Raw genomic sequence first — 144,179 nt, forward strand, 5'->3', positions numbered from 1 at the left:
TTTTATTATTTGTTTTTTAAAGAATCACACCTATTGAAACGGATACACTTGCACCATGACAACAATAATTATATCCAAATTATATTTTAGATTTTATGTTACAACACTACGGCGACATTTTGATGACGTCAATACATAAACTCGCAACTCACACAGCACAAGCGATACAAAATGCAAAAGTGTTCTTGAATTGCAATTACTGATAAACTGATCATTTAATTAGAATCGAAGCCAATGATTTACATCTAGGTGAAAGATGTAGAAAAAGAAAGGAAAGAGAAAAAAAATCAAGTATTCACGATGAACGTGATTTTACAAGATCCTCTAAAACACCCTACGCTCAGCCAGCTCTACTCTAGCAGATTTTATATATATATATATTGGAGATTAAAATGTACAACCCTTTGCACTTTATAATATACAATACATTGATATGATATAGATAGAGATAACAGTCCCCCTGAATTCAAAATAAAGATTGTGAGACACTAAAACGCAATATATTTATATCTCCTCATAAAATATATATGTGAGCTCGTGTGATGGAGAGAGAATATGAATTTAGTCTTCTCCAATGTTTCAAAGCATGCACTTCTGTTGTTTTATCTTTGATTCTCTGTAATTTAGCACTGAACGTGTAAGGCACTTTAAGGAGAATAACGACTGGTATCTCACCCTACGAAGCACAAAAGCGTCTAGCTCCTTTCTGAATGAAGTATTGTATTGACAGATAAAACCAACATGGAGACAAAGATTCAACAATTTGTACGCATTAGATAGACAATTATGGCTTCGAGATGCTACGTTATTATTACAATACATTTGTATATATACGTACATACATGTATATTCACAAAAAAATAGTTTTTGGTAAAGAAACCATGACCCTAATTCTGTCTCTTAACTTGTTCAGTTGTTTGTCTTATCCTTTTCAGATGACAGTCCTTACTTTAATGGTTAGCAAAAGTACCGTATCGATTAAAGACTTAGTTGGAAGTTTTCTGAAAGTTATTACGGTCGAGTATATTTTCATGATGTCTTTATCTACATCAAAAAATAATGAATTGCAATTGAAAAAAAAAATGAAGTCATCGCATAAGTTTCAAGTTCGATAAGCTCATAAAAGGAAATTGAAACGAGATATGTGCAGACGTGGTTGACATGACTTTCATAATATGCTGACAAAAAGAGCATGGGGTGTGTTTGCCGATGATACAAACTTATTTATTTTTCATTTGATCTTTTTGATATAATATTGTAGTTCCATGTAAATTTTCAGGAGTTTTCGATGACGGACTAAAATTTTCCAAGATGTCTTCTCAGTTTGTATTTTCATCTCTTGAATACGGAAATTCTTAAAAAGGATTGAACGAGTCTATGGGATTAATTGCATGAGAGCATCTGCTAATACTTGATTTGCAAATTGATACATGATATACACCATGTAAGATTAATTTGTTGAAATCTATTTAGCCAAATCGGTCTGCTAGAGTTGTGTATATTAATTGAATTAATTATCAAACACTTATGCCAGAAAGGTTTCATTTATTTTTTAAATTGAATATGAGTTTATTTTCTCGTATTTGAGTAGTAAAATGGCTGGATTGATACCAATGGGATTATGTCAAAGTGTTCCTTTATTAATTCATACCTTGTACTCGAAAAAAAAATATCGAATCAATTACTGGATAATATAAACTGTAAATCTATCACAATACATTTTCAAATGAAGCTAAGTCTAAATATTAGTATGTCAAACATTCTTATCATTAAAAGTTAATTTCTTAGTAAGAATTGAATATGAATAAATGGGATGGTCAGAGGTAATTTTGAATATCATCTTTACTAATTTGTAGATCCACTACATGAAGTCTCATTTAAAGGTTAAATGCGGTGACACGACATTTTCCCCTGCGACAAATGCTCCGGGCTTAATTTTGTCTAGGATGTAGGGCAGGGTATAGTGCTAAACCCAGAGTTTAAGTTGGCCATTCGATTAGTGTGTGAAATTTAGAGTGGAGCAATTATCACTGGAGCAAATGTCTTGGAACCGTTAAACACATATCAATTTCCTTATTTTGTTCCCTCCCCCAGTGTTTTGAATAAGACTCCACTCACAAAATTATTTAAAGGGGTAATGATGCGCGTCGTTTGCATGGTTGGTAAATTTTAAAAATATACTTTTAATAATAGAATTCATATTAAATATTAGGAGCAGAGAAAAATATATTTCCCCAATATACAGTATATTACAACTTATCTTACAATTACAATTCACTCTAAGAATAAGTACTAAAACAATTGTGAAAGTCCACATTGTGTATGCTAATCTAATCTTGTGACAACTTCTTTTCTGCAAGCTATGCATTCAACATATTATTATTATTATTATTTTGAGATATCGCTAACAAAATATAATAGGCTCACAAAATATATATTACATTTTATTCTTTCACGTCACAATGCTTTAATGGTCAGTTAGTACTTAGCAAGGACATTTTTGTAATTGATACAATCAAACAAATAAGTTTAACTAACGATTTTACATAATGGGAACTGAGGTTATTCTCCCAATCAATCTAAAAAACAAATGAAAATTATAAGTAGCTGTTGTAATAAAAATGATATTGGACATTTACTCGGCAAACATAACAACCGAACATACCTAACACAATGTATCCTTGTTAATTTTTTTCCTCCTATCACAATTGGCATGGAAAGAAGGGAAAGAATATGGAATCTGGAAATATTATTTGATATGAACACATCTGGATATTTCTTTGGCATACCAATAAAATGCATTAGTAATCAATTCCTTTGATACTGGGGACCTTCTACGCTTTTGCAGAAAATACGGGCCATATTATGATTTTGACACGTTTCTTTGGTGTTTATTTTCCTAATCTTGATATAATAATGTTGGATTATCAGCACGGCACCGAGCAATTTATTATTTTGAAATTATACATAAATTTTTCATTAAATTTAGGTTATGACTTGTATAAAAGGGAATCATTTTTTTTTTACATTGAATTTCATCATTTACATTTGGTGCAAGACTTTTCCTTTACTCTTTAGTTTTGGTTTCCGTATTCCAATTTTCATCACTTCAAAGTCAGAGTATATTTAGGAAGTAACATCACATGTGATGAGCTTTTGGAAATCCTAGTTCTTATTATGACCCCATACTGCAATAAGTATTACTACATTGTTACATGAATTAAGACACATTAATATATTCTTTAGTTGATTTGGAGCCGTCGCAAATATACATAATGTAAATTACGTAAAGCAAATAATGATAATTTTTCTTGTAAATATTTTTAGCTTTAATAATTGCTCAGATATTTGTGAAGAATAGTATAGGAAAAGAACACAGATAACACAACCTTCCCAAATAAAACCTTTGGGAAATAATAAAAATGACTTTGAGTTCCAGTTCTTTTGAAATCTCTTAAGCTGAAGAACTCAACCAAAGTTTTTTAAAATATCCCAAAAGTACCAACATTTATATGCATGAATTAGAGTGACCTAAACCTTCCAAGAGAGTATGGTTATATGAAAATAATTCAATGTAATTCATTGTTCAAAGGTGCACAAACGGGAGATATAGTTTGCTCTCATCGACTTTGGGGATAAAATAATTGGAAAGATGTAAGATGGGATTCTGTTGTTAATAATAAATGACAAATTGCAGAACAATAGACATAGTCTTTATCGCAGTTTACGCCATCTGTGCAAGTGGGTTTGGATAAGCTGACACGGCGCAGTAAAAATTAATGGATTAATAAATTAGATATACGATGATGCTAACGAGATAAAGATATAATGATGCTGGCAGCTTGATAGCACCTAAATGAAAAGCTAATAATCTCAGTCGTTAGATGCATCTGGCTTTTCGATATTCTCTTTTATCACAGAGCATTATCTCAAAATATTATTAGACCATGCCCTCTTCTATATCACTCTGATTAAAAAAAAAATGTCCGTACAATCTTGAGGTGTCTCCCGTAAAATCTGCCTACAGTTTTATAGTATTTGACAGTGGGATACATGTAATATTACATAGAACATATTTTTTTCTAACGTAAATTAAAAATGACTGATATAAATAGAGTTTTCCGTTCCTTTTTTTTTTGAAAGACAACCGAAAAGAGTAAAACAAATGAAGGTTTTGCATGCTTTCTAGCATGGTCGATGTCTTTCTCTGTCATTTTGTCGGTGACTGTATTTCTTGCTCCCAATCCAACTTTTAAATAGGATTCCAAGGTTTATTTTCACGTTGTTTCTTTGATGAATCCCCATAGAACTGGCAAGATACCTTACAAAGATAGAGTTATAGCATTGTAACTATAAGAAGTTTTCAAGCTCCGCCATCTCTGCCTTCTGGATCAACTGCAATAAGAGACAAACAAATGAAAAGGGGGCATTGCATGCGAGAAAGACAATTCTAAAATATTGTTTGAATAATAAATAAATTAATGACAACGACACTCAGCTTAGTGTGGTTAATGGTCTCATTAAAGGTAAAACATAATGCATAAAGAAAAGTAATAAAGATATTACATGTTTGTGAATTGTGTGGGTTTGATTGTAGATGCATAACGTGCCTGTGAAGGATATCAAACTTGAAATACCATATAGTTTTATTTCCTCATGATTATTGAAACATTTGCATTTTCATTGCTTAAATCGTTTGAAGTTTAAACTTTTGATTTGCCTGAACTCATTTTGTCATGCCGGGTCATTTGAGAATCCGTAACACTTTCCAACATCCACTCCACTTAATCCACAGGTAGATAAGATCATCGATTATCGTGTTGATTATAGACGCCATGTATACACTCACGTCGGAAGAAATAAGAAAGTGAACTATCCCACTTTTATGTGAGTGAAATAGCTAATGAAACCACGCATCCTTGTCTGGGTGATAGCACCCTAGTTCACAATTCACCGCCAGATAGCACACAATCTGTAAATGATTGATAAAGCATTCACGCATGTATGGGGAACTTTTGACAAATGCCCTCTTAACTATCCTCGACAGAATATACAACTTAATTCAGTTGACAGACACTAAGCATTGATGCAAGGAAAAGTGGAAAATTTGATTAGGAATTAATCTCTGTCATGAATGATTATATTTTAGTGATTCACAGATTTTAAGTAAAACATTGTTATGCATCAAACCTTTTCACCCCGGAACCAGATCAGTTCACGTTAATGCAACCAGTTTTGTTTTCCGTAGAGTCATTTATGTTTGTCTTTAATACATCACTTTAAAAAAGCCATAGCAAACATGATTTGAGTAAATGTGTTGAAAATGAATGGTGTCAGTTTACAGCCTTTGGCGTCCATTTCTATCACCTTGGATAAGGTTCTATTATGTGCTATTCTATTTAGATGCAGTACTCAATAACCTTTCTTTCTGGAATCATTTTTTTAAACCAGGGAAGTTGCATTAATAACAATGTTAGTTTTATATAAATTCATTTGCATCGTAATGCATCTTTTCAACTGATAAATTCCAGAAAAATGCTTGACGGCACACATTTGACACACCTTCAAGTTTGTTTATACTCCCATTTTTTCATTATGATCCTGTGTATTACCAATATGTTTTGATTTGGTTCGGATATTTGCCCTTTCAGTTACTTAACGAAGTATGAACATTTTCATCGTTTACTCTTGTTAATCATATTCATTGAAAATACTTCATGCGGTCGAATTTATAAAACCACATCACCTACACAAATATCAGTCCTCCCAAAAGAATACAAATTGTCATATCAAATTCCAAGTGTATGAGAAAGGTCTAGAATTAATGCCCAGATACCAAATCCATCATACCATGTGTAGTGCAACCGGTTTTTACGCATAACCTGATAGATATAGACCTATAATAATCAATCGTCTTGTCACATCAGCCTCTGAGATTTTAGGATGGACATAGAGAAAAGTCTCCATCAGTTACCTGCCACCCTGGTTATTTTGGTAATAGAAGGAAACATCGAAAACACAAATACTCGACCGAACAGTGATCATTGTGACGGTATACAGTCGTGTAATGGTACTTGTACCATTTTCTTAGCTCACGACAGGAAGTGACGTAAAATCGTTTTTATTTGCTTGTGATTTGTCAGGAAGATGTTTCGATATGCTTCGACTGTTCAAAGCTTTAACATATACCATGACCATGACAGTCGTTCTCTAAGGGTTTCACAGGAAGTTTTAAGCAAGTATGTACAATCTATTCCACCACATGCAAATGCTTTCCGAGTTTCCATATTTAGATATTATTCATTTAATAGTATTCATCTAATAATCCCTTTAGCTATTTGCTCACGTACTCATTGATTGACTCAAATTATATTTTTACGAATCATTTTATCAATTATGTATTGATTGCTCATGAAGAGTAAAAAAGGGATAATTTTAATTTTCAGATTTTTCATTCTTGTTCTCTCTCTATTTTAAGGGGGGGGGGGGGTTATTGTGGGTCCATTTGAAACCGGAAAACTCCGATGTTGATTTACCACCAGCCCGGAATCTATATATGTCCACACCAGAGAAGTATTGAAACAGCACCAGTTTGGAATCGAACCGATGCTGTTTTAATACTAATTGGTGTTGTATAAACACTTATCTGGTGTAAGACCAAAACCAAACTGGTGTTGTTTAACACTTCTCTGATGTGGACATAATTCCGGGCTGGTGTTAAATCAACACCCTAGTTTTTGCAGTGAACGAACAAATCAATTTCACCCTCAAAATGCTCAAGTTTGCATTAGAGGTTTAAAATTATTTTCTGCTGCTATAGGTGATGCAACCTAAGTTGCTCAAATTATTACTTACTCTGTATATGTTTCTCCTCCAGGGGAACGGTAAACTGTCCAAAAGTTCCTCCAGATTTGGGGAATCAGCTGAATTCCTTTGATTGTTGTCCAAAATGTCCTCGTATATTATATCATCAATCTCCGAAGATTGCTATAAAATGATAATGAAAAAAGATGTCAATGAACACGTTATTCAATACAGAATGAACAATACGAATCATTGTGCAATTATTATATGCGTAATACATTTTTGGTTTAAATTGAGTTAATTATGCATCTCCCGAATTATCTTTTTTTTTGTCTTCATAAAATATGGACAATTTAGTCCACTTCAACTCTTATTATGTACAAAGCTTTAAATTGTGATTTCTTAAATTTTGAAGTCCATAAACATGATTAGCTGAGTGGCTGATTCTAGACACACCACGTGGTGTAATTTTCCACTATTTTTTTCAACTAAATGTTTCAACTTAACATGCACTTGGCCAAAATACAAAAAGTCAATTAGCGGGTGTCAGTTTCTCTATAACGATCAGAATGTACACAGCCCTTAGACATGACAAACATTGTTGAGTGTTTCTCGAGAAATGAAACATATTACCACTTTACGAAAAGTAGACTATATATTTATATCTTTCAAAGCTCTAATTAATTATGGGGAAATTTTCACCACTGACTGTACGTTATAGCCAGGACTGCCAGTTTTTCTGAAAATATTTTGACAAAAAATTAATGCGTATGGTCAAGACTTATATCCAATTAATTGAAGAAATGAAGGGTGATAATGTATAAAGCACGTATATCATTGAAGGTAAGTGTGAGGACGAACCTCTTAAATGAACTTTTGTTAACCATGAATTCGGATTTTTTTGAAACAAAATAGTTAGTACTTTTGTAGGTCCTAAATATCCACTAGACAATGATCTCCCCAAATACAATGAAAATATAATCACAGACATGAAATATAAGTTAAAAGAAAATATAACGATATTCAGATATCAATGATCCGGACACATACTAGTAGGCACACTTGTCCATATGAACCCATTCACACACCCACCTTTAAAATACCCACACATATCAACGTTTATTGTGGAAATCGATGACATGTTTTACAGAAAAATAAGTATGCCACCTAGCACTTTTGTGTCACTATGGTTCTCGTACATCGAGAATCATTGTGAAATTTAATCAGACATGTTATACCATTTCGAATCGAGTTTAAAAAAAATAAGTTTACCCCTTTGGACAAGACCATATAATTTGGGAATTCGTACAGAGGATATCCTGGGTGTACTGTTCGTCCTCACTTTGAATGTGAAGTTCGTGTGCGTGTCCTCATTTTCATCTAGATAAGTTTGTTCGTCGCATACACAGACACGCACACCCACCCACCCTCACACACGCACACTCACACAAACACCCACCCTCACACACACACATATATATATGTATATATATATATACATTATATATATATATATATATCTATATATATATATATACATATAGGCATATACATACATATATATATATATATATATATATATATATATATATTACATTAAACATATTCTGTGTGTTTGTGCGTGTGTGTATGAATTCTACATTTCTTTTAGGTCCATACGATGTTCAAGGTCAACGAATTACCCCGCAAAGGAGGTTAATGCTAATTGCACTTAGAGTTTTCTGCATGTAGGTAAAAATATCGATGGCATCTCCTGTCAAGAAATATATAAATGGATGCGTTTTGACCTGGTGTTTGCCGAGTCCCATTTACATTCATAAGAACGTAGCGAAGTTATATACTCAATAGTGAGACATGAAGATGTGCCCAGATGAAATCTCTTGAAACACCAAACGTTATTCAAGGCATGAAAACCGTCGATGTGGGGGAGTTGTCCATTGAGAATCAATACAAATTTTCTATATAAAGGCACTACTACTTAGAGATTAGGAATAATATAATATATTGAACAATCTGCCATGCTGCAATCAATCACAATGCTTAAACATTCATTTTATGGTTACGGCCACGTTAAGTAAGTTTTTTGTTAAAATGTCTTAAGTTTAGGTAAATCTCCGAAATGTTTCTCGCTCCTGCAGTTTATTATAATCATAATGAATATGTTGTCCTTACTCTTACTGTGTGGATGGTATGGAATAAAAATGTGTGTTTTTGTGACTTTTGGACGATAATTTCAGTTTATTGGTAATAACCATTTCTAATGGATTGCATGTGGTGAAAATTCAGGAAATATGTTTGTTTTTAGCTTTTAGTACTATGTAACCACTAGATACTTGTTCAAATTACCCTTTTAATAAGAACATGTCTAAAGTAAATAAAGGCGCTAAATGTTCTAAAATGTAAAATTACAATTTTCACAGAGAATTAACGGATAAAGAATGTAGCGGTAAACACACTTAGACATAGAGAACAGAACAATTATGTACAATAATAGAATTTTAAACAAGACCCCAGTTCATATTATAAAGAGTTTTTTCCCCAAAGTATTAGACACGTTTAACTATTGTGAACAAGTATAGACAAATAATAATAGATACTAATATATTCAAAGCAATTTCATTGATGATAGATTATCATTGACGAGAGGAATGGTTGAATAACAACTAGATCTGCCTCTTGCAGTGTAATTATCAATCCAATGCGTTGATTTTAATTGTATTCAAGAATTATAATTTTCAGACTTTTCCAAATAGGTAGACAGTAGAGGCGCAAAATATTAGACCGATTCATTAAACCAAGATATGTGTCTGCATTAAAATATACCTGTCGGGCACCCCTTGATCAACAGTTTATAGCATTATATTCAGCATCCGTCGCAGACCATAACATTGATTTCTCAACATTTATTACATTGTACATTTTAACTGGTAAAGTAAACTTAGAAGAGAATCACCAAGTTTGCACATTATTTTGATGTGTAGGCATCTTAAATTTCAATCAATGAATCTTCATTATCGCATCACCTTCATGTAGGCCTAGCCCTTCGGTGTGTGAGAAGAATGAAGTCATTCCGTGCGTAAGCATGCTAACCCATTGAGAAGATGGGATTAAAGAGGGGGGGGGGGGCCAGGGGATGATCATTATAAACTCGCCTGCTAGATTTTTGTTCGTTTCATGATACTCTACCAAATATTACTTTCATCTTATCTGTCTTTTTGCTCATGTTTTCACTGGTAGGATTCTTTAAAAGCTAATGAGTGGAGAAGGCACATGATGCATGGTTAAGTCCTATTTTATAAATAAACAATGCATATGTTATCAGAGGATAAAGGTACACAGCGTGGAAATGTGCTTTATATGTGACAAATTGTACATGATAGAACCAAATCTGAATTCATTGTCACAACGGTGGATGCATGATCATGGGACGAAATAAAAATCCGCACAGTGCGAAACTTATATTAAAGGAGGGGTGGGGGCGGTCTAGTTTCCTGCGATGTACTGATATACATGTAGCTCAAGTCTTTTTTATGGTCTTGATAAAAAAAGTTTAAATGTATTATAATTTCTGCGTAATTCAAATCACAATTTCTACGGACTTCTACATTTTCTCATATTCTCATATATACTGTATATATGTTTTTATTTGAGTTTGTATTGACAGTTATATATATATGTAACCGATTCTCAGAATATTCAAGTCGGGAAGGAGGTTAAACATGTTAAAACGATTAAATTTGCTCTCTCTATCACAGGCAGCCAGGTTTTCTTAGAGTTGCCATGAAATGTAATATGTCTGTCTTTCTTTTGTATTTATAATGTTTGAACATGCCAAATTAAAAAAAAGAAATGCTTATGATAAGAATAACAATGATGTTAACAAAAATCATGATAATCATATTAATGATAATTGTTATCATTATGATCGTCACTTGATTTTTTTTCGCAAAGGTGGAATGTTTGGAAGCTAACTGTAATGATTTTGTTTTTTTAATGGATGATTTATTGCGGGGTGTGCTATTTGTTACGGTTCAATAGTTCTATTCAACATTTATTTCCAAAGAGAAAAGCGTTAATACATTTATAATGGTTACAATACAGTGGTGGTAGTAACTCAGGAAGCAGAGCTTGTGATGAGTGCACCGTGACACATAGACAAAGACATTATACATGAAAAAACTTGTCCATACAAATTACATTACATAACAAGGGAAAAAAACAAAAACGGTACAATCAAACAACCCTTTTGTCGACTGGCCTCAGATATTTCACAAATTCAAATATAAAAGTAAATCATTACATGCTCCCTGTCAGAAATGATCTATATTATCTTACGGGAGCATGGGTAGTATAATGTCTCTCCCCCAAGATCTGCTTCGAAATATTATCTTTTCATTCAGAGGGGATGTGACCCCCTTCATCCATGCATAGGCACCACTAGGGCCGTCGCACTCTTAGCAAATCACTCCACCGTAGAGTTGAATCTATATCTCCATTCATTATCAACGGATTGTCCCCACTGCCACCCTTTTCTTACACATATTTCAGTATCGCCATGTATGGTTCCACTGTCAATCAGCACTGTTTTCTACATTTACTTGGTAAGCATGATCTCTTGACTGTGCGCACCACATGATATTGCCATATATCAGAAGTGGGTACAATGTTACAATTTGAGATCGAAGTGGAACGGGCTTTTTGGGAGTAACCTATTTCAGCAGGACCATATATTCACTGAATTGCAGTGTCAAGAATATCGATATTTGAACAACCTTTTTCATCCTTTCACACAATTAAATGATAAATCTTCACTCAAAGGTACTACTATTTGATATGGGCGAAAAGTAATAAAATAAAAGCCAAAATACGTTTCCGATAAATAAAATTTTATAGGCACTTAAGTAATAAACCCATATTTGATTATACTACTGGTAAAATGATGAAAATCAAAGGTAATGGGTGAAAATGATGTCATTTTTAGAGTTTTCTTTTCATTTTTTTTTTATAATAGAAGAAGGGGCCAATAATGTCAAACGATCATTACGTCTTTGGTATTTCATCATAAATATAAATTATTTCCATTTTTGTATACTTGATGAGAAAGAGAATCTTCATCAAAACAAATTATAGTAAATTTGCAATGATCATTTTAAGTTTTTCATGATGAATCAAACAATTTTTTACACGATTTGAGAGAAAAAAAAGAAATTTGGAAATGATCCACAAATTACATTGAATACACACACAAAAATATTTTATTTGCTTTTACCACTCGTGTTGTTAATTTTTGTTTTACGTTATTCAAGTTTGGCCATCATTGCTTTAGCTAGCAGCTATATATATATATATATATACATATATATGTATATTTATATACACATATATATATGTATATATATATACATATACACACATATATATATGTATATATATTAAATCTGTCCACTTGCATGTGGACATCGTTTCTTTCTTGATGAAGATTAAAAGAGGCAGATGATGGAACAAGTTACTTTGATTTTTGTGAAATAAGTGTTACAAACTTATAAAAAAGTCAAATTTCCAGTGTTGTTTTAATATTATCTATTTATCCAATTTACTTTCTGTTGGCGTGGAATCTGAATGACGGTGAAAACACAAAGCGATCCCGTGGTTTTTCTGACACTTAACGCCAATATAGTTCATCGCACATCCTTCATCTTACGGGAGAGCGCAGATTGAAAGTGGAAACGCCATTACTTGTAACCAAACCGTTTCAATTGCCCATTAACGACACCTTTATCTTTGAAAATGATCTTATGTGTCTTAGTTAAGCGACAGACAAGTTTTTACTTCCCACACATTCACTTAAACCTATCCCCACGCAGACCGAAAAGAAGAACTGTTTGCTCAATCAGTATTTCTTCATGACAAGTACGTAAAAAATAAATAAAAATAACAGCAATAAAAGGATTTCATAACCACATAATTTACATCAGTAACATGAAGACAAACTATAAACGTAATATTGTTGTATAAATGATTCTCTTACCTTCAGTATATCTGGTAGTATTTGCTCGGATCTTGGACTTTCAGCTCGTCTTTCTGGTACGTAAAATTATTAAAATTTTTGTGATTAGATATAAAACATGATCTTTTTGCATCAGTATGGGTATAATAAATATGATCTAGTGTTTCCTCTTGTCCATTTTAGATGATAATTCTGTGGTTACTTTTTGACCTCATTCTTTAAAAACATTGTGCTAATTCTTGCCTGATATAGCAACTTTACTTTGATCACATAACCTCCCTGACAATGGATCGGAGAACAACGAAAAAATAAGAAACCATTAACGATTTGCACGAAATCAATAAAAAATGACAACACCCATGTGCTCAGTAAGTGGTTATAACACATTTTGTAAAGCCGTATCTCTGACCTTATTGAGAGATTTGGTTTACTACACTTTTACCTTTAGGAAAGCTTTTCGACAATTGTTTTAAGCTTTCTATTATTTTCCAGCTCAAATACTAAAATGCTCGGGAACTTTCTCTCTGTGTAGTGTGTGAAATCATACCCCAAACGGTGAATAATACTTACTGCTTTGGTAGATTCGGGCGCATTTTGTCCAACATTCTGTAAATAAGAGGTCCAAACCACAATGAAATTTTTAATATGGTGAAAATGATAATTTGTCACATTGAACACATCGTTAACTTAATATGCAATCTATTTCTTTAAGTAAACGTATTCTGCGTACACAATAATGTAACTAAATTTGATTTTCCCCACTAGAATTCTGGTAAAGCAGGTGTTTTTTTTATTCTTTTCCCCCCATATTTCTTTTATCAACTTGTAATAGAAAGAATTCTAAATTTCCACTATAAAAGTGGTGACATTCACGACAGTTTGAATGAAATCAACTTCATATTTAAGCAATATCATTCCGGAAAGCCAGAGAAATAATGATCATATGACTTACTCTGATTTCCCGTTCTGCATTTACACGCTGTGGAATCTGAAATACATAAGGAAGATAAAAACAGATGTTGGTTATTTTCATTTCTATTTTTTTTCTGTTTGGATTTATCATACGTGGAAAAATGAGCAAAGACATCCTGAAACAAATAGGCCTACTTGGTAGGAATTGAGTAAGTTTGGAACACGAACCAATCAGGGAGTTCCTTTGTAATCTTCCAAACCTAATTATTGGGCCCAAGTGTTGTTCACATATTGACTATATGACGTGTTCTGTTGGAGCATTGCAACTTAAAGTGTTGTCACACCTGGTGGGTGTTTCAAATAAAAGTGTTCGTAAGTTACGAGCGATTTAACGACCAATGACTACAAAGGAACTTAATCGACACTAACGAATATTGAAGTACGTGTATGTCATTGTCTCAAAAAAGGATCACTAGTCGTTCGTAAAGTCGTTTGTAACTACTTCATGACACATGATTTTTAGCGATGGTAAATCGACGTACGAATGGAAAGCCGTTTCTTCATTCATTCATATTCCCGGTTATGAAGAGAAAATATTAAGAAAATGCAGTTCTCGATATCAGGAAATGAGATTAAATGAGAAAACGGTTCGCCACATGCTTAAGTATAGGTTATATTTGGGTTAATTGAACAGGACTACTGTTTGATCATGTTTTATCACTGTCCTAGACGTTTTACTCTATAGAATAAAGATACATTTCATATAGTAAGAACAAGTGACATGGGGATCGCATGGATTTTCTGGGCTCTAAATGGAAGTCAAGTAATGGCAGGTGTTTTTCCAAGGTAATGATACCTTTTTCTTATAGAAATAACTATAAAGGAGACATTTGTCTTCAGAAGAAATTGATATCGGTGCACACGTCATTCTACTTTTCTGTTAAAAGGGAAGACAGTCGTGTGCAAGATGACACACTTAAACGCCAAACAAGAAGCGAGGTGAGAAAGGGCGCGCGCTTCAAGTTCAGCCTTAAAAGGGTTCTATCTGTTGGTCCCTAGCGGCGGAAGGTGGCAATATATAGGAGACGTATGTATGGATGAGAAAAAAAGGCTATGAGAGAAGGCTAAGAAATTGGAGTGCAGATAGATGGAGATAAGAGAAATGGGAAAGATTATCAAATACATAAGATAGACGGGGGGAGGCAAAGATTATTTAAAATCATAAATACAATATTGAAACGGTAAGGAGAGGGATAGTAAAAAGATTTGGCTTAGGGAGGTATAATACTAAACGAGAAAAAATCACTTCATTTATCAAAAAATGAATGAATGGTATCATACGATTTGTGATATAATCACAAAATGTCTATGATTTCTATGATTTCTGGTTTTTCTCCATTTACCAATATAATCTGGCACACATTTTGAAACATTGTATATCTTACAGGCTCTTTTCTATGTAATAGAAATGAAGTCTGTAGGATCTTTTTTCAGTTGTACAGAACATGCGATATAGGCATAATATCTATTTTCTTCGAATCGGTTTAGTATTTGAACATACAGATTTTCTATGCTTAAATGCTAGCGCGATATTTCTAATGAAATATAACCCTCTGTACACTGTTCCCGTTATTTTAAATGTTTCTCTCATTCACACGATACAGGGAGAATTGGTAAGGAAAGGTTATCGCGGAGATCACCAAAGTCAGGCTCTTTCTGGAAATTCCCATCTTAAAGCATTTTTTTTACTTCAAATAAAATTCGATACCCCTTTCAAAAGAAAAGTCCTTCTTTTATTACACTGATGATCTGTAGCGATTTTACCAGCTAATGTGTGAGTGTTCGATGATAAAGACTCCCTTCGTCTCTCATGCCGCTCTCCGTCTTATTTCTTCTTCTTCCTCTAAGATGAAAGATTGCTATTTTAGTTCTGTTCTGCGTGTGTAAAATGTCGTTCTACATTAAGCTATTCGATACTATAATGCAGAATGTAATTGGAATCGAAGTTCCAAGGTTGTAGTCGATATAGGCATTGATTACATGCATGAAAACACAATATATCAAATGAGGGTAGACGTCGATCATTTTATGAGGATATCATTTTCACCAAATTGGAGGCAAATCAACACAGTATGAAAGGGCATCGGAACATTATCGTTTCATGATAAAATAAGTTCACAATTTGTGCTGAAGTTTAACCATTTTATGATGCTTCTCAACAGTATCTACATTATTTGGGTACATTTTTAATGAAAAGATCAGATCAGAGGGGGCGGTCGAGCCGGCCCCGCCCCTCTATTTTTGGGGCAACCTGCAGAAAAAGGTGTCTTTTTTAACTTTAGATGAACGCTTAAAAACAGAAGAAAAGTAAGATTGGAGGTATTATACCCATGGTTAATTTACGGCCTTGTAACGGCCGGTCCGACCCCCATATGTCTACTTGCATCTTAACCTAAGGTTAAGTTTTTGAAATATCATCATTACTTTTAAAATATATAAACCTAGTTCATGAAACTTACACATAAAGGTAATGGAGTATCACTCAACACTTCTTCCGAGTTTCAAGTCACATGATTAAGGTTAAAGGTCATTTAGGTTCAATGAACTTTGGGCAGGTTAGGGGTATTTCTTTAATTTCCATCGTAACTTTACATTTGTATAGAGCTAGTTCATAAAACTTGGACATAAGAGAAATCATGTATCATTGAACATTCTGTGCGAGTTTCTGGTCACATGACAAAGATCAAAGGTCATTTAGGGACAATGACCTTTGGCCATGTTGGGGGTATTTGTTGAATTACCATCGTAACTTTGACAGTTTATGGATCTAGTTCATGAAACATAGACATAAGGTAACTAATCAAGTATAAATGATTGTTTTGCACACATCTTAGATCACATGATCATGGTCAAAGGTCATTTAGGGTCAATGAACTTAGACCATGTTGGGGGAATCAATATCGAAATCTTAACCTAAGGTTAAGTTTTTGAAATGTCATCATTGCTTTTAGAAAATATAAACCTAGTTCATGAAACTTACACATAAAGGTAATGATGTATCACTCAACACTTCTTCCGAGTTTCAAGTCACATGATTAAGGTAAAAGGTCATTTAGGGTCAATGAACTTTGGGCAGGTTAGGGGTATTTCTTTAATTTCCATCGTAACTTTACATTTTTATAGAGCTGGTTCATAAAACTTGGACATAACAGTAATCATGTATCATTGAACATTCTGTGCGAGTTTCTGGTCACATGACAAAGATCAAAGGTCATTTAGGGACAATGAACTTTGGCCATGTTGGGGGTATTTGTTGAATTACCATCGTAACTTTGACAGTTTATGGATCTAGTTCATGAAACATAGACATAAGGGTAATCAAGTATAAATGATTGTTTTGCACACATCTTAGATCACATGATCACGGTCAAAGGTCATTTTTGGTCAATGGACTTAATTTTTTTTTATTATCATGTGAATCTTTTCCTTTGTGAATAATCATTCAATAGCTGTTTTTAAACTCAGCACTGCTGCTATATCGAATCGCGTAATGTAGGCGAGATTGCCAGAGGCGTTCCACTTGTTTGATAAAAATGATTTTATTGTTGAAATATTCATTGTCTTCATGGCTAACTGCAAACAGTCCTTAACAGGTCCATTTCGATCAGACCAGAACATATATTAAGAAATTTATGCTCGTGCTTCGCGCTCGCAGGAATTATCTAGTTAAAAATGCATCTTGTTCAGGATCACAAACATTGCCCGAAATGTTCAATTTTCAGAACAAAATACGTAAAGATTCCAAAAATTTTAGCTCGCACTTGCAATATCTAAGTATGGTTTATGAAATTAAATATATTTATGTTTTAAAAGAATAGAGCTAAGAAATAGGACTACACCTTCAAATAAACAAACAATTTTTTTTTTCGGCTGCCCATTGGCGAAAGCTATATCCGCCCCTGAAGATGTTAATAACAATATTGTACCGTCTGTGCGTGTTCAACAATGTGCATTTTATAAAGTAACCTTAATGCAGAAGGAAGCAGGACTAGAAGAGTCGAGGATAATCCAAACCACTGGTGGCCTCTCAAGTGCAAATTCACCCACTCCGATTTTTCTTAGATTTAGGGAAGAAAATTGTAAAATTATCAAACGTAATGATAAATCACTCGTAAAATATTGACCAGTAAAGTAAACATTCATCTGATTTTATCGAGATATATGTATCAAGCATTTTCATTTATATAAGAGGAAGTGATCGAAACTCTTATGATATCATTCCCTTCACATTTGACATGATTTTATTGCTGATAAATATTGACACATTTGGAAGGTAATTGGAAAGATAAATCACCTTACAGAATGCATGCCATGATGAAGTAGATAATACGAATGAGAGAAAATTCTATCCTCATTGTCATCGCCAACACAAACCACTATTAACTTGATCATCTCCATCATCATCGCTTCAAAGCTATCGGCACAAGTACGTGACCACCACAGGTAGAGGAGGTGCGATAGCCCTCTTAACATACTTAAAAAACCTCCCAATCCAGTGATCTGGGTCCAAAACCATCTTTCGTGCACACGACCTTTTGTAGGATACTTTTCATTATCGGTTTCCTCAGACACAACAGGTCTCAAATATAAGCTGTAGGTCATATGGCTGCTCACAAAAATACTCTTGCTTGCTTTGCAGAAGGGTAAAAATTTTAACCACTCACTTGCTATACAGCAACATACGACAGCTACCACAACATAAACACAACACCAACATATCGCATCTACCACATGGTAAAGCTGCCGCTGCCTCAGCAACCATTAATCTGTCAAAGCTATACCACAACCTACCACCTGAGCGTGCTACGACCACCATTACAACCGAAGTTACCACATCATAACCCTCGAGGTCACCGGTACAGCCGCCACCGTCACCACAGCCACAGCCATTGGTATCATGGCCTCAAACAAATCATTTATACAACTTTGGTGCTTATCTTGTTTTTATTGACAATTATATAAAATGCAATCATTCATCTTTTGGTCATTAGAAAACTAATGTAAACAGCTCACTTTGTTTAATCTGAAAAACAAGCCATGGCATAGTGAAAAAGCCTGTACTTTACTTGAGATTTATGATACCACGGTGGAAGGTACATGCTATTCAGCTATCTGAATATCAATATTCATCAGGTTGTGCTACGTGATTGATATTTCATACGTCAATATTTGACCTCTCATAGCTATTTCCTGTTCACAGACAACAAAGACGTTTGAATACATTGAAGAATTTAAGATGTCGCTTAACTGATATCCAAATTTACAGTTAATAGGGTAAATAACCAGGAAATGTTGTTTACTTCATATGCCGAAACAATCAAATTTAAGCACTATTGTAGCGAGTAAAAAAGGGAAGATTTACGTCATTGCGAGACTTTAAAGAACCTTCCTCAGGCTGCCCTTTTGAACATCATATCACTTATGGCACTTCAATAGGTGAAATTAAACACTTTCTTAATGTTTTTATTCTTCAAAATAATACTTATTTCCTTATTTTTCATTATTGAAAACATTTGCATGGTAATGTAGAAAATAAATTTGATGAATCTGATTCAGATGAGGAAAATGGATTGCATTTGCCTTCTTATGTTGTCTTACTTCAGACAAGAAGAACGCGGCCGAGGAAAACCAATTAAGTATCACGATGATTTTTTTTTACTTTCAATTTCAAAAATGAAAATACGAAGACACAAATGTACCCACAAAAGAATCTCGGGGAGCAAGTCTAGATTGGATAGACAACCCCAAAATAATTATCTAAACTCCCGCCCCCCGCCTACAATACAGGCGCGGATCCAGGAGGGGGCCGAGCCGGCCCCCCCCTATTTTTTGGCAATCTGCAGAAAAAGTGTACTCTTTAACTTGATAGTAACGATGAAAAACAGAAAGAAAGGTAAGAAAGGGGTATTATACCCATGATGTGTAATTTACAGCCTCGTAACGGCCGACCCGAAAGGAAACAAAAGAAAGGTGAGGGGAAGAATTGGAAAATATAATTTATATAAAAATTTTGCTCGCGCTTCGCGCTCGCATTGCCTGTGTAATGAATCTCATTCAAGAGGATTAAATGGCACTTAACATATCCAGTTCTGAAATCAATTTGCACACAATATTTTAGCTCGCAAATCAAGCTTTCATTATTTTGTTTGATTTACACAAATTGTTAATAATATATACAAATTTTCAGCTCGCGCTGTGCGCTCCATTGTTTGATTTGTGATATACCTATCCTCTTTAGAAATTCTTACCAAAATTTCTCAAAATGCTCCTTTATCATGTCAGTAAAAATGTAAGCTCGTGCTCCGCGCTCGCATTTAATTGTTTGAGACACAGCTTGTTCTTTATTTAAATAAAAACGTGCTTAGACTGTCCAGTTTTCAGGTCGGAATATCAACAATTTTGAGCTTGCGCTTCGCACACTCATTCAGTTGGTGATACTTGTATCCTCTTCATTAATCACTAAAAACAGTCCTAATTGATTCCCTTTTCACGTTACTATATTGAAATTTCGGCTCGCGCTTCGCGCTCGCATTGTTTAGTTGGATACTTATATATCTTTGTTCATGATTATAAAAACTGCTCAGAATCTTCAGGTCGAAGGACATAAAATTTTAAAGAATTTGAGCTCGCGCTTCGCGCTCGCATATTATATTTAAGACAACAAGAGATACCTTATCTTGTAACAATAAAAACTACAACTTCAGTCTTTAGTTAGGACTACCCCCTGAAAAACCAACAAAAAATCAGATTATAGCGGCCAATCGAGAAAAATGTTGATGAAAATATTTTCGTCCCCCCCTATTGGCGAAAGCTGGATCCGCCCCTGCAATATACTATTTTGTTTCTTGTGTGTGTGAGGGAGTTTATTTTAGAAGATTGTGGGTTGACTTCTTTTGGGGAATCTCGTTTTCAATTATCATTGCACATCCGTGGCCCATTCCTTCTCTAAATATCGATTGCAAGTATCAATTCCCCCTTAAGAGAATATTTTCGTTATAATTCGTTTTAAGCGTCTTGGTCCTTGAAATAAAAAACAGGGTTACACCCTTGCTCGCTCTATACAATTGAATGATTATTTCAATTCTGAGCTGAATATAGTTTGGGGCGATATTTATGTAAACCTCCAAAGAGGTTAAATTGCAGGTTGGATTTGATATTGGTTTCATCATCGTGGGATTGAAATATGACCTCATTATGGATACCAATATAATATGTCCAAGGTTTTAAGAAAGAAAAGTGGGGAATTTACTCATCAGTGGTTCATCAGACTGCGCATGCATGCCAAAGAAGCAAATCATAAAAAAATGCGCCCTGACAAGTATTATGAAAAAAAAAATACGTAAGCACTAAAAAACAATCATTTTGAACACGCATAAATATTCACGGAAGGGATACAAATGACAAAGTAATGATTTGCTTTCAAAAGTTTAGCGCATCCGGCTGTCAACTAAGCAATAATCCATACATGGCCAGTATAGGGTATTCCATGGCAGGTATCAAGAACCCATCCCCTAATGAATCAATTGAAGAGATGGCAAAGCAAACAAATTAATTTCGGAAGATTAAATTCTTAACTCTCAATTAGGAGTTTCAGTGTATTGGACTTCAAAGCTAATAAAACAGTTCAGAAACAAATACTCAGACTGCTCCCATGTTATCAGAGATGTCCGATTGGATTTTTGCAAAAATCCAATCGGACATCTAATTTCTCCCATATCCTCCCCTCTCTCGCTGACTCTCCGTCTATCTCCTTATTTCTATATAGAAGCACAACTAAGTACAGTTTTATGCTACGCTCAATTACTGCTCAGAGTTCAAAGCGACTTACTATTACCCATTTACGTGACGTCACAACGGCGATAATTTTTTTCATTCAATGAATTTTGTTATATGATTTTACTTCTTAAAATAACTTTAGGGGAATAATTTTTCCTAATTTTTAAGAGGAAGGGTGTTGGAAGAACTACATAATAAGGTTATGCCATTTGCCTACACAGAAAATACGATAAAGATGACCCAATGTATGTATTGGGGGAATCCAGACTTTAATAACAGATACACACTTTTTTAAAATGAAATATTATGATAAAATACTAATGATATTGTTTAGGATTATGTAACACTTTGTGACCTTTTAAAGGAAGAATTAGTAATTGTGCATGATTTTTTAGATTTGTTTAGAGAGTAATACATTGTAATATGACAGACAAATCTGGGCTTGTCATGAAAATTGAATGAAGACAAAATATCGTGTTAAACAATACAATTAGGCATGTTAGGGTGATGAAATGAAAATGATATTGACTGGGGAATTGTGTGAAGTGCAAGCATCATGTGTTTGAGAAGCATTCAAGGAAAATATAAGAGAAGAAAGACGAAATGAAGAAAAATAAGACGAAAGAGTGGGCCAAAATGGCAATAAGGCTTTCCAGCAACATCTGTTAATGTCATCCAGTACAATTATTTAGCGACAAGATAAAACCCTATTAATTCTCTTAATAACATCCACCAAAATATTTTATAAATAATTTGGGGAGTATATAGAACCAGTCATTGTTTTTTGTATAACGCTTAATGTTTGTTTCAATGGGATATTGCTATATAAACGCGAAAATGGAAGTGTGTATTGAAAAAAAAGTAGAAGGAGATAGATTCTGAGAAAGGCAGATAGCTGATGTGAAAGAAAGGGAAAGGCCTAAACAAATGCATACACAACAAAAGAGAGAGAGGGGGCGGGGGGGGGGGTGGGTGGGTGGGGAGGGGGTAGGTGGTGACGGAGAGAGAGAGAGAGAGAGCCAGTGCAACCTGCAACAGACGAGAGCAACATGCAAAGTCTAGGAGTCGAGTTGTAACCGCCGCGGCGCACCGACTGCAATGTGACGCACCCTGAAGATCTTCAATTGGGTTGAGCGATCCATGCTACGATGAAGAATTAAGTTGTGGAGTAATTTAAAAGTAACGTCCCAGAGGGTTCTGTGCTGGATTGATGATGGTGAACGTCACGGGTTGGGCGTATCGGTTTACATGTCAAAAATATGCGCGGAACCGCGCTCCCCCTTCTCGGGAAATATTTTTTTCGGAGGCACATCTTAAAGTCAATGCCTGTCCTAAGCAATTGTGTTGGAAGTAAGGACTACATGAAAATAACAATGTGGAATTTTTTTTCAAAATCTGACTGGAAAATTTGGTGAAGATCAGAGTACAAATTTCCAAATTTCGACCTTTAAGGAATAGGTAACGGATATTCATGGTCACCATTGACAATGATCCTCCATCTCGAAGCAGCGAACTTTTAAATACAGTGTTATATAAGTAGTGATTTCCATTGCTTTTAAGAAAGGTATTTTGAGATTGTCCAAACGTGATCAAAAATCGGGAAAATGAATTTTGTGCAAAGAGCGATTTTTATTGATTTCATTAATATCTTATTTCTGAACAGTTGAAAAAGCAAACCATTAATGTATTTCTTTCAGAGTGCCTGTGCTGTTTGGTTGCTGATGGCACCAAATGTACTCCATTCCATAAATTCGCTTGGTAATGGATTTCTTACAAAAGCAAACAACAGAAAATATCAAAATATCACATTGTATTAAAGTGCTTTATGGTTAGCATGTTTTTTTTAATGCTGAAATCACTTCTGCGTTTTCTCCATCTCAGACATGATGATAATCATGTTTTACATCAGTGAATCCACTCCATATTAACAAAATACAATGACCAATTACTTTCACGGTTTAGATTAAGTTACGTTTTGCTTCAAACAAGTCTTAATTTATGTCAATACATAAATTTAAACACAATATGATGTCAAAGGATAATGATTAGTCACTGAAATGTATTTTTGGAATGAAGGGGTGATTTTGATTTTGTAAAAGTAACTACGTGACAAGATTGTCTCAATTTTGCCTGAATAGAAACTGAAATTTATTTACGTAAGGAACTGTTTGGTGCTGTACTTTCTCTTTAAATGCAACATCGATGCTTGGGACATGTCTTGAGGTTAATTAAAAGCTCTTGGTGGGTTCAACAGATTGACGTTGCATTTGACTGGTTTGTGCGATGGGCAAGTCACATTGTAATGTCAAAGTCCTGATGAACTCTTGCAGATTGCCGATAGACATCTCTATCGGATATTCAATACTCTTGAAAGAAAACACACCGAGTGCTGGTACGTTAGGGACCTACCACTTTTCTCTCTTAAGTCAATTTCCCGAGAGAATTTTTACTTGTAAATTCGCTCTGTTCGCAGACATGATTATACATCTTTAGTAAAGACTAATGCCTTTTATTGGCGTATCTCCTGAAATTACATAAGTATCGTTATGGTGATATTGTTTACATCAATGGTCTCCGCATATAAACAACTTTTTTTTATAAATAAGCTGGTCAGCATTTATTTTCTTTAAAGGAAATAAAATGACAAAAGACATTGGACCTTTGTTCATGTAACACCTTATTTACTACATTAGTATACATGATTCGACAGAGTATTTAGATTCAGAAATGTTTTCCTGTATTAACAGCGATGTTCTTTATAATAACAAAATATACATTAGCTACTACCTGCAGTATACCGTAAACTCTATCATATCGTTTCCATGGTTATTTTATTCAATTAACAGGATCGAATCACTTACTTAGCTTTCAATTTGAGGCAGAATTTCATTATATCAAACGAAGACAAATCAGAAAAAAGAATCCTTGAAGCTGTAAGTACATGTTTCAATTTCCTAATATGGGATACGAGCTGGGGATCTACGTTTTAATCACATATTTAAGTTATTGCAACACAAAGTACACTCACCAGACAACGAACTTATCTTCTCCACAATGCTGTATGATACTTTAAGTGGGTAAACAGTATATCTCTCCGACTTGGGCTACACTACAGAAGACCTGCTAAGGAAATGTAATTGATTCCCATCTATACATCTTGCTTGTACTAATTGTATTTTATTTCGGTATGGTTTTTGGAGGAAAAGAAATCGAGTGACGTGCTATGTAGCTGGATGCAAATAATCACGCTATGATTTAGGAAGATGGAGAAGTTAATGAAAGGCTAACGAAGTGACGTGATTAGTGGATGTAGATGTACTCTAGATTAAGAATCAACCTAAAATGTGTATAGTTTTTCTGCTCCATTACAGTACATGCATTTTTACACAAACACTTTTATATTTGTCCATTAACCTGCTTAATATAAGCAAGGAGAAGATGGAGATAGATTAAACTATTACAAGGAGGCAAATGATTTAAAAGTTTATCCCGGATCAATCTCGCAACCTCGATGGTAAATCTTTAGAAATAATTAAAACCTTAAAACAAATTTCAAACAGAATCCGTTTGTTCAAATGGTAATTTTTTACCCTCAAGAACCATTTACACCGGATTTTGGGCAATTTCTCGCCTAATTACAGGGAACTAAGCTCAAAATAAACGTAGGTGGTGGTATATATATATACCAATGGATTTTCAGATTTATTTTAAGGATAATTTATTGATTTTAATATTTACGTGTAAGATCTATTCAAATGATCTATTCAATTCAAGTTGTTTTACACACACACCCACACACACAATCTCACACAGAGAAATCAGATAAGATACGAATGAAGTCATGACAATTGGCCTTAAATCAACAATATTATATTTTCATCAATAAATGAGAACAAAGTTGGATAAATAGGTCACCCATATCATTCAATATACAGAATGAAAATATCATATAAAAAAAAATCTCCCCTCAGGAGTACAGTTTCTTTCCCTCCCCGTAATTCCTGGTTGGATTGCCAAACATCGTGACCAGCACACCTAACCTAACACATCTCACTGAATACCAGAATATTGTCTCCAAGAATAGGACACGACTAGAGAGCCAAAAAACTTCATATTTGATTCGGAATTCACGGGAGAGATTTTGTGTTTCAATAAAGAAAAAGGACATCATATCTTCACAGTAAGGAGGAGCAGTTTACGGGGTAGGATTTTTCTATAAATGTTTCTCCAGTTTCATGCTTAACTTAAGTCAATTCAATGTTTACGAAGGAGAAAAAATAGGACGTAGCTTTATGATGAGAAAATACCTCCTGGAGTAAATGTATAACTGGTTTCAACAAAAACCAGTCAAACAGAATCGACCTGCTTCGATATTTATTAAGTTGGTATGTTCCAGTGGGCCTAAATTTCCTCGGGTTTATATTAAAGTGTCTACATAGCACATGCATGTATCCTAGAGCTAAAGCTATATATACGTTGAAGGCGCCTTTAACATTTAAAGGTCAAGTCCAACCCAGGAAAATGCTGACTTGAATAAATAGAGAAAAATCAACCTAGCATAGTGCTGGAAATTTCATCACAATCGGATGTAAAATAAGAAAGTTATGACATTTTAAAGTTTCGCTTATTTTTCACAAAACAGTGATATGCACAACTAGGTGAGTCTGTCGATGTCCATCACTCACTATTTATTTTGTTTGTTATTGTTTGAAATATACAATATTTCATTTTTTTTATAGATTTGACAATAAGGACCAACTTGACTGAACCATATAGTATTAAACAATGCTAATTCCACATGTTCAGGGAGGAATTAATTGTTGTATCACTTGAAAATGAGGAGAAAATTAGAATATTTCATATAATAAAATACAAAAGAAATAGTGAGTGGATGACGTCATAGTCTCCTCATGTGCATACCAGCCAGGATGTGCATATAACTGTTTTGTGAAATTAAACAAATCTTTAAAATGTTATAACTTATTTAAAATCCGATTTTGATGAAATTTTGAGTGTTATGCTTGTTGGATTTTTCTCAACTTTTTGTTGGGGTGGACTTGTCCTTTAAGTAACCATTTTTACCCCACCTCATTCTCTATAAAGATGGAGAAAGTCGAACAACTTTACTAGATATATATATGTTGGTAATCCAAGAACCTTCAATTGAATAGAATATGTAGAATGGGAAATATTTGTACAATTTGGTATGTCGTCAATTCGAATTTAAATCCATGGAAACACACACCAAATATCGCTAATTACTTCAATGTATTTCATACGTCAAAAGTGAAAACGCAGTTTGCTACTGGCAATGAATTTATTTGATAATGATTGCATCAACGATTATTTGATCATTAAAAGCAAACAGTTTATTCTATTTTTAAAATTGGAAAACGAACCGCTCAATAAACGTGATAACGACCATGGTAAAGTTTGCGTTTGCCTCGTTGTCCTTAACATTCATGACGACGTGGGCGCTATGCTGCCGTGAATGGCTAATTCTTACATTATTGACTCAATATCTGGGGCACATACATTCATCATGAGATGTGATATTCAAAGTCTAGTAACACGTTTTGCGTTTGTGAGAGGGATTTGTAACATCCTAATCTGATAATGCCCGATACAGATAAAAGGAAAAATACTCCCTCACCAGGTGCATGGTTCCATCAACCTGTTCATAAAACAGTCCTGGCTTTATGAACAACTGGGACATGGCTTGCTAAACGTGCTCCTCAATTCTTTAATATTAATAGCATTAAATGAGTCACTTTTCACGCAAGGGATGGTTCGCAACCCATTTTGAAAATTAATTCTAAATCATTTGTTAGATTTTATTTTGTGTTATCAAAATGTATCGAAGAATGTAGGGAGAAACTCCAGGCTCATAATTATTTAAATTTGCATTCCAGACGTTCGCAAAACTCTTAAAAAGCATTACGAACCATTTCCTGTGCTAGCCCAAAATACATGTAGGACAATGAAATTAAACTGAATTGGGTAGGGGAAGGCGGGGTAAGTTGTGACACTTTTTGCATTTTGCATGTTAGAACTAATATGACTAATAATATTGCAGAAATAAGTACCTTGCCTTTAAATTTGATTATTTGGAAATATTTGTCACCTATATATAACTTTCTACCCCCACACTGAAATTCGTTGTGACCTTTGAAAAAAACGATGTCAAATGGCTCAACTTGCCCCATATGTGGGGTAAGTTGTGCCACCTTCTGGGGTAAGTTGAGCCACAAAAACTATGTACAAAATGTATGCGGGAAGAAGCAGCATTTCATTTTTTTATTTCAAGTCTTTTCACTTGCTAATTCTCTATAAATACTAACATCCTCTAAAAGTAAAAGAACTTTCATGTGAATTTACACCTTTCTGCCTGCATATCAATGGCTTTTCAAGTTTTTTTTATTTTTTATTCTTATTACTATAAGAATTACCATGGCTCAACTTGCCCCACGTTGGCTGGCTCAAAGTACCCCAGACCGAACTTAATGCGATATTTTCACATCCACACATTTCTTATGCATCCATCATTTAAAAGACTATGACAAGAATGAAGATCCATACCTGGACTAACAATATTGTTCTTATTTCTTTATTATATTTAAAGACGTGTGTGGGTAAAAAGCACTTCTCTATTTTACACCCTTTTTTACTTTTTTGGCTGAAATTTGTATTTTTCCGTCTAAAAAAGTGCTTTTTGTTTCAAAGTCGAAAACAATATGGTTGGGTAAAGGGTTATGTAATGGGTCATCAATACATGACACCACCACAATGTCTGACTTATTCATTATTGGCCTGGGGGTGGTGGCTCAACTTGCCCCTATGCTCAACTTACCCCGCCTTCCCCTACACAAGTTAACTTTGGCGGTGCGTTTACAGCTCCAAATTTGGTCATCAACTGAATTCAGTAGACCTATGGACATGATTGTAATGACATTTTTAAAAGGTTTATACACATAGATTTTCCTCGTATCATAAGGATAGATTATCTTAGGTTTGTTAAGGTACATCTCGAAAGAGGTCATGCCATGTAAAATGAAATTAATATATCAAATATTAAACATAATAACAAGAGTGATTTTAATCAAATAAAATAAACTTGGGAAAGAGTAAACAGGTGATTTTTTTTATTTTAATTTTATCTCTCTTTTTGCCAAGCTGAATGCAACAGTGGAACATTAGTCAGGGCAAGGGAACGCGGCCTTACAGGTAATTGAGATTAACGTATTTCACCTGGTTTCAAACACTATTCAAACAATATTTCATCCAAGGAAAATTGTGTCTGACATGTCGGATGTTGTCCACAAGATACTAACGTGCTGAGGGTGTTAACTACCGTTGCTATACGATCCTCGTGATCAACAATTATACCTATAAGGCATGGTTTTTCCACGTCGGTCCTTGACGACTTGAGTTGATTATGTTTATCGTATTCATCTCGCTTTTATATGTTTATATATTTCTACACCTTAGGCTCAATTATTGCATGCATTGATACCGAGGATCAATATTACAACCATTACACGTTGTTAGCAACTTTCGTCATTTTGAGAATGATATTTCGGGCAATACTTGTGTTTGTGTTAAGTCGATTTATTCAAATGATAAGAATGACTCATATATAAAATGAATTATTTTATCATCATGAACATTGTGTAGTCTAAGATAGTCTCGAGGTTGTTTACACGGTCCAAATACAATTCAAAACAGGCTGAAGGAAACCATTATCAAATTTAGTGATTGTAATACAACACATATATTATGCTTAGGCCTACGAGAATAATTTACTAAGTCATAGATATTAATTTGACCCATTAGTCCGCCTCTTATCATGCACAATAGTTATGTTTGACAGGACAATGCCTCATTATGAAAGTATGATATGGTGGAAAATTATTTATTTATATCAAGTACGCGTGAAGTGAGCACAGGCACGTGTGCAGGCTGTGTCAATGAAATTGTATTTTGAAAACGTGTGTAAAAACTACTTAACTGGAAGATGTGCAAATCCATATTTTTGATCGTCGAACAAAATCGAGAATGGAGCGAGAGAATGCGATTACAATCACCAGCGCGCCACTGGTTTGACTCTTGATTGGTAGAGAAGTGGTTTATGTTTACACTCCACCCTCCCGATGAGTTTACCTAATCATCAATACAATCTTGCTTTCTGATCTTGCCTGCTCCCGGGCTATGGTTTGTGTTGGTGTGAGTGTGAGGGTGTATGTGTGTGTGGGGGTGTGGTGCGTGTGTGTGATAGGTTTTCAAATGGTTTTAAATCCACACCTAGAGTATTTAGGTCCTACCCAAACAATTGACCGGGAGGATTATTTTACAAATCAGTTTAACTAAACCGAAGGTAAATTCGTAAATTATTCGTTAATTTTCAGTATACGGGTGATGAGTTTGCAAAAATCAAGGAGCATTACACGTTTGATTTTGATTTCATATAATCCTTAGAAAATCACTCAAATTTATCTGTAGGCCTACGCATGACATTTGTCATGTTCCAACAAGTGATTCAAGAAAAAAATAATCTTCCGGATTCTTTTATTACATTTATCAATAAGTTATCTTAATATGTCAGCATTTTTAGTACAGATTGCCTTTGGAAACGGAAACACGGTTTCCGAAGCCCTTGTGAGAGAATGACCAACGCACCTATTAGGTAACACCGAACTTATTACATTAAAATAAGAACTGCCTAAATCCAATTAGCATGATTAGTGACATCATACTAATATTGATTATGATAATGAAACTAAAAATGAAAATCCACATTTCATTGTTCGACATGAAATCTAAAATATAAATACTCCGAATATTCCTTTTCCCAATTGATCGTGGGCCCGGAAGGCACTTTTGCAGCGCCACATAATAATAATAATAATGATAATAATAAAATAATAATGGTGATAATAATAATTATAATAATAATCATCATCATCATCATAATAATATAAATGATAATTACAATAACTGTTATTTACCCAGGGTACATATCTCTGCCATAGCTGATCATCAACCGGGTAGGCCTAATGCATAACGTAGTATTGTTTTTATCCTTTTCTTCTCCATTCTATTGCGTCGAGGGTCTGACAGTAGGGAGTTTTTGTTCCAAGATGACGAAGGATTCAAGAACATAGAAAATGTATTATCAAATGCCCTAACCAAAAAGTCTTTGTCGAAAATTGGTGAATCAAAACAGCAGTTTCGTCCCAGACTCTGGACAAACGACATATTTGAACTTTTTGTCAGCTCCAAAACTTAGGACGAAACTGCTTTTCCGGTTCGGCAAATACCTCAGAGCTGTTCATTATCATTTGACGGTCATCTTTAATACATTTACTGTTATCTTAAGCTCATCGTGCGTCGCGGTGCGAAACTCCCTCCATAGACAGAAATGTAAGTCCCACGCTTTATGTATCTTTTATATTTTATGACTCATCCGAGGATCGAACCTCCGACCTCCCGTTCATGAGGCGGGAGCGCTACCACCGAGTCATCATGTTTGATAATAGTCACGGTAATGAGCCGGACAGAACTGTAAGCGAGGAAAGGAAGTAAACCCCAAGTCTAATTTTGTTTCAATATTTTATTCAGTCGCCACCCGGGTCAGGCATGTTGCAGGTAAATGTGGCCAGGATATTGTCAGGCGCAACGGGGAGGGGGTTCCATGCATCACAACGTCCAAAGCACAATTAATCCACTACAATTCCTCAAAGGCATTTCTGGTAATGTGGTCTAATACAGAAGGGTGATATGAATTGCGTGATACGAAATTAAACTATTCCCCCTCGTGGAATTCAAAAGTGACAAGAACCAGACCAGGTTTGCTCGTTGAATCAATCATGCTATTATCATCGTTCATAGGTTTGAACTTGAAGTCTGTCGAGACCACCAGTGCAATTATGACCAATGCAATTATCTAGAGCACATGGAGAAGACACGTCAATTCATCGTGAATTTGCTTATACCCGTGTTCAGATTAGTAAGAGCAAAATTTCCCAATGGACTTAATAGATCATCCCGGAGATGAGCGGGGATGAAGAATGTCTAGTGAAGTATCATGAAATAATGTTAGTTGTTATGGTATAGCCCCATTCATCCAGTCTAATTCCTTGTTTGCTTCTGATTGTCTTTAGATCCATCTAAAGGGTTTGGCAGGTTTTCACAACCAAATCCCGTTAAATTATGAAAGAATGACAAATGAAATATTTCGGATTAGTCAGTCACATGGCCTATTTATAATCCGGACTGGTTAATGATGCTTTGAAAGCTCTCGGTCAATAAATCGCTTAAAAGAATTTATGACTGGGTGATATTTGACGCCCCATCTAAAAATGGCGTCGAACAAAAACTCGTTTACGAAGTGAGCAAGATAGCGCGTTAGTATTACTTTCGAAAGGTCTAATTTCCTTTTAATCAAATTAAATGAAGGTGAAAAGATCTTTTTAAAATGACTTATGTGTTTTATATTGGAAGTAGTATGACTGCATAGACAGACAACGATTAATATTCTTCTCTGACGAAGATATATACTCTTTATTTTAACGTTATTTGACATAAATTGATAAAAATGAATCGAACTAACCACGATACGTTAATGAAAGAAGATCTAGGGTAGAAACAATTCCCTTGTAATACTGAGGGCCAACTATATCCTCACCTCCTCAAAAACTAGTTATATAGTGACCTTAATCATGCATGTGCAAAAATGATAAATTTGTTAAATCTGTTTAAAGATATCATAAGAAAGGAAGTGAGAACCAAAGGGATATTTGTTTGGATACAACCAACTGCGACGTGCAATGATGATGCATTTAGAAGTGGCGATGGCAGTATTAATTGAAAGCCCTCTCATTATATAAACAATATACCAAGACACCACAGAGGGCCCCGGAACCCACACAGAAGGACTGTCATTTTGTCCTCATAACTTAGCGTAGCCATGTTTCTTTATTTACCTCACTTGTGACGTGAGCTGCATGAATGACTCGATTGAAAACGTCAACATAAGTTACTTCAGCTAATTAATTCTAATGTGATTGACCATCCGGCAGTGTTGAAGTGGAAAAGGAACGGTTAATGGTACCATGATCATTAATAATTCAGCATGCTTTTCATTCTAGGGGTTCACTTCCAATGCCTTCTTGAATGCGGTAATAAGAGGCCCACGTGGTTTAGCTGATCATGGTAAAATGGGATATTTACTTCGGAAATACCCCAAAACCAAAACAACAACATTAAATGGACAGAATGCCTATCAATTTAGTGTGATAAAGTTTCAAAATGGTATTTTTCAATATTTACTTTTTTCACGGAGAATGTTCAAATTGATGTGCTTTTACAAAAGTTTAACGTATTGTATTGGATATTGATCAAATGACTGATTTTTTTTCCTTTTTTTTGTGGAAAAGATAACTAAATACCATAATTTTGTATCGTATTATAATGCATTGAAGTATAAAACAATATTAAAAAACGAGATCTCATGGAACCCACAAACATGAGCCGAAAATATTGGTCAGTAGCCAACATTCGGTATATTTAAGATTTAATCAACAAAATACAAAAAGAAATATATATAAATCCGTTTAAGCAAAGAATGTTTAGCAATTTATTCATTCCACAATAGTCAGGGATTCCTGCTTTTCCAGATTAATACAAGACCTGTGGGCACTTCCAGACACCCCAGCCCCTAGATTACATTGCTTAAAAGGCAGTGGAGTTCCAGGCAAATATGGTAATGAAATTAACAGTGTACTTATCCGAGCAAAGAAGTAACTGCTTAGAGTCGATTGGGACGACTGATCCACTTATATACTTTAGGAATGGTATATTGGACGATATATCAAGGTTGTATGGTAGTAATACCATGAATAAGAGAGGCTTGTTGCTAAGAGTAGTTTATTGCATGGTGTCTTTATGTACAATATTCCGATAAATGAAACGACCAACAACATTTATATCTCGCTTCCTCCCTGTCATTCCCTATAAGCATTTCGAAACAAGTGAGATTTGATTTTTCAAAGCGCTGACTTCAGGCGAATATGCAACATCAACTTTGAACTTTACCAACTCAAACGCGTAACTACTTCGTATGTAAAATCTTATTTCTTACCCAGGATGCAATATTCTGATCATATTGTCTTGCAACAGATGCCTTCTGAAATAATATATTTTTTCCCGATAGTTGTTACAACGTGAATCTTTCAATAATTCGCCAAGAAACCAAAGAAATACAACCTGTTTCCAAAATGTCATGTGCTTTAATAACGAACAAACGGTCATTATTACTTTTTAATAAATAAATTCACATGTTTCAAAGTGTTAAATAAAAAAAGTGTATAAATCAACACTATCCTATAGATCATATTGATCTATAGCAAGAGAATAACCGTCGGATTTAGCTAACTGGACGGTGGAAAATTCCCGTGTAACAATAGCATGTGAATCCAAATAACCTCAAAGCATCCATGAATAAGAGAACATGTTTTCCTGTTCCAATTTATTTTTAGTAAGAAAACATTTCGCTGACTCGATTAATAAATGTTGTTGCTCTCATGAACAATCAATAATAATACAAATCTGAAGGAAATCTGTCACTTTTTATTTACTTGCAGACAGACAATAACTTTATCCGCATCAATCTTAATCTAGAAGATATCACTTTTAATGACGATGAAAAGTCTATTAGGGCGGCCACAAAGGAGTTACAAGCGAGTTAATGCAATAAAGGTGACTCTCTTAAACGTGATGGGAACAATTTAACCAATAAACCACATGGGAGTCATGTATGAGTGCATGAATTAAAACATACGGAGTCATAGTGAATTTGCGGCTCATAGTACAAAGCGTCACAACTCTAAATTAAGACACCGCGAATGAACTTCAGTGCTACCGAACGTCCTCTGGCTTTAGGGCTACTCGTCACTCGTTTCCTCTGACTTTTGGCGGATTCGGATGGCCTGATGGCATCCTTTGTTTCACTCCATGTTCCTTCTAAATTCTATGCAGATTCCAATTCTGGTATGCTTTCTGAAAATTGTGTTTGCCCTATAAGTCCCAGCTCGGAGCTAAAAATGAAATTGACAATTTGAACTATATAAGCTACATAGTACAACATAATTTTATGCATTTTAACCACTTGACAGCTGAGTACTTTGCTTAAGAAAAACTGAAATTAACGGGTTTCAATAAAGATATTTTTTTAGCTTCCAGCCTGAGTTTGTACGAAATTCGGAGAAAAAGTTTTCTTTTATTTACAGATTATGTATTCGATTATATTTTAATTTGCTGAGGATGACGACATTGACAATATTAAGTGCTCAAATAGATGGAAACTTACAATTCTTCATTAATTTTGGGGGTGTTTTTGTTTTGGCTCTTATTTGGCATAAATTGCTATGTCAAGAAAGGTCATAATCTGAATGCAGAGAGAGACGTGTAAGGCAGCGTCAAATATGTGGGAAATAAATATGGCAAACTAGTAAAAAGTTGTAGATTTCATTAATTTACAGCTTACAAAGAATATATATATATATATATATACATAAATCAAATGTGTAATCTGAAAAGCTAAAATATCACCCAGTTTTTTGTGTACTAACGCATGGAATCACAGCGCTTTTAACACAAAATGACTGCACGGATATATGAGGCCGGTGAAAAGCACAACTCAGCAGGGAAGTGGTGAAAATAAACCCTTCAAAAAAGTAACGCAACTCGAGTTTGAGGGGTTATAAAAATCTCATTGGCCCATCACCATATGTGTAAATGGTATCATATGCAAGCGGAATTATTCCTCTTTGCAATGATATGTCATTTGTTATGTTGATGTTACCATGAGATGCGCAGTCATGATAAATGAGCAGTAATGTCAAGAACAAAATGTTGCAAAATTCACTGTTTTCAGTAGTGAATTCACGATTGTACTGGACAGACTTGGATTGGTGTTTAACTCTTTATTTCAAACATTAAAAGACAATGAAGACACAGAAACAAATTGTTTATGTTTTATAACTTTCATAAATTTTATTGAGAACTTCATACAACACGAGTCAGTAGCGGGTAGATGACCCAAACACTTGAACTACTGCATTACATCTCCTCATACTGTTCACCAATCTCGTCACACGAGCCTGTGGGATGGCGTTCCACTCTTCAACCAGAATCAGGCGAAGCTCTACTAACGTTGTACGATCAGTCACTCTCTGCCTGACAGACCTGCCAAGCTGATCCCACAAGTGTTCAATTGGGTTGAGGTCTAGGCTGTTCGCTGGCCACTCCATCCTCTCAACGCCCTCATTCTGCAAGTACTCGTTGACAATGCGTGCTCTATGGGGTCGAGCGTTGTCATCTTCAAAGATAGCGTTCGGGCCAAGATTACCGCGCAAATATGGAAGTACCACTGGTTGAAGCACTTTGTCTCTGTAGCGCTGAGCTGTCATGTTGCCATCAACAAGGATGAGTGGTGTTTTCCCCATCGTGGAGATGCCTCCCCAAACCATTACACTGCCTCCTCCAAATGCTGTGACTCTATCGAGGCAACAATCAGCAAATCGCTCACCAGGACGTCGCCAGACCTTGATGCTGCCGTCAAGCTTCCTAAGACAGAATCGTGACTCATCAAAAAAATGACATATCTCCACATCGCCTGGTTCCATCGTAAATGGTCACGGCACCAGCGCATACGGGTACGACGGTGAAGGGCAGTCATGGCAGGTCTTCTTGCAGCTTTACAGGCGCTCAAGTTGGTTGCGTGGAGCCGGTTTTTGATCGTCTGATCAGACAGTCTTCTGCCATATCTGCTTGCAAACCTTTCTTGGAGATTTCTTGCCGATAGCATTCGATTCCTTAATGCAGAGAGGGTGATATAGCGATCTTCCTCTGGTGTTGTCTGCTTTGGACGCCCACTTCTTGGCCTGTCTTTAACTTCCCCAGATTCAAGGAATTTGGCACTCAATCTTGAGATGGTGCTTTTGCTCACACCAAACCGGATGGCAACATCGTTTTGGGGTAACCCTGCTTGGAGTTGGCCAATTGCTTGGGCCCTAAGGAGATTTGATAAGCGGGGTATATGGAAACCTTTTTCAAGCAACCACAAAAAAACACACCACAGGTTTACCTCACACAAACCAATAGTAAGGCTTAACACACATAAACATTTCTAAAAAAACAACAATATTCATCGGGGCAAAATGCAAACCCATGTGCAGATTCAAAAGAAATGCAGACTTTGGTTAAGAAACAATGCATTTTGCAACATTTCATTTCTGACTTTGCCTTATTGTCAGGTGTACTGAACATTCCACGATTGCATAATCAGGACAATCATTGTAATCATTGTAAAGAGGAATAATGGAGCTTTTCAATGACTCTCTCACTCTCACCTTTTATAGAACAATGATAAAAAAGTTATCCTCCCTCAAACTTGAGTTGCGTTACTTTTTTTGAGGGGTTTACATGAACCTTAATTTGTTCTGATGCATAAACCTGTTCTGTTTTGAAGTTCATAAGCTTTCTATTGATATATTATGTGTCAATTTAACTTATTCGGTCCGGTCGGTGGCATTAACACATCGCATATGTGTAAGTGCTTCTATTAATCAATGTTATACTAGTACTAGATTTGTTCATATTACGTTTTGTATTTAAATCACCCGAGAAGGTTCGAGAACGATGTTTGCTTATTAGGTGTTGCTAATAATGCTTGTGACTCAGTTATTCAAGCAGTTCACGTAAGGTCTATATACCACTCGTTGATCAACCTGTCTGTTGTAAGAATACATGGATGAAAAACGTGATAAAGGATGTCGTAGAAACTCTGACTATCCATCAGACGGGTTCGTTATTTAATACCATTATGTTGCTTCACCTGAGAAATAGAAAAATAAACTTTTGCTTTTAAATCTTAAAACAATATCAATCAATCGATAAAGGAATCCCTTTTCCTGAGGCTTCTCATACAGTGATAGCCATAATATTGCAACTTTACAAGTATAATGTCTCTGCCAGTCTCACATGCATTACGCGATTCAATATAGCAGCGGTGCTGACTTTGAAAACAATTAAGATGAATTCACAAAAATCACCATTTATACTAAGTTTACTGACCCTAAATGACCTTTTACCTTAATCATGTGACCTAAAACTCGTGCTATTATTTCCATGTTTCATGAACTAAATCCATAAACACTCAGTTATGATGACGTTTCAAAAACTTAACCTTGGTCATTAAAGATTTCAATGTTGATACCCCCAACATGGTAAAAGTACATTAACCCTGAATGACCTTTGACCCAGTTCATGTGACCTGAAACTCATGTAAGATGATCAGTAATACTTCGTTACCCTTCTGTTTCATTTTCATCAAACAGGTCCATATACTTTGGAAGTAATGATGACATTTCCAAAACTTAATCTTGGTCAAGGTTTCATTGTTGACGACGCCGCCGTCGGAAAGCGGCGCCTGTATTCTTGTTCTGCTATGCAGACGAGCCAATGAAATATTGTATAGTGTGCTATTTTTTATCATTTAACACCGTTTTTACATTTTACATCTCAAGAATTGACCCGCGCATATGAGGATTTAACATTGATTTGAGTTTTCAAACTTACGCCAGCCTATATGACCCATTCATGCACACCACGTTCACTCTCTGGGCACTCAGAAGTGTCTGAAGCAGACAGTATCTCGGTTATTCGAGGTACTCTACCCAGAAAGCAGTACAAAACACGCTAAAAGGTGAAGTGCACTCATCGGAATATACATACATATTGTAGCCACACGAAGACAAATCTTGTTTTAAACCAGGCAGCATATGGATAAACCGGAAAACTGACCATTCTTGTAAAGCTTTCTTGCATCCTACTCTTTCTTTGTAATCACACTTTTCATTCACTCAAATGCAGGCACTAAGAGACCCTGATTACCTAAACCTGCTGCATTTGATGGAGACACTACAAACTACTTTTTGGTGTATATTCTTAATTGTTCATCATTATTCAGAAATAATAATGCCTTTTGGTGAAGATTATAAACTAACATGAATAGATCAAATGCGTACTTGTGGTCTAATAAACTTCATCAATACTGTAAAAACAAATCAAGAACTGGCAAAAGAGGAAGTATGGATACCCTATAGCTCTTGTATAAACAGAACATTCTGTTCATTGTTCATTAAAAAGGTTCATCCTCTCCTATAGTGCAGAGACGTTTCTTGAAAGTATATGGCATTCCCAAGTGTTTGTCCCGGTAAAATGCTATCAACCTGTAGGGAGCAAAAGTATAGCTGCACCTATCTTGTAAATCATGGACCTACTACCAATGTAGGATATACAAATAACTTAATGGTTCAGAAAATTATTTCTCAATCATCATTAAAAAATGTTGTGGCTCGAGTCTTGTTTGTCATGAAAGCTTTAAATGTTATTACTATATACTGGCAAACAATGTTTAATTTTGGATTACCGTGATAGTTGGAGGCTTCATTTGGCTCCAAGAATGACCCTTTTCGATGCCAATTACCTGAATGAACTACCTTGTGCAATACATAAACTAGATTACCTGATAGAGTACATTAACTTCGATCCATCGTCATGCTTGGCATATGGACTAGACGGGTACATTACAGTATTATCAATAAGTCACGAATGACGAGTATAGGTATTCGTAATTTGGTCTTCATTTAAAACTGCTATGTTATATACCGAGCATTTTCATAAACTGTGGTCAAGAAGACAGGATTTTAAAAACATCCCCAGCTTGCCCAGCACCAATGTTTGATGCGTGTTGAAGGAATCCCGAATTTTAGGAAGATTTCAAAATGCAATCACATACGCAACCAATCGTAACTGTTTAAAATCTTAGAATTGATACCTGATCTAATGCGAGTAGTATCACCTTTTAGTTTCCCCAGACCAAATACTACCCTGTGGCGTGGAGTTGAATATGAATGACTTTGAGGAATGCATTCCCACGATCCCATCTTTTTCCTAATCTTCTTCCAAACAATGCCGTCCCGGTGATGATGATTCGCAACCAATCTAGCTGCGTCTCAACGGGCTATAGATGATTGACAGTACCTATATTATACAAATAAAATTGCTCCTTGTACCTGATATGTCAGAAGAGGATAGGAAAACAAGATACTATTCTACATGGATATGGAACGATTTGCCATTATTGGACAGGACCACAATGATTAAAAAAAATCCGAATAAGTAAAGGTATAGAATGGTTCAAGTGGAGAAGTGAGCTTAATGCAATAAACGTAGTTCGACTAGTCACGCTTTTATCCCACTTCAATGATATAAAAAATACATTCAGTTGAAAGATGATAATATAAGTAATAATAAATCAGTTCAATTCGATTTCGCCTTTATTCGCATAAAGAATGCACAAATATATTAAAGACAAATAAAAACATTTTAGTTTACATAACAAACAGGGAAGGTGAAGAAACACCAGACAACCGATGGTCTTTCATGGAGCTGTTAAGAGTAAAGTTAAGAGTGACTTTAAGAACGACTGGTGATCCTTTCTTACGAGCTTAAACATCGCCAATGAACATTTTGGTGTATACCATTTACCACAAGAAAGGGTTACCTGTCATTCTTAGAGTCACTCTTAAGAACAGCATTATAAAACGGCCCCACTTCATGTACATTAAGTATACGAATTAAATGGGAAAGAAAATACAATCATGATATGTATCATATATGGCATACAACAATAATAGTGTCTATTAATTATTAATTGGTACATCACAGTTTCTAAGCCTTAATTCTTTTTAATAAACTTTAAAATCTTCAAAAGGTCTTAAAGGATTTTACTGCATTAGCCTGTTCAACAAAGTCATATTCCAAACTCACCAGATAACAATTCAAAGGAAGAAGCGCTGAATAAATGAGTATTATTTTTTTGAATTACCAGAAGAGCTTTGTTTTTTATCTTAATTTTCTTTTGGGTACATACTGCTCAATAAGTTCTTTGAGTGAGACATCGGAGAACCTTGTAGGAAGGCGATATGTTAGAAGTAATATGATTTCAGTAAATGTGAAATTTGACAGGACGGCTGCATGTATATTTCTAGTAGTATGGATGTTATGTGTTCTCTGTTCCTCATTCTTGATATTAGTCTCGTTTCGAGTTCTGGACCCTTTTGAAGTTTCTGAGTAAATGGATTCATGAGTTTATTGACGTATGATCAAGAAAATACAAGACAGCAATGGAAAGTATTCCTTCAATACTAGTTGCAACAAACGCATTTTAAGTTTAAATGAATACTGGACTCGGGGTTAAAGATCGGTGCAGTATATCATTCTAACGTATTTTCTACCCCCTAAAAACCGTCAGAAAATCGTATATAGATCAGTAGTATCAGGAGATTGGATGGGGATAAGACAATATAAATATCAATGAAACGAACTATCAAAACGATAATGAAAAAAAAAGCAAAGACTTGAAATGAGTTGAGTGCATTTGTTGTATACATGTATGCATAGGTGGGTGTGCTTTCGAGGGGTTGACGTTTTTGTGTATTATGTGTGTATGTAATAATGAGGATGTGGGTTGGTGTGTGTGTGTTGTTTACATAAGAAGATGAAGAGAGGGTGGCGTGGGTTTGTGTGTGTGGTGTTTACAGAAGAAGAGGGAGAAAGAATTATATGGGAGTGGGTGTTCTAGAAGATGAAGAACATGAACTCATTAAAACTAAAAACACAATCGGAAAGTATAACCCAACAGGACACGATGGACACTACTGGACACTACTTATGACACAGTGTGGCACAGTGTAGACACATTGGGTTTCATTGGGGAATATTCACGTAGTGTTACTGGTATCAAAATCAATCCATTGATACGCCTATAGATTTGAGTTAAAGATAAAATGATAGTCGAATGTTGCGTTTTCATTAAAAAACGGGGAAAGACTTTGGTAAAGGAAGTACGGAGATCATGAATTGGGTGTATTCTGATTGTATACAGTTTCCCATCTTAATAGTACAACAAACTATCCAGAGTGCATCAAGTCGTTTTGTGCTCTCATGAGGTTTCCCCCAGGCAATTGGCTTATTTTCAAGTGGATCTGTGGGGAACATTTGAGAAGACGGTGGTTTCATGAGAAACGTAAAGTTTCATTAAATTCAGTGTCAAAATCCTCTGTTTGTTGCAGAACTTCAACTTGTGATGTGGGATTCTTTAAAAAAAATCTCGAAGTATAAAACTAGTCGAACACGTCAAAGGGGTGTTGAATTTCAGATAATCTATTCTCACACGTAAAGTACCTCTTTAGTTTCAGTCTGCTGGAAACGTTTTAATTTGTAGATAGTGAGAAATTAAATTTTCATAAAGAATCGATATACATGCAATATACGATACTTTCTTTTAATCTAATTCCTGAAAAAAGTAACAGTCGGTGGGCAAGCACTTGGAGAAGTACAGTCAATTCATAAAATCCCAGAATCTATTAAGGTATAATTAAAGAAGCGCCGACCTTATTCAAATATCATCTTCACATTTACTGCATTTAAGTAAAGTCAATATAGCATTGAAACAAAAAAATTTGATTGGTGGGGAAATTGCCGAGCAAACCACATGCAATGACGTTTTGCGTATTTTGTTTTGTCTTTAGAGGGTTTGATTGCGTAAAGCTAAGTGTGGAGCGCGAGTAGTTTGCCGGTAACGGCACGTAACACACTTGAAAATCAACATATATCAAATAGCATGTAGTTTGAATAGGAATGGCTTTCATTAATGAGAGAGCAATCAACTTTAGAATTGGCGGCTATCGTTTCCTATAGATGCAAATGGAAGGGAATTTACTGTTACTGTATACATTTCAAAATCAGGAATGATAATTGTGTGCACAGATCTTTGAAGATATTTTATTTATAATTCATCTTAAAACATTGAATCATTCAGCCCCTGGAATGTGTAATTTATCCTTTCGTCATAGGAACAAGAATGCACAAATGCACTAGAAATGATGGAAGGAAAAACAAAATATTCCCATAATCATGATAACTATACTGTAGTGTTCTTCCCGGCTTACTCGATGATTATTTTGAGTGATGCAACTTTCTATAGTATTCAGTATTTGAATTTTTATATGAATCCTCATTCATAATCCACAATGGATCAAAATTAATCACTCCCTAATTCTTAATGACAAAAAACCCAAATATACTTAAAAATATATCCCCACAAACATAATATGTTACCTGGAAACTAGTGTATTTTGATACCAAGAAAGATACAAGAAAAAAGCCAATCCCATGATACATGTAATCAATCGTTGATTCCGAGTTTCACCTTGTTCACCCCATTAGTACATGCGAAGTCGTGTTACAGAATAGACCTATATCAATTTCGAAAACGACGTAACGGAAACGAATATAAAAAGCACATCCCTCTCCTCATATCTCTGCGTCTATATCGCATATCGTATATATAACAGCCAAGAGAGGTCACTCCAATTAACCTGCTATGTACATACATTTACACTCGTAGAAAGCATCCATGCGTCTTCGATAAATTTGTTTAATCCAAAATAAATCGGATTTCACTGAGTACCGAATATGAATAATCTTTGCCATGCTACGGCATAACGCGTTATTGTGGCCTTAAGGGGACAAGGGAAGAAGGAGGATGGCCATCCAGATTTTTTTGTGTGTTTTACACTGTAAAAAGTATATTGGTTAATATTTTAACCACCACGAGGATAATTGTGTCCAACCACTTTGGGGCAGTATTTTACCCAATGTGGGAAGCATATTGTCCAGTAAGGTTAAAAAATAAGCAGCAATAACTTTAAAATGGACAAAATTTTCATCACACTGGATAAAAAAGAATGCTCAAAAGAAATACCCAATGTTGGTTGGACACATATTAATTACCCTCATGGATCATTTTTACCCAATATCTTTTGGAGTGTAGACGAATACGCTCTTTAAATTGTCCATTAAGTGTCAATTGAGTGGAAATAAAGAATGTAACTTTTCTCGCTAGAAGTTGTCTGGGAGCTGTCTTAAAAAACACATTTGTGGATGTGAGTGTCTGTGTGATCATGCCTACTTTATAGCTCATTGTGTCAAATTTTTTTATTTTTTTATTTCGAATCAACAATAGACGGAGATAGAGAGAGAGAGGGGCAGATTGACAGGAGAAGAGTTTGAGAGAGAGTGATAGATAGGGGAAAGAAATATAAGGGGTATGACCCCATCGCCTGCAAGGTAGCTTGCTGTATAAAATTTTAAACGTCTTCCCTTCTGCAATGGTCGAGATAAATATAGCGTAATCCGCCTCATAACGAAATGAATAGTTTCCGCATTACTTGCCAAGTCAATATTATCTGGTATACATCGAGCGGTAAGTGTGAGTGCTTTTGAAGAATCGTTCGCCCCTTGTGCGTAGTAAATGAAAAAAAAAAGTATGGCACAATATGATATAAAGGTGGACCGTGTATGAACGAGCAAAGTGGAAATAATTACCCGGGATAAGTAATTTGTCATGAATATTTATGGAATGTGTCTCACCCTGTGGCGAGAAATTCATTTCTAATCAACGGCATGATGAAAACGTGCACTACACATGCGATGATCTCACTGCATTCTACCACCATCCCATCCTATGGACTGACTTCACCTCGTACGGTTCATTTTTATTCTAGTTGTAGATTTTTAAAAAGAGATGCTATGCGCTGTACATGCAAGAATGGGCTATAATGAGCGTTATCGGCATTCAAATTTTCACTTAAATTTACAAAACAGTGATATCATGTGCGAAAAGCAAACAAGGGGAACGACAATGTCACACGATCAATACAGTTTTGATATTTCATAATTTCCAGTAAATATTATGAAATTTGCTTTGATACCTCAAGGAACATAAAATGAGTGAAAAGCGCTTTTATCACCTAAGCTATACAAATTGAAATATTTGATATTTCACATTATAAAGTGTGTGACATTAATAACTCAGAATGTACATATAACTAATAATTAAATGATACTAGAACATTCTTATCTTACATACAATTTCAATGGACTTTGAGTGTTATTTTTGCCTGATTTGATTTTTCAAGTCAACTTGTTTTTGGGGTTTACTTGGACTTTTGACAATGTAATGGAATGAACCGTTCCTGTCTATTTCCATCCTTTCGTGTTCAACCCGCATCCTTTGCCATTTTCTTGCAATTATCATCAACACACTCCACCGCCTTTCATTTTAATCATATTGAAACTGAATATGATAAAGTGAAATGTATTTCATAGTTTTAAAATTGCTCTTCGGTGAAATAACCTAGCGAGCATTACTTTGAAAGTAATTTACCTACATAACTTGTGATCGCCTTGTGCATTATGCCCTGAAGTAGATCCACACAATAGCTTTCATTGAAATGAGATTGAATGACAAGAACATACCTTTCATTTTAGCCTAATCAGGGAGCACCACAAATGTCACTCCTTCATTTCATTAAAGACATCTTGGTTCAAATCCCATAACGCGATTTTAGAACGCGGATTTCGAAAATAAGTAGGACATATTATAAAGAAGGCAATGAGGATTGCCAACGGGTGTGGGGTACGCTAATCATCTTCGGCCTCGCACTCTCAAGTCGGGGGAGGAATGCGGTTTATCAGTCAATGAATTAAGTACACCACAACCTATAGACACAAATAAAGCAGTCAATTAATTTTAGTCATGTCAATGTAAACATGTGACATTAGGAAAAATTCATGATGATATTTGTATTCTAACGAATGGAAATTAAATAAACAAGCTCCATAAATGAAAGAGATTTACAGGGAATATGGAAATTAGAATTCAATGAATGTCTTTTACTATCGAAATTCTTTTCGTGGAAGGTTACAGTAGCCATGTTTTGATGAAATTCTGTGGCAATGAGAAAGAATAAAACAGTAACAGTCAACCAAGAACAGTTTTGAAATTATAATCTTCTCTTGGAGATCTTTTCTCGTCAATGTTTTCTAATCATTTTGAAAACTAATTTCCTGGGATAAAGCTCTTGAAATAACTTATTTCATATATCAAGAAAATTTTGTACTGGTAAAGTTTATTGGAACGCGTTATTTATATAGGGGATCTTCACATTGTAAGATACATAAATTGCTGTGTATTTTCTTTCAATATGATATCCTACTGTTACATACCATTTGCAAAAGGCAACATATTATTTTTTCAATTCTTTTACAAAAGGTGGTTTTTCTTATCATCATTACCCGTGACCATCCATCATTTGAGCATCTTTAGGATATTTGGAAAGATTTCATTAGTTTTATGCATTGAACCCTCTATCTGTGATACCTCTCACACCACTCACATTTATTTGTCTGAAATGAGTATTATACATATGTGTCTATGGGCCAATATTAGCTACCAAGTACTGCTGAGAGAATCGGAAAATAAGCTTACGTCATTCAATGAATAACTCCAGGTTTCATGGGCGACTTGACATGCACGCAAGCTATCTAATCGATCCCTATAAGACTCGGAACCGTTTTCTTTTCTTTGCATGAATTAAGGTGTCATTCTCATGAATGAGTCAATTATGATCCAAAGTCGTCACTGATATATCTCAAGGCAAACCCGCGAGTGCCACAAAAGCTAAACCTAGATTTCAATTCATCTTCTATGATTTTCACTGGACGCTTGTGAACCTCCCATTGCTCATCTTCATTTTGAACGCCCAACCACTCTGATGGGGATCGCATTTCGCATGAAGAGATATTGTTTAGAAGTTGAAGGCGACGTTCTAATTCCAACCGATGAAGAATTGGTCCAGGATGTGAACGCGACCTCGCCGTAAGGCCGTAACAGTAACTAGCCCCTTTGTAAGTACGGTTTGTCTAACCCTTGTATTTTGTTGAGATTTTCAACAATAAATTACCCACGAGATAAAATTCTGAAAACCATGTGAAAAGAATACTTCTTGACATGTTTTCGAAAGGCAGCAAATGAAACGTCTCAATGTTTGCATTATACACATACAGGTCTATCCACGCAACAGACCGAAAGTTAACCCAACTTTTAAAGAAGCACAAGGAAAGTGTAAGAAAAACTTGAAAGCAAGTGCACTTGAGCCCCCCCCAAGCTTTTTAAGGAATTTCTCTTAGTAAATGAATATAAATAAGTACGGAGGAATTGATGTGTTGTGAAGGGCGGGGTACGAGCCGCAGTGTGTGTGGGTGTGTGTCTGAAGGTAGCGGTGTGTGTATATGGAGTAGGTGTCGTGGCTGATTGGTCTACGGAACCTGACTACACACATGAAAGTCCGGAGTTCGATCGCCTGCCACGGCACCTATGCATAATATATGAGCAAAGCATTCAATCGACACTATGTGGCGCTATATTATCCTACATTAAAAAAATGGAAAGGCTATACACGTTCTTGGTAACTATTGGTGCTCTTGTGTGTGAGAGATGATTTGTGTGTGTGTGTTTCTTTTTAAAGGGGTGAGTGCTTGTGTATAAGAGTGCCCAGAGGGTAATGGTTTTAAATGATAAATATCCATGTAAGTATTTATACTTCTATAAGTTGTAAATTATTTTTCAAATTCATTCAACTTTAGTTTATAACATTCATATTCGATCAAACCATTTTAAATCTACTTTCAACTCTTCTTAATCTTTGCCATTGGTCGAAATTGTAACACGCATTTGCCTATATTGAAAAGAAAAAAATAGTTAGCATGCAACAATTTAGCTAAATTTCCTCTCCAGAGCATAGCATTAATACGACTGACTGAATATATTAAAACACCTTAACGTAATTATCGTATGTATGAACGTCACAAGAAGACAAGTTCATACAACTTCGCCTTCGTAGGAACTAAGTCATTCTGTGCTCAAAGGCGGAAATATCAGAAGATAGTAGCCCCCACAGATTAAGCGACAAGCCCTATCTTTTATCAGGCCCGCGGTCTTTCAGATTCAGGATTGAACCGAAGGATGTTGTAGTATGTTCAAAGGACAAGACGGTTTGGGCTTGAGAGTCTAGTGGTTGAGGGTCATCTTATTTTACAGAAAACAAGTCTGTATTATGTGTAATTAAATCTCTTTGTTTTCTACAACGTCCAAATAAGTGTATAGCCTGTGGTTCCCTCGTTGATCGTATATTGTGTTCATTGATCTCTGTAAAGGAGCATCCGATACACGTATCATATTTGCTTTCGAACGATCCATCATGGCGTAAAGATATCGAATCTGTATAGCAGGTATCATCATCGATGATGAAAATATAAAAATATTCATCATAGGAATTCAAGTTTTTTGTGTTTTATTTCAATATTTATGTTTATCTCTAAATTTGATGTTTTCAACACGAAATTATTAATCAAGCAAATGTTTATTACCTTATAGATCGGGGAAAATGTATACACACACACCACACACACATCCTCTCACATAAATAATTATATAAATATAATAACAAACAATAGAATGCATTTGGCACGAATATTACCTTTTGTTCTTCAAAGGAAATTCCACCGGAAATATACTTTAATCCCAGCGGCATTCCAATCACGTGAAAAAGGTTAATATGCTCTTTCATTTGATACCAAATTCGTCATGGTAGTATATATATTTCTGAAGATATTGTAAATTTTGCGATGTTTGGCAAGCGAACAAATTTCACTGAATTCCATAGGTGTATGTAAACTTTTAGCCTCAACTGTATATATGTATATATATATATAAATCTACTCAACCCCCGGTCCGAGTCCCTATGTAGTGCACTGTTAGAAAATGTATCCTTAAAATAAAAGAAGTTCCTGCAGCAGAGTCTCGAGAACACCTGTAATCTTACCAGATTGCGTAATCTTACAGGAAATTGGTATTTGGTGTATGGAATCTACAAATTTCCTTGAATAAAACACCCTTTTCCCCTTTTTAAACAGACCTGTCTGTAAAATTGCAGAAAAATTCCTGTTTTGAATTTACAGAAGGATTCTGTTATTGCTTTCTGCAAAATCACGGTTTTTTTAAACAGTGTGCTGCTCTAGAGGCTGAGGCTAAGAGAAGATTAATTTTTATTTGCAAACGACACTCCTATACGTTCCTCTCTTATCTGTGACAGCGACATCTTCTTTGGTACAAAAATCCTGTGGGGTCGACTCAAGAATTAAGGGTAATTTTCCCCTTGGGTACTGTTCATCTTAGTCTGTTAGTAGAATGGTGATATATATCTCTCATTCCATCCGCAATACTGGGAAAAATAGATATGTCATGAATATTGATTAGTCCATGTTAACACTTTCTAGGATTGACATACTTGTAATTCATATTTGTCTGCCAAATTCATCAAATCACGTTGATTTTTTTTTCAATGAAGTCAATTCATACAACGAAATCAATTTATGTGTAAATTAGAAATTCATTTTTTATCGAGTGAGCTCATTATATTTTGATTAATTTTGTATATCTTTTTTATTTTGACATACATATTCCTTTCTTTTTGCATATAGAAATTATTCCCTTATATAGGTTAGTCATTCAAAAACTCTAAAATCGAGTTAATAAGTCACTTCTAGGAGGAAGTGAATGCTGAGTGAAATTTGTGTGAAACGTTATTCACCCTAAACTCGATACAAACTGAAATAGACGTCAACACGAAGGGGGGTGAAAAGCGAGAGTAGATATTTTGATAAATTCTAATGCCAAAATTCAATCTCAGTCTGTCATCAACCCTTGAACCAAACAGTATTTTGGTCTATAAATGTTAAATCACAAAGAAAAACGACATATTGACTCATATCAAGATAGATCTCCACCGTCAAAAGTCGTACTGTCTGAAAGCTATCATCACATTATTAAGAGATCCATTAGAGGATCATAACCAAGTGACTTAGTTGATTAATCATTAGGTTCTGGAGTCATAAAACAGCGAAGAACGTTCTGTTTATTGGTATTTTGTAGAGACTAATTGGCGATTTTATTTATTGTAGTGTAAATTTTTTAGTTAGTTTAAAGATGGAAATAATATCAGTGACGAGAAACAGAGATAATTAATAGAGGAAAGAGAGTGCACGGTAAGAGAGAGGTACATAGATAGAGAGAGAGAGGGGGGGGGGAGGGAGATGAAGTTTGGAGAAAGGAGAGAAAAGAAGAGGTGTGTTTGTTTTGTATGTGTGAGATTTTGTGTTAATTGAGAGGGAGTATATCAAAGATTATAAAGGAACCCACATGACTAAGCATGGGCAAGTATCTACTCGAGATATTTAATTATATCAAGGTAAATCATCACGTTATATATTGTTAAAGAAATAAGAATGACGAAGAAGCAATACTTCTATGTGAATTTATTTATAACGTACTCAGCGATGGCACTACAGGATGCAGGGGGATACCACCACCACATATTTCAAGCATGGTAAAGAAGTAGAGCTCCACCCTCAAGAGGGAGGGTGGAAGAACGACATGCATCAAAAAGAGAGGTATACTACTACTACTACTACTACTACTACTAATAATAATGAAAATATAAATAATATGCAACATTTATATAGTGCTTAATACAAATGTTTCTGAGGGCTGCATACTGTAATCCTCCGGCTTTAGCACGGCTATCCTGATCGGACGCTCGAGCATTCAAGGAACTCCTTACTACCGGGTAGCCATTTAGTACAACTGGGTGGAGAATGGCAAATGTAGATAAACGCCTTGCCAAAGAATGCGAGTGTTGCGGTGGGATTTGAACCTCTGACCTTGTGGTTCAAAGTCCGGAGACTTAGCACTGAGCCACAACACTTCTACGTATGGGTATCTCAATATCAACCATATTATTCAATGGAGAACAAATTGTTAAGGTCGCCCTGGCGCCGCCCTTTGGATTAATGGTACACTCGTTGTATTTACTAAATATCTGGGGTTTTCTTTTCAACATACAAATCTGGAACAAAATTATTGCACATTAAAGAGAGGAGAATGTGGGTGGGTTGGGGTAGGTAGTCTTGGAGTTTATGATACTGATAATGATTCAATGGATTTTACAAAATATTAGGCCTATGCATATTTAAGTAATTCTGATTCCTGTTGAACGTTTATTCCCATTTAAAAAATAAAGTATATCTAAGAGAATACATGCAATGACACAGGAAATTGGTTGCCTCGGAAGCGGACTACAGACACGATAGTCAATGTTCAATTCCCGCCACGGCATGTATGCCCTTGAGCATGTATTTTGACGACGCGTTTGTATGTTTTTTTCATTATACATCAAATTAATAAAGATCCTGCATTTCCTATTTTATAGATACGAACATTTACCAGCGTATGATAATGTCGTAATAACCAAACGAGTCATCCTCTTTTCAGTTGGAACCACTATCCCATTGGCAACGATATAAAGAGGAAAATCAAGGTTAAGTTTTATCAAACTCGAATCGAAGAATTTGTGTTTGAAGAACAATAATGTTGGAGTGGCCCCTGTCTTGAATAGATACCCCCACTTCAGACGTACATGCTCACGCACCCACCCTCATACGTTATAACACACACCCTCGCATATCAAACGCGCACACCCACACAAACTAAATAAAATACTGAATAAATATATTATAACGTCTTTGCCCACAAATACCATACTCACGCACACATATTTGGCGCAAATATTCACTACTGAATGATACGCGCCGTATAAGCTAAAACAACAACAACATGAAAATTTAACCCTCGCATGCGCTCACACGGCATTACTCCCAAGTTTACCCAGCTAGATTAAATATTTATATAATATTGACTGGCCTTGAGGGGAACATCAAATATGTCGCCCGCAAAAGAATCATATTGGCCCGAGTCTTTAGACGAGGGCAATATGGTTCTTTTAAGGGCGACAGATTTGATGTTTCCCGAAAGAAGAGCCAGTCAATATTATTATTATTACCTAAGGCTGTACAATGTATAATTCAAGTCCAAATCAAGCTACTATTTGGAAAAATTTATATGCCTGTTTGCATATCGCTACTTCTGATTTCAGGTTATTCACGAACTTAAGTAACTTAAGTAAACCTTAATAAGTAATTGTGACGTAAATTGTTACCTTGCAGTCGCGCATCATGCATGGCGCGCACATACACTTAACGCGTAGAAATCTACAATGCGTTGGTTCATAAACTGGTACCAGCCAGATTTTTCAAATACTGAAATTAGCGATCAAATTCGGCTTCTACTGCGCAAGCGCATTAGCAGAAATATGGCCTATATTGCCCTCTGTTTTGTAAAGGATTCCTATGGGCAAAGCCCGGGGAGGAAAACATGGCAAATGTTTACCTCGTTGGTCTCGGATTGAAAGTAGCGAGCGAAATATAACTTTTATTTATCTCCTAAAATGCCTTATATAGGTAATAATAAAGCAATATTGACTGGCCTCGGGGCGATACGACATATATCGCCCAAACTAGATTTATATCGCCCGAGTCGTAGACGAGGGTAATATCAATTAGTGAGGGCGATATATGTCCTTTCGCCCCCAGGCCAGTCAATATTGCTATTATTAACCAAATCAGACATCTAGAGCAAAAATCGTTAAAATTTAGATATTTTAAAGTTTAAGAATGAGAATCTAGTTTGTCATGTTGAGCAGACTGGGCCTCTGAACTACCATTGTGAAATGACGCGTCCCTGGCCTAGGGACGCAGTATCCAGCGTTGTCTCAACTTGGTTACCATTGTGACGTATAGCACTGCGCGGTTCAAGGGCGCGTACAAAAACGCATAGAATACCCGGATGTTAGCTCTGCTTTATTGCCCGCTACATTTCCACGCATTTTCTCATTGACTTTCCTGAGCGGGCAATAAATTGGGCCCATGGATAAACAATTGGAAAGTTATTGACCGGTCATTCGATCCCAGTCTTAAGCAGGCAACAACGTATCAAAGTTGCCCTGCTCAGATGTCTGATACGGTAGAAATCTACAATGCGTTTGTTCATAAACTGGTTCCAGTCAGATTTTTCAAATACTGAAATTAGCGATCAAATTCGGCTTCTACTGCGCAAGCGCATTAGCAGAAATATGGCCAATATTGCCCTATGTTTTGTACAGGATTCCTATGGGCAAAGCCCGGGGAGGAAAACATGGCAAATGTTTACCTCGTTGGTCTCGGATTGAAAGTAGCGAGCGAAATATGAATTTTATTTGTCTCCTAAAATGCCTTATATAGGTAATAATGCCGGATATTAAACACATTAGTGAAACTGCATGTAACAACAATTTGAGAAAAAAAAATAAAAATGCAAAGCCGCTTTTTTGTTAAATGAATTATGAAAAGTGAGTTATAAGCATCGCGACACCAGAGAGAATAGTTTATAACGTCAATAAAGCACCTGTAGCTCTTAAATAGATTATCTCCTGATACCGAATGATGATAATGGACATTGAAGCTCATGCCTGACTGAGCAAACCCTTGCTGCAATTATCACTCTGTCACCTTGAAACAAACATTTATTTGTCTTCCCGGAAAGGTTACTATTGCCTTCTTGTCATTTTCATTTGCAATGTGGTTATACTATACTCGAAGTGATCCATTTCGCTAATTATTTGAAAAGGAAGAATATTGTTCGAGATAGAAATACTGGAAGGACGAGCGGGGAGATGGGTTACGAATGAGAGAGAATGATTTACTTTTGATAGATCTGAATACATACAGAATTGTTCAGGGAAGAAGGAGCAAAGTAAGGGGGAATATTAATGAGATATGAATGATCTAGAGTGAGAAAGAGAGAGAGAGAGAGTGTGTGTGTGTGTGTGAGTGTGTGTTGTGTTTGTGTGAGAGAGGACGTTTAGTGTGAGAGAGATGAGGAAGAGAGATGTGTCGATCGAAATATATAGAAGGACGGAGGGAAGGAGAAGGGGGGGGGGCGAGTACAGGAGACAGATTGAGAGAGAGAGAGAGAGAGGGGGGGGGGCATAACATACTGTGTGACTAAACATAAAGAAAGATAAATACAAAGGGGTAGAAGTGATGTATTATCTTACATTTTTATCTTCCGTTTTTATTCGAAATTCAGTATAAGTCAATGATTCAATCCGAATCTAAAAAGTTTGCCTCATAATCATAAAACGGCCTGACATTGAAGAAATTAATATATATATATATATATATATGGAATCCTTCGAATGTTTAACAAACATGATTGAGACAGTATTGAAATACTGAAAAGATGTTATTTTCAGTTACGTATGGTTTCAAGGCCCTGTAGGATTGCCCAAGAAATTGCATGCATTTCTATTGATCAGTATGTGCATGGAAAGCTGGTTTGATACGTGCATTTTACTCCGAATCTTAGTTTGCAAAGCATTTGTATAAAAAAAAGACCTGACAAAAACTCACAGAGATTGTTGTTAACTTGTAATCACTATTGCCAAAATCAAATATCCAGAATTCACTCTAAAAACACTGAGATAAAACGTTACCCAATATTCGGTAGAAAGGGAACATGCATGTTTTGCTGGGTATATTTCCCCAATATAAAATATTTCAACGCAATATTGCGTAAAATTTACAAAATATTTGGTACCTTTTTACCCAACCAACATGCATGTTCCCATTTTACCCAATATTGTGTAACTTTTTTTTTGAGTGAATATGTAATATTACTTTTATATACCCACACAATTGATCCAAAATAAAGGTATTAGTATAAAAAATAACCATGAGGCTATAAAAGCATTTTGGCAATTATTGTTGCTCTAACAACATTTTCGAAAATAATGTTTTACAGTTTCAAAAAAGTTAACTTCCGACAACCAATTTTGTGAAAAAAGTATTTAAAAAAAGAAAAAGGGATGCTAAATAAGCAATCATCATTCACGTAATAGAATGCACCTATCCAAAAAAGATGGTACAAAAATAGAAAACAGTGTCGAAAGGCAATTTAGTAATATCCGCTTTTTCTTTACAGACGAAATTACAATTATTATTCAGAGAATTCAAACAACAGTAAACCGTACAATAGTCCCTAAATATACATTCATTAGGAAGAAAACAATAATAATTTGAGTTTATAAAATTTCCCGATCTAGTATATCCAAGGTAGCTTCTGAAATGGGTAAAATCTGATTAAAAAAAGATGACATTAAAGCAATTGTGATGAACGTCCATAACAACGAGCCAAAAGGTATAGGGTCAAGAACTCAGATGCTTAGTCATAAATATTAGCCGCGATCTAATATCATTCTGTAGCACCATGTGTACAGTACAACCACAAGGTAAATTTTTTGTCGATTCTCAATATACGCATGCACTTGACTGTCTTCGCATGTCGAAAAAGCATATTAACATTGTTGTACTATATTTGGTGAAAATGAACTAATGAACAATAAATTAACGGAATTCATTTTCCCCGTTGTCTGCTCATTCATTTGATAAGAAGCGCACATATGTATATTGAATTGAGTCTGAAAAAATCGTAAAGACTTTCATCATAAAAAAATTATGATTACGTTGGGTATTCTTCAGTGCGAATTATGTATGGCTAGCGACTGTTTCCTGTGATATATCGACTCATAATATAGTTCATGAATGTATATGAATGCTAATGTCTCAAATAACCCGATGATCTGGTTAAGAAAAAATGTAACGCAATGCCCCCCTCGAGTCACAATTTCGTCAAATGTGGTAAGCCTCTGTACTGAAAACGTTCTATTACTTGGATGTTTTCTCAACATTATATCGTACACCATAATTATGAAAGACTGCAAGTCTCTAAGATTAATATATCCAATGGAGGACGAACTTGTGTTTGAGATTATACAAACTTTGATCACCGATTAATCAAGTATTTTACGTATCAAAAATACTCTCCGAAACACCTTTTTTCTTTTTAACAATTATTAATCATCAATTCAATGTAATATGTTACCTTACTGAGTTTGATTCAATAGTTTGTGAATTGATAATCAACCAACATTCTCACCTAATCGTATACAAGATTTTGGATACAATTGATCTAAGCCTGAACGCTGCTGGTGTTTCATATTTCATGAATTAGCGAAAAAAAACCAAAAATGTATAAATGAGGAAAGGTATTGCTCTGGAAACGTTTTTATGAATCTAAATTCCTGGTATCGTATGGTGTAAATGCTATAATCAATGACTGACCTAAAAGATTCGCATATTAAGAAATATCTTTATTGTCTGCACACAACACCGTTTAAATCTCAACATCAGACATAAAAGCCTTGGACAATGGCCAAACGATCTTTGAATATGAATTCAGATCTTACCTGATACAATAAGAAGGAATGCCAATACACCCGTTATGAGAATAATCGTCACTTTGGCCATGTCTTATTTGCTGTTATTAAACTTTACTCCAGTTCAGAGTAAAAGCCAGTCTGAGCCGAATTCCAGCGGCCAACGAGCTTCCTTTTTTTAGCGTGATATGCTATGTTGCTATTTCTCCAACCCTGACCCCTTGGCAACAAATCCGAGTTTGTATCGATTAGTTTCGATGATTCCGAGCTGCGTTTTAAGTTGAAAAAAAAACCTTTCCACTTTTTATCCACCAAAAATAAAGATAAGCGAGAAGGTAGAACAGGGACACCCTCTTCGTGTCTTATTGGTAGACGCGTACGCAGTGAAGAAAAGAAAAAAACGATGATCAAGGAACTAAAACAGTTTATGCGACGCGTTGTGTTTGTAGCAACGATATTGGAGGTGAAAAGACTGAAAGTGGTTAATGCTGACTGTCGTACGCGAACAGGGTTGGATGCGTTATCGTCTGACTGACTTCACTTTTACATCAGCTGGAAGTGATAGTTGGTTGGGTCCGTGTATGCGATTGGCTCTAAGCTTAACACCTCTTAACTATTCAAGATTTTAATATGTTTTTTTTTTATTTATCCGGCAATAACATAAGGTGAAACCACCGCTCTTTGACATCTGCTCATTCAACAAGAAGATCCTTAACTGTAACTAGCTATAATATATCTCGAGAATATGGATTAACGTCCGGCAATCTATTGACTTCGATGAACAAGTTTATTGCGTAAACCAAATACCTAGAAACAGGTAGGAGGCAACGGAAGTGGGGGGGGGGGGAGGACAGGCATCACGTGATCATAAGGCCAAACCTAGCTACAACTTTTGAATTTCTTCGTTCGTTGAGAACCAAATCATAATTCTTAGTTGAATATAAGACAGCGAGGTTGTAATGATGACGAATGATTGATGAATGCCACGATTGTAGAAAAAGAAGAAGAGATAAAACCGGATTTAACTTACAAATAACGACAATGTGAAATGTGTAGGCTCTATACGGAATATCACCCCTACTCATTACTTAAAAAATTCATATAGTGTGAAGAAAATGGAAATATAATCTAAAGTAGATGTGGAAACACCTTATCTGAGTTGACAATATGTATCTGTTGCACACATTTCCTAACGCACTCATCTATCTGGGTCACGTTTCATAAAGACTTGTCATGATAACAAATGAACAATTTCTATAACAAATTTATCAGTAGCCAATCAGATTGAACAATTTCAGTTAAACTGTTAAAGCTTTAAATTGCAAATGTGTTCTTATAACGAATTTTATGGAACGTCCCCCAAATCAAACATCTTCAACATTATAGTCCTATACATTCCTATTTTTCTTTCTTTCTTTCATTCTTTCTTTCTCTCTCTTTATCTCTCTCAAATGTAAACACAACACACAGATACTCATGACTCAACCCACCCCCGTGCACACACACACACGCACACACAATCTTTCATAATCTCCCTCACCCGTGTCACACTAACAAAGTACAGACATTGTACTTTGGTTAAACGAGACCACAGAAGGACAGAGAATAGAATATAATGAAGTTAACCACGAACAAACACTATTATGAAGATAAATTGCAATTCATAACCATCAATATTAAGCCTTAAAGCTTTTTCGAATAGTAAGAAAAACACAAAATTCATGATAAAAGGGAGAACGGGAAATAGATGACATAACGTGCATAACGAAGATCGATTTTTGTGCACATCACCAAAAAATTAAGTTTGATTTATTTGTGATAGCGTCAGTGACTATTGTCTTTCGTTACTAAATGTCACAAAACGTTATTCCAAGATTGTCTTAGTGGAGTAATATGTGAATGGATGCACGTATTAAGGTTACCTGGAAAAATCTAAAACAAAATGTTGGATAAACTTAAACATATTTCCCAAAACTGGTTGGTTTAAAAACTATTGTCCCATGAAATAATGTATATTGTACCAAGTTAGAGAGTATGTTAATCCATTGCAAAATTAACGTTAAAACCGGAAGTTAAGAAATTTCACACTAACGTGAATCATTAAAATCAATTTATGAGTAAATCAATCATCAATTAAAATCAATAAAAATTGTCAAAAAGACGAATAGTGACATGTATGATGAAGTGCTAACCTTTGAAACCTGTTAGATAAACACGGCACTTTAATAATGAGTGCTTGATAAATACAGCTCATGAATGTTCTTACAGAGTTATAGCTAACAGACGCAGTAATAATTCATTTTCTAACATTCAAATACTTATTAATAGGAATTATCGTAACTAAGAGTTCATTAGTATTGGAACAGTGGAATAGGAATCTGAAAAGTACATTGCATTCATGGTGTTGGATGTAAAAGTAATTGAAATTTTCGATGAGACTCTTAGCTGCCTTAGGATATGATTTTCTCATAGAACCTTTATTTGTGAATGATTTCTTCAACTGTTCATCTATCTTTTTGAACGTCATGATATTAGAGAACGAAATTTTGAAATTGATTTGCTCCATGTAGAGCATGTAAAATCAAAGTGATCTGTTAATGTTTCATTCCAATAATCCAAACTCATCCTTTGTTGCTAAGATATCTTGCACAGAACTCTTTGTTTTGTATCAAAAGCTGTTGTCATATGAAGAACTGAGAATAAAGAACGCAATTTTAAAATTTATATTTTGGTTTTATGAATTAAGATTAACGAAGTTTATTTTTGAAATAAAAACAAAATATTTGCGGGATGTCTTAAAACTATTCAACTATCAGTGCGTTTTATTTCTTTGATTATTCTGTGTAAGTTCACTCTGTTAGATGCTAAATTAAATATTAACGGGATTTAATGAAATCCAAGATATATCCCGTGATAGAAACAATTACTTTTTGGATTTAATGGTATAAATTGTAAGGCCTAGATTTTGTACGACAAATAAAAAAATTCTTTTCATAATTAAACTGCTCCCCCTTTTCTGAGATTCATTGAAATTTCAGGATTCTTTTGTTTTACTTCATTTCTTCATACACAATTATCTCCATTTCTACCCGCACTAACCTATATATAATTTTTGCAATGCATTTTATCATCAGACTAGAGTTAGAGGTAAATACCACAAACATGATTTAAATAGGTTGAAACAAATTGAATCATGTTATGGCATGTTTTCTATTGTAGATAAAAAAGAGAGAGATTTAGATAATTTCCAATGCACTTTTTTATAACTTTTAAAAAGATAGTTGAGAGCGGAGGAGATAGTTTTATTGTAAGAATTAAATGAATTAATGTAATTTTGCATATTGATGCTTCTTAAATTGTTTATTTGAATAAAAGACGTTAGATACATTTCTAACTTGATAATGACAAAAGAAGATTCCAACCCCCTAATGTATTTTTTCACATATGTTAACCTTTGTTAACAGATTGAAATCTTATTTTAAAGGGGAAGTTCACCTTGAAAAAGAGGGTTTATTGTAAAAAATAGCAGAATAATGATAAAAAAACAATATTGCCGAAGGTTTGAGGAATATCCTTCAAGGAATAAAAAATATTTAAAAATATTTTAATTTCAATTATTTGATTTGTGGCGTCATATGGGAGCAGCTTTCATACATATCGTATGGTTAATATCGTATGATGTGTAGAAACTAAAGGAATTAAAGTTGAATAGAACTAAGTACGAATAGAAATAAATTGAATATGAATATATACAACAATGAAGCGATCATTTATACACTCGGCAAAAAAAGTTCTTGGACACTTAGAAAACTTAAAATATTTCATATAGATATTTGATTAAAGGCAAATTATTGTATGTCAACATGACCAGACAATATTCCTCTTCCAGTATGACATGACATTTTCACAGTCATGCATGGGCGGTTAATTACTATTGTTTAAAGCATTTAACCACCCATGCATGACTGTTAACATGAAAATGTCATGTCATACTGGAAGATGAATATTGTCTGATCATGTTGACATACAATAATTTGCCTTTAATCAAATATCTATATGAAATATTTTCAGTTTTCTAAGTGTCCAATAACTTTTTTTGCCGAGTGTATATCAACTATACTAAGAAGAAATCATCTTAAAATATCATATTTCTAAACTTACCAATTAAAATATTTTTTTGGCAAAATTCTTTATTCTAAAATTATGAAGAAGTACGATTATCGTTTAGCATGAGATAAAATACCCTTACAATGTTTTAAAGTATTTCAAAAAGGCAAGGGCAATTTCAACGGAAGAAATGAGTATCACTTACGATTGAGTATTACACATTCAATGTTTGTCTATCATATTATTTTATTTTTATTTTTGTACATTGGATCTTCCCTTTGGTTATCTTCACATTACGGAAGTTCGAAATGGAGATGATAAAAAAATGCCCTTTTCAAACCACTCGTGTAGTAAATGAAAAATCAAGAAAATCACTCAATTGAACGCTTATACAATTCAAACATACAAGTACATAAAAATTGTTTTTAATCAATTATAAGAATTGGGTTTCATAACACTTAAATAAATGTACTTGTTCCTTTTTTATGTTCTTTCTTTAGATTTCTTAGTCATATAAAAATATTATACTTAATTAGATATTTTATAGGAGTTAGCGCCGGAGTGGAGCCATTTTCGGTAAATCTCCTAAACAAACCTAATATTTTGCGAAGTAGTGTAAAAGCGATTAGAATGCAAATTATTTTCTTGCAACATCTCTTATTTACAACTAAGAAACATTTCCAAAAATATTCTGCCTTTTTTAGATTGTTATTGTCTCTTTTATAAACCCAGTTACAACAAAAAACCTAAATCTTGTTTTTTTTCTTTTTTGTAGTTAAACACACTCGTCGGTTTAAGGAAAATAATGAATTCATGCACCAAACTCAGAAGTGATTCTGTTAAGAACTTACAAATTCAGACACAAACACACACACCCTCACGATCCCAACACAAACACACACTCATGCGTACAAAATATGAATGACACATGTCATATATACTATTTTAGAGCTTAGAGCCTATTCTTTTATCAGGTGTAAGTCACATAATACATACTACTCTCATGGGTGACAAAAACAGATATGCAAAATGGATACAAACAAGACTGACGGTATATGAAAGTTACATGTTTAAAAAATTCCACGTTCCTTCAATATGATTCCTCAATTAAATCAAATAATAAAAACAAGACATTATCCCTTTTTCTTTAATTTATTTTTTCAATCTATAGATGTCGTAATTACACAGCACTCCGCTATTCTGATAATTTACCATTTATAAAGTCTTTTGTTCGCCGTCCCATGTAGACAATTTGTAAAAAGGTTTGAGGTAAAAAGTTTTTGTTTAAAGGAATTATGTAAATGCAAGCTATGGAAGCTTAAAAGTGCCACCGAGATGTTGAGATAATTATCTTGGGAAGTCGACATCATGATAGCAAAAGATCAGATGACGAGATCCCGGATCTCATCATGTCGACATCTTTCAGAAGACATGATCAGATGACAAGATCCTGGATCTCATCATGTCGACATCTTTTAGAAGAGATGATCAGATAACAAGATCCTACATCAATCATTGCGAACATAACGCGGCGCTAAATTATGGAACGCCAGGCTGGACACAATTCGTCACCAACAGTAAATGGTACATCCGCCAATTGATGTGTATGTCCAGATAGCGGAACATAGTGTGATTATATTATGGGGCTACTAAAACATGTAAAAGATATATAAAACATAGTAGCCTAAAAGAGTTACCGTTTCAGACCAAAAACTGCCCCAAAAATTGCTGATAAACCCGACATTATCTGTATTAAGGACAACCGTGAATTTCAGAGGAAGAGTGAAGAGTCACGGCCGAAAATTGCTGATTTTATTTTTTTTTGCTTGCCAGAGAATTTTGACATGCAATAGACATTGTCATGCTTTCAGCACCCCCAGGACAAAAATCAGTCCCACATCCCTGCTGTGCACGTGTCATCTAGCAGACCAATCAAAATGCACCAAATTGATTATGTTTTCACAGTGTTTTGTGTTGAATTTGATATATTTGCATTGCTTTGAATGACTGGGATTATACCTTTTCATTTTTTTGTTGTAAAAAAATACAAGGCTTTAAAAATCGGGAGAGGGACACTAGTTGCTTAGATTTGCAACAATAACAATTTACACTGATCTTTGGTTAAAATTATACAAGTCAATCACATTAAACTCCTTTTTAGAGTCTGATTGAAATGACTTCCAGAGAATGCTGGAAAATGAAAGAATAAAAAAATATTTAAAGTGATTAGGCTACTCGAAAACATCAACAAATCCCAGATGTTGGTTGCGTTTCCTGTTTCTTCTTCTTCTTCATCTTCTTAATTTTTCTTCTCCTATTCATTCCTCTTGTTGTTGTTGTTCTTCTTCTTCCTCTCTTTCATCCAGGCGCGGTTCTAGACTAAAATGTTTTTTTTTTTTTTTTTTTTTTTTGGGGGGGGTTGTTACACCCACAAATATAATAATCGCCCACAAATGTAATAACGCCCACAAATGTAATAACACTTTACCCACAAATGTAATAACGCCCACAAATGTAATAACACTTTACCCACAAATGTAATAATTTCACCCACAAATGTAATAATGCACTTTACCCACAAATGTAATAATTTTTGATCGCCCACAAATGTAATAATGACTTTACCCACAAATGTAATAAATTTGAAGGGATTTTTGGCGAATCCGTTCTAAACTAAAATCCTATAGTAATGCGTTCATATTGCACAAAAGTGGAAAGTCTTTTTTCCAGACCTGGTTAATAAAACATTATAGTACAATTCCAAAGTCTTTTTCCAGACCCGGTTGTTTCAAAATTATAATATACGTCCAAAGTCTTTTTTCCAGACCCGGTTGTTTCAAAAATTAAAATATACGTCCAAAGTCTTTTTTCCAGACCCGGTTGTTTCAAAAATTATAATATACGTCCAGAGTATTTTTTCCAGACCCGGTTAATTCAAAAATTATAATGCAAGTCCAAAGTCTTTTCCAGACCCGGTTGTTTAAAAAATGATAATATACGTCCAGAGTCTTTTTTCCAGACCCGGTTAATTAAAAAATTATAATATACGTCCAAAGTCTTTTTTCCAGACCCGGATAATTCAAAAATTATAATGCAAGTCCAAAGTCTTTTTTCAGACCCGGTCGTTTTAAACATTATAATATACGTCCAAAGTCTTTTTTCCAGACCCGGTTAATTAAAAAATTATAATGTAAGTCCAGTCTTTTTTTCAGACCCGGTTGTTTCAAAAATTACACTATAAGTCCAAAGTCTTTTTTCCAGACCCGGTTGTTTCAAAAATTATAATATACGTCCAAAGTCTTTTTTCCAGACCCGGTTAATTCAAAAATTATAATATACGTCCAAAGTCTTTTTTCCAGACCCGGTTAATTCAAAAATTATAATGCAAGTCCAAAGTCTTTTTTACAGACCCGGTTAATTCAAAAATTATAATATACGTCCAAAGTCTTTTTTCCAGGCCTGGTTAATTCAAAAATTATAATGCAAGTCCAAACTAAGATATGATAATGATATTCTAGTGGAATAAAATTAGAATCGAGCTTAGTCTTTTCTCCAGACCTAGTTAATTAAAACTGGTGGAAAAGTAACAAAGACCCCAACTCTCTTGTAAATGTTAAATAACATGAAAATATAGCGTAGTCTTTCATCCAGACCCAGATCTTTCAAATAACAAATGAATAATAATAATAAATTAGTAATAATAAAAAAGCAAACGAAGACCCACGATCCTATTTATGTTGTATAACATGAAAATATAGCGTAGTCTTTCCTCCAGACCCAGATCTTTCAAATAAGAAATGATGAATAATAATAATAAATTAGTAATAATTAAAAAAAGCAAACAAAGACCCACGATCCTCTTTATGTTGAAAAACATGGAAATATAGCGTAGTCTTTCCCCGGGCTCTAAGTTTTGATGTTTTTTATTATAAATTTCTTTGCCTGGAAGAAAAAAATGAATGTTTAATTACATCATTTATTACAGGATGTTAGGCTGGAAGAGGGTTATTTTTTTTTTGTTCTGTTTTTTTTAATAAACTTGTCTGGTCAAATTAAGTATGCGTTATCACAAGGGTTTTATAGTTTGGAAGATGCTGGGGTCTAAGTTTTAAGATTAATGTTTAGCTTAATTTGTATTTTTAAAGAGAACACTCTAAGCCCAAGCATTTTAAGTAGGTTTAATTTTGAAGATTGGTCTTAGCTGTGATTTTTTGTTCAATATTTGTTTATCTTTTAAATAACCGGGTCTAGACGAAAGACTAAACATGATACTCGTGTTATTCCACAAGAATATGACAAAGTCTTTCGTTTTTAAGATTGTTTAAATCATTTTTAAATTACTGGGTCTCGAATAAAGACAACGCTCTAAAAAAAAAAATTCTCCTCCTTTCTTTCCTTTTGCTAATTATCCGAGTTTTTTTAATTTGGCGTTTTGTCAGGGGGACAGAAAGGAGATAATGATGAAGAGAGAAGTTTCGTTGTTTATTTGTTGGTTTGTTTAGTTCTACTTTCAAGTTTTGGCTTTGTCTTTGTTTTGCTTTTGTTTGTTTTTGTTTGTTTTTTGCACTTTCATCTCATACTTTAGTTTCGGTTTCCCGAAACCTGAAGTTTTATCAGGCCACAAATCCAGTTTTCTTTTGTTTTCTCTGTTGCAGCTTACTGTAGCAGAAGAAAATCAAACGTGCTGCAAGAATCAGAACGCATACAAAAGAAAAAAAAGAATAATAAAGAAAAGGAAGGGAAAGAAAGAGAAATAAACAGAAAAAGAGAAAATAAAAGAAAAAAGAAAAATAATACCAAAAAAAGAGAAAAAAAAAGAAAAATAAGAAGAAAAGAAAACAGAAGAAAAGAAAAAAAAAAGAAAAAAAAAGATAAGACAAAAAAGAAAAAAAAATAACATGAAAAAGGAAAAAAAGGAAAAAGAAGAAAAAAAAGAAGAAAATAGCAGAAAAGAAAAGGAAGAAAAAAGAAAAAAAAAGAAAAGAGAGAGAAGGAAAAAAGGAATGGAAAAGGAAAACAAAAATTATAATAAGCTACTGAAAATGAACAAAAGCTGTGGCAAAAATAGTCAATCCTGACTGGTTGCCAACCAAGGAAAGAAGAAGAAGAAGAAAGCTTTTCTACATGCATGGTCTTAATTTGAGGATTGTTGGTTCTAAGAATCGTTTTTGGGGGTTGGGTTTTATTGACTTTTATTCTTGAAATAATTGTGTCTGGAGGAAAGTCGATCTTCGACAATCGGTCTTCATGTTATTCCACAGTAATAAGATTATTGGGTATTAGTTTTAGAATATTTGTAAAAACTATTTTATTTTTTTCAAATAATAACCAAGTCTGGAGAAAGGATGTTTGCTTTACTATAGGGTTTAGTTTTTAGTTTTAAGTAACCGGGTCTGGAGAAAAGACTACGCTTGATTCTCAATTTACTCTTAGCGCATATATTCACAATATACGCCGTATAAGTTGAAACAACAACAAAGACATTAATTCCACCAGTTTTAATTAACTGGGTCTGGAGAAAAGACTAAGCTCGATTCTCTTTTTTTCCCGCTGGAATATCATTATCGTATCTTAGTTTGGACTTATATTATAATTTTCGAAATAACCGGGTCTGGAAGAAGACTTAGGACTTATTTTCAATTTTTTTTAAACAACCGGGTCTGGAAAAAAGACTTTGGACTTATATTGTAGTTGTTTAATTGTCCGGGTCTGGAAATAAGACTTTGCACTTTTGTGCTATATGAACGCATTGCTATAGGGTTTAGTTTTTATTTTTAAATAACCAGGTCTGGAAAAAAGACTACGCTTGATTCTCAATTTACTCTTAGCGCATATATTCACAATATACCCCGTATAAGTTGAAACAACAACAAAGACATTAATTCCACTAGTTTTAATTAACTGGGTCTGGAGAAAAGACAAAGCTCGATTCTCATTTTTATTCCACTGGAATATCATTATCGTATCTAAGTATGGACTTATATTATACTTTTTGAAATAAACGGGTCTGGGAAAAGACTTTGGACTTGCATTATAATTTTTGAATTAACCGGGTCTGAAAAAAAGACTTTGGACTTATATTATAATTTTTGAAACAACCGGGTCTGGAAAAAAGACTTTGGACTTATATTATAATTTTTTAAACAACCAGGTCTGGAAAAAAGACTTTGGATGTATATTACAATTTTTGAAACAACCGGGTCTGGAAAAAAGACTTTGGACTTATATTATAATTTTTGAAACAACCGGGTCTGAAAAAAAGACTTTGGACTTATCTTATGATTTTTGAAACAACCGGGTCTGAAAAAAAGACTTTGGACTTATCTTATGATTTTTGAAACAACCGGGTCTGGAAAAAAGACTTTGGATTTATATTACAATTTTTGAAACAACTGGGTCTGGAATAAAGACTTTGGACTTATATTATAATTTTAAAACAACCGGGTCTGGAAAAAAAGACTTTTGACTTGCGTTATAATTTTTGAATTAACCGGGTCTGGAAAAAAGACTTTGGACGTATATTATAATTTTGAAACAACCGGGTCTGGAAAAAGACTTTGGACTTGTACTATAATGTTTAATTAACCGGGTCTGGAAAAAAGACTTTGCACTTTTGTGCTATATGAACGCATTACTATAGGGTTTTAGTTTAGAACGGATTCGCCAAAAATCCCTTCAAATTTATTACATTTGTGGGTAAAGTCATTATTACATTTGTGGGCGATCAAAAATTATTACATTTGTGGGTAAAGTGCATTATTACATTTGTGGGTGAAATTATTACATTTGTGGGTAAAGTTTTATTACATTTGTGGGCGTTATTACATTTGTGGGTAAAGTGTAATTACATTTGTGGGCGTTATTACATTTGTGGGCGTTATTACATTTGTGGGTGCAACAGGGGTCTTCTAGATAAATGCGTGACGTTGGTCATTTGAATACAAGGAAAAATTGGCCCATCACGTCCCGGTGATAAATTAGTTTCAGTTGTTATGCGAGGGGCGTAGCGACCGAGCGAAATAAAATTACATCAACATGTATAACACCCTGGACCAGTGATTTAGTTCCATGATAAGGGGGACAAGACTGGCAATGAGGAGGTCTGTGTTGTACCCTCTCCAGGAGTTCAACTTCTTCATACGCGAGAAAGCGTAGCGAACGAGCAATTGCTTGACTAAATAACACTCAAGATAAACTATCCGTCAAGGGCCGGTATGAAATTGAATATTGAAAACATTTTTTCCCGATTAGGGTATCAAAACTACTGATCCTGTATAGGGTGATTTAAAGTGATTTTTCCCATTTAGGGTAACAAAACTACCGCTCCTGATATCCCGTTTAGGGTGCTTTTCAAAAATTATTTTCGCCCATGCTGTAGGCCTCAGGTCTCAATGGGACATGTCCTCGGGCACTTTACTAGTAGGTCAGAGAGCATGATAGCGACCGAGCCGTGAGAGAAACTACTGAAGAATGGCAAAAATTCACAGCACTTTTGGCCAAAATAGGAAAAAAAATCAGGGTTTAATCTTCTATTTTACATTGGTAGGCCTAGTTTGATTTTCGGGGATGGGGGAGGGGAGAGCTACTTTGAAAAAAAAAATATTTCTCACTCCTTATTGCTGACACTCGGTTATATCCAACAGGGTGTGTCCACAATAGTTTACTGTAATGTACGTACATGGAAATTATTGGCTGACTATAGTCGCACATCAATAGAGCTTTAATGTATTTTAAGATTAGATATCATTTTGCGAGGGAACGTGTAACAACCGAGCGAGAAAATTTTCGAATTTGAATTGTAACAGTTTTCAAGAGCACTCACGACCTATAGAGGATTTGTGGTCCTTTTTTTTTATTGGGGGGGGGGGGGGGGCTTTATTCCTCATAGCCCACCCGTAGAACCGCGTTTGCTTCCTCTTGTTCTTTTTATCGTTCTTTTTCTTCTTCTCCTTCTTCTTTTACTCTTTCAACAAAATCACACTATGTTCCGCTATCTGGACACATCAATTGGCGGATGTACCATGTACTGTTGGTGACGAATTGTGTCCAGCCTGGCGTTCCATAATTTAGCGCCGCGTTATGTTCGCAATGAATGGTGTAGGATCTTGTCAACTGATCATCTCTTCAAAAGGATGTTGACATGATGAGATCCGGGATCTTGTCAACTGATCATCTCTTCTGAAAGATGTCGACATGACGAGATCCGGGATCTTGTCATCTCATCATCTCTTCGAAAAGATGTTGACATGATGAGATCCGGGATCTTGTCATCTGATCTTCTCTTCAAAAGGATGTTGACACGATGAGATCCGGGATCTTGTCAACTGATCATCTCTTCTGAAAGATGTCGACATGACGAGATCCGGGATCTTGTCATCTCATCATCTCTTCTAAAAGATGTTGACATGATTTTGTTCTCAAGCATCTCACCAGCTCTTAATTGCAGCGCAGTAGAATATATGCACATAGTTTCTGCGCTATATAAATTAGTATATATATATATATATATATATATATATATATATGATGAGATCCGGGATCTCGTCATCTGATCTTTTGCTATCATGATGTCGACTTCCCAAGATAATTATCTCAACATCTCGGTGGCACTTTTAAGCTTCCATAGCAAGCATTATTTTACAGAAACTGAAAATTTGGTTATATAATTTGATTGAGGTATCAAATTGATGAGCAGATTGCGGAACCCGCTTTGAGTCATGTGCTTCTCTTTTTGAAATTCAGTTACTAACCGCTATGTGCTTTTTTGAAATCCTTCTTTCACATTGTTTTTACCTACTCACGTGTTAATGATAAATCATCATTAAGATTGTATAGTTAAGACTCCACCTCTTCCATATTACTATTATAGTGATAGAAGAAGATAATCTTAGCTTTACAATGTTAGGTTACTTTATTTTTGTGTGTGTGTGATTGAGATAAAATTAATCGTCTATAATTATCGGGGGGGGGGGGTAAGGTAGTGATGTGTGAATGTGTGTGTTGATGATTAAAAGAAAATACGATAAGGAATGCATGATAAAAAAGAGCATTTCATTTTGATATGCTTTCCCCAAGATGCCGAAGCCGAGAATTTTACGCCGGATTTTTTTTATTGTGTGTAACAGGAATCTCGTTCACGGCACTTACACATGGTTGCAATACCCCGGATAGCAGTACCAAATACACAAAAACACGTACACACAGTCACATACAGGTGAGTCTACCCTATATGTGAGCATGGGGATTGATATTCGAAATGAACATTGAGGAGAAAAATTGAATTGATAATCACAGAATTTTAGTTGTAATTTCATCATATATGTCATTACTGCGGGCAAATCTAATCATTTACATCATGATTATCCTGATTCGAGATAGTATTAGATTTGAAAGAGAGAAAAAAAATGTTGAAAGAACTTATTACAGCAATTTTTGTTTTAATTATAGTCATTGGTGGGTAGATATCAAAGGGAGCACATCCTTGTCGCGGTATCCACTTTAATCGAATAACGACGAGACCCGAGTTCTTTCCTCGTTCCCATCTGCAAAAAAAGAAAAAAAAACATGTACGAACGAAAATACCGTAGTTCAACGACCTTTTTGAACTTCAATTCTTGGCTCGACAGAGTAATTAACGGTATGAGTCGGTGCTATCATTTCACGACCTTAACGCCAAACTTTAAGCACATGCAGAAATATATTTGGGGAAGATAGATCCAAACATTTTACCTTTGAGCTAATAACATATATTTATTAAAGGTAAAGGTATATATCATTGGTGTATTTAGGGATTAAAATAAAAATGCGAGGTCAATTCATCATGATAATGATGATGAATATATTTTACCAGTATATGCTCCGGTAGTGTAGCAAATCAAATTACTTAAATGGAATGGAACGACCGAGCTGACTGACAGGTCTGGATGAACTTCATACAGAAATTACTTTACTGTACCAGTATTTACAATTAATAGTTGTATATTCTATGATTATATCCATATATTCATTTGTTATGGCCTAATAAGTAAGAGGCTGATATGATACTACATATTATTCCTAATATCCCCGGAAATTAAGAAAAAAAAAGGTGATTCACCCTTTGTAGCCATCTGATTAATGACATATTACCTATCCACACCCTTTCCCTTGTCTCCCCAAATAACCATTTATAGATTTGAATTACACTAAAAGTAATTTCTTTTATTCATGGGTTATACAATATATGCTGTGGTAAAAACCACCACAAAACTCGTTTGAAGAGGGGCGAGGGTAAGTATCGGCACCATTGTACCCTGGGTGGACAGTTTCAGTGAATTGATTAGAAGTGATCGGAATGAATGAGTGGAGAGTTGATGATATCAGGCGCTGATCGGGGGTGGGGGGCTAGCCCCCCGTATAGGATTTAAAAAAGAAAAACAAATAAACGAATTGACCGTATATTGACCTTTTTTCCTTGTTAATCTTGTGGCGTACGAATTATCGCCCTCAAACTTAGGTGACATCCTTTTTTTTATTTTTTCCAACAGGTATAATGTGCCACCCCTTTTTAAAAATCCTGCATCCTGCAGCACCCCCATAAAAATTCAACTCTGGATCCGCGCCTGGATATCATTATGAATGATTGGAGTAGAATATGTACTATTTTTGGTGTCGTCACATTTTTGTTTGGTTTATAGTTTCTCTAATATACACCTCTATGACACTTACGTAATATATTAGACAGCAAAGATTAAGTAAGCGTAAATGTAAAGATGTGACAGGAGGCTCAATCTACAATTTGGTTTAACATTTTTAATGAGCATGAAATGCTTGTGACCAGTTGAATTGTATAGGCGGGGGCGGAGTGACGTCACATCCACTAAACGACGACAGCACTGACCTTAGTGCAATGAAAACTAAGTATAAGAAACATGACTGAAAATTTCAGAAAGATTCGTAAACTTCCAAATAACGAAATGGGTAAACTCGTTTTTCACGACGTTCAGCACAAAGTATAAATGCGATGTTTGTGTATTATGCATTGTAGGCACGACAAAACGCCGCGCTGCTGTACAGTACGGGTCGCTAACTAGTGCATTGTTTTCATCGGCCGGTCAGTTGCTAGGGCTCGAGATTAGAAATTCCCGGATTTTCTCTCCGGCCTATACAAAGAGGAAGATCAAGGAAGAGTGGGAGTTTTAGAAGAAGTCAATAAATAATAGGAAATGAGCATTTGACTAATGGATCAATAATGTTATTAAATAGCTCCCACTGACAATGTGATCAAGATGAGTGATGTCACATAAGAACAGAATTTTACTTTTGTGAATATTTCACTTAAATCGTCTTTTTAAAATGTCTATAATTATTTGTTCATTTTGGGGGGAAGTCATATATTACCGATTCCTGAAACATTCCATGAACTTAGCTTAAGGTTATTCTATCAATAGAATGAAAAACAAAATCGTCCATCAAAGGAAAATATCTTTATCTTGACACATTCATGTATATCATACCGGGTGATTGTATTACCCAAAGAATGAAAGCAGTAACGTTCTCGATATTTAAGATCATTTAACCTCTTTGTAGTTGTCATTTTTTTTATTTTTTCTTTCTTTCTCTAATTTTTAGATTTGCCTGTTTTCTTTTTTTAAAGGGTTCAAGAGGATCAATCGTCAGTTCTTCTTACAGATTACGTTGATTTGTGAATCTAATAATTTCACTCAATTATATGTTTAACTTTGTGCCAGGATGGATATACCTTCTTCTGGTCAGCAGCCGCACTAACACTCCAATTTCATCAGTCTAAAAGTTTACGGGTATGTTGATTGGAAAGCACTTTCAAAATAATTCGCCCATCGCGCCATCAATACGTACAAAAATTATTCGCCATATATCTAGCCCAAATTCATGTTGGAATCCAAAGGTTTGAAAGTCACAGCTGCAATGTGACAGAAGGTTTTTTTAATTGAATTTTAATTAGATATCTGGTTTATTCCATCTTATCACAATTCTACCACCTTAAAAGCATGTTCTTTCGCGTGCAATTGAATTTTCTAAGCCAAACATTACAATGGGGTTCTTTGTGGCTCCATTGAATGGCAATTTTCCGGGCGACCTTTCCATAAAAGATGTCTTTCCTGATAAGACCAAGGTTGTTTGAGTAACCTTCATGTCATGTACTCTCGATATAATTTGATATTCGGTTGGATGGACCTATATAGATTTCAAATTACATAGTGACGTATATAGTATTATAAATTATTCAAATTTTCCATTTCAGCCTTCATTTATGTAAGTACTCATTGTTATGTCATTATCACACATTAATCAAGGAAGCTAAGAATGTTTGGAGTGAGAGTGAGATTCTATAAGATAATGATGATAAATAATAGTCGTTACATTGCATAGCGCTACTTTGCATTCCTAAGCACTTTATATTACTTATTATTACTCTGGTCATCATATCCTCGCATTCCCGCACACAATGTATGCACTTTCCCCACTCCCTGGGAAGCATTCCAACAAGAGTTCCAAGACTCGATTGCTAGGCATATGCTTTCTCATCCCACCGGGTATCCATTTAACACCTGGGTGGACAGTGGCAAAATGCGAACGTAAAATCATGAAGGCCTATACACTGCAGTGTTGTACGTTTATAATGTAAAAAATATATGAAATACATCCTCTCTACAGCCAATACGGTTTAAGGTAAGTATGGCTTTATAAATAGTTAACGATTTGGAATGAACTAGAACCACTTTTTTTGCTGCAGGGTCTCAATACACTTTACATAACCGGTAATTTTGGTAACTTTGTAATCATGATGACGTCAGTAAACGGTTTCCACACAAATTTATGATAATGATGATCATGACGGTGATTGTGATAATGATGGTGGTGGTGATGTTGATTCTTGTTTTCATTGTTTCATTTCTGCCATCTTTATTGTGATTAATTTCACTCTTACTATCATTGATATCAATGTACTTTATGTCACCATCACATTTGTTATTATCATGATCACCATTCATTCATACTTTTTTTTTTATTGTCAAGTTTTAGTGCTTTATCATCAAATGCAACCCTAATCGTAAATAAGAAAAGTAAAAACCTGTGTACAAATTTTGGGTCACGCCAGGGGAGACATTTACTGGAAGCTAAATTAATTCCCTATAGGAAACTGTATCACATGTTTTAATAATTCAAACAAGTTGTCAATGCCGTTGGATCTGTAGCTGATGGCCTTTAGTTATGTAATTATAATTATTATGATGATAATTCTAGAACATGAAGGGGGTTTTACAGCGAAGGTTCATGAAAATTGCTACACTTGAACACAAATTACAGATAACAACACCCTTTCAAAAACGTGAGAATATCGGAAGACGTAGTGGATGAAAATTACAATCAACGCAAAACAAAAAACAGATAAGAAAGGATTATAACAATGAGAGTTCCATACTGCGTTTAAGATAGAGGACAAATGAGGAGGTTGATGGAAGAGAGAAATGAAAAATTAATTTCAATATTAAAGATAAAAAATAATAGAATACAATGAAAAGGCACAAACGGGGCGCTCATTTGAAGTGGTTTCCACACAATGCGTATATTTGCAAGTCATGGAAGAATAGTCACATCTCTTGGATAATTTAAAGTGATTAACATGATTAAGGCACAATTTGCAGCAAATAATGGAGTTCAAATAAATGAAATTCTAATTTGGTCTATTCTTACCCAGACTGTTAGATCACTCTTTATCATATTCTATTTGACATCAAACTATCGCCATTTTGACATTTCCTTTCTCTCTGGTATGTTTTCTGGTTGGAGGCACGTATTATATTAGCGGTATTAATTTTCGGTGCCACGGTCGCTAAACCATGGCTGTTTGATGGCAGGTTTGAAAGTTAATTATTCATACCTGAATAGATTGGTCGGATGCTCGGCGAGTTACAGTCACGCTCGCATGGACCTACTACCATCAGATCATGCCGATTCGTATATCAAGAAAGAAAATCATGAGAAGTTTACCCATTACAATTACACCCCTCTGTTTTTTATCACTATAATTACAAAGGGTCATAAAATTTGCAATGACGCATTCATTCTAATTACCGTGTCCAATGTGTAATGGGACAGTTAGACCGGCTAGACCGATGCCGGACTAACCGATGGTATGCCATTCGAAATAACATAAAAGAGTTTGATTGGTCTGGATTCAGATTCGATGGTGTGACTGTAGTATAAGAACCTTACTATCCCAATAATGTCAATCGTATTTAAACAAATGCAATAAGGGATACGCAGTACTGAAAACGGGGCCACTCATTACCAGAGCAGGGGGGGGGGGGGTGTTTCACAAAGATTTAAGTATGAACAAAGACACTTCATAGTAGACCGGCCAAAACGATTTTTCATACTTTGGACGGCAAAATTTGTTAATGCTTGCTAATGCTTGTCATCCCAGCTAATAGTCTTGCAAAAATACCAAGGAATAGCGTACGGCCGGATGCCAAGCGCAATTTTGCGTAAAAGTGTCATTTTTAGCGTAAAATCTGAAAGAATGTCGAAAATCACGCATTTTGATATTTTGACGGATTATTTTAATATTTTTAATTATCTTTGATATAAAATTATTTTTATTCAGAGTTTCAAATTATAAGTCTCATAAATATGCATTTCAAATTTTAATATTACACACACACATATGGCACAGGAAAACATAAAACCGCGATTTCCTCAAAATTAAAGTTTGTGAAAACTATCAATAGTTTAAAGTTTTTTACGCAACTTAAATTCTTCGATTTAAATGCGTTTCTTAATCGAATGTATAGTAAATGTCCTAATGCCACAAATATTAAAAGAATTTTCAAGTAAGATGGAATATATCTCATTTTATGTTATCCGAAAGGAGACAATGTGCATTTTACCATGTGCGCATTTTGAAAGAAAAATTGAAAATACCGTACATTATGTACTTAATTACATGTATAAGTACATACTAAAGCGAGTTTTTAATTACATGTATAATATAAGTACACACTAAAGCGAGTTTTTAATTGAATAGCACAATTTGTCAATTCTTTGCATCCCAGCTCAAATTCTTGCGGAAATACTGAGGAATAACGTACGGGCGGATGCCAAGTGCACTTTTGCGTGAAAGTATCATTTTTAGCGTGAAATCTGAAAGACTGTCGAAAATCACGCATTTTGATATTTTGACGGATTATCATCATATTTTTTATTATCTTTGATATGGAATTATTTTTATTCAGAATTACAAATTATAAGTCTACTAAATATGCATTTCAATTTGGAATATTACACACACATATATGGCAATATGACATAAAAAATCGTGATTTACTCAAAATAGAAGTTTGTGAACACTATCAATAGTTTTAAGTTTTTTTACAACTTAAATTCTTCGATTTAAATTGGTTCATCTAACGAATATCGATCGTTTCTAATGTCACAAATATTAAAAGAATTTTCAAGTAAGATGGAAGAAATATTTTCCGAAAGGGGGCATGCAAAATTTAGCGGGGAGGGGGGGGGGCATTTTGAATGTAAAATTGAAGATACTGTAAATTATTAACATAATTACATGAATAAGTACATACTTAAAACGAGTTACAAAATTTCTGGCCGCAACTGCCTCTCCCCCCTCCCCCCGCTGCCTAAGGTCATGTGTAGTGTCCGAAAGGATTACATGGAGCTGAAAGTATCCCGTTTTCAAGATAATATACCACTAGCGTAAAGGGGGGGGCAGACTGTCCCCCCCCCCCCGACGAGTCACAACTCATGCAGGGGACGTACCCCCTGACGATTTTTTTTTCTGGTACAAAATCCTTTATTTGTGGTTGAAAACCTTTTTTTTGCTTGTAATTTTTTTTTCGCGGACGAAATATCCTCCAAAAAATTGCCCCCCCCCCTTTGGAAAATCCTGGGTACGCCGCTGTAATATACCCAAAGTATTCTGCTCGCGATTCGAGTGTATGTCTTATTGTGGTTTAGCGAGATAGGCGCCCTACACGGGATTACAAAAAGATGGCAAATAAATTTTCGACACGAGCTTCGCGCTGGCATTAATATATGAGATAAACAACTTGCTATCTGTTTAAATAAAACCTTGCTTGAAGTGTCAATTTCTCAGAATCCAGTCGCATCCAGTTCATTATTAAATGAATGTGAATACTGTATGTCCAATCTTTAGCTCTTAGTCTCTCCCAATTTTAGCTCGCACTTTTGCGCTAACGTTTTTGTTAAGTAAGATATTCATCTTTTTCTACATTAAAAACATGTTTAAAATCCTTCGTTTAATTCGACATTTTCAGTTTACGCTTCGCGCTCGCATCAAATGCTATAATTAAATACTGATCATTGTTCATGATTTGACGATTTTTGTTTTACCTCATTTGCTAAGAAAGCGTGAATGCTTCTAAGCAAGCAACCAGATGACCGATGGCTTAAGGTACTCTCCGAGGGACCTATAGGATTAAAATGCCTTACTACCATTTAAATGCCTTATTTGGCACTATAGCGCGCCAAGTGGAAATCGAACCCAGGCCACCGGAATCCGAAACCCCCTCACTACCGATTGAGCTATCGCGCCTTAGAATGTTTTGTTTCTAATTTTAAAAAAAAGCCAGCTCGGCTTGTGCTGGATTTTTTCAAAAACAGATACATAACATTCTTTATTTCAAAATGTCATCAAAATGTCCAGTTTACGGATTGGAATATAAAAATCAGATTGCGTTTCGCGCTCGCATCAATAGCCTATATATCATTTTTTTTAAAATATGTATTAAATGCTCCGTTTTCACGTCAGAATATAAAAAAATTTATGAAATTTTTAACATTACATTACATGTTCATGATTACACTTACGAATTGTGTAACTTTCTAACTTTCAGCTCTAAATTTCATGGCATATTATAAAATGCTTGCGCTTCGCGCTCGCATTATTCAAATGGGCCTTGTCAGATACTTAATCGTGCTTGTGAGAATAAAGCTAATATGTACTTAATAATAAATAATTGATGAATCAATCTATTTTGGTACCCCCTGCAAAATACCAAGCCCCGCCCCCGTGCTCCTCTGCTGACAAAATCCTAGCTACGCTGCTGGTGAGTGAGCTGACTGACCAAGTCTTTTAAGCAAAAGCCTTAATTTAGGGAAGAATTTGTGTTTATTAACCAAAAAAAATGTTTTAAATTACAATATTTACATTCAATTGAGGTTATAATAAATAAATAAATATATATAAATAAAAGAATAAATGAATAAATAAATAACTAAATGACCCCCTCCCCAACAAGCTTTCTATTATTTTGCTTCTGTTGTTTTATGCCTTTTCTTGATTTTTTTTTTTTTTTTTATGGGGGGGGGGCAAGTTTCCCCTCCCCCTCACTTCCATGCATCTTCTATCAAAAGGCTTATGTCAGTGTCCGTAGCTCATTTTCCCAATTTTAGAATGTAGAAGGCGTTGTTTCATGCAACTGCGGTCTCTTTGATCAGTTAATTGAACAGTTCATTAGACCAGAAATTAAAATAGATCGGTCAATAACCATTTGCATGAGCTAAAAAAAAATTATCTGTGGAGAATGATGTTTGAAATACTAAAAGAGTAGGTTCTTTAAGTTCACATTTTAATTCTTAAAGCTCATTTCATCACATGTATTGCCATGTTGGGAAATGCAGTCGCACGACCATTATGACAAATAAATCTAAAGGCTAATGACCAGCGTCCAGCGCAGCTATTGTAATATATAGATTGCATTTCCCAAATTGGCATTGGCAATACATACATGTATATGTCCAGGGCTGCCCAGGGTCGGACTGTCCGGCCCCCGTCTTAGACTACGATATATAACAGCATGGACCTATGATAATAGCAAACGCGAAAACTGTAATGAAGCAAAATGAATGCAAGGAATGCTCCCCAGGGAGTGGAAATTGTGCACTTTTCGTGCGGGATTGAAATGAATCCAATGACCGGGGTAATAATATGCTGTAACACGCTTTGAGCCATTCAGGGAAAAGCGCTTTATAAAAATTGGCTATTATTATTATTATTATTATTATTAATTGAATGAAAATTATAACTTGCAATGCAAAAGACCAAACAACATTTATTATTCATATTTTCACATAATAATTATAGCAGCAGAACATTAGAAACAACTGAAACTAATAATTATTCACAAAAGCGCCATTCATGTGATAATAAAATAATAAGCTCATCGAACCTAAATGACGTATAACCTTGATCATGTGAACTGAAATTTGTGCAAAATGATCCATCATACTTTAATACCCTTATATTCAAGTTTAATCATGAACTGGATCAATAAAATTAAAAAGTTATGATGACATTAAGAAATAATACCCCATATGGCCAAAGTTCAGTGACTCTAATGACCTTTGACCTTAATCATGTGATCTAAAACTTGTGCAAGACGATCAGTAATACCTGAATACTGTCATAAGTGTCATTAATTTTTTTATATACGTTCAAAGTTATAACGAAATTTCGAAAACGTAACCTTGGTTAAGATTTCAAGGTTGATATGACGCTGTTATATCAAAGCTACCGTCGCCTCCGCCGGAAAAGTGGCTCCTTTAGTCCTGCTCTGCTATGCATGCAGGCGAGACAAAAAATAGGTATTGCCGTGGCAACGGCCATATTTTTTTTAGACTTTGATAATCCAATAATTGAAGTAAAATGTAGATTGACAGAGTAGTTTAAAAATGCTAGTTCGATCGTTTTATCCATACATGTATATTTTCTATGCACAAGCGTACCTACGGGGGGGGGGGGCAGAGGGGGCAGTCTGCCCCCCCCCCCTGACGAGTCCCAACCCATGCAAAAGACGTATCCATGCCCCCCCCCCCGACGAGCTTGAAGACCTGCCCCCCCCCCCCTGACGAGCTTGAAGACCTTTTTTTTTTGCTTGTCAATTTTTTTTGGCCGACGGTTTTGCCCCCCCCCCCTGTGGAAAATCCTAGGTGCGCTACTGTTTCTATGATTTTGGATATAGATATTCCTACAAAATTAATGTTACCATGGTAACGGCAAATTAAATATCAGACCTATTTATGAATATCGCCACAGGTAGATTTACGTTCAGCACCAATTAATTCGCGGAAATAGCAAGAAGATCGAACTCTACAAAAGTAAACATAATCCTATATAATATCATGACGAGTATCGCACTGATTAATATTAGTATATGCAATATAGATGTAATATTGTGCGCTGTTTGTATTTTATCAGAAATGCGCATCCGATAAATGTACATTGTTATCTTTCGCATATGTAACATGAAAGGATATATCTTGCATCTTATTTCAACATTTGTTTTCACTATATGTGCCATGACAACAATTATGTATTTATTCGGTTAGCGCTAAAATTGACGAAATTGAGATGCGGAACACAAACATTTTACTATTGATAGTTTTCACAAAACTATTATTTTTAGTAAATCACGATTTTATATTTCATATTGCCATATATGTGTGTGTAATATTCGAAATTGATATGCATATTTACTAGACTTATAATTCAAAACTCTAAATAAAAATAATTCCATATCAAAGATAACCAAAAATATGATGATAATCCGTCAAAATATCAAAATGCGTGATTTTCAACAGTCTTTCAAATTTTACGCAAAAAATGATACTTTCACGCAAAAGTGCACTTGGCAGCCGCCCATACGTTATTCCTCAGGATTTCCGCAAGACTTTTAGCTGGGATGCAAAGAATTGACAAATTGTGCTATCCAATTAAAAACTCGCTTTAGAATGCACTTATACATGTAATTAAAAACTCGCTTTAGTATAAATGTACTTATACATGTAATTATGTACATAATGTACGGTATTTTCAATTTTTCTTTCAAAATGCGCAGCTGGTAAAATGCACATTGTCTCCTTTCGGATAACATAAAGTGAGATATCTTCCATCTTACTTAAAAATTCTTTTAATATTTGTGACATTAGGACATTTACTATACATTTGATGGATAAACGCAGTTAAATCGAAGAATTTAAGCTGCGTAAAAAACTTCAAACTATTGATAGTTTTCACAAACTTTTATTTTGAGGAAATCGCGGTTTTATGTTTTCCTGTGCCATATGTGTGTGTGTAATATTCAAATTTGAAATGCATATTTATGAGACTTATAATTTGAAACTCTGAATAAAAATAATCTCATATCAAAGATAATAAAAAATATGATGATAATCCGTCAAAATATCAAAATGCGTGATTTTCGACATTCTTTCAGTTTTTACGCTAAAAATGATACTTTCACGCAAAATTGCGCTTGGCATCCGGCCGTACGCTATTCCTGGGTATTTTTGCAAGACTTTTAGCTGGGATGCCAAGCATTAACACATTTTGCCGTCGAATCCTTATCTAGAGCACTTTTTTTACTTTTGGCCGGTCTACTATCAAGGGGATTCGCCGACGCGAACATATACCGCGCGTACACGCTGCATCGGCGGCCGATATGGAATCGGATATTTTACGCGTGTAAACGCGATTAACTTGCATCGGCTCTCGGTGCAAACAGCAATTTTGCACCACCAAAATAGTAGGATCAGAACCGCGAGCCGGTGCAGATATACGGTATTTTTTTACGTGTAAACACGAAGCCGAGTCTGCACCGGCAATTGGCTGATTGCTCAACTGTTCACTTATTGTGACGTCAATGCGCATGGCGTAAAATATGCGCAGATAGAATCCACTGATTTGTGTTTTTGCCCCGCGAGCCGATTCTGCACCGCGAGCTGCGACAGCCTGTAAACGGATGCAAGATATAACCTGAGAGCCGATCTTGCGCCGGCTCTCGGTTCTGCACCACGACCCGATGCAGCAAGCCCCCGTTCCACTAAGCCGCTCTCGCCACACAATCGAATACATAGTTCCCACTGACACGATTTGCGCCGAAATTAAAATCGTGGTCTCAATCGTGGAGTAATCGTGGTGATAGCATCATATCACATCAGATCACGAGGTCAGTCGTGGCAATCACGGTGATCCTAGAACAATTTTTAACGGTTCAAAAAAAAAATTACGATCAACACGATTAGCTGTCAATCGTGATAATCGATCAAAAGGTACTTGAATTCAAAAGAACGTGACAGATCACATAATTATAATAGCTGTTTAAAGTCGGGGTGATCTTGGTCATCCTGGGACAAGTTTAGTGTGTATTATTCCTTTGATGATCTATGGAGAAGGGCAATGATGGATCCCTATTATGTTTGCATTTTTGAGAGGGGAGGCGAGGGTGACTATGTCAAAACAATTGTATAATTTGTACCTTTTCTTATTTTTTTGGGGGGGAGGGAGAGAAGAAAGGGATTGTTTGCACATTAAATTTTTAATTTTCAGAAAGAATTTTGAAGTTTGCAATTTTTTTGACGTGGTCGTTGATTTCATTTTTTCATTTATTTTTTCGGAGGGCTGTATTTTTTTATCATTGTATATTCACATGTTCTTTATTGATCAAATGGGTCATAAAAAGGAACGTTGAGATAGGAAAAAAGAACGAGAACTAAAAAGTCTTGCCGTTGTTGAGGAAGGCCATGACGTACAGGGTTCGTAGCACGCCTTCGTAGTAACCTTCTGTTCAACTGGGAGTTAAAGATGTCGCCGTTCGGGTTCATCATCACCACCACCATCACTACTACTTTATCCCTTACCCTTAACATCTTCTGGATAATGTTTGCATGCCATCCTTACCCGCCATGCAAACGCACCATTATGGTGAGATATGACTTTGTGAGTTCTCTCTGATTGTTTACGTCTACTGTGGATGAGTTTAGAGGTGCGAGAGGTTGATCCAGAACGGAGCCCCATTGCATAAAAGTTACTATTATAGTAACTTTGCCATCCAGTGGTAACTGCCATGATAACAATGCTTTTCAGCCAATCAGAATCAAGGATTTCAGGGAAATTACTATTGGATGGAAAGGTTGCGATTCTTAAGATCGTAACGCCTATATATAATTACCGTTGCACAAATATTGCCTGTTACACTTCTGGAACCATCTCTAAGATGCTGGATATTCCACCCCTAACATTGCCTAAAAGCCTACGCAAGAGATATATCTCCAGTTGCCAGTTTCTCAGAGTAACTGGCAACTTGACACCAGACTAAAGGGCCTGTCTAAAATTGTTCCCTCTTAATTAATGGGGCCACCCTCTGCAAGATTTCAAGAGCTGTGGTGTTAAACTTGTGTAATTCTGGAATGCTAACCGACCTTCAAAAGCCTAAAGATATGGCCAAAATGTGCCATGGACAAACCCCAAACATGCCTGACTGCAGATCAACTGACTTTCTGTGGTTGGTGCTGGGGCTTGTCTTGCTGTTCCTATTCTTCTCCACTGGAGACAATGTGGGCATACAGTCATCTGTCATCTTTCTAAACTTCTGCCATCATTAATAGTTGTAGGTCATAATTATTCATAACTTACTCTATGAAAGTCAAAAAATTCTATGACCACTTGGGCTTTATTAATATCAGTCAGCCTCCAGTCGTAGCGCACTTCATGATAACTTTCGATCTCAGTCCGCATCATTTCGTAACAAACAACAGCGTCGTTTTCGAACATACATGCACGTACCAGATAGTCCTACATCAAGTATCTGATCGTGATATTCGTATCAGATCTTCACCTAACCGCGTACTCGATCGGGACAATCCCATTTGGAATGTACTGGATCATATCTAAACGGCGTACCAGATCATCGTGGCACCTAAAAATGTTCAATCGTGACCGTATCGCATTAAATCGTATCCATAAGTATTACATCGTATCTAACCGTGAAATTTAGGATAAGTTGCCAAAAAATCTGCTATCAACTACGAAATTACCATCGCGGCGTTCGTAGTGCAAATCGTGACACTGGGAAATAGGTATTAAAGATCATTACGCAGTAGCGTGCGTCCTCTTGGCATGGTCTGACCAATACGGTGATGTATTTTACCGCAAGCAACTAGACATTTAAGTGCGACTCTTAATCGTATTTAAATCTTTGTGGAACACCCCCCAGGAGTCAGAGTACTCTATTAAGAATTTATTTATTTCCTTACATCAAAATTCTCCATGATCAACGAGGATTGCAACCTCAAAAGGATGGCAAAAATATTTATATCGTTTCAGTTCTAAGAAGTATCAAAGATTTTTCTACTCTACCCCTAGAAGATTAAAATGGGGGCACACATTAATTAATTAAGTCTTTCATTATTTTGAAAATATTACTGTTAGATGAACACGATTACGATTACGCTCAATAGTTTTTGTAAAGGACTACTCCTGATGGTTTATCTAATTACGGTTTAATTTGATGTGTTTGAATGTACTATTTCCGACTGCCGTGTGACGTAACAATGGATGAACTGTATAACGTCGATGGCTGATTCTATCTTGATAAATTATTCTTATGGTTCCTGTAGTTTCAACCATCTCATAATAACACATAGTCGTCCAAGCATAATATTGTTAGACATTACTATAATTTGAATTTATGTATATACAGTGCGTCCCAGAATAAATGGAAACCGGGATTCTAACATCTTTTTTACTTCAAAGGCAAATTAGTTATGATATTTCATTTACACCATACAATTCATTTATTCCTCTAGATTGTAATACCTAACATGTGACGAACACTTCACGCATTATTGAGCAAGACAAGTTTGAAATTTTAATGTAAAAAATGTCAAAATCAGGTTGCGCAGCAAATTGGTTCGTGATATGACTGACAACCATGCTTATTCGACGATTGGCTCATTTGCATTTCTTCTGTATTCTTTGTTAAGTTTATGGAAATAAAATACAAGCATTGTTTCGAAGAAACATTGCTTTGTTATTTCTTGACCATTTTCTGCGATTTAGCTATCAAATTAAAGAACAGATATTGAATTTCTTAGGCATGTGATTTTCTTTTTGAAGTTTTGATATACACCCAGCCAAATGACGTTTTGCTGTCCTTCAAATTGTTTTAACTCACTCATGCGTGAATAAAAATCTTATATGTTATACCAACTGAAAGAGGACATTCTAAGCTTGACAATGATAGGTCATTTGTCTATTGTATTTGTAATTAGGTTATGATAAATCATCGCTAAACCTCGGTTTCGTTTTTGTGGGACGCATTGTATCTCACCTGGGCCTATAGGGCTCGGTAAAACATATAATTAATTTGTTAAATTCTAAATCTGAATATACCTATTATAAAAATTCATGAGCACGCACTGTATATTCCTGGATGTACTTAAATTGCTTCAAAACTTCGTTTGTAATCCATCTAATAGACGTACGAAAACAAAAACGGGTAGGCCTAATATAAATTCGTTCTTCTATCACATTCATTATTTTTCTTCAAAATATTAAGTGAAGAGATAATTAGGCAGTTAATCATCCTGTCAGATTTTTACCGCCCCCACTACAATATTGAGATTGTTATAAGTAATCTTGATTATATGTCTCTAATAATTACACAATCACCCTTTTTGTGTCGAACTTATGCATTATAAAACCTCCTACAACCAATACAACTTTGTAAAAATTCATGTGGAAATTGTTTAATCACTGGCGATTGGGAGAGGAACCCCTAGAATTTGGACAACGAAGGATAAATCAGTAGGGCATTTGTGTCGGTATCACACTTTTCATCGTTCTTAATTTAATTTCTCGCCTATTGGATGTACTTTCTATTCTGTTATACTGCTAAAACCATTTCCACCAGAATAATTTCAAACCATCTACAAAATCTAGGTAAAATAATTGTGTATATAAAGTTTCATTCTTTTCTTTGCTGGCTTGAACCCCCCGCCATACGAAATCGTCTATATGTTTATATGACTCATTGCACCAAACATTTTTTGTGAGGATTTACCTAACATTTTAATTATTTCTAGTTATCATTTGAAGTCTAATATAGTGTGACTGTCCTCGAATGCTGAAAAGGAAATCACTTGAAACAAATCAAACACTCGAACAAGCCCAATAACCGAGAGAATGGAACTTTGCCCAACCGTCATTGCTCATTCTCCAATAAAATTATGTAAAATAGCGCAAAAAGTATGCAACATCCTATGATCAAGGTGAATATCAATTTGGAAGAAATTATGCACTTCGTTGTATGGTATTTCAGTATTTATCAATCAATCATTTTCCAAAACCCTGACAGCCTAGAAAATCATTATTTTATAATGAAGTGCAGGAACATTAGTAATAAAATAAAGAAAAATTATTTTTCCTATGTTTGCTTTTTAATAGTCTCTGGAGGTAGATGATTTCAAAAGATAGTATAAACTTTCTTGATAAGCATTAATCATCAAGTTGAATTTATTCTTTCAGATAATAGACATGAGATAGATAGATATATATATAGATAGATAGATGGATAGATAGAGATTATTTATGTTTTTTCGACTCCTAATATTCTTTATTCTTTGCACACAATATCACCCGGCATGCCCGGGGGGGGGGGGGGGGTGAAGAGAAAACTCTTGTGCATACAGAAACCAGTATGATTGGTTAAGGCACCGGCGTAAAAAGCTGGGGGCCCGGGTTCGATTCCCGGCAGAGACATTTTTTCGGCATTACCAATTTTTCCAAAGGGCAGATAGCTCTGGGGAACCTTGATTTAAGCTACGCCTACCATTGTTCTCTTCATTCATTTCTTTCACAATATATATATATATATATATATATATATATATATATATATATATATATATATATGATTATATGGAAAGCCATTATTTGTAAAGGCATTCTCATTATTGGGTATTCGATTCTTCCATTAACTAATCAGGAGGAGAAATTTGATTTCTCGATATTGATAATAGCATCCTACGGCTGGCTAAAACTTTCCTTTTAAAAGCTTATGAAAGCAAAAAAAAAAATCACGTTGGTTCTAAAGAAAAAATATATTGGGCTTATTGCTTTTCTTATTCAGGTGTTATTTCTAGATTTTACCAATCATTTACTTTCAATTTTCCAACTAGAGATGGCGATATTTCTTGGAGACCAAGAGGCTATAATGGCCATAAACCATCGTATTTGACAATAAGTAATTAAATCGTCTGCTGAATGGCCTTGCGAAATCTTTTTAGCACTACACAACTAAAAGGTAGTAATGTTTTATAATGGAAAAATAAATGGGACGATTTTTGTTGTATATGTGACGATTTGCGTTGTCATTGTGGGTTCATAAATAGGGAAAAACGGTAATTGGTCTAGCTCTTTGATAAAATCGATGCATAAAGATAAAGTAAAAACCTTAATTATCGTTGAAGAATAACGATGGAACGGCGGCTTATTAAAAATGTCACTGTAAACCTGTTTTGATGTAATTACGACCATTGCTTTTTCTTCGAGTATGAAAAAAAAACGATCTGTAGATTGTTTTGCACTGAATCATTCATACGCATCAAAGAAAATGGTAATATTCACAACATATCAAGATGTGGAATTCGTCTAAGAATTAAGAAATTCATATTAAAAAAGTACGAAGAAGCATAAAATATTAGATTGCTCTTCCTTATCATACTATACAAACATGATAACGTTCTATTGTACTTCGGATATTTTTAACTTTCTAGCTTTGAAACGGACACAATTCATTGGAAAATCTTAAAATAATTCTTGATATCATTTTAATTCGTAGTAGCAATTATCAAGATCCCTGACAGTTTCACTTTTGCTTTGCTCTTGCGTGATTATTGCACGCCGGTAGAAAAGGGGGAAAACTGAAGCAAAGCTGAGTAGTTCAATATTCCCTGAAGAGGCACCAGGCCAGTGACTCGAGTTCGGTACTTGTTCTCCAACCAAAATAAACGGACGCCATGACCGGAACAAATACCACCACTTTACAGGTGTCACTGACAATCACAAAACGTGTCTCCAGTGAATAATTTCAAAGAGAAAGGGCTAGACACGAACCAACGATGTAATGATGTAATTAGGTGATGAGTCGGTTTCCATCTTTCTTTATCGTTCGCTAGCCAAGGATAATTTTAGCAGTCAGAACAGGCTGGGGGCCAAGGGGGGTAATGGAGAAGAAATAACTTAGACCAGAAATGTGCGTGTGTGTGTGTGAGAGGGGGAGGGGGGGGGGGGGTAGGGGAGAAGAGATTAGTCCCGGGGGGCCAGTGAAATATATTGCTGTACACACGCGTGACCAAAAAACGCGTTTAAAGGGGGGCTTTTTTCAGTTTTGGACGCGGGCCGCGCGTGCACTCGTTAAGATTATCAAAAACATCGATTTATATGTGTATTTATATTTTTTCATATACATTTCTTTTTGGGATATAATTATATACATATCACTTATATATGCATATTTACACTTACCTTCTTCTCTTAGTTTGTTTAATGCTTTATCATATATACTTATATGTCTTTTGCACATTATCAGTTGTTCCCCATTCTTTTCCTTTTTTTTCCCCACTCTTATGCACCAGTTTATTATGCATTTCTTCGTAACCTGTTTGACCCACCTCTCACTAATTCTCTTGTTATTCATCTCTTCCTCATACCCTCTATCACTGTTTTGTTCCAGATCCTGTTTGATGTTGCCTGCCTCATTATCTTAATCCCTCTTGGTTCGAGCTCTTTTACTGGCCTTACTTATACACTAACTTCCCTTTGTGTCTGCCTACTCCTTTTCTTTCATCCCCTTCACTAACCTGATTGGTCTTCTCTACTCACTAATGCCCCTTTTATCTCCTTGTTTCTAGTGTTGCTGTAGCTTGTCTGTGGTCTATATTATGGTTGTTCCACTTTATATGTTTGTCATTTTGCCTCCGACGAAGATTCTGCTAGAATCGAAAGCTTAGGCCCCTTTTGACTTTTTGATTAAAAAAAAAGGTAGTTTTGAAAGACTGGTCAATGGTCAATTACAGGGTCAAACAAACTTAGGGTATTTTTTTCCAAAACTTTTTTTTAAGACTAGCCAAACATGTTTAGGGTATGTTTTTTTCCCCCAAGCCTTTTCCCCCGGGGTCATATTCTGGCGACAACTTGTTTAGGGGCCAAAATGTGTAAATAAAGCCCGCGAAAATCTTGTTAAGGGGGGGGGGTTATTTTGCACACAGAGAAAAAAATCGTTTTGGGGGTGTTTGGAAATAATTTGGCCACGCGTGTGTACAGCAATACATTTGATTGCCCACTGGGAGATCAGTCTGAAGAAAGGGAGGGAAAAAATTACCAGAGAGGTATATAGTCTATGATAATAAAAAAGATGATAGTGTAATAGTAGTAGTAGCAGCAGCAGCATGCAGCAGTGGTAGTAGTAGTAGTGAGAATAAGAATATAATAATCAAATTATTACTACTGCTACTACTACCACTACTGCTACTACTACTACTTCTACTAATACTAATACTACTTATAATGATGATGATGTTGGAAATAATAACAATGATTATAGTAAAAATAAAGATGATATTATTACTAATGATTATGTTGATAATCCCTACTCTCACCACTCTGGTATCATAGACCTGATAACATGATTTTCTTGTAAATATTATTGTAGTACATGTATGAAAGATGTCCCTTAAACTTATAGTATTCTGCTGGATTACATTCTAATCACATCAGTATATCATAACGTCATGAAATAAAACATAATCCTAAACCTATTCTCCTACGCAAATATCAGTTGAAACAAAGCAATGAATAACGATGAAAGATAATTACGTTACGACTGTCATTGACCTACATGCCCAAGAGCTGCTCATAGTAACATCATTATTCCCGAGAGGACTCGGTATACGTCATCCACTCAACCATGATCATGCCGAAAGCATGTGCCGAGCAACAATTTATGTTTTCAATAGTTTCAATAGTTTCCTTAAAGAAGAAAGAGAAAAAGAGGACCCCATATTTTGTTTGTTTTGTGCCTGCACCCAATTGCGAATCTCAGTGTTCATCTTTCATATGAGAAATCCATGTGATATTTACCTGAGTTGGCCTTCTTAGATTTTCCTTTTTATTTTAAAATGACACCATCGAGAAAGGGAACTTCTATGGTCCTTTATGACAAATTCATGATATTGATTATTCCGTAGTATATATAGTGTTGTATAATTTCATACATGGTAACTGTAAAGATGAATACGTTTTGCCCAGTGTTGAAAAGCAGACTGTTAACACAAGTCAGGGTAGCCTATGTTCGTACTTTCTTTTAGTGCAAGTTCTGTTCTCAGATTTAGACTTTGATAAAAAGAGCAATGATTAAAGATAGTTGAAATTCAACTCTCTCAGATGTTCAATTTTCTATTGACTTTAATTTGCATCTTTAATACACTTTTAATCAAATGTTTCCTACAGACATTTCTTAAGGTACACGAATCATTACAAGACAGCAAAGTAATATGATTTCTTGCTGTCGAAAGTGCATTTCCCCCTTGACAGGAAATAATACATTGCTTTATTATAAATAAAGACACGCACTATGCGCACGTATTTTTTTTCGGATATTCATTATTCGTCAATTTTTGAGTGATGTACACTTTTCAGGAGGCCATATCTCGTTGTGCATGGAGCGTTGGGGCGTGAGGAATACCAGTACCGTTAGTCCATCCATTTGTGATATTTGCTCATCGCCTAATGAACTCGTAAATTATACTAATGGGTCTTTACAAATGCTAAGAGCCGCTATTCCTTTCACCTTTTGGTCTTCATCTACTGTCTACACCTTCTATTATTTGCAAAGAGAAGAACAAAAACTTGGTCAATTCAGCCAGTGACTTCATGATCAAAGCAAAAAGGCGGGGGTTGGAGGTGGGCAGAACATGGTTATCGTCTTGAAATGAACGATAATATTCATATTTTTTAGAAAAAAAATTATAAAAGATTTGAAACAAATCATAAAAAATACAATAATCTTGCTTCCTTATCACACCCCGATTTCCTCTTTTTTCTTGCTCGTGTGATTTTTTATTGGAAGGGAGGGGGTAGTGTCCCAAGTCCCCTATTTATATGCCTACTGTATGCTAGTAAATTTAACAATCACATTCTTTCTTTCGAGTACTCTGAAAATCTTTCTCAAGTGCAGAGGAACAGTAACCAAGAGTCTACCTAAATAAATAATAAAAAACGAGATTTTCATTTTTCTGGTAGTACACAGCTTTAATCAGACAGTTCCGCCTCTAACAGGCGATGATATTACTGTTATAATAATTGTTATCATTATTATTATCTTGATTATCATTGTAGTATTACTTAACATGGTTAACTTTTAATGCCATCAATTAGTTTCATGTTCATGATATTGATGTTGAATATGATAACCATAAAATATTGTACACATTTCACAAGACCGCACAATACTAGCAACGAATTAGAAAGCAAGATTGGTTAAAGGGATGGTCCGGGCTGAAAGTATTAATAGTTTAATAAATAGAGTAGAATTCACTGAGCAAAATGTCAAATATTTCATCAAAATCGGATAACAAATAACAAAGTTATTGAAGTTAAGCAATATTTTGTGAAAACAGTCGTCATGAATATTCATTAGGTGGGCTGATGATGTCACATCCCCAATTGTTCTTTTGTATTTTATTATATGAAATTAGGTTTATTCAAATTTTTTCCTCCAAGAACTAGAAAAATTGGATTGACAACTGATTTAGTGCATTAGATATTTATTGCTGCAACTTATTTCATTATAAGGGAAACATATTATTCACACAAGTATGAAATAATGAAATAAATATGATTTTATGTAATAACATAAGAAAACAGAAAGTGGGGATGTGATATCATCAGCCCACCTAATGAATATTCATGAAGACTGTTTTCACAAAATATTGCTAAACTTTAAACTTCAATAACTTTATTATTTGTTATCCGATTTTGATGAAATTTTCGGCATTTTGCTCAGTGAATCCTACTCTATGTATTAAGATATGAATATTTTCAGCCCGGACCATCCCTTTAATGACATATCCAAAGCGCCATCTAGCGACATTAACTCAATTTGAAATGTAGTGAGTAAACGAAGCCTCGACCAAAATATCACTTACATCTAGTATGTTTAGGTGTTTACACCAACTCTCACTAGTCATTTCATATCTAATGTAGATTACATTAATCAACAAGAAATCGCTGTTTTAGTGTTTCAATGCGATTTAAAAACTCCCTTTGCCTCTTTCAATGTCCGTCACAGTGGGCACATTCTGTGAACAAGCTTCCATTAGGCTATATTATACTACATAAAAGAAGATGTTCAAAATGCATGATTACCCAAGACTTAATGTAATAAGTATGCTTTATTAAAAAAAAAAGGAAATGTGATGGCAGCAGAGAACATTATGTTGTCATTGTCTACCCTATAGATTAATAAGAATCCTCCCACGAAAGACTTTTCATATATCAATGAATCATTATCAAACATTTTAAGCTATTGTTTTTCGAAATGTAGACAAATACAATTACAATTAAAAAAAGATCAATGTGAAAACTCGAATCCTCTGTAACCTCTGCAGGGATATCAGTGAATTTATAAATATATTCATATGTGATAAATATACACTCTATAGCTAGCTGTTATTTTAAAAATGTCTGACAGCACCGCAGATTGACAGATTTGCGAAAGAAACTCGTTATCAGGATATACAGGATATAAACATATTTATATAAGCAGAGTTGGATTGTTTTAACACAAAGAGTATGCATTTATCCCTTGAGCTCAGTCGTCACCACGCATTTAAGGCGGGCTTATTAGGATTTTGTAACAAGGGATTGTTTTTTCTAATCCATATCCCTGTTGGGATAGGACACGCATTTCATCCTACAATTACCGGGAATATGTCAAGCTCCGAAACAAACAAGTATTAAGACTATGAGAATAATCTCAGTGAATGCACTGTATCTAAACGAATGGGTGCTGAGTATGTGTCAGTAGATGGCGCATTTTTTTTTTTTAATGAAAGAGAGGTTGATCTCACACACCAGAGATGTTTTTTGTTTCACTCTTCTCTCTATATTTTCTCTCTCTTCTTTTTTCTTTCTTTCTTTCTTTCTTTCTTTCTTTCTTTTTTCCTTCTTTCTTTCAGCTTTTTTTCTTTTTTCTTTCTTTTTACTTTCTTTATTTCTTCCTTTCTCTTTAACTTTTTCCTCTATTACTTTTCCTTTTTTTTTCTCTTTCTCTTCAATTATCCCCTTTTTGTCCTCTTTTTAAAAAAACAATAATTGAAATTTGAGGGATAAATGATCGTAAATGATAATAGTGACAGAAGGGCAATGAAATCTTGACATTTATTCCAACTCCAATTTTCCTCTAATATTTCTTCACTTCATGAACGCTATGATGGTTTCATAGAATTATAACTTTTCATAATACGGAGTAGAAAGCAGAACAAATTAAAGATTTAAAGACACTCCACCCCCTACAATGAATAAATTGGATCCATTTATTTAAAAAAAAATCCAATATCTTTTTTACGTCTTGATTTTTTAAGGGTTTGATGCAATGAAAATAGAGGAAAAAAAATTCAATATAGTATGAATGTATTATATTCTAAAGGTGTTTCTATAAATATTATTACAATAACTTACAGTGATCAGGTATTTCGATGCTTTCTGAATCATCTTCTACTTGAGGTAGCATCCATGGTTGACTTCCTTCTGATCCAAGATCTAGAAAACTCTTCTGTAATGCACCTGAAAGAGCAATCGCGAATAAATACAAATAAGAGAATACCAATGTATCTTTAAATATTATGTTGAAATAATAGAACGTTCTTTTTACCTGTAATTCAATCTCAAGAAAATAGAAGATGTTCAATTACAATTTTATTCTCCTGAATAAAAGCAATGGCGACTAGTACAATATAAAAAGAAAAAGTCTCAGAAAATGGATTAGAGTGACTATATATAAACAAACGGGATCTGTTGATAGTAACACCACAAACAGCATCCCACAAGCGGCCAAATTTTGCTATCACTCACAGACTAACTGACTAATTGGCTCAGACAATTTCATTCACAAGAATGCTTCAGGCTTTATTTACAGAATTTTCTAAAAATGTTTGCAATTATTGCCAGGTGAATTCTATTCTAGCCTCATTTTTTGTTGGGAAATGATTGAAACTGAAAAAAAAATGCAAACGTACTTGATAAAAGCAAATACATTTGGAACTTGGTTGATTATTCCTCAATTCTTTACCCCCAGAGTCTAGAATGTTAGGTTACGGTTAGCCTAAAAAAATAGAACTTTTCGCTCCGAATGCTTAATGTGTTTGCTCATTCTATCAAACATGGAAAAAAGGAAATTATCAAACAAATCTGTGAAAAATTGTAAGTTCTTATACAAATTAAATTACGAGTACAAATTGGAAGTATATTTGCAAGCTATGAGAAAATGGTTACTCAATATGGTCATTTTGCTGGCAAAATCTGATAGATTTACTAAAAAAAGAGATACAGTATACGTTTCAAAGATGAAGAAGATGATGCATTTTATCTTATAAACAGTTTGCGGATTTATATAATTTACCTTATTTATGAATTAAAAACATATCCCTATATGTTTACAAATATTTCGTATAAGCCAGTATGGATTTAATTTACATTTAAAGGGGTCACACGAGCAAATTGGAATGAAATATATTTGTATGCAGTGGCATAGTGAATATAAAAAGGAGTGAAGGGTAGTTTGTTTGTGTGATTTTTTTCCTTCACAGTGCACACGATTTAAAAAGTAAGGTTGTGACAAAGTAATGAATTAGCGACAACAACAAGAAATCACCTTTTGATATTATGAGATAAATCATGTTTTCTCTCGTAGATATTTCAAATTGGACGTAACTTGCATGTGCTAGTCGTGAAATTAGGGAATTTTAGGAAACGGTCTTATTGATCCATGACCGGAGGTATAATATTTCGAATTTGACTCCATACATAACACATATCTATTACATACAGTTTACAAAATGGCACCAAGATGAACTCTTGATGACCAGATGACCATGTAAACAATTATTGATAGAGTGAATGATTTACTGAAATTTAGTCTATTCTGTGCCAGTCGATCTTTTAGTTGTCTACCGCGACGGAAAAACTACTAATAAAATAATAAGTAAATAAATCAATACAAGTCTGAATATATTATAAGGTGAATCGTCAACAATAAAATTCCATCCAAACTACTTTAATACAGAAACAACTAGAAAAGGTTATCAAAATCAGTGAAAAGGTTAAATGAGACGGATAAATCATTGGACAGAGTATATCTAGTCATATTGAGGTGGACGTATGGAAAAAATAACTTCGATTTTGCTTTATAGTTTGGTCCCGCACAGTGATACCTATTTTGCATCAGTGTTAATTCTTTTGGCGACCACTTACAACTTTTTACCCTAACGGTAAGACAGATAAGAAGGTACATGTATGTCATTGGATCACGTTACATGAAGTTGTACAAAACCAGCATTGTTTACCTTGGTCATGTCACAAGTACATGTAGTATATACGTGAAGAAAACTAAAGAAAATTGTTAATTTACAGGTAGGTCCATGATTCCTAAGCTTAAAAAATACTACAGAGAATAGAGATTATATTTCATGGTCTGAATGAAGTTATTGAGGGATACTGCGGGCACTGTCGCAGTGATCTCTATTGCAATATATTCTCCCTGAGAGAGGGGGCTGCAAACAATATCCCTTCGGGCAATTCGTCTCGATAAAGAAGTGCACTGGTTTCAAATGATCCAGCGGGAGGTACTTTTCATTCTAACAAACTATCAATTACTGTCAGGAAAATAGTGGAAGAATAGTGTTGCGCCGAGTGTTCCATAAAAGGCAAATCTCATCAAATATATAGTATTTCTGATAATTCATATTGATATTGCGTTTATTTACAGACTTCCTTGGAATTATGTATTGATCGATGATGTTATTGTTTTTGTTTACGGAATGTTGACTGTCCTTGCACTCTAAAAAAGGTTTTACACAAATTGGGTAAAATGGGAACATGCATGTTGGTTGGATAAAAATATTTTGTAAGTTTTACGCAATGTTGAGTTGAAATAGCACAATATGGGGTAAAGAAAATACCCAGCAAACATGCATGGGCCTTTGTACCCAATATTGGGTAAGATTTTACTCAGTGTCTTTACAGTTTGTGGGCGAGATAACCGAAATATTGCCCAAACTAGTCTCATAATGTTTACAGTCTAAGATAGGGTGATATGAAATTCATGATGCTGATATCTTCCGAATGTAAAGTCCACTAGATCATTAAAGTATATTTAAGATTTTCGTGTTCATTACAAAACAGGTCAGACATCTGAAACTCTGGGATGAAATATGTCAAAACACTTCTGGGCATGTATCCATTGTCTAAGCTCTCTTTTTGACATTCTCCTTTCTTTGCTCTGCCTCTTTTTTTCTATATATCCCCTTTGCAGTATTAATCACCACACACCCTTCAGCACCGCCCATGTTCAGAACTTTATAAGACGGAGAAGGGGGAGCCGATGCTATATAAAAAAAAGAGGATACTTCATTTTCAGTCCAGGTAAAGTTGCATAATTGTAAATTTTCAAGATTTTTCAAAACCGAAGTGGTTATTACGATCTGAACTGAGCATGAAAGATGTCGTGAGTTAACTATGTTTCAGTTTCATAGTTTTCGTAAACCAATTCGATATCAGTTACTCAGGAACTTTGGTCGAGATGGAACTCGAACAGCAACCGTCTGCCGAAGAAACACACACACACACCACCACCACCCTCGCACACACAAACACCATCACCCCAACACACATACACTCACATGCAAGTGCAAAATATGTGATCGGTCTAAAAAGGGTGAATAGAAAACAGTATATCAAAATTTACAAAAGTAGAGATTAAATTTTCTTGTGGATGCAACGCTGCCTATGGGTTGGTTGAAACATTGAAACTCCAAAGAACAAATTAATGCCTAATTGATAAATCTTTGAATTTGATATTAAAAAAATAAAATTCAACTTGATTGGTTTTTCGATTTTTCTTCAGGTTTACTTCATGATTATAAATCCCAACATTACAAAAATATATAGAGAGATCTAGATTATTTTATGTACAGAGGGGTACAAATAAAAAAGATAACTCAGATTTAAAAAGTGTACATTATAATACAATGTACTATATTAAGCTAATCATGTATTGTTTAGTCAAGCATAGCGAATTACATATCTGATTGTTACTTCAATCAGCAACAATGAAGAATAATCTCTTCGTTTAAATAATATTATGAATATATTTACTTTATCTGTACTTCATCGACAAATCCCAGTATCCCACTCAGGCCATTTTATATAGATTCTGTAAATACTAATCATGAAATTTGTAGGTTAAGGTTGGCGTTCTGTTTTAATAGACAAAGTAAAATCTGCAGCGTGACAACCTACATTTTACACGTTTTAATAGGCTAATGTATTCAACAGCCCCCGGTTAAAGCCTTTTACATTTAGTTGAGTAATTCACACTTTAAATACTCTTAAACTATGCATACCCGCAGCTAAATCACTCTTAGAATTAAAATACTCTTCTTCTCAGAGCACAAGGATCATAATATTATTTGATGCTTACAATTACAGTCTCTGCTCACTAATCTAGGTGTTATTGATTTAATATCGGTACTTACGCATGATTAACATAATTGTATTTATAAGAAAATATTGAGACATATGCGGAAAATTAAGGTCTCTTGAATCTCGTCTTACCCAGTTATTGTCGGCGTGCTATTTTTCACTTTAAGTGGCGGAGCAATAGCCATGATATTAAATACTAACAATAACAAGAATATACCTGATTCTTATTTCTTTGTATATGATTAACGTCCTCCCACTTATTACAGATGTTAACACTGAGTTTATCGAAATGTTGAATATATGGATATGGTGAAGCTGAATATTTATCTCTCTGAATGAGGACATGACATAATATTGACCATGTTGACATCTTATTTGCGTTGTTTACAATGTTACCAGAAACAAAATGCAAAACCCAGTTTAACAAGTTTAACCCATCATTCGTAACTCCACGCTTGTAAGACTTTTTGCTCATTCTTGTGCTACAATCACAAGGGTGCAATTAACTCGAGACCTTTTTAATTGTAGTATAAATACTCTTCTCGGGCTACACCAAGATTCCCGTCCAGAGAAGGGTACTAAGTAAGACTTAGGTGCTGAAAGGCTGCAGGTCTTTGGCAGTACATGGCCCAAGATGGAGTGGATAGACAAAAACGTACTATACCGTCTGATCCTCCCAGCAGTCGCAAACAGTTTCCCCCATCCTTCTTGTAGCTCCATTTCTGCCTGTGGACTTTCCGGTTTCCATCGTATATCTGTTCTTTGGCGATTCAAGCAAGCCCGGTTGGGTCAGTCTCTCTACAAGGAGGAAATTATGTACTAGGTCCATTCGAGAGCTTGTATGCTACGAATTTGAGGTACCTAAGGGGGGGGGGGGCAGACTGCCCCCCCTGACGAGTCACAAGCAAAAAAAAGGAAGCAAAAAAGGGAAAGAAAAAGAAAAGAGGAAAAAGGACAGAGAGAAAAGAGGGGGGAAGGGGGAAAAAAGAAAGAGTTTAAGAGAAAGGGGTAAACAAAAACTGGACTGCAGACTGTCGAAAAAAAATGATAAACTGTCGGGCACATGGGGCTGTTCCAACTAAATCGTTTTTTTAGTTCCACCATCTTTGTCGGTAAATGTCAATTAAACTGTACAATTTTATCGGTAAATTGTGATTTTTACGCAATGCGACTTTTAGAGCTTTCTGTACCGATAGTGAGGACGGACTGGGCTGACCAAGGACATGAAAAAGGTAGAGAACAACTTTTAGGTAATATAATTATAACAATAAAATTTCGCTCGCATCAATTTTTTAGTTTGATACCTAAGATAAATGTCTAGTTTTCAGGTTGAAATATCAAAAAGTTTCAGATCGCGCTTCGCGCTCGCGTCAATTGATTAGTTAGAAACCAATTTGTTCACGGTTACAAAAAGTGCTTATAATATCCAGTTCTTATGCCGGAATATCAACAATTTCAGCTCGAACTTCGTGCTCACAAATAACTGTCTAGGTATATCCATCATGTTAATAGTTAAATGAAGTGCTTAGAAAGTCCGGTTTTGGGGTCGGAATATAAAAAATCAAATATATCAAAATTATATCATTAGAAACCAATTTGTTCACGGTTACAAAAATTGCTTAGAATATCAAGTTCTTAGGTCGGAATATCAAAAATTTCAGCTCGAGCTTCGCACTCGCATAAAATTCCATCCTGTTCATAATTAAATGAAGTGCTTAGAATGTAAAGTTTTCAGGTCTAAATATCAAAGATTTTCAGCTCGCGCTTCGCGCTCACACCAATTAATTGTTTTTAACTACCATCTTGTTTATAGTTTTAAAAAAAGGTGCTTAGAATGTCCACTTTTCAGGGGGGATATCTAAAATTTCCAGCTCGCTCTTTGCGCTCGCACCAATTGATTATTATTCAGTTATAAACCAATTTGTTCATGGTTACTAAAAGTATTAAGAATATCAAGTTCTTAAGTCGGAATATCAAAAGTTTTAGCTCGCGCTTCGCGCTCGCACGACTGTTTAGATACATATCCTGTAAAACTGCTTAGAATGTCTAGTGTCCAGATAGAACTATCAAAATTTTTAGCTCGCGCTTCGCGCTCGCATGATTTATTAAGGAACACACCCATCCTATTCATAATTAAGTGGACAAAATGTATCGTTTTTGGTCTAAATATCTAGAAAAAAATTCAGCTCGCGCTTCGCGCTCGCAATTATTATTTTTATATTATTTAAAAACTGTGAAGTTGATATTTGGGCAATGATTATCAGCCCCCCCTTGAAAAAAATTGTGCCTATACGTCCATGCCTTGCTCATCGCTTGCCCCCCTGACGAAATATGCCAGGTACGCCACTGGTTGGAACAGAGGGTGATCCTTCCACTGAGGGCAGACCTATCAAGGGACTCAATTGAAGAAAACTGTGAGTAGATTTTGGTGTCTCCTTGGGCAGGTTTAATGCGATCGCACGTTCGATTGAATGAAGTTGTTGCGCGGGTAATTCGTGCGAGTGATTTGAGGTATAAAAACTTTCTGAACAATAGTTTTAATGATAGTCAGTGTCACATTTGCTCTACGGCTGCCGTGCGGCAAGTTGAAAACAACCGTTTTAACATTTTTTGTACTTTTTTTTTTTATAGGTGGTTTTTTAATAAAAATTATTAAAACGGCTGAGTTCGACCCGCCGTACGGCCGCCGTAGAGCAAATGTGACCGAGGTATTAGCCAAGAAGTGGAAGAACAGAGGTACAAATAAGAAGAAAATATTACAAGGACCCTGAGAACGTCCCGAAGCTCATTTTAACTCCCCTGCATATACATGTAAACCTCAAGGGTCGCATACATGCAGTCGGGTAAAGCCCCTTTCACAATTGACGTACGACCTGTTTACGACCGCCTGCAACAGTTTTTTCTTGTTGTTGCACGATCGATCTCTTGGTGTCTTGCGAGCACTCGCAGTGGTTGTAGACGAACGCACGAATTTGAGGTGGTCGGAGGTGGTCGTGACTGGTCGCATCTGAATTTGAACATGTTCAAAATCCAAACGCGATCAAATACGATTGATTTACTCGCATCAGGTCGTACCATCGGTCGGGCGATCATCGTGTGAGTGTTGTTCAACGTTGTACGACTTGGCGCGAGAGGTGACACAACTACGTATAGTCGCATTTAGTCGACTGGAGGTCGTACAACACTTGCACATGCGCTAGATACCTACAGAGACCAGTCTTGCGACTGGTTGCGATAATATAAGACTGTTGCAAAACCGATCGAAATTACGGCTTACAACATTCCACTACCGTTGCATTCGCATGTATGCGACCGTACAGCCCCTTTCACAATTGACATCCGACCAGTTTACGACCGCCTGCAACAGTTTTTTCCTGCTGTTGCACGATCGATCTCTTGGTGACTTGCGAGCACTCGCAGTCGTTGTAGACGGCCGCACGAACTCGAGGTGGTCGTGACTGGTCACATCTGAACTTTGAACATGTTCAAAATCCGAATGCGATCAAATACGACCGATTCACTCGCATCAGCTCGTATCCGGGGTCGTACCATCGGTCGGGCGATCATCGTGGGAGTGTTGTTCAACGTTGCACGACTTGGTGCGAGAGATGGCACAACTAAGTAGTCGCATTTACTCGACTGGAGGTCGTACAACACTTGCACATGTGCTAGCGACCTACATGTACAGAGACCTGTCTTGCGACTGGGTGCAATAATATGATGGGCCATAAGACTGTTGCAAGACCGATCGCAACGGCTTACAACATTGCACTACCGTTGTGTGCGACCGTTCCCCTCGCAATCCCTCGTGCAACACTCGCATGTGATCGCACGAGCACAATAGGATCATAAGCGACTTACTCGTGCAACGGGTTTCACTGGTTGTTTTTGTTGTACGACAGCTGTTGCAACTGTGAAAGCCTCTGTGCGATATTATGAGATGACTGGCGATTGATGCCTGTTGCAGCCTGTCGCACGACCAAAAGATCGCAAATGGTCGTACGTCAATTGTGAAAGGGGCTTAACGAAGAGGAGTGCAACAGTAGTTTAAGAGGTGTCGCGATCGGTCGAACAATAGTCTCATGATCTGAGCGCGAATGAATCAATTGCATTTAATTGCGTTTGGATTTTGAACATGTTCAAGGTTCATATGCGGCCAGTCACGGCCACCTCGGGTTCGTGCGATCGCCTACAATGAGTGCGAATGCTCACAAGACGCCAAGTGTTCGATCGTAATACAACGCAAGGAAAAACAAATGTTGCTGGAGTCGCAAACTGAATGCTGAATGATTGTAAAATAGGCTTTAGGTGGAGGACGCTGAGTTGGTTTTCTCATTATTCGCCCGCTGATAAGACATTCTTGGCTTCAAATCTTTCCTCAAAACCTACTTTTCCTTAATCTATTTTTACTAGATTTCATGAACGACTGTTGATGTTTTTCATGTAGTGTATATGCGTTATGGTCCCTTTATTTCAAGCTATTCTACATATTCGCAATCATTACTTTTTATCATTAGATGATTTGCAGCATTGTAAGGAGACAGACCTCTCTCTTTCCCCCTCTTCAAAGAACTGCGTCTGTGAGGCAATGCAGCGATTTTTATCATATACTTAAATCTTTGTGCTTTTACGGATAGATAGATCAGACGATCGTGCAGATGTAAAAAAAGGAAATCTCCTTGAGGGATGCCTTCTTTCTACCTCGATCCACCATTTACTCGTTTGATGACGTCCTGTGGAAAAGAGTAATCCAAATTACCGGTTATACGGCGGCTCCTATATGGTGACAGTACCCCTGAGAAAACGGAATTGATTTAAGAAGAGTTTTCATTTGAGAAAAGTGTGCTCCTATAAGACCATGAACATCTTTTCGGACAGGTATGCCTTCAAAGGTATTTTTAGCGAGCTGCCATGCTCTGGGGGTTTCGTTTTAGCTGAGAATCGTATTTGGCGGATTTCCAAGGAGAAATGTCCGGGTAACTAGGTACGTACCGGTTGGGGCTTGTCATGTCATGCGACAAATAGGACTGTTCTTTTCCGTAGCAGTTATTGGGAACGGATTGGCCCTTTTTATTTTATCGACACTTCATCCAAGGTTGAAAGTTTGTACTGATTAACATAACTTTAACTATATGGACTCTTACACGATTGAGAATGACTACAGCATCAAGAAAGCTTTGAAACCCAATTCTCTAATCCATGAATGAATAAAGAATCAGTTAACCCCAGGGAATTTATAATTGAATAGCATCAGTGGCGTAACAGGCGGGGGGAAGGGGGCAAGCTGCCCCCCCTGGTGGATTTCACCGGGAAAAAAAACGGGAAAAAGAAAAAAGGGAGGGAGAAAGAAAGGGAAAGGGGGAGGAAAGGGGAAAAGGAAAGGAGGGAAAGGAAAGGGAAGGGAAAAGTGAAAAGAAAACGAAGATTTTTTTTTTAATGGAAAAGGTACGAAAGAAGAACATTTGACAAAGAACAAATCACTCCAAAATAGGTTTATGTAATGCAATAGCATGATGGGAAATAAATTAAAAGATGACAAAATGGCAAACAATAGCGGGAAACGAAGATAGAACGGAATAAGTCAAAAACTAAATTAGACAACAATGAAAAGGGACAGGAAAAAATAATAACACGACCGGGCTGCCGAGGATTGAAAATAAAGAGCGGGAAGATAGATGGATACAACATAATGTAAACAACTATTACATAATTAGAATTTAATTTCAATAGGCTTTTTTTTCAGCTTGCTTTGCACGCTGGCGACTTTTAACAAATTCAATTCAATTCACTTTACTCACATCCATTAAAAAGGTACAATATACAATATTATATGAACAATAAAAAACAATACATAAAAAACTAACCAACATGCAGTGGGTGTAGGATGTAAATTTTCCCACATTGCTATGTTTTGCCCCCTAAAATATATTTGGTTCATTACGCAACTGGGTTAAATAAATGTGTTGTGTAATAGCTATATTCTATATATACCCGCGATTTGATTAAAATAGCGGCAGTCTGCGAGGTTTAAATGGCTTTGATATCAAGAAGTTCCGGGGGCTCCGCCCCGGACCCCAACCGCACAGCACTGCCGTATATGAGTATGGAAGGGTTGGGCCATTAGCCCCCAAAAGTTCTAACAAGAACAATAAAAAGGAGGAAAGGAAAAGTGTAGGATATAATTTTAATTGATAAAGAGCGAAATGATATTCCATTGATTTACAATGCTATGTATGTTTAAATTGTCACTTCCCACTCTACATTTTGGTGTTAATTGTTTCTGATGTTAGATATTTTGTATTTTGTATTTTTGATGTTGTTTGTTGTTGTTGTTCATAGTTATCTTGACATGTATTTTAAACTGCAGGGCGCCTTTGTAAAGCAGTTTTAAGAACTGAACAGGCCTACCCTGCAGTATAAAACAAATAAAACAAAATAAATAAATAATAATAATTTACTGAATATAATTTCAAAAATATCTCAGTTAGATTTTCATGAAAAGGTAATTTTTTTCTCGCTCGCTTTGCTCTCTCGGGACTTATATTAAGCAACTTTTTAGCACATGTTTCATACTGCACCCCTCGTAATAATCATATCTGATTGATACACGTCTGACAAAACTCAAATACACACACACACGCACCCCTCGTTTTTTTTACTTTTCACGTTACTGCCGCAAAGAATCCTATTCACAGTGGCGTACATACCACAAAAAAGGAATGGAAAGAGAGAAGAGTAAAATATATTATTTTCTGGATATCATGTCAAAATTTATCACAAAATTTGATTTTTTTTTTAAATCAAAACGGTCAAAATTTTTGCTCGCTCGCTCGCAACTTTTTTTTAAAAAGATAAATTCTGCCCAATACGCAATATCTGGCCCTCTCAAAATAGTCGCCTCATTACACAATTACGCCTGTTCATACCATGATATGAGCGAGAATTTTTTGGCTCTTGCCCCCCCCCCCCCTGGCCACCGACCCCTGTTACGCCGCTGAATAGCATCATATTCATCAATCACGTCACAAAAGAATCATCGGTTTCATTTACGTCCTTACGGTTGCATCCAACGATATTTGTCTCACCTGCATAGCAGAGTGAGACTATACAGCGCGTCCAAAAAAAAATATCCCTCTGACAAACGGCTGAATTAATTTTAAAATTACGTATTATTCTGAATGAAATGTGCAGAACTAGAAAGTTCATTTCATATTCTAACTTCTGTAAAAATTTCATCTGTTTCGCTTCAGCGGTTTTGAACACACAATATATTATGTAACAGTGGTGCTTTTCAGCCCATTCCAAGTTTGCATGCAGCAATGCTGTATGTTCTGCACTGTCTAGCATATCAACTCCCTTTGATCCTCCAAAAATCTGACAAGGGAATTCCCTAATCTGACCAGGGAAGTGCCCATGAACCCCATGATCAAACCTAGCTCATCAAATCGCAACCTTGAGCATGTTTAGTAGGTCAAGAAATGTTACACCAATGCTTGACAGTCCATTGCAAGTTTGATAATGTTAAATGCAACCTGGTGGAGACAATAGGCCATGCCTGTTTCAGGCCTTGTTCAATGTTTCACTCATTTCAACTACATGTACTGCATTCTTGTTGCATTAATAATTTGTTATTAAGTTACTGAGGTCAAGTTAATTTACCTATATTTGATTAAACAAGTCAATTTCCATTGGTAATGTTCGAATTTGCAAAGTTACACTTGTGATTTGTCCGTCATTGTTTAGCTTATTGTACTCATCCATTTTTTTCAGGTTGATACATCTATTCCCCATATCAGTCATAACAAATCTTCATGATGGATATTTCATTCCCTTCTGAACATGCTCATGTTTGTGATTTGATCAGCCTGGTCAGATCAGGGAATTGTCCCTGCTCAGATCCTGGATGTTAAATGGGGGTTAACATGCTAGAGGCAGTGCATAAATACTGCATTGCTCGAACTTGGAATGGGCTGAAATTTACCACTGTTACATAACAAATTGTTTATTCAAAACCGCTGAAGCGAGACCGATGAAATTTTTATAGAAGTTAGGTTATGAAATGAGCTTTCTAGTTCTGTTCATTTAATTGAATAGGATCCTATATTTTGGAATTAGTTCAGCCGTATGTCAGAGGGACATTTTTTTGGGACGCGCTGTAGGCGCCGCTTTTCCGACGGCGGTGGCGTCAACACCAAATCTTAACCGAAGGAAAAGTTTTTGAAATGACATCATAATTTCGAAAGTATATGGACCTAGTTCATGAAACTTAGCCATAAGGTTAATCAAGTATTACTAAACATCCTGCCTGAGTTTCAGGTCACATGACTAAGGTCAAAGGTCATTTAGGGTCAATGAACTTAGACCATGTTGGGGAATCAACATCAAAATCTTAACCTAAGGTTAAGTTTTTGAATTACCATCATAACTTTGAAAGTTTATGGATCTGATTCATGAAACTTGAACATATAAGTGATCAAGTAGCACTGAACATCCTGTGCAAGTTTCAGGTCACATGATTAAGGTCAAAGGTCATGTAAGGTCAATGAACTTTGGCCAAGTTGGGGTATTTGTTGAATTACCATCATAACTTTAAAAGTGTATTGGTCTAGTTCATAAAATGTGGGCATAAGAGTAATCAAGTATCACTGAAGATCCTGTGCGAATTTCAGGTCACATGACCAAGGTCAAAGGTCAATGAACTTTGGCCATGTTGGGGGGGGGGTATCTGTTGAAATACCATCATAAATATGAAAGTTTATGGATCTGATTCATGAAACTTGAACATAAGAGTAATCAAATATTTTTGAACATTTCGTCCGAGTTTCAGGTCACATGACCAAAATCAAAGGTCATTTAAGGTAATTGAACTTTGGCAATTTTAGAGGTAATTATTAGATTGCTGTCATAACTTTTAAAGTTTATAGATATAGTGTATAAAATGTGGATATAGGGCTAATCGAGTTTCACTGACAAGTTTTAGGTCACATGATCAAGGTCAAATGTCAATGAACGTATTATTGTATCATTATATGAATGGTGTTTTTTGTGAATAAGTATTTTATAGTAGTTTTCAAAGTCAGCACTGCTGCTATATTGAATCGCGTGATGCAGGTGAGACCGCCAGAGGCATTCCACTTGTTAGATAAAACTTTGCTTCTCGTTTTATCGGTTGGGGAGTAGGAAGATGGCATGAGTGAAATACCTCACTGCAATGGGTAAATATTGGATATTTGTTTTATGTGAGTGTGCAGAGCGTCGCTTGATTAGGTCTTCCGATAAGATACGGAGTAGGCAAGGAATGCACGTTAAAATTCATCCACATTGCTCTCCTTGATGTTAAACTTTTAACATAAAATACACTTATCCAAACGACTAACAATTAATTATATTTCCAATATCTTGGCATATTCTGTTTTTCTAATTAGAATACCTGAATGAATACATTTCAGACAATCAGAGATATTAATATTTACACCTTTATCAAGGACAGAATGGCGGTATGAATGGTATATATTCATGGAAAACGAACATGCAATATTCAGGGAGGAGCAAAAAGGTGGTTCGACTTAGATATCATCTGTTATTCATGCATATCCCCATGTACACTGTTAGAAAAAACAGAAGATTTTACAGAAGAAAAAAAAAAAAAAAGATTTTACAGAAAGTAAGAACCAAATCATACTGTAAATTGTTATAACAGGAAATATTTTCTACAATTTGTCTACAATTTTACAGAACAGGTCTGTTTTTAAAAAGGGGAAAACACTCTTATTACAATGATTTGTTTAAGTTACATACACCAAATATCAATTTTCTGTTATTTTATACAAATGCATGTAAGATTACACAGTGCAGTAAGATTACAGGTGTTCTCGAGACTCTGCTGCAGCAGGAGTTTTTAAGTAGAAATTTTCTAACAGTATACACAACAGCAAAAACCACAATCACCATGATACACGCACCACACACTCACGCACACACACGAGAGCGGCACCTCATACGCACATACCCTTACACACACAACACACCCACACACGCATTATCAGATAAAACGGATAAACGACCCCTTGCACATAAATGGTGGGATGTATTAATTATTGGTTGTGGCTTCAGCCCCCTCACTTTTTTCATAAACTGTTTCGCAGCCCCTGCTACATTAGACATTTAAACTATTTAGGCAAACTATTTGACTGGGTTTGTTATATGACCAGTTTATTATACAGATGCTTTTTGTGGCGTGCCCATGATAAAATCTTTATATGATATGAAATTCAGTGTAATTTACTTTGAGATATCGTTGCGACAATCATTAGTCTAAAAAAAAAAAAAAGAGAAAATAACGAAGTTGATAGGTGTCTGTCGATTTGTACAGACCACCTAATGAGAGGGATAGTAAAGTTTAATGAGAGAGACAAAGAATATGGAATCATAGGAGGGGTTGGATGAGAAAGTGTAGGGTAAATTATGAGCGATTCTCAGCGAGGGGCATAAAGTCGTGCACTTTTCGCAAAATTCAAATCGCAATATTGTACTGGTGCTCGTGCTGATGCAATACTCTTTTGTCAAAATCACACGATTGCTGTCTACGAATTTGGTTCATTTTATTTTTGACTTATCGCATTTGTAAAATGCGATTATCACTTTCACCATTTTATTTATGGTAATCATGGTAATACGTGTTTTGTATGGATTATCAGGTTACATACATGTACGCTACTTATCCTCACATTCTCAGAGCGACTGTAAGATAAGACAGGCGTGTAAATCCTACAGCATCTTCATATACTCCAGTATACTGACTGCTTCATCAAAATTGATAGAATTCTATGAATTTTCTGGACAACGCGAAAAGAGACCATTGTTTTTTTTCTATTTCACAGAGGTCTTCTTATCCGTTATCCTGAGGGGTTATTGTTTATTTTCCAATCTCCGATGTCCGTTTTAATTAAAGTTATGCTTGCATGGATTTCATGACATGTTAAGGTCCTTTTTCACAGATTATCAGATTATACTTTACATACCGCTTTTTAACTCCTCTTTGTAAGGATTATATTACAGAATTACTATTATTCCCAGTTGAATATCAAAATCGTTACATTCAATTTGAAATGATAACACTTCTTATTGTTTTAGAAACATTAAAAGCAGGACCTATCACAATTAATATAATATAATGCACTCGCAGGACATACGAGTCTCATCCAGTCGCATGGTCGATCGCGTGGCCTCACGTCCTCTCGCACGAACATTCACACGATCAAGTGCGAATCAGTCATGTATCGATCTCTCCCATTCGATTTTGACGTGCGACAGCGTTTTTTATAATGACTGCCATACCGGGAGACAGCGGTTGCATTTTGATCACATTTCATTAAGTCTGCATATATTACTATTACTTTCATTATTCACAGCCTGTCAAGAGAAAAAAATATCACAAACTGACAGCATGACCAAATATTATGATAGGGGCTCAATCGTTGCGTATATGCATATTATAAACTTTAAGGCTTTGCCATACCTTTAAAATGCATGAGATGCCATATTTTGCGATCTGAGTGTCCTAATTTTGAAGGCAAACACTAGTATGCAAAAATAGATACTGTTTGTATTCCAACTGTGAGAAGTTCCAGTTCTTTATTTTCACATACTGTCATGTGTCCAATATAAGCCGACACAAAAGACCTTAAGAGAAAGACTTAAACGCCCCCAGATATAGGAATAAACTTCTGCAAGTGGTATACCTAGTGGAGATGAGACCGTAAAGCAACGAAGATTTTGTCCAGGATTTTGACCTGATGTAGATCTCGGTAAGCCCTAATTTTGGTGCGCAAGAGAAAGCTTTATATATATCCAACTTTACCTCTTACGTCCGCTAGTATGACCTTGAAGGAAAGTCAATTTATGTGGAACAGGCTATTCCCCTTATGAGCAGACTTGATGATGTATTATTGATTTGTTATCAATCAAGCACGGTCTACCAACTAAATTACATATTCCCAAGTTTCTTATGTTTGTCAATACGAATTTATCTAAAGTGAGTTGATTATAGTTGATAAGTGAATATTTTAGACTCAAACATTACTATGGTTTAAGTGTACGTACAAACCTCCTGAAATTCCATCTCGAAAGTATGATGCGCCCCATCAATGGAAAAACGTAGCGACGGCAAATACATGACGGTTCTCCATTCACAGCTTGCAGTGTTAGTGTACCTTTTTTTGGTGCAATTCAATTAAAGATAAAATTAAATGATATATCTTGATAACAGTTTATACTTCTGAGATCTTCGTACACTTTACTTTTAGCTTTTTTTCTGATAATCATAATAAAACTTAAATGTCACATTACAGTTACGGGCCTAATTTATTTTTTTAAATCAAGCCTCTTCAATATTTTGTTTGTTAGTAAGGAAATTGTAGTCATTGAATCAAATGTTCATCAACCACAATTAGGTTTCAAGATAAACTCAATACCGAATCGATGGATATAAAAGTCACTTGATAAAAAAGAGTGTCGGGTCTTATCTCAAATACAAATGGATCGATCGGAACACTCAGAGTTACAGATATGCTGTTTATTGGATAAAACGTTGTAAATCTAATAAAATCTTTCATATGACATTATTATAAAATAATAAGTCTAATCAAATGGAACAAGGTAATGGGATCGGTGTCCTGATCATCGGGGAATACAGAGAGATTTCCTCAGAGAAATTTGTAGGTTTATTGTTCTATATACGAGTGGGAAATAACTTGAAATGGACAAGCAAGGAAGGGGACCATTTTAATCATATTGGTATTGACAAAACGTTGGACATTTTCCCAGTAGTGGAAAAATGGGGTCTATGAAATATTATACATTGAGAGCCACTATGCCTCTGATATAACATATTCTACCATTTTGCATAAATATGACAGTCAACTCAGAAATAAATAACTGGAAATGATTGATTGACGTATGTATAGACACACTGTGCGTATCAGAAAAGTTAACACTGTGAAATATTTTTTATGAAATTATATTTAAAGAGTTTTATTCCAAAAAGAGCTAAATCCACTTTCGGCATTTTTATGTAAATTTAGTGGTTTGGAACATGACATTTTTTAAAGGCCAAATTAAGAAGTGATTCAGGGAGGATCGGACAGCCTTGAAGTACACGTGACTGAGTTTTAACTCAATACTGTATTGACTCCTTGTCAAGCATCAATGGTTATCCTTGGGGTTTTACATCCATCTGATCATTTTGAGTTTAGAACAGCAAAGTGACGACGCATTTGAACGAGATCTGCACTTGGGATCCATCCCCTCAGTACAGTGTTTGACAGCATAATGAGGGAGCTAAAGATATTGCGTTATGAGATGACCTTTATGCGACTTTCAAATACTGTTATTGGACCCTTGTTAAGGTCGTGTTAATTTGGAGACAAACGAAAGCAAATTATCGGAAGGGGCTCTGTACAACCCCTGGAGGAAAAAAAAACATTAGGAAAGTAGGTTTGAAGTTTTATGTCATGCTATTTAGGTTATACCATCTTAATTTATACCTACCTGGCCAGTCTTCCATTTACCATTTATTTCTGTTTAATATTTATAACATACGAAATATTAATAGACGGTTTTCGTTGGATTATCATTTTGAAAGATATATATGTGTGTAAAGTTGCTGATGATATATATCTGATAGATAACAACATCACTTTGTATTCTCTTGAATTCCGTTTGAATTGATAACTGTGGTGTGTATAATTGATAAAAGCAATGACTGTTTGTTTTTCTTATAATTTAACGCTCAAATATCGTATAAACTTCGTGAATTTCAATGACCGTGTATGGGACTATTATTGAAATGATTTTATGTTTCAATATTAATTCAATTAAATGATACTAACGACTTATGTGGAGGATTTTCTCGTCCCGCACAAGGGCATGATTCACAAATATTATTTTCAACAAACTGCGTATTCACTTGGCTGTGGCATTTAAATGTGTATACAAGCCAGGCTACAACATACTAGATTAACTTTGATTACGAGCAGTCCAACCGTTGCTGCCCTCACCACATACTCTTGTTGTTTTTATTTACGGTATGAAAAAAACTAAATGATGTATTTCGAGTGGTTCATGCTTGACAGCAAGCTCATTTCACGCTTCCTATATTTTCAAACATTGATCCGAATTTTAAAACTCGAATAATAACCGTGTAATGGAGGAGCAAACCGATTGAAGCTAAACTCGAGTCACGTGACTGGATATAAATGCAGCTTGATAAAAGATCAGGTAATCTACCTTCTTAATGTCACCAGATATACATAATTAATTTTCACATCTTATACTACGAGGGTTATTCTCCTGGCAAAATATTCAATGTTACGCTAATTTTGTTCATACCAACGAATTGGTTCTTCTGTTTGAAATTTTCTTCGCATGCTGGATGGCCTTTAATGGTGGCTATCCATCTCATGACCACATTTTCGCATCATATGACAGACAATGGCAATGGTTGTGTCAAGAGGGTGGGGCCCTAGACCTTCTTGTGGTAAGTGGATTTCCCTCGGGCATTCAACGCGTTCGTCTTCTTTTTATCTTCTGCACGTAAGGTGCCATTTATCTAATATGGACTTTGTAAGTTCTCGTTTATACCATCGCAACGTCTAATTACTATACATTTCAAAGAAATCCCAGTTGAGGTACACGTGTCGGTAATGTGAACGAAGTAACTGCAGATTAGACCATTGCCCGTATTCAAAAGAATGATCAGGTTCGACTTAAAATTCCTTGAAGCGAAATTTTATGTTAACAAATAAGTATCTAAGAAACAGACCAAAAAAAATATGGAGACAGTGCAAATTTACACAAAGTTTGGTTATTTACTACCATTCATTTGACAACTACAGTACAGGCAAAGATAATAGTAATAACTAGATTTTAATTCGTCATGCGGACGAATTAGGTGGTCTGTCATGATTTTTCATTCATTGTCGGCTAATGTTGTATAAAATGAATCCCGGGAATGAATCATTCAGATATGATTGATAATCTTGATCATAGACATCAAAGGAATAAATTTTGACCATTGCTAAATGTGATTATAAATGTAGTGATGACAATCGTGATGATTATAATGATGGTGGTGATAATGCAATATGTTAAATACGAAATAAAGTTAAGAGCACGTAAAATGCCGGCTTAAAAACTCTCCAAAAATCTCAGACGATTTTACCGAAATAGGCTTTCCAAAATTGCGCAATGAAAGGCGCCTTAATTTTCACAGCAGCTAATTTTTAATCGACAGTTTGATGTTTTTTATGCAAAATCTTGTTAAAATTTCTTTTTACTTTGAGCATTTTTTTTTTAATTTCACCCACTGACATTTCACAATGTCAGTGGGTATTAATTTCACAGAATACTTGAAAATTCATAGGTGATACTTTTTAAAAGCTAAAATATCTTAAATATTTTTGTTCAAATTTTCTGCTACATTTCAATAGATTTTAATGAGAAGTTTCATAATGCTATAATTTCACAGCATTCACATCAAAACTCATCAGTGATGTATTTGATAAAAGAACCAGATTTTTTTGTAAATGTTTGCCAAATTTCTGAAAATTTTTAAACATTTCAAATAATATTTTCCGTCAAAAATTTTCAATATCCATTTAATTGTGTATGACTTTGACATTTACTTGAAAATTATTTCTTGATGATTTTTACTGAAAAAAGTCAGGTAAAAGATTCAAATACTGGCAATTTTCCCGCAAAATTTCGGGAACATGTGTAATTAACTAAATTGCACAATTTTTTCATTTCACAGAAGGTACCTGAAAATTTGTTATATGTTATATTAAGTAAAAATGAACAAACGGAAAAAAATCCAGGAATTTCCGCAAAATGTCCGGAATGAAAATTTTCAACCCAATAGCGTTTAAATATTGCAGCGTTTACTAAAAAATACATAAATGATGTTTTACAATGTTAAAATTGCCCCTTAAAAAGTTCCGGCAAAATTACAAAAATTGTCCTACATAAAAAAATGCAATGCAAGTGGGCTTGAAATTTTCAGGAAGACTGTACAATTGGTTAATAAAACATTTCTCCAAAGAATTTCGCAAAAATTACGTCCAGAAAAAATTTGCCAAAAATTAAACACATCATAACACATTGATGCTGTGGTCAAAAGTCAAAATTATTCACACGTTATTTGTAGAGAATTATCTTCACTACATGATATCAAAATTTGAGAGAAAACTGACCAGTAATAAAGAAGATACAGTCAAGTACGTTGACGTATGTTGCGAAAATATGTAATTTTCACTGATAACTTAATATTAACGTAATTATGAAATCTTCAAATGAGATATTGATTATATCAAAGAGTGAGAAAAAATTTGGGGTCAACGGACTCCCTGAAGAGCTACAGTGAATTTTATATAGGCATATTTTAGCCCATTTACGCGCGCGTAATGCAAATTTGAATGGACGCGCATTCCCGTATTATTGGTCGTAAGAGGCTGAATGAGGTATCAAATTAATCAGAAGACAATGGACAATGGAAAGACATGAAAGAAATGATGACTCGAAGATGCATAACGATGGTAGGTGCAAGAACGCGCACGCATACCTGTGCGCGCGCAAATTCTTGACATGCTCAAAATGACCAGAAACGTACCCAAACTTGACCACGGTCGATTTGGGGAAATTTAAAATTTTGACGCGCGCGTACGTGCGCGTCGTGACCTTTGCATGACCTCTGATGATATGTCCTGATGACCTGTCACCTGAACTTGATATGATGCAAATATGGATGATTTTTGATGATTAGTTGCGATGATATGATCAATCATTTAATTTTACAAAATGGCGCCTAGATGACGTCATCATGATTTGATAACCTTGAAAAGCTTCCATTCCCATGTCTATAATGATGCCCATACATGACATGAAAATCAAGGAAATTGACATGCCCGATTTTGAGATAGAGGTGGACAAAGATTTGGCAATAAAAATAAATAAAGTAAATTCTGACGAATATAATAGGTGATCTGTCATCTTAATGACAGACCACCTAAAAAGGACCAAAAAAAAAAAAAAAAAAAAAAAAAGGGGGTCCAGCGAGGTTTGAACCACCGAACCCTGGTATACCAGTCAGGTGTGTTATCCAGTCGGCCACAGTGTGTTCGACAAGCACAGAGAGCAAAATAGGAAACATATTGTCAACTTGACATTGAATGTACATTCTTGCAATTCCAAATTGGCATGATGACAAAACTCTACAAATTCTAGTTTTGAGAATAGTACAAGCTTTAAAATGAAACAGTGGAGATATTGTCTAAAGGATACATTCTAAGCTAAAACATATTGAAAATTTGGCGAGAACAGACCAAGATTTACGGAATTAAAATCAATTTAAATGACTGTGGTGACATCATGAAACAGAAAACACTTGTTCTTAGTTCCGACGCCATTTTGATGACGTCACGATGTAATTAAGAGTCAAATGTGGCATGAAATCATATCTCCTATTCATACTCTATTCGAATATGAAAAGAAAAATTGGGGTCAACGGACTCCCTGAAGAGCTACAGTGAATTTTATATAGGCATATTTTAGCCCATTTACGCGCGCGTAATGCAAATTTGAATGGACGCGCATTCCCGTATTATTGGTCGTAAGAGGCTGAATGAGGTATCAAATTAATCAGAAGACAATGGACAATGGAAAGACATGAAAGAAATGATGACTCGAAGATGCATAACGATGGTAGGTGCAAGAACGCGCACGCATACCTGTGCGCGCGCAAATTCTTGACATGCTCAAAATGACCAGAAACGTACCCAAACTTGACCACGGTCGATTTGGGGAAATTTAAAATTTTGACGCGCGCGTACGTGCGCGTCGTGACCTTTGCATGACCTCTGATGATATGTCCTGATGACCTGTCACCTGAACTTGATATGATGCAAATATGGATGATTTTTGATGATTAGTTGCGATGATATGATCAATCATTTAATTTTACAAAATGGCGCCTAGATGACGTCATCATGATTTGATAACCTTGAAAAGCTTCCATTCCCATGTCTATAATGATGCCCATACATGACATGAAAATCAAGGAAATTGACATGCCCGATTTTGAGATAGAGGTGGACAAAGATTTGGCAATAAAAATAAATAAAGTAAATTCTGACGAATATAATAGGTGATCTGTCATCTTAATGACAGACCACCTAAAAAGGACCAAAAAAAAAAAAAAAAAAAAAAAAAGGGGGTCCAGCGAGGTTTGAACCACCGAACCCTGGTATACCAGTCAGGTGTGTTATCCAGTCGGCCACAGTGTGTTCGACAAGCACAGAGAGCAAAATAGGAAACATATTGTCAACTTGACATTGAATGTACATTCTTGCAATTCCAAATTGGCATGATGACAAAACTCTACAAATTCTAGTTTTGAGAATAGTACAAGCTTTAAAATGAAACAGTGGAGATATTGTCTAAAGGATACATTCTAAGCTAAAACATATTGAAAATTTGGCGAGAACAGACCAAGATTTACGGAATTAAAATCAATTTAAATGACTGTGGTGACATCATGAAACAGAAAACACTTGTTCTTAGTTCCGACGCCATTTTGATGACGTCACGATGTAATTAAGAGTCAAATGTGGCATGAAATCATATCTCCTATTCATACTCTATTCGAATATGAAAAGAAAAATTGGGGTCAACGGACTCCCTGAAGAGCTACAGTGAATTTTATATAGGCATATTTTAGCCCATTTACGCGCGCGTAATGCAAATTTGAATGGACGCGCATTCCCGTATTATTGGTCGTAAGAGGCTGAATGAGGTATCAAATTAATCAGAAGACAATGGACAATGGAAAGACATGAAAGAAATGATGACTCGAAGATGCATAACGATGGTAGGTGCAAGAACGCGCACGCATACCTGTGCGCGCGCAAATTCTTGACATGCTCAAAATGACCAGAAACGTACCCAAACTTGACCACGGTCGATTTGGGGAAATTTAAAATTTTGACGCGCGCGTACGTGCGCGTCGTGACCTTTGCATGACCTCTGATGATATGTCCTGATGACCTGTCACCTGAACTTGATATGATGCAAATATGGATGATTTTTGATGATTAGTTGCGATGATATGATCAATCATTTAATTTTACAAAATGGCGCCTAGATGACGTCATCATGATTTGATAACCTTGAAAAGCTTCCATTCCCATGTCTATAATGATGCCCATACATGACATGAAAATCAAGGAAATTGACATGCCCGATTTTGAGATAGAGGTGGACAAAGATTTGGCAATAAAAATAAATAAAGTAAATTCTGACGAATATAATAGGTGATCTGTCATCTTAATGACAGACCACCTAAAAAGGACCAAAAAAAAAAAAAAAAAAAAAAAAAGGGGGTCCAGCGAGGTTTGAACCACCGAACCCTGGTATACCAGTCAGGTGTGTTATCCAGTCGGCCACAGTGTGTTCGACAAGCACAGAGAGCAAAATAGGAAACATATTGTCAACTTGACATTGAATGTACATTCTTGCAATTCCAAATTGGCATGATGACAAAACTCTACAAATTCTAGTTTTGAGAATAGTACAAGCTTTAAAATGAAACAGTGGAGATATTGTCTAAAGGATACATTCTAAGCTAAAACATATTGAAAATTTGGCGAGAACAGACCAAGATTTACGGAATTAAAATCAATTTAAATGACTGTGGTGACATCATGAAACAGAAAACACTTGTTCTTAGTTCCGACGCCATTTTGATGACGTCACGATGTAATTAAGAGTCAAATGTGGCATGAAATCATATCTCCTATTCATACTCTATTCGAATATGAAAAGAAAAATTGGGGTCAACGGACTCCCTGAAGAGCTACAGTGAATTTTATATAGGCATATTTTAGCCCATTTACGCGCGCGTAATGCAAATTTGAATGGACGCGCATTCCCGTATTATTGGTCGTAAGAGGCTGAATGAGGTATCAAATTAATCAGAAGACAATGGACAATGGAAAGACATGAAAGAAATGATGACTCGAAGATGCATAACGATGGTAGGTGCAAGAACGCGCACGCATACCTGTGCGCGCGCAAATTCTTGACATGCTCAAAATGACCAGAAACGTACCCAAACTTGACCACGGTCGATTTGGGGAAATTTAAAATTTTGACGCGCGCGTACGTGCGCGTCGTGACCTTTGCATGACCTCTGATGATATGTCCTGATGACCTGTCACCTGAACTTGATATGATGCAAATATGGATGATTTTTGATGATTAGTTGCGATGATATGATCAATCATTTAATTTTACAAAATGGCGCCTAGATGACGTCATCATGATTTGATAACCTTGAAAAGCTTCCATTCCCATGTCTATAATGATGCCCATACATGACATGAAAATCAAGGAAATTGACATGCCCGATTTTGAGATAGAGGTGGACAAAGATTTGGCAATAAAAATAAATAAAGTAAATTCTGACGAATATAATAGGTGATCTGTCATCTTAATGACAGACCACCTAAAAAGGACCAAAAAAAAAAAAAAAAAAAAAAAAAGGGGGTCCAGCGAGGTTTGAACCACCGAACCCTGGTATACCAGTCAGGTGTGTTATCCAGTCGGCCACAGTGTGTTCGACAAGCACAGAGAGCAAAATAGGAAACATATTGTCAACTTGACATTGAATGTACATTCTTGCAATTCCAAATTGGCATGATGACAAAACTCTACAAATTCTAGTTTTGAGAATAGTACAAGCTTTAAAATGAAACAGTGGAGATATTGTCTAAAGGATACATTCTAAGCTAAAACATATTGAAAATTTGGCGAGAACAGACCAAGATTTACGGAATTAAAATCAATTTAAATGACTGTGGTGACATCATGAAACAGAAAACACTTGTTCTTAGTTCCGACGCCATTTTGATGACGTCACGATGTAATTAAGAGTCAAATGTGGCATGAAATCATATCTCCTATTCATACTCTATTCGAATATGAAAAGAAAAATTGGGGTCAACGGACTCCCTGAAGAGCTACAGTGAATTTTATATAGGCATATTTTAGCCCATTTACGCGCGCGTAATGCAAATTTGAATGGACGCGCATTCCCGTATTATTGGTCGTAAGAGGCTGAATGAGGTATCAAATTAATCAGAAGACAATGGACAATGGAAAGACATGAAAGAAATGATGACTCGAAGATGCATAACGATGGTAGGTGCAAGAACGCGCACGCATACCTGTGCGCGCGCAAATTCTTGACATGCTCAAAATGACCAGAAACGTACCCAAACTTGACCACGGTCGATTTGGGGAAATTTAAAATTTTGACGCGCGCGTACGTGCGCGTCGTGACCTTTGCATGACCTCTGATGATATGTCCTGATGACCTGTCACCTGAACTTGATATGATGCAAATATGGATGATTTTTGATGATTAGTTGCGATGATATGATCAATCATTTAATTTTACAAAATGGCGCCTAGATGACGTCATCATGATTTGATAACCTTGAAAAGCTTCCATTCCCATGTCTATAATGATGCCCATACATGACATGAAAATCAAGGAAATTGACATGCCCGATTTTGAGATAGAGGTGGACAAAGATTTGGCAATAAAAATAAATAAAGTAAATTCTGACGAATATAATAGGTGATCTGTCATCTTAATGACAGACCACCTAAAAAGGACCAAAAAAAAAAAAAAAAAAAAAAAAAGGGGGTCCAGCGAGGTTTGAACCACCGAACCCTGGTATACCAGTCAGGTGTGTTATCCAGTCGGCCACAGTGTGTTCGACAAGCACAGAGAGCAAAATAGGAAACATATTGTCAACTTGACATTGAATGTACATTCTTGCAATTCCAAATTGGCATGATGACAAAACTCTACAAATTCTAGTTTTGAGAATAGTACAAGCTTTAAAATGAAACAGTGGAGATATTGTCTAAAGGATACATTCTAAGCTAAAACATATTGAAAATTTGGCGAGAACAGACCAAGATTTACGGAATTAAAATCAATTTAAATGACTGTGGTGACATCATGAAACAGAAAACACTTGTTCTTAGTTCCGACGCCATTTTGATGACGTCACGATGTAATTAAGAGTCAAATGTGGCATGAAATCATATCTCCTATTCATACTCTATTCGAATATGAAAAGAAAAATTGGGGTCAACGGACTCCCTGAAGAGCTACAGTGAATTTTATATAGGCATATTTTAGCCCATTTACGCGCGCGTAATGCAAATTTGAATGGACGCGCATTCCCGTATTATTGGTCGTAAGAGGCTGAATGAGGTATCAAATTAATCAGAAGACAATGGACAATGGAAAGACATGAAAGAAATGATGACTCGAAGATGCATAACGATGGTAGGTGCAAGAACGCGCACGCATACCTGTGCGCGCGCAAATTCTTGACATGCTCAAAATGACCAGAAACGTACCCAAACTTGACCACGGTCGATTTGGGGAAATTTAAAATTTTGACGCGCGCGTACGTGCGCGTCGTGACCTTTGCATGACCTCTGATGATATGTCCTGATGACCTGTCACCTGAACTTGATATGATGCAAATATGGATGATTTTTGATGATTAGTTGCGATGATATGATCAATCATTTAATTTTACAAAATGGCGCCTAGATGACGTCATCATGATTTGATAACCTTGAAAAGCTTCCATTCCCATGTCTATAATGATGCCCATACATGACATGAAAATCAAGGAAATTGACATGCCCGATTTTGAGATAGAGGTGGACAAAGATTTGGCAATAAAAATAAATAAAGTAAATTCTGACGAATATAATAGGTGATCTGTCATCTTAATGACAGACCACCTAAAAAGGACCAAAAAAAAAAAAAAAAAAAAAAAAAGGGGGTCCAGCGAGGTTTGAACCACCGAACCCTGGTATACCAGTCAGGTGTGTTATCCAGTCGGCCACAGTGTGTTCGACAAGCACAGAGAGCAAAATAGGAAACATATTGTCAACTTGACATTGAATGTACATTCTTGCAATTCCAAATTGGCATGATGACAAAACTCTACAAATTCTAGTTTTGAGAATAGTACAAGCTTTAAAATGAAACAGTGGAGATATTGTCTAAAGGATACATTCTAAGCTAAAACATATTGAAAATTTGGCGAGAACAGACCAAGATTTACGGAATTAAAATCAATTTAAATGACTGTGGTGACATCATGAAACAGAAAACACTTGTTCTTAGTTCCGACGCCATTTTGATGACGTCACGATGTAATTAAGAGTCAAATGTGGCATGAAATCATATCTCCTATTCATACTCTATTCGAATATGAAAAGAAAAATTGGGGTCAACGGACTCCCTGAAGAGCTACAGTGAATTTTATATAGGCATATTTTAGCCCATTTACGCGCGCGTAATGCAAATTTGAATGGACGCGCATTCCCGTATTATTGGTCGTAAGAGGCTGAATGAGGTATCAAATTAATCAGAAGACAATGGACAATGGAAAGACATGAAAGAAATGATGACTCGAAGATGCATAACGATGGTAGGTGCAAGAACGCGCACGCATACCTGTGCGCGCGCAAATTCTTGACATGCTCAAAATGACCAGAAACGTACCCAAACTTGACCACGGTCGATTTGGGGAAATTTAAAATTTTGACGCGCGCGTACGTGCGCGTCGTGACCTTTGCATGACCTCTGATGATATGTCCTGATGACCTGTCACCTGAACTTGATATGATGCAAATATGGATGATTTTTGATGATTAGTTGCGATGATATGATCAATCATTTAATTTTACAAAATGGCGCCTAGATGACGTCATCATGATTTGATAACCTTGAAAAGCTTCCATTCCCATGTCTATAATGATGCCCATACATGACATGAAAATCAAGGAAATTGACATGCCCGATTTTGAGATAGAGGTGGACAAAGATTTGGCAATAAAAATAAAGTAAATTCTGACGAATATAATAGGTGATCTGTCATCTTAATGACAGACCACCTAAAAAGGACCAAAAAAAAAAAAAAAAAAAAAAAAAGGGGGTCCAGCGAGGTTTGAACCACCGAACCCTGGTATACCAGTCAGGTGTGTTATCCAGTCGGCCACAGTGTGTTCGACAAGCACAGAGAGCAAAATAGGAAACATATTGTCAACTTGACATTGAATGTACATTCTTGCAATTCCAAATTGGCATGATGACAAAACTCTACAAATTCTAGTTTTGAGAATAGTACAAGCTTTAAAATGAAACAGTGGAGATATTGTCTAAAGGATACATTCTAAGCTAAAACATATTGAAAATTTGGCGAGAACAGACCAAGATTTACGGAATTAAAATCAATTTAAATGACTGTGGTGACATCATGAAACAGAAAACACTTGTTCTTAGTTCCGACGCCATTTTGATGACGTCACGATGTAATTAAGAGTCAAATGTGGCATGAAATCATATCTCCTATTCATACTCTATTCGAATATGAAAAGAAAAATTGGGGTCAACGGACTCCCTGAAGAGCTACAGTGAATTTTATATAGGCATATTTTAGCCCATTTACGCGCGCGTAATGCAAATTTGAATGGACGCGCATTCCCGTATTATTGGTCGTAAGAGGCTGAATGAGGTATCAAATTAATCAGAAGACAATGGACAATGGAAAGACATGAAAGAAATGATGACTCGAAGATGCATAACGATGGTAGGTGCAAGAACGCGCACGCATACCTGTGCGCGCGCAAATTCTTGACATGCTCAAAATGACCAGAAACGTACCCAAACTTGACCACGGTCGATTTGGGGAAATTTAAAATTTTGACGCGCGCGTACGTGCGCGTCGTGACCTTTGCATGACCTCTGATGATATGTCCTGATGACCTGTCACCTGAACTTGATATGATGCAAATATGGATGATTTTTGATGATTAGTTGCGATGATATGATCAATCATTTAATTTTACAAAATGGCGCCTAGATGACGTCATCATGATTTGATAACCTTGAAAAGCTTCCATTCCCATGTCTATAATGATGCCCATACATGACATGAAAATCAAGGAAATTGACATGCCCGATTTTGAGATAGAGGTGGACAAAGATTTGGCAATAAAAATAAATAAAGTAAATTCTGACGAATATAATAGGTGATCTGTCATCTTAATGACAGACCACCTAAAAAGGACCAAAAAAAAAAAAAAAAAAAAAAAAAGGGGGTCCAGCGAGGTTTGAACCACCGAACCCTGGTATACCAGTCAGGTGTGTTATCCAGTCGGCCACAGTGTGTTCGACAAGCACAGAGAGCAAAATAGGAAACATATTGTCAACTTGACATTGAATGTACATTCTTGCAATTCCAAATTGGCATGATGACAAAACTCTACAAATTCTAGTTTTGAGAATAGTACAAGCTTTAAAATGAAACAGTGGAGATATTGTCTAAAGGATACATTCTAAGCTAAAACATATTGAAAATTTGGCGAGAACAGACCAAGATTTACGGAATTAAAATCAATTTAAATGACTGTGGTGACATCATGAAACAGAAAACACTTGTTCTTAGTTCCGACGCCATTTTGATGACGTCACGATGTAATTAAGAGTCAAATGTGGCATGAAATCATATCTCCTATTCATACTCTATTCGAATATGAAAAGAAAAATTGGGGTCAACGGACTCCCTGAAGAGCTACAGTGAATTTTATATAGGCATATTTTAGCCCATTTACGCGCGCGTAATGCAAATTTGAATGGACGCGCATTCCCGTATTATTGGTCGTAAGAGGCTGAATGAGGTATCAAATTAATCAGAAGACAATGGACAATGGAAAGACATGAAAGAAATGATGACTCGAAGATGCATAACGATGGTAGGTGCAAGAACGCGCACGCATACCTGTGCGCGCGCAAATTCTTGACATGCTCAAAATGACCAGAAACGTACCCAAACTTGACCACGGTCGATTTGGGGAAATTTAAAATTTTGACGCGCGCGTACGTGCGCGTCGTGACCTTTGCATGACCTCTGATGATATGTCCTGATGACCTGTCACCTGAACTTGATATGATGCAAATATGGATGATTTTTGATGATTAGTTGCGATGATATGATCAATCATTTAATTTTACAAAATGGCGCCTAGATGACGTCATCATGATTTGATAACCTTGAAAAGCTTCCATTCCCATGTCTATAATGATGCCCATACATGACATGAAAATCAAGGAAATTGACATGCCCGATTTTGAGATAGAGGTGGACAAAGATTTGGCAATAAAAATAAATAAAGTAAATTCTGACGAATATAATAGGTGATCTGTCATCTTAATGACAGACCACCTAAAAAGGACCAAAAAAAAAAAAAAAAAAAAAAAAAGGGGGTCCAGCGAGGTTTGAACCACCGAACCCTGGTATACCAGTCAGGTGTGTTATCCAGTCGGCCACAGTGTGTTCGACAAGCACAGAGAGCAAAATAGGAAACATATTGTCAACTTGACATTGAATGTACATTCTTGCAATTCCAAATTGGCATGATGACAAAACTCTACAAATTCTAGTTTTGAGAATAGTACAAGCTTTAAAATGAAACAGTGGAGATATTGTCTAAAGGATACATTCTAAGCTAAAACATATTGAAAATTTGGCGAGAACAGACCAAGATTTACGGAATTAAAATCAATTTAAATGACTGTGGTGACATCATGAAACAGAAAACACTTGTTCTTAGTTCCGACGCCATTTTGATGACGTCACGATGTAATTAAGAGTCAAATGTGGCATGAAATCATATCTCCTATTCATACTCTATTCGAATATGAAAAGAAAAATTGGGGTCAACGGACTCCCTGAAGAGCTACAGTGAATTTTATATAGGCATATTTTAGCCCATTTACGCGCGCGTAATGCAAATTTGAATGGACGCGCATTCCCGTATTATTGGTCGTAAGAGGCTGAATGAGGTATCAAATTAATCAGAAGACAATGGACAATGGAAAGACATGAAAGAAATGATGACTCGAAGATGCATAACGATGGTAGGTGCAAGAACGCGCACGCATACCTGTGCGCGCGCAAATTCTTGACATGCTCAAAATGACCAGAAACGTACCCAAACTTGACCACGGTCGATTTGGGGAAATTTAAAATTTTGACGCGCGCGTACGTGCGCGTCGTGACCTTTGCATGACCTCTGATGATATGTCCTGATGACCTGTCACCTGAACTTGATATGATGCAAATATGGATGATTTTTGATGATTAGTTGCGATGATATGATCAATCATTTAATTTTACAAAATGGCGCCTAGATGACGTCATCATGATTTGATAACCTTGAAAAGCTTCCATTCCCATGTCTATAATGATGCCCATACATGACATGAAAATCAAGGAAATTGACATGCCCGATTTTGAGATAGAGGTGGACAAAGATTTGGCAATAAAAATAAATAAAGTAAATTCTGACGAATATAATAGGTGATCTGTCATCTTAATGACAGACCACCTAAAAAGGACCAAAAAAAAAAAAAAAAAAAAAAAAAGGGGGTCCAGCGAGGTTTGAACCACCGAACCCTGGTATACCAGTCAGGTGTGTTATCCAGTCGGCCACAGTGTGTTCGACAAGCACAGAGAGCAAAATAGGAAACATATTGTCAACTTGACATTGAATGTACATTCTTGCAATTCCAAATTGGCATGATGACAAAACTCTACAAATTCTAGTTTTGAGAATAGTACAAGCTTTAAAATGAAACAGTGGAGATATTGTCTAAAGGATACATTCTAAGCTAAAACATATTGAAAATTTGGCGAGAACAGACCAAGATTTACGGAATTAAAATCAATTTAAATGACTGTGGTGACATCATGAAACAGAAAACACTTGTTCTTAGTTCCGACGCCATTTTGATGACGTCACGATGTAATTAAGAGTCAAATGTGGCATGAAATCATATCTCCTATTCATACTCTATTCGAATATGAAAAGAAAAATTGGGGTCAACGGACTCCCTGAAGAGCTACAGTGAATTTTATATAGGCATATTTTAGCCCATTTACGCGCGCGTAATGCAAATTTGAATGGACGCGCATTCCCGTATTATTGGTCGTAAGAGGCTGAATGAGGTATCAAATTAATCAGAAGACAATGGACAATGGAAAGACATGAAAGAAATGATGACTCGAAGATGCATAACGATGGTAGGTGCAAGAACGCGCACGCATACCTGTGCGCGCGCAAATTCTTGACATGCTCAAAATGACCAGAAACGTACCCAAACTTGACCACGGTCGATTTGGGGAAATTTAAAATTTTGACGCGCGCGTACGTGCGCGTCGTGACCTTTGCATGACCTCTGATGATATGTCCTGATGACCTGTCACCTGAACTTGATATGATGCAAATATGGATGATTTTTGATGATTAGTTGCGATGATATGATCAATCATTTAATTTTACAAAATGGCGCCTAGATGACGTCATCATGATTTGATAACCTTGAAAAGCTTCCATTCCCATGTCTATAATGATGCCCATACATGACATGAAAATCAAGGAAATTGACATGCCCGATTTTGAGATAGAGGTGGACAAAGATTTGGCAATAAAAATAAATAAAGTAAATTCTGACGAATATAATAGGTGATCTGTCATCTTAATGACAGACCACCTAAAAAGGACCAAAAAAAAAAAAAAAAAAAAAAAAGGGGGTCCAGCGAGGTTTGAACCACCGAACCCTGGTATACCAGTCAGGTGTGTTATCCAGTCGGCCACAGTGTGTTCGACAAGCACAGAGAGCAAAATAGGAAACATATTGTCAACTTGACATTGAATGTACATTCTTGCAATTCCAAATTGGCATGATGACAAAACTCTACAAATTCTAGTTTTGAGAATAGTACAAGCTTTAAAATGAAACAGTGGAGATATTGTCTAAAGGATACATTCTAAGCTAAAACATATTGAAAATTTGGCGAGAACAGACCAAGATTTACGGAATTAAAATCAATTTAAATGACTGTGGTGACATCATGAAACAGAAAACACTTGTTCTTAGTTCCGACGCCATTTTGATGACGTCACGATGTAATTAAGAGTCAAATGTGGCATGAAATCATATCTCCTATTCATACTCTATTCGAATATGAAAAGAAAAATTGGGGTCAACGGACTCCCTGAAGAGCTACAGTGAATTTTATATAGGCATATTTTAGCCCATTTACGCGCGCGTAATGCAAATTTGAATGGACGCGCATTCCCGTATTATTGGTCGTAAGAGGCTGAATGAGGTATCAAATTAATCAGAAGACAATGGACAATGGAAAGACATGAAAGAAATGATGACTCGAAGATGCATAACGATGGTAGGTGCAAGAACGCGCACGCATACCTGTGCGCGCGCAAATTCTTGACATGCTCAAAATGACCAGAAACGTACCCAAACTTGACCACGGTCGATTTGGGGAAATTTAAAATTTTGACGCGCGCGTACGTGCGCGTCGTGACCTTTGCATGACCTCTGATGATATGTCCTGATGACCTGTCACCTGAACTTGATATGATGCAAATATGGATGATTTTTGATGATTAGTTGCGATGATATGATCAATCATTTAATTTTACAAAATGGCGCCTAGATGACGTCATCATGATTTGATAACCTTGAAAAGCTTCCATTCCCATGTCTATAATGATGCCCATACATGACATGAAAATCAAGGAAATTGACATGCCCGATTTTGAGATAGAGGTGGACAAAGATTTGGCAATAAAAATAAATAAAGTAAATTCTGACGAATATAATAGGTGATCTGTCATCTTAATGACAGACCACCTAAAAAGGACCAAAAAAAAAAAAAAAAAAAAAAAAAGGGGGTCCAGCGAGGTTTGAACCACCGAACCCTGGTATACCAGTCAGGTGTGTTATCCAGTCGGCCACAGTGTGTTCGACAAGCACAGAGAGCAAAATAGGAAACATATTGTCAACTTGACATTGAATGTACATTCTTGCAATTCCAAATTGGCATGATGACAAAACTCTACAAATTCTAGTTTTGAGAATAGTACAAGCTTTAAAATGAAACAGTGGAGATATTGTCTAAAGGATACATTCTAAGCTAAAACATATTGAAAATTTGGCGAGAACAGACCAAGATTTACGGAATTAAAATCAATTTAAATGACTGTGGTGACATCATGAAACAGAAAACACTTGTTCTTAGTTCCGACGCCATTTTGATGACGTCACGATGTAATTAAGAGTCAAATGTGGCATGAAATCATATCTCCTATTCATACTCTATTCGAATATGAAAAGAAAAATTGGGGTCAACGGACTCCCTGAAGAGCTACAGTGAATTTTATATAGGCATATTTTAGCCCATTTACGCGCGCGTAATGCAAATTTGAATGGACGCGCATTCCCGTATTATTGGTCGTAAGAGGCTGAATGAGGTATCAAATTAATCAGAAGACAATGGACAATGGAAAGACATGAAAGAAATGATGACTCGAAGATGCATAACGATGGTAGGTGCAAGAACGCGCACGCATACCTGTGCGCGCGCAAATTCTTGACATGCTCAAAATGACCAGAAACGTACCCAAACTTGACCACGGTCGATTTGGGGAAATTTAAAATTTTGACGCGCGCGTACGTGCGCGTCGTGACCTTTGCATGACCTCTGATGATATGTCCTGATGACCTGTCACCTGAACTTGATATGATGCAAATATGGATGATTTTTGATGATTAGTTGCGATGATATGATCAATCATTTAATTTTACAAAATGGCGCCTAGATGACGTCATCATGATTTGATAACCTTGAAAAGCTTCCATTCCCATGTCTATAATGATGCCCATACATGACATGAAAATCAAGGAAATTGACATGCCCGATTTTGAGATAGAGGTGGACAAAGATTTGGCAATAAAAATAAATAAAGTAAATTCTGACGAATATAATAGGTGATCTGTCATCTTAATGACAGACCACCTAAAAAGGACCAAAAAAAAAAAAAAAAAAAAAAAAGGGGGTCCAGCGAGGTTTAAACCACCGAACCCTGGTATACCAGTCAGGTGTGTTATCCAGTCGGCCACAGTGTGTTCGACAAGCACAGAGAGCAAAATAGGAAACATATTGTCAACTTGACATTGAATGTACATTCTTGCAATTCCAAATTGGCATGATGACAAAACTCTACAAATTCTAGTTTTGAGAATAGTACAAGCTTTAAAATGAAACAGTGGAGATATTGTCTAAAGGATACATTCTAAGCTAAAACATATTGAAAATTTGGCGAGAACAGACCAAGATTTACGGAATTAAAATCAATTTAAATGACTGTGGTGACATCATGAAACAGAAAACACTTGTTCTTAGTTCCGACGCCATTTTGATGACGTCACGATGTAATTAAGAGTCAAATGTGGCATGAAATCATATCTCCTATTCATACTCTATTCGAATATGAAAAGAAAAATTGGGGTCAACGGACTCCCTGAAGAGCTACAGTGAATTTTATATAGGCATATTTTAGCCCATTTACGCGCGCGTAATGCAAATTTGAATGGACGCGCATTCCCGTATTATTGGTCGTAAGAGGCTGAATGAGGTATCAAATTAATCAGAAGACAATGGACAATGGAAAGACATGAAAGAAATGATGACTCGAAGATGCATAACGATGGTAGGTGCAAGAACGCGCACGCATACCTGTGCGCGCGCAAATTCTTGACATGCTCAAAATGACCAGAAACGTACCCAAACTTGACCACGGTCGATTTGGGGAAATTTAAAATTTTGACGCGCGCGTACGTGCGCGTCGTGACCTTTGCATGACCTCTGATGATATGTCCTGATGACCTGTCACCTGAACTTGATATGATGCAAATATGGATGATTTTTGATGATTAGTTGCGATGATATGATCAATCATTTAATTTTACAAAATGGCGCCTAGATGACGTCATCATGATTTGATAACCTTGAAAAGCTTCCTTTCCCATGTCTATAATGATGCCCATACATGACATGAAAATCAAGGAAATTGACATGCCCGATTTTGAGATAGAGGTGGACAAAGATTTGGCAATAAAAATAAATAAAGTAAATTCTGACGAATATAATAGGTGATCTGTCATCTTAATGACAGACCACCTAAAAAGGACCAAAAAAAAAAAAAAAAAAAAAAAAGGGGGTCCAGCGAGGTTTGAACCACCGAACCCTGGTATACCAGTCAGGTGTGTTATCCAGTCGGCCACAGTGTGTTCGACAAGCACAGAGAGCAAAATAGGAAACATATTGTCAACTTGACATTGAATGTACATTCTTGCAATTCCAAATTGGCATGATGACAAAACTCTACAAATTCTAGTTTTGAGAATAGTACAAGCTTTAAAATGAAACAGTGGAGATATTGTCTAAAGGATACATTCTAAGCTAAAACATATTGAAAATTTGGCGAGAACAGACCAAGATTTACGGAATTAAAATCAATTTAAATGACTGTGGTGACATCATGAAACAGAAAACACTTGTTCTTAGTTCCGACGCCATTTTGATGACGTCACGATGTAATTAAGAGTCAAATGTGGCATGAAATCATATCTCCTATTCATACTCTATTCGAATATGAAAAGAAAAATTGGGGTCAACGGACTCCCTGAAGAGCTACAGTGAATTTTATATAGGCATATTTTAGCCCATTTACGCGCGCGTAATGCAAATTTGAATGGACGCGCATTCCCGTATTATTGGTCGTAAGAGGCTGAATGAGGTATCAAATTAATCAGAAGACAATGGACAATGGAAAGACATGAAAGAAATGATGACTCGAAGATGCATAACGATGGTAGGTGCAAGAACGCGCACGCATACCTGTGCGCGCGCAAATTCTTGACATGCTCAAAATGACCAGAAACGTACCCAAACTTGACCACGGTCGATTTGGGGAAATTTAAAATTTTGACGCGCGCGTACGTGCGCGTCGTGACCTTTGCATGACCTCTGATGATATGTCCTGATGACCTGTCACCTGAACTTGATATGATGCAAATATGGATGATTTTTGATGATTAGTTGCGATGATATGATCAATCATTTAATTTTACAAAATGGCGCCTAGATGACGTCATCATGATTTGATAACCTTGAAAAGCTTCCATTCCCATGTCTATAATGATGCCCATACATGACATGAAAATCAAGGAAATTGACATGCCCGATTTTGAGATAGAGGTGGACAAAGATTTGGCAATAAAAATAAATAAAGTAAATTCTGACGAATATAATAGGTGATCTGTCATCTTAATGACAGACCACCTAAAAAGGACCAAAAAAAAAAAAAAAAAAAAAAAAGGGGGTCCAGCGAGGTTTGAACCACCGAACCCTGGTATACCAGTCAGGTGTGTTATCCAGTCGGCCACAGTGTGTTCGACAAGCACAGAGAGCAAAATAGGAAACATATTGTCAACTTGACATTGAATGTACATTCTTGCAATTCCAAATTGGCATGATGACAAAACTCTACAAATTCTAGTTTTGAGAATAGTACAAGCTTTAAAATGAAACAGTGGAGATATTGTCTAAAGGATACATTCTAAGCTAAAACATATTGAAAATTTGGCGAGAACAGACCAAGATTTACGGAATTAAAATCAATTTAAATGACTGTGGTGACATCATGAAACAGAAAACACTTGTTCTTAGTTCCGACGCCATTTTGATGACGTCACGATGTAATTAAGAGTCAAATGTGGCATGAAATCATATCTCCTATTCATACTCTATTCGAATATGAAAAGAAAAATTGGGGTCAACGGACTCCCTGAAGAGCTACAGTGAATTTTATATAGGCATATTTTAGCCCATTTACGCGCGCGTAATGCAAATTTGAATGGACGCGCATTCCCGTATTATTGGTCGTAAGAGGCTGAATGAGGTATCAAATTAATCAGAAGACAATGGACAATGGAAAGACATGAAAGAAATGATGACTCGAAGATGCATAACGATGGTAGGTGCAAGAACGCGCACGCATACCTGTGCGCGCGCAAATTCTTGACATGCTCAAAATGACCAGAAACGTACCCAAACTTGACCACGGTCGATTTGGGGAAATTTAAAATTTTGACGCGCGCGTACGTGCGCGTCGTGACCTTTGCATGACCTCTGATGATATGTCCTGATGACCTGTCACCTGAACTTGATATGATGCAAATATGGATGATTTTTGATGATTAGTTGCGATGATATGATCAATCATTTAATTTTACAAAATGGCGCCTAGATGACGTCATCATGATTTGATAACCTTGAAAAGCTTCCATTCCCATGTCTATAATGATGCCCATACATGACATGAAAATCAAGGAAATTGACATGCCCGATTTTGAGATAGAGGTGGACAAAGATTTGGCAATAAAAATAAATAAAGTAAATTCTGACGAATATAATAGGTGATCTGTCATCTTAATGACAGACCACCTAAAAAGGACCAAAAAAAAAAAAAAAAAAAAAAAAGGGGGTCCAGCGAGGTTTGAACCACCGAACCCTGGTATACCAGTCAGGTGTGTTATCCAGTCGGCCACAGTGTGTTCGACAAGCACAGAGAGCAAAATAGGAAACATATTGTCAACTTGACATTGAATGTACATTCTTGCAATTCCAAATTGGCATGATGACAAAACTCTACAAATTCTAGTTTTGAGAATAGTACAAGCTTTAAAATGAAACAGTGGAGATATTGTCTAAAGGATACATTCTAAGCTAAAACATATTGAAAATTTGGCGAGAACAGACCAAGATTTACGGAATTAAAATCAATTTAAATGACTGTGGTGACATCATGAAACAGAAAACACTTGTTCTTAGTTCCGACGCCATTTTGATGACGTCACGATGTAATTAAGAGTCAAATGTGGCATGAAATCATATCTCCTATTCATACTCTATTCGAATATGAAAAGAAAAATTGGGGTCAACGGACTCCCTGAAGAGCTACAGTGAATTTTATATAGGCATATTTTAGCCCATTTACGCGCGCGTAATGCAAATTTGAATGGACGCGCATTCCCGTATTATTGGTCGTAAGAGGCTGAATGAGGTATCAAATTAATCAGAAGACAATGGACAATGGAAAGACATGAAAGAAATGATGACTCGAAGATGCATAACGATGGTAGGTGCAAGAACGCGCACGCATACCTGTGCGCGCGCAAATTCTTGACATGCTCAAAATGACCAGAAACGTACCCAAACTTGACCACGGTCGATTTGGGGAAATTTAAAATTTTGACGCGCGCGTACGTGCGCGTCGTGACCTTTGCATGACCTCTGATGATATGTCCTGATGACCTGTCACCTGAACTTGATATGATGCAAATATGGATGATTTTTGATGATTAGTTGCGATGATATGATCAATCATTTAATTTTACAAAATGGCGCCTAGATGACGTCATCATGATTTGATAACCTTGAAAAGCTTCCATTCCCATGTCTATAATGATGCCCATACATGACATGAAAATCAAGGAAATTGACATGCCCGATTTTGAGATAGAGGTGGACAAAGATTTGGCAATAAAAATAAATAAAGTAAATTCTGACGAATATAATAGGTGATCTGTCATCTTAATGACAGACCACCTAAAAAGGACCAAAAAAAAAAAAAAAAAAAAAAAAGGGGGTCCAGCGAGGTTTGAACCACCGAACCCTGGTATACCAGTCAGGTGTGTTATCCAGTCGGCCACAGTGTGTTCGACAAGCACAGAGAGCAAAATAGGAAACATATTGTCAACTTGACATTGAATGTACATTCTTGCAATTCCAAATTGGCATGATGACAAAACTCTACAAATTCTAGTTTTGAGAATAGTACAAGCTTTAAAATGAAACAGTGGAGATATTGTCTAAAGGATACATTCTAAGCTAAAACATATTGAAAATTTGGCGAGAACAGACCAAGATTTACGGAATTAAAATCAATTTAAATGACTGTGGTGACATCATGAAACAGAAAACACTTGTTCTTAGTTCCGACGCCATTTTGATGACGTCACGATGTAATTAAGAGTCAAATGTGGCATGAAATCATATCTCCTATTCATACTCTATTCGAATATGAAAAGAAAAATTGGGGTCAACGGACTCCCTGAAGAGCTACAGTGAATTTTATATAGGCATATTTTAGCCCATTTACGCGCGCGTAATGCAAATTTGAATGGACGCGCATTCCCGTATTATTGGTCGTAAGAGGCTGAATGAGGTATCAAATTAATCAGAAGACAATGGACAATGGAAAGACATGAAAGAAATGATGACTCGAAGATGCATAACGATGGTAGGTGCAAGAACGCGCACGCATACCTGTGCGCGCGCAAATTCTTGACATGCTCAAAATGACCAGAAACGTACCCAAACTTGACCACGGTCGATTTGGGGAAATTTAAAATTTTGACGCGCGCGTACGTGCGCGTCGTGACCTTTGCATGACCTCTGATGATATGTCCTGATGACCTGTCACCTGAACTTGATATGATGCAAATATGGATGATTTTTGATGATTAGTTGCGATGATATGATCAATCATTTAATTTTACAAAATGGCGCCTAGATGACGTCATCATGATTTGATAACCTTGAAAAGCTTCCATTCCCATGTCTATAATGATGCCCATACATGACATGAAAATCAAGGAAATTGACATGCCCGATTTTGAGATAGAGGTGGACAAAGATTTGGCAATAAAAATAAATAAAGTAAATTCTGACGAATATAATAGGTGATCTGTCATCTTAATGACAGACCACCTAAAAAGGACCAAAAAAAAAAAAAAAAAAAAAAAAAGGGGGTCCAGCGAGGTTTGAACCACCGAACCCTGGTATACCAGTCAGGTGTGTTATCCAGTCGGCCACAGTGTGTTCGACAAGCACAGAGAGCAAAATAGGAAACATATTGTCAACTTGACATTGAATGTACATTCTTGCAATTCCAAATTGGCATGATGACAAAACTCTACAAATTCTAGTTTTGAGAATAGTACAAGCTTTAAAATGAAACAGTGGAGATATTGTCTAAAGGATACATTCTAAGCTAAAACATATTGAAAATTTGGCGAGAACAGACCAAGATTTACGGAATTAAAATCAATTTAAATGACTGTGGTGACATCATGAAACAGAAAACACTTGTTCTTAGTTCCGACGCCATTTTGATGACGTCACGATGTAATTAAGAGTCAAATGTGGCATGAAATCATATCTCCTATTCATACTCTATTCGAATATGAAAAGAAAAATTGGGGTCAACGGACTCCCTGAAGAGCTACAGTGAATTTTATATAGGCATATTTTAGCCCATTTACGCGCGCGTAATGCAAATTTGAATGGACGCGCATTCCCGTATTATTGGTCGTAAGAGGCTGAATGAGGTATCAAATTAATCAGAAGACAATGGACAATGGAAAGACATGAAAGAAATGATGACTCGAAGATGCATAACGATGGTAGGTGCAAGAACGCGCACGCATACCTGTGCGCGCGCAAATTCTTGACATGCTCAAAATGACCAGAAACGTACCCAAACTTGACCACGGTCGATTTGGGGAAATTTAAAATTTTGACGCGCGCGTACGTGCGCGTCGTGACCTTTGCATGACCTCTGATGATATGTCCTGATGACCTGTCACCTGAACTTGATATGATGCAAATATGGATGATTTTTGATGATTAGTTGCGATGATATGATCAATCATTTAATTTTACAAAATGGCGCCTAGATGACGTCATCATGATTTGATAACCTTGAAAAGCTTCCATTCCCATGTCTATAATGATGCCCATACATGACATGAAAATCAAGGAAATTGACATGCCCGATTTTGAGATAGAGGTGGACAAAGATTTGGCAATAAAAATAAATAAAGTAAATTCTGACGAATATAATAGGTGATCTGTCATCTTAATGACAGACCACCTAAAAAGGACCAAAAAAAAAAAAAAAAAAAAAAAAGGGGGTCCAGCGAGGTTTGAACCACCGAACCCTGGTATACCAGTCAGGTGTGTTATCCAGTCGGCCACAGTGTGTTCGACAAGCACAGAGAGCAAAATAGGAAACATATTGTCAACTTGACATTGAATGTACATTCTTGCAATTCCAAATTGGCATGATGACAAAACTCTACAAATTCTAGTTTTGAGAATAGTACAAGCTTTAAAATGAAACAGTGGAGATATTGTCTAAAGGATACATTCTAAGCTAAAACATATTGAAAATTTGGCGAGAACAGACCAAGATTTACGGAATTAAAATCAATTTAAATGACTGTGGTGACATCATGAAACAGAAAACACTTGTTCTTAGTTCCGACGCCATTTTGATGACGTCACGATGTAATTAAGAGTCAAATGTGGCATGAAATCATATCTCCTATTCATACTCTATTCGAATATGAAAAGAAAAATTGGGGTCAACGGACTCCCTGAAGAGCTACAGTGAATTTTATATAGGCATATTTTAGCCCATTTACGCGCGCGTAATGCAAATTTGAATGGACGCGCATTCCCGTATTATTGGTCGTAAGAGGCTGAATGAGGTATCAAATTAATCAGAAGACAATGGACAATGGAAAGACATGAAAGAAATGATGACTCGAAGATGCATAACGATGGTAGGTGCAAGAACGCGCACGCATACCTGTGCGCGCGCAAATTCTTGACATGCTCAAAATGACCAGAAACGTACCCAAACTTGACCACGGTCGATTTGGGGAAATTTAAAATTTTGACGCGCGCGTACGTGCGCGTCGTGACCTTTGCATGACCTCTGATGATATGTCCTGATGACCTGTCACCTGAACTTGATATGATGCAAATATGGATGATTTTTGATGATTAGTTGCGATGATATGATCAATCATTTAATTTTACAAAATGGCGCCTAGATGACGTCATCATGATTTGATAACCTTGAAAAGCTTCCATTCCCATGTCTATAATGATGCCCATACATGACATGAAAATCAAGGAAATTGACATGCCCGATTTTGAGATAGAGGTGGACAAAGATTTGGCAATAAAAATAAATAAAGTAAATTCTGACGAATATAATAGGTGATCTGTCATCTTAATGACAGACCACCTAAAAAGGACCAAAAAAAAAAAAAAAAAAAAAAAAGGGGGTCCAGCGAGGTTTGAACCACCGAACCCTGGTATACCAGTCAGGTGTGTTATCCAGTCGGCCACAGTGTGTTCGACAAGCACAGAGAGCAAAATAGGAAACATATTGTCAACTTGACATTGAATGTACATTCTTGCAATTCCAAATTGGCATGATGACAAAACTCTACAAATTCTAGTTTTGAGAATAGTACAAGCTTTAAAATGAAACAGTGGAGATATTGTCTAAAGGATACATTCTAAGCTAAAACATATTGAAAATTTGGCGAGAACAGACCAAGATTTACGGAATTAAAATCAATTTAAATGACTGTGGTGACATCATGAAACAGAAAACACTTGTTCTTAGTTCCGACGCCATTTTGATGACGTCACGATGTAATTAAGAGTCAAATGTGGCATGAAATCATATCTCCTATTCATACTCTATTCGAATATGAAAAGAAAAATTGGGGTCAACGGACTCCCTGAAGAGCTACAGTGAATTTTATATAGGCATATTTTAGCCCATTTACGCGCGCGTAATGCAAATTTGAATGGACGCGCATTCCCGTATTATTGGTCGTAAGAGGCTGAATGAGGTATCAAATTAATCAGAAGACAATGGACAATGGAAAGACATGAAAGAAATGATGACTCGAAGATGCATAACGATGGTAGGTGCAAGAACGCGCACGCATACCTGTGCGCGCGCAAATTCTTGACATGCTCAAAATGACCAGAAACGTACCCAAACTTGACCACGGTCGATTTGGGGAAATTTAAAATTTTGACGCGCGCGTACGTGCGCGTCGTGACCTTTGCATGACCTCTGATGATATGTCCTGATGACCTGTCACCTGAACTTGATATGATGCAAATATGGATGATTTTTGATGATTAGTTGCGATGATATGATCAATCATTTAATTTTACAAAATGGCGCCTAGATGACGTCATCATGATTTGATAACCTTGAAAAGCTTCCATTCCCATGTCTATAATGATGCCCATACATGACATGAAAATCAAGGAAATTGACATGCCCGATTTTGAGATAGAGGTGGACAAAGATTTGGCAATAAAAATAAATAAAGTAAATTCTGACGAATATAATAGGTGATCTGTCATCTTAATGACAGACCACCTAAAAAGGACCAAAAAAAAAAAAAAAAAAAAAAAAGGGGGTCCAGCGAGGTTTGAACCACCGAACCCTGGTATACCAGTCAGGTGTGTTATCCAGTCGGCCACAGTGTGTTCGACAAGCACAGAGAGCAAAATAGGAAACATATTGTCAACTTGACATTGAATGTACATTCTTGCAATTCCAAATTGGCATGATGACAAAACTCTACAAATTCTAGTTTTGAGAATAGTACAAGCTTTAAAATGAAACAGTGGAGATATTGTCTAAAGGATACATTCTAAGCTAAAACATATTGAAAATTTGGCGAGAACAGACCAAGATTTACGGAATTAAAATCAATTTAAATGACTGTGGTGACATCATGAAACAGAAAACACTTGTTCTTAGTTCCGACGCCATTTTGATGACGTCACGATGTAATTAAGAGTCAAATGTGGCATGAAATCATATCTCCTATTCATACTCTATTCGAATATGAAAAGAAAAATTGGGGTCAACGGACTCCCTGAAGAGCTACAGTGAATTTTATATAGGCATATTTTAGCCCATTTACGCGCGCGTAATGCAAATTTGAATGGACGCGCATTCCCGTATTATTGGTCGTAAGAGGCTGAATGAGGTATCAAATTAATCAGAAGACAATGGACAATGGAAAGACATGAAAGAAATGATGACTCGAAGATGCATAACGATGGTAGGTGCAAGAACGCGCACGCATACCTGTGCGCGCGCAAATTCTTGACATGCTCAAAATGACCAGAAACGTACCCAAACTTGACCACGGTCGATTTGGGGAAATTTAAAATTTTGACGCGCGCGTACGTGCGCGTCGTGACCTTTGCATGACCTCTGATGATATGTCCTGATGACCTGTCACCTGAACTTGATATGATGCAAATATGGATGATTTTTGATGATTAGTTGCGATGATATGATCAATCATTTAATTTTACAAAATGGCGCCTAGATGACGTCATCATGATTTGATAACCTTGAAAAGCTTCCATTCCCATGTCTATAATGATGCCCATACATGACATGAAAATCAAGGAAATTGACATGCCCGATTTTGAGATAGAGGTGGACAAAGATTTGGCAATAAAAATAAATAAAGTAAATTCTGACGAATATAATAGGTGATCTGTCATCTTAATGACAGACCACCTAAAAAGGACCAAAAAAAAAAAAAAAAAAAAAAAAGGGGGTCCAGCGAGGTTTGAACCACCGAACCCTGGTATACCAGTCAGGTGTGTTATCCAGTCGGCCACAGTGTGTTCGACAAGCACAGAGAGCAAAATAGGAAACATATTGTCAACTTGACATTGAATGTACATTCTTGCAATTCCAAATTGGCATGATGACAAAACTCTACAAATTCTAGTTTTGAGAATAGTACAAGCTTTAAAATGAAACAGTGGAGATATTGTCTAAAGGATACATTCTAAGCTAAAACATATTGAAAATTTGGCGAGAACAGACCAAGATTTACGGAATTAAAATCAATTTAAATGACTGTGGTGACATCATGAAACAGAAAACACTTGTTCTTAGTTCCGACGCCATTTTGATGACGTCACGATGTAATTAAGAGTCAAATGTGGCATGAAATCATATCTCCTATTCATACTCTATTCGAATATGAAAAGAAAAATTGGGGTCAACGGACTCCCTGAAGAGCTACAGTGAATTTTATATAGGCATATTTTAGCCCATTTACGCGCGCGTAATGCAAATTTGAATGGACGCGCATTCCCGTATTATTGGTCGTAAGAGGCTGAATGAGGTATCAAATTAATCAGAAGACAATGGACAATGGAAAGACATGAAAGAAATGATGACTCGAAGATGCATAACGATGGTAGGTGCAAGAACGCGCACGCATACCTGTGCGCGCGCAAATTCTTGACATGCTCAAAATGACCAGAAACGTACCCAAACTTGACCACGGTCGATTTGGGGAAATTTAAAATTTTGACGCGCGCGTACGTGCGCGTCGTGACCTTTGCATGACCTCTGATGATATGTCCTGATGACCTGTCACCTGAACTTGATATGATGCAAATATGGATGATTTTTGATGATTAGTTGCGATGATATGATCAATCATTTAATTTTACAAAATGGCGCCTAGATGACGTCATCATGATTTGATAACCTTGAAAAGCTTCCATTCCCATGTCTATAATGATGCCCATACATGACATGAAAATCAAGGAAATTGACATGCCCGATTTTGAGATAGAGGTGGACAAAGATTTGGCAATAAAAATAAATAAAGTAAATTCTGACGAATATAATAGGTGATCTGTCATCTTAATGACAGACCACCTAAAAAGGACCAAAAAAAAAAAAAAAAAAAAAAAAGGGGGTCCAGCGAGGTTTGAACCACCGAACCCTGGTATACCAGTCAGGTGTGTTATCCAGTCGGCCACAGTGTGTTCGACAAGCACAGAGAGCAAAATAGGAAACATATTGTCAACTTGACATTGAATGTACATTCTTGCAATTCCAAATTGGCATGATGACAAAACTCTACAAATTCTAGTTTTGAGAATAGTACAAGCTTTAAAATGAAACAGTGGAGATATTGTCTAAAGGATACATTCTAAGCTAAAACATATTGAAAATTTGGCGAGAACAGACCAAGATTTACGGAATTAAAATCAATTTAAATGACTGTGGTGACATCATGAAACAGAAAACACTTGTTCTTAGTTCCGACGCCATTTTGATGACGTCACGATGTAATTAAGAGTCAAATGTGGCATGAAATCATATCTCCTATTCATACTCTATTCGAATATGAAAAGAAAAATTGGGGTCAACGGACTCCCTGAAGAGCTACAGTGAATTTTATATAGGCATATTTTAGCCCATTTACGCGCGCGTAATGCAAATTTGAATGGACGCGCATTCCCGTATTATTGGTCGTAAGAGGCTGAATGAGGTATCAAATTAATCAGAAGACAATGGACAATGGAAAGACATGAAAGAAATGATGACTCGAAGATGCATAACGATGGTAGGTGCAAGAACGCGCACGCATACCTGTGCGCGCGCAAATTCTTGACATGCTCAAAATGACCAGAAACGTACCCAAACTTGACCACGGTCGATTTGGGGAAATTTAAAATTTTGACGCGCGCGTACGTGCGCGTCGTGACCTTTGCATGACCTCTGATGATATGTCCTGATGACCTGTCACCTGAACTTGATATGATGCAAATATGGATGATTTTTGATGATTAGTTGCGATGATATGATCAATCATTTAATTTTACAAAATGGCGCCTAGATGACGTCATCATGATTTGATAACCTTGAAAAGCTTCCATTCCCATGTCTATAATGATGCCCATACATGACATGAAAATCAAGGAAATTGACATGCCCGATTTTGAGATAGAGGTGGACAAAGATTTGGCAATAAAAATAAATAAAGTAAATTCTGACGAATATAATAGGTGATCTGTCATCTTAATGACAGACCACCTAAAAAGGACCAAAAAAAAAAAAAAAAAAAAAAAAGGGGGTCCAGCGAGGTTTGAACCACCGAACCCTGGTATACCAGTCAGGTGTGTTATCCAGTCGGCCACAGTGTGTTCGACAAGCACAGAGAGCAAAATAGGAAACATATTGTCAACTTGACATTGAATGTACATTCTTGCAATTCCAAATTGGCATGATGACAAAACTCTACAAATTCTAGTTTTGAGAATAGTACAAGCTTTAAAATGAAACAGTGGAGATATTGTCTAAAGGATACATTCTAAGCTAAAACATATTGAAAATTTGGCGAGAACAGACCAAGATTTACGGAATTAAAATCAATTTAAATGACTGTGGTGACATCATGAAACAGAAAACACTTGTTCTTAGTTCCGACGCCATTTTGATGACGTCACGATGTAATTAAGAGTCAAATGTGGCATGAAATCATATCTCCTATTCATACTCTATTCGAATATGAAAAGAAAAATTGGGGTCAACGGACTCCCTGAAGAGCTACAGTGAATTTTATATAGGCATATTTTAGCCCATTTACGCGCGCGTAATGCAAATTTGAATGGACGCGCATTCCCGTATTATTGGTCGTAAGAGGCTGAATGAGGTATCAAATTAATCAGAAGACAATGGACAATGGAAAGACATGAAAGAAATGATGACTCGAAGATGCATAACGATGGTAGGTGCAAGAACGCGCACGCATACCTGTGCGCGCGCAAATTCTTGACATGCTCAAAATGACCAGAAACGTACCCAAACTTGACCACGGTCGATTTGGGGAAATTTAAAATTTTGACGCGCGCGTACGTGCGCGTCGTGACCTTTGCATGACCTCTGATGATATGTCCTGATGACCTGTCACCTGAACTTGATATGATGCAAATATGGATGATTTTTGATGATTAGTTGCGATGATATGATCAATCATTTAATTTTACAAAATGGCGCCTAGATGACGTCATCATGATTTGATAACCTTGAAAAGCTTCCATTCCCATGTCTATAATGATGCCCATACATGACATGAAAATCAAGGAAATTGACATGCCCGATTTTGAGATAGAGGTGGACAAAGATTTGGCAATAAAAATAAATAAAGTAAATTCTGACGAATATAATAGGTGATCTGTCATCTTAATGACAGACCACCTAAAAAGGACCAAAAAAAAAAAAAAAAAAAAAAAAGGGGGTCCAGCGAGGTTTGAACCACCGAACCCTGGTATACCAGTCAGGTGTGTTATCCAGTCGGCCACAGTGTGTTCGACAAGCACAGAGAGCAAAATAGGAAACATATTGTCAACTTGACATTGAATGTACATTCTTGCAATTCCAAATTGGCATGATGACAAAACTCTACAAATTCTAGTTTTGAGAATAGTACAAGCTTTAAAATGAAACAGTGGAGATATTGTCTAAAGGATACATTCTAAGCTAAAACATATTGAAAATTTGGCGAGAACAGACCAAGATTTACGGAATTAAAATCAATTTAAATGACTGTGGTGACATCATGAAACAGAAAACACTTGTTCTTAGTTCCGACGCCATTTTGATGACGTCACGATGTAATTAAGAGTCAAATGTGGCATGAAATCATATCTCCTATTCATACTCTATTCGAATATGAAAAGAAAAATTGGGGTCAACGGACTCCCTGAAGAGCTACAGTGAATTTTATATAGGCATATTTTAGCCCATTTACGCGCGCGTAATGCAAATTTGAATGGACGCGCATTCCCGTATTATTGGTCGTAAGAGGCTGAATGAGGTATCAAATTAATCAGAAGACAATGGACAATGGAAAGACATGAAAGAAATGATGACTCGAAGATGCATAACGATGGTAGGTGCAAGAACGCGCACGCATACCTGTGCGCGCGCAAATTCTTGACATGCTCAAAATGACCAGAAACGTACCCAAACTTGACCACGGTCGATTTGGGGAAATTTAAAATTTTGACGCGCGCGTACGTGCGCGTCGTGACCTTTGCATGACCTCTGATGATATGTCCTGATGACCTGTCACCTGAACTTGATATGATGCAAATATGGATGATTTTTGATGATTAGTTGCGATGATATGATCAATCATTTAATTTTACAAAATGGCGCCTAGATGACGTCATCATGATTTGATAACCTTGAAAAGCTTCCATTCCCATGTCTATAATGATGCCCATACATGACATGAAAATCAAGGAAATTGACATGCCCGATTTTGAGATAGAGGTGGACAAAGATTTGGCAATAAAAATAAACTAGAATTTTAATTCGTCTTAAGGACGAATTAGGTGATCTGTCTGTCATTCTCATGATCACGATGTAATATTTGATCATTATATCCATGGCAATGCACATCAATATAATCACCATCATTAAAAGCAGACTTTTATTAACAAAAGAACATATTAAATACAGCAGCTGAAAGACAAAATATTACGTTGTGTAAACGATCTTGTTGTATTAGAGAATGCCAAATGCACTTTCGCAAGTGACTACACGAAATAATTAAATTAATGTTGCCGAAATCCATGAATGTAGAATCAAATTTTGAGAAAAATCAGTATTTAATAGACGTTACACACAAATACATCAGCAAAAAAAAGAACATTGTCAAGCGAGTTTCGAACCAAGGACCTTTGTATTGCAAGGCATGTGTGCTATCCATTGGACTACACAGCGTCCCGTACTCTCATAGTTCAAAGAAGTAATATTATCTTAAATTGACTTATGACAGTGAAAATTGGCATTGTGATATGCCTCTATAAATTCTCAGTTTTGAGGATGAATAATTAATATAAGTGAAAATGTTATGCAATATTTAGTAAGAGTATAAGTCCAGCTACAATATGTCGAAATCTGGGCGAAAAATGATCAAGAATTACGGAGTTATAGTCATATTTGCAAAATTATTCAAACGTCATAAAACAAAAATGGAAAATTTTAGTTCCGACGCCATTTTGATGACGTCATGATAAAATTTAGGGTCAAATGTGACATAAAATCACATCTGTAATTCATATTCTATCCGAATATAACAGAAAATTTAGGGGTCAACGGACTATCTGAAGAGTTATATTGAATTTTGTAAAGGCATGTTTTTGCACATATTTGGTCTATTGTGAACGCGCGCGTGCGCGCGTGATTCAAACTTTGATGGAAGCTAATTCCTTTACTACTGGTCGTAGAAGGTTGATCAAGGTATCAAATTATTAGAAATTTAATAACAAATGCATTGACGTAAAAGAAAGTGAGATTCTACATTGCTCAACGACGTTACGCGCGTGAACGCGCGCGAAAACGTGTGAGCGCGCAAATTCTTGAAATGCTTCAAATGACCTGATTCGTACTCTACTTTGATCAAAAAGTGATTTTGAGCATTTTAAAATTTTGACGCGCGCGTACATGCGCGTCGTGACCTGTTCATGACCTTTGATGACATTGACAGTTGACCCATGATCTGAAGTTAATTTTATGTTGATATTGTTCATTTTTGATGATTGATGATGAAGATATTGTTGATAATGTGATTTTACAAAATGGCGCGTAGATGACGTCACGATGACTATTTGAGGTTGAACTTGTTTCGTACACATCGCATGATAACTGTGCATAATTGATAATATTTTGATGAAAATTGATCGAGCACTTTTTCTGATTTTGGTGGAACAAGAAAAGGGTGGAAAAAGAAAAATAAACTAGAATTTTAATTCGTCTTGAGGACGAATTAGGTGATCTGTCTGTCATTCTCATGATCACGATGTAATATTTGATCATTATATCCATGGCAATGCACATCAATATAATCATC

The 144,179-nt window shown here is 35.8% G+C and overlaps 1 protein-coding gene across 1 annotated transcript; it reads right to left on the minus strand.

The window, feature by feature from the left end:
• Positions 1 to 2,437: 2,437 nt before the first annotated feature.
• Positions 2,438 to 96,568, minus strand: LOC129255804 (uncharacterized). The gene is made up of 7 exons (XM_064095921.1): positions 96,565 to 96,568; positions 92,492 to 92,596; positions 13,764 to 13,799; positions 13,382 to 13,417; positions 12,833 to 12,885; positions 6,856 to 6,987; positions 2,438 to 4,395 (listed from the first exon to the last, which is right to left on the minus strand). Exons 1-7 carry the CDS (start codon positions 96,566 to 96,568, stop codon positions 4,351 to 4,353), a joined length of 411 nt encoding a protein of 136 aa, XP_063951991.1. The 3' UTR covers positions 2,438 to 4,350.
• Positions 96,569 to 144,179: the final 47,611 nt, after the last annotated feature.

The sequence above is a fragment of the Lytechinus pictus genome, chromosome 3, assembly GCF_037042905.1.
Source record: "Lytechinus pictus isolate F3 Inbred chromosome 3, Lp3.0, whole genome shotgun sequence".
Classification (NCBI taxonomy): domain Eukaryota; kingdom Metazoa; phylum Echinodermata; class Echinoidea; order Temnopleuroida; family Toxopneustidae; genus Lytechinus; species Lytechinus pictus.

Excerpts from the sequence above, each read along its gene's own strand:
- LOC129255804 (XM_064095921.1), bottom strand. Across the intron at positions 12,886-13,381 it reads CGCCCGAATCTACCAAAGCA|AAAGACGAGCTGAAAGTCCA; the intron begins GTAAGTATTATT and ends TTTACGTACCAG. Across the intron at positions 6,988-12,832 it reads TACTACCAGATATACTGAAG|CAATCTTCGGAGATTGATGA; the intron begins GTAAGAGAATCA and ends ATCATTTTATAG.